This window comes from Populus alba, chromosome 10 (genome assembly GCF_005239225.2).
Source record: "Populus alba chromosome 10, ASM523922v2, whole genome shotgun sequence".
NCBI classification, from domain to species: domain Eukaryota; kingdom Viridiplantae; phylum Streptophyta; class Magnoliopsida; order Malpighiales; family Salicaceae; genus Populus; species Populus alba.
In genome coordinates, this window is record NC_133293.1 from 15,447,616 (window position 1) to 15,577,905 (window position 130,290).

General features: G+C 34.1%; 16 protein-coding genes and 2 pseudogenes across 40 annotated transcripts; 9 read left to right on the forward strand and 9 right to left on the reverse strand.

Annotated features, from left to right (window-relative positions):
- The first annotated feature begins 4,161 nt into the window (after nucleotides 1-4,161).
- LOC118043235 (stress-response A/B barrel domain-containing protein HS1) lies at nucleotides 4,162-5,207 on the forward strand. The gene is made up of 2 exons (XM_035051125.2): nucleotides 4,162-4,390; nucleotides 4,901-5,207. Exons 1-2 carry the CDS (start codon nucleotides 4,245-4,247, stop codon nucleotides 5,076-5,078), a joined length of 324 nt encoding a protein of 107 aa, XP_034907016.1. The 5' UTR covers nucleotides 4,162-4,244; the 3' UTR covers nucleotides 5,079-5,207.
- Nucleotides 5,208-5,835: 628 nt separating this feature from the next.
- Nucleotides 5,836-7,053, forward strand: LOC118043234 (stress-response A/B barrel domain-containing protein HS1). Its single transcript, XM_035051123.2, has 2 exons — nucleotides 5,836-6,361; nucleotides 6,588-7,053. Exons 1-2 carry the CDS (start codon nucleotides 6,222-6,224, stop codon nucleotides 6,775-6,777), a joined length of 330 nt encoding a protein of 109 aa, XP_034907014.1. The 5' UTR covers nucleotides 5,836-6,221; the 3' UTR covers nucleotides 6,778-7,053.
- A 6,363-nt stretch (nucleotides 7,054-13,416) lies between these two features.
- Nucleotides 13,417-14,843, forward strand: LOC118043236 (stress-response A/B barrel domain-containing protein HS1). Its single transcript, XM_035051126.2, has 2 exons — nucleotides 13,417-13,707; nucleotides 14,337-14,843. The coding sequence occupies exons 1-2, from the start codon at nucleotides 13,568-13,570 to the stop codon at nucleotides 14,515-14,517; spliced, it is 321 nt and encodes a 106-aa protein (XP_034907017.1). The 5' UTR covers nucleotides 13,417-13,567; the 3' UTR covers nucleotides 14,518-14,843.
- Nucleotides 14,844-20,403: 5,560 nt separating this feature from the next.
- On the forward strand, nucleotides 20,404-21,285 carry LOC118043237 (stress-response A/B barrel domain-containing protein HS1). Its single transcript, XM_035051127.1, has 2 exons — nucleotides 20,404-20,574; nucleotides 20,775-21,285. The coding sequence occupies exons 1-2, from the start codon at nucleotides 20,432-20,434 to the stop codon at nucleotides 20,956-20,958; spliced, it is 327 nt and encodes a 108-aa protein (XP_034907018.1). The 5' UTR covers nucleotides 20,404-20,431; the 3' UTR covers nucleotides 20,959-21,285.
- Nucleotides 21,286-23,236: 1,951 nt separating this feature from the next.
- Nucleotides 23,237-25,888, forward strand: LOC118043239 (uncharacterized). Of its 8 annotated transcripts, none has more exons than XM_035051128.2 (6): nucleotides 23,237-23,410; nucleotides 23,628-23,703; nucleotides 23,808-23,935; nucleotides 24,036-24,245; nucleotides 24,335-24,529; nucleotides 25,173-25,888. In XM_035051128.2, the coding sequence occupies exons 2-6, from the start codon at nucleotides 23,640-23,642 to the stop codon at nucleotides 25,536-25,538; spliced, it is 963 nt and encodes a 320-aa protein (XP_034907019.1). In that variant the 5' UTR covers nucleotides 23,237-23,410; nucleotides 23,628-23,639; the 3' UTR covers nucleotides 25,539-25,888. The 8 variants fall into 8 exon arrangements, with proteins under 8 accessions (XP_034907019.1, XP_034907022.1, XP_034907021.1 ...); XM_035051131.2 differs by having other exon boundaries at nucleotides 23,628-23,700; XM_035051130.2 differs by having other exon boundaries at nucleotides 23,249-23,370.
- A 709-nt stretch (nucleotides 25,889-26,597) lies between these two features.
- On the reverse strand, nucleotides 26,598-29,622 carry LOC118043238 (dihydrolipoyl dehydrogenase 2, mitochondrial-like; annotated as a pseudogene).
- A 2,732-nt stretch (nucleotides 29,623-32,354) lies between these two features.
- LOC118043241 (probable protein phosphatase 2C 13) lies at nucleotides 32,355-34,916 on the reverse strand. The gene is made up of 2 exons (XM_035051134.2): nucleotides 34,426-34,916; nucleotides 32,355-33,691 (listed from the first exon to the last, which is right to left on the reverse strand). Exons 1-2 carry the CDS (start codon nucleotides 34,585-34,587, stop codon nucleotides 32,705-32,707), a joined length of 1,149 nt encoding a protein of 382 aa, XP_034907025.1. The 5' UTR covers nucleotides 34,588-34,916; the 3' UTR covers nucleotides 32,355-32,704.
- A 7,125-nt stretch (nucleotides 34,917-42,041) lies between these two features.
- Nucleotides 42,042-49,605, reverse strand: LOC118043242 (hydroxyproline O-galactosyltransferase GALT3). Of its 5 annotated transcripts, XM_035051136.2 has the most exons (11): nucleotides 49,047-49,605; nucleotides 47,853-48,014; nucleotides 47,605-47,759; nucleotides 47,402-47,478; nucleotides 45,833-46,698; nucleotides 44,201-44,433; nucleotides 43,814-44,092; nucleotides 43,311-43,439; nucleotides 43,052-43,228; nucleotides 42,826-42,933; nucleotides 42,042-42,459 (listed from the first exon to the last, which is right to left on the reverse strand). In XM_035051136.2, exons 5-11 carry the CDS (start codon nucleotides 46,638-46,640, stop codon nucleotides 42,253-42,255), a joined length of 1,941 nt encoding a protein of 646 aa, XP_034907027.1. In that variant the 5' UTR covers nucleotides 46,641-46,698; nucleotides 47,402-47,478; nucleotides 47,605-47,759; nucleotides 47,853-48,014; nucleotides 49,047-49,605; the 3' UTR covers nucleotides 42,042-42,252. The 5 variants fall into 5 exon arrangements, with proteins under 5 accessions (XP_034907027.1, XP_034907030.1, XP_034907028.1 ...); XM_035051139.2 differs by lacking the exon at nucleotides 49,047-49,605 and having other exon boundaries at nucleotides 45,833-46,545; nucleotides 47,853-48,205; XM_035051137.2 differs by lacking the exon at nucleotides 49,047-49,605 and having other exon boundaries at nucleotides 45,833-46,771; nucleotides 47,853-48,205.
- A 273-nt stretch (nucleotides 49,606-49,878) lies between these two features.
- Nucleotides 49,879-50,480, reverse strand: LOC118043244 (protein translation factor SUI1 homolog 2). The gene has a single exon (XM_035051141.2). It carries the CDS (start codon nucleotides 50,366-50,368, stop codon nucleotides 50,030-50,032), a length of 339 nt encoding a protein of 112 aa, XP_034907032.1. The 5' UTR covers nucleotides 50,369-50,480; the 3' UTR covers nucleotides 49,879-50,029.
- Nucleotides 50,481-52,584: 2,104 nt separating this feature from the next.
- On the reverse strand, nucleotides 52,585-55,912 carry LOC118043245 (uncharacterized; annotated as a pseudogene).
- A 4,399-nt stretch (nucleotides 55,913-60,311) lies between these two features.
- Nucleotides 60,312-63,036, forward strand: LOC118043246 (polygalacturonase At1g48100). Its single transcript, XM_035051142.2, has 6 exons — nucleotides 60,312-60,915; nucleotides 60,992-61,159; nucleotides 61,250-61,294; nucleotides 61,393-61,600; nucleotides 61,712-61,793; nucleotides 62,296-63,036. The coding sequence occupies exons 1-6, from the start codon at nucleotides 60,490-60,492 to the stop codon at nucleotides 62,795-62,797; spliced, it is 1,431 nt and encodes a 476-aa protein (XP_034907033.1). The 5' UTR covers nucleotides 60,312-60,489; the 3' UTR covers nucleotides 62,798-63,036.
- Nucleotides 63,037-69,939: 6,903 nt separating this feature from the next.
- LOC118043247 (uncharacterized) lies at nucleotides 69,940-72,774 on the forward strand. 3 transcript variants are annotated; one of them, XM_035051144.2, is made up of 5 exons: nucleotides 69,943-70,159; nucleotides 70,245-70,289; nucleotides 70,868-70,965; nucleotides 71,321-71,436; nucleotides 71,996-72,774. In XM_035051144.2, the coding sequence occupies exons 1-4, from the start codon at nucleotides 70,106-70,108 to the stop codon at nucleotides 71,397-71,399; spliced, it is 276 nt and encodes a 91-aa protein (XP_034907035.1). In that variant the 5' UTR covers nucleotides 69,943-70,105; the 3' UTR covers nucleotides 71,400-71,436; nucleotides 71,996-72,774. The 3 variants fall into 3 exon arrangements, with proteins under 3 accessions (XP_034907036.1, XP_034907035.1, XP_034907034.1); XM_035051145.2 differs by lacking the exon at nucleotides 71,996-72,774 and having other exon boundaries at nucleotides 69,940-70,150; nucleotides 71,321-71,860; XM_035051143.2 differs by lacking the exon at nucleotides 71,996-72,774 and having other exon boundaries at nucleotides 71,321-71,860.
- Nucleotides 72,775-72,900: 126 nt separating this feature from the next.
- Nucleotides 72,901-84,111, reverse strand: LOC118043249 (probable inactive DNA (cytosine-5)-methyltransferase DRM3). Of its 8 annotated transcripts, XR_004686611.2 has the most exons (13): nucleotides 83,934-84,111; nucleotides 83,769-83,847; nucleotides 83,527-83,652; nucleotides 83,340-83,436; nucleotides 83,007-83,053; nucleotides 82,313-82,420; nucleotides 81,159-81,258; nucleotides 80,489-80,601; nucleotides 79,291-79,393; nucleotides 78,270-78,349; nucleotides 76,059-77,721; nucleotides 75,166-75,254; nucleotides 72,901-73,099 (listed from the first exon to the last, which is right to left on the reverse strand). XR_004686611.2 is itself a non-coding variant. In XM_035051146.2 (11 exons), exons 2-11 carry the CDS (start codon nucleotides 83,769-83,771, stop codon nucleotides 76,333-76,335), a joined length of 2,166 nt encoding a protein of 721 aa, XP_034907037.1. In that variant the 5' UTR covers nucleotides 83,772-83,847; nucleotides 83,934-84,111; the 3' UTR covers nucleotides 75,376-76,332. The 8 variants fall into 8 exon arrangements, 5 of the variants coding, with proteins under 5 accessions (XP_034907037.1, XP_034907042.1, XP_034907040.1 ...); XR_004686610.2 differs by lacking the exons at nucleotides 72,901-73,099; nucleotides 75,166-75,254 and adding an exon at nucleotides 75,376-75,768; XR_004686609.2 differs by lacking the exons at nucleotides 72,901-73,099; nucleotides 75,166-75,254 and adding an exon at nucleotides 75,376-75,971.
- A 1,243-nt stretch (nucleotides 84,112-85,354) lies between these two features.
- LOC118043250 (YTH domain-containing protein ECT4) lies at nucleotides 85,355-90,060 on the reverse strand. Of its 4 annotated transcripts, none has more exons than XM_035051152.2 (8): nucleotides 89,789-90,060; nucleotides 88,990-89,053; nucleotides 88,693-88,837; nucleotides 88,528-88,601; nucleotides 87,954-88,433; nucleotides 87,160-87,705; nucleotides 86,855-87,067; nucleotides 85,355-86,429 (listed from the first exon to the last, which is right to left on the reverse strand). In XM_035051152.2, the coding sequence occupies exons 1-8, from the start codon at nucleotides 89,842-89,844 to the stop codon at nucleotides 85,707-85,709; spliced, it is 2,301 nt and encodes a 766-aa protein (XP_034907043.1). In that variant the 5' UTR covers nucleotides 89,845-90,060; the 3' UTR covers nucleotides 85,355-85,706. The 4 variants fall into 4 exon arrangements, with proteins under 4 accessions (XP_034907043.1, XP_034907044.1, XP_034907046.1 ...); XM_035051153.2 differs by having other exon boundaries at nucleotides 89,753-90,060; XM_035051155.2 differs by lacking the exon at nucleotides 88,990-89,053.
- Nucleotides 90,061-93,774: 3,714 nt separating this feature from the next.
- Nucleotides 93,775-100,836, reverse strand: LOC118043251 (DEAD-box ATP-dependent RNA helicase 40). Its single transcript, XM_035051156.2, has 8 exons — nucleotides 100,542-100,836; nucleotides 98,760-99,951; nucleotides 98,317-98,538; nucleotides 97,415-97,483; nucleotides 96,611-96,880; nucleotides 96,180-96,530; nucleotides 95,547-95,824; nucleotides 93,775-95,370 (listed from the first exon to the last, which is right to left on the reverse strand). The coding sequence occupies exons 2-8, from the start codon at nucleotides 99,936-99,938 to the stop codon at nucleotides 94,254-94,256; spliced, it is 3,486 nt and encodes a 1,161-aa protein (XP_034907047.1). The 5' UTR covers nucleotides 99,939-99,951; nucleotides 100,542-100,836; the 3' UTR covers nucleotides 93,775-94,253.
- Nucleotides 100,837-106,356: 5,520 nt separating this feature from the next.
- On the forward strand, nucleotides 106,357-108,673 carry LOC118043253 (ADP-ribosylation factor 1). 2 transcript variants are annotated; one of them, XM_035051157.2, is made up of 7 exons: nucleotides 106,357-106,515; nucleotides 106,615-106,788; nucleotides 106,883-106,953; nucleotides 107,534-107,653; nucleotides 107,824-107,942; nucleotides 108,219-108,300; nucleotides 108,435-108,673. In XM_035051157.2, exons 2-7 carry the CDS (start codon nucleotides 106,641-106,643, stop codon nucleotides 108,438-108,440), a joined length of 546 nt encoding a protein of 181 aa, XP_034907048.1. In that variant the 5' UTR covers nucleotides 106,357-106,515; nucleotides 106,615-106,640; the 3' UTR covers nucleotides 108,441-108,673. The 2 variants fall into 2 exon arrangements, with proteins under 2 accessions (XP_034907048.1, XP_034907049.1); XM_035051158.2 differs by having other exon boundaries at nucleotides 106,367-106,515; nucleotides 106,618-106,788.
- Nucleotides 108,674-109,976: 1,303 nt separating this feature from the next.
- LOC118043254 (uncharacterized) lies at nucleotides 109,977-111,355 on the reverse strand. Its single transcript, XM_035051159.2, has 3 exons — nucleotides 111,278-111,355; nucleotides 110,859-110,994; nucleotides 109,977-110,337 (listed from the first exon to the last, which is right to left on the reverse strand). The coding sequence occupies exons 1-3, from the start codon at nucleotides 111,350-111,352 to the stop codon at nucleotides 110,186-110,188; spliced, it is 363 nt and encodes a 120-aa protein (XP_034907050.1). The 5' UTR covers nucleotides 111,353-111,355; the 3' UTR covers nucleotides 109,977-110,185.
- A 14,433-nt stretch (nucleotides 111,356-125,788) lies between these two features.
- LOC118043255 (uncharacterized) lies at nucleotides 125,789-127,110 on the forward strand. Its single transcript, XM_035051161.2, is given in 3 exon segments — nucleotides 125,789-126,706; nucleotides 126,829-126,860; nucleotides 126,862-127,110. Coding segments are annotated over 3 exon segments (843 nt in total). The 5' UTR covers nucleotides 125,789-125,928; the 3' UTR covers nucleotides 126,895-127,110.
- The last annotated feature ends 3,180 nt before the right edge of the window (nucleotides 127,111-130,290 follow it).

Genomic DNA, 130,290 nt, shown 5'->3' on the forward strand with positions numbered 1-130,290 from the left:
TTCTCCTCTCAAATTATTACCGTGCCCCACCTCCCATTAGCCAGTTTGATAGATGAATACTTTATTATTTTTTATTTTTTCCTATCAGTGATATTAAAAACACTCATCCAAGATGATTCAGCCCTGTCAATTTACTCAATAATCCATTCAGCTTTGCTGCACCGGCATCGGTAATGCTTGGTTCTTGTACAACCGATTTCCGAGTGCCCAACCCACCTGTCCAGAGTGCCGATTTCTAGTTATTTCCTTTTCAATCTCTATCAAACTCCCAAGAAATAATTGAAACCATTGTTTTTTTCTTCTTTTCAACCTCCAACAAGCCTGAAAGAAGGAAAGAAAGCATAGATATCGATCACAAATTCACTACTTTTAGCCAAACCTCGCTGCAAATCAAAGCCAACAATAGAAACCATGTGAAAATAAAACAAACCCCGTTAATAGAAATGAACATAAACCTTTCTCTTGATGCTACTGTATCGAGAATTGAAGATAATAATGTTTCTCTCATCTCTCTCCCACACAGAGATTATGGCCAGAACCAAGTTTCTTGATCCAGATGTGCATAAATTTTGTAACTTAACAAGACTTGACACGAGGGAACAAAAAATGCTAGAAAACTCTTAAGACCAGTAGCATGCACTTAACAAGACTAGTCATTTGTTGGTGTTTTTTATATATTATACACCAAGAGTATTTTAGTATTTTTATTCAAGTTCAGGATCTGGGTTGATCATACAGGATAGAAAATTGTAATTTATAGAAAGAAAAAAAACGAAATACGTGGTTGGCCCATTTGCATTTCTGTGATCGATGTGTAGGTGAAGTCATCACTATAGCAATCAATGAAAATTCATTAGCAAATTACAGGAAATAAACAAGGAAAATGTAAAATAGTCACAGCATCGCGGAAACACCCGATTGTTTTACCCTCTTCTGGACGAACAAAACAAAACAAAATTATTCAATAGTTTCAAATTACATAAGCAAGCACATCTGCTGGGTTAGGGTCGAGAAAAGAAAGGGCATAACCTCGTTGAGCTTTGAACGATCGACTACTGAAGTCATGATTTACTTACGTTCCGGGCCAATTATTTTTTAACACTGTGTGTGCGTGCGTGGTTTTTTTCCTTTCCAGAATCTGTCTTGACTTTAAGAATGAAGGGGGTCCTCTCCTCGCTTAAAAGAAGGCAAAAGGGAAGAAAATTGAAGAAATGAATAACCCCACAACCTCGTAATGATTTCAGTGTGATGCACGAGTGGGGATTTATCAATTATTGTTTCGGGAGAAAGAACATGAATTGCAAGATCACTACCACATCAAATCTTCAAACATGGTTATTTTTCTCCTCTGTTTCCTAGATAGACGAAAAAAGATTCTCGCTCATCAAATCCTCAGCTGTGAGGGAGCAAATGTCAGGGGAGACATGTTGGAGCTTAATATGGTATTCTCCGACGAAGGGGAAGGAGGGGCGGATGGTCCCGTTATTGATACGATTTCGAACCTGTAATCCTAGCAAGTTTTCGAAATTGGTATTGGCTTCAACTCTGGATCCATTCCATGATTTGGTTGGGGTTATTGAGGATTTTGCTAAGGGTTTGTGTAGGATTTGTTCTTGTGCATTGTTGGAGAAGGGAAAAAAAGGAATCGGCAATTCAGTAGAAATCTCCTTGCGTAGGCAAGTAAAATCAGAAAAGAGCTTGTTTTGATCCTGTGAAATCATTGAGAAATTAGTAAAAATAAAATAAAAATAGTAAAGTGATTACTAGGAGCAAAGACTGGTTTCGCTTGATCTTGATTCCATTTGGCTTTTTTGAAGCTGTTCCGATCATTAAATGCGTGCTGGCAAGAATGCTAAGTTGTTGTCACTGTACATGAACGTGTGTGGGGGCGATTAGGTTTGATAATTGGGACGGAGGGCAGCGTGCCAGGGGATATTATATAACACGTGTATCATGTGGTGACCACTTCAGTGACTTCACCGTCATCGTTCCCAGTAGGGAAAATACATGTGTATCATGTGGTAACCGCGCTTATTGAATTATTTTTTTAGAAAAAAAGATATAAATTTCATCAACATTAAGAAAATTATAAAAATAAATAAAAAATTTTATATATATTTTAAAAAATCATTTACTGTTTAAAAATATAATTGGTAATATTAAGGTAGCATTAAATTAATTTTCAAGGAAATAAAAAACAACACAATTAAGATATGTATATAAAAAAAAAAAACAGAATAGGAGATAAATACATAATTAAACATTATAGTGATATACAGGATAATATTTAATTGATACACGGGATAATATAATTTTTTTATATATTTCATATATATTATAATCAAACTTGTATGCCAAAAAAAAATATATTTTTTTTTGAAAAGTCAACAGTTTTGTTAAGAGAACCAGTTACCAGTAAACGTAGTTAAAAGAACCAATGACAGCTGGTGCAAGAAAACATCCCACGTAAGAACATGTATTGAACAATTATAAAATATTTTCTGGTGACCAAATTTTTCTTGATAAACCAAACATGACAAATGCAAAAACTGCGAGTCAATAATGAGATTCTAGCGTACTATATTCAATAAATATGATTGATAATAAAAAAAAATATTAAAATGGAAAAAATCAAATAGATGCAATGTATTTTATGAAAACAAAACAAAATTTTCATTTCTTTTTTTTTTATTAACGTGAGTCCGGGCCAGCTTGCACGCATTACGATTAATTCCACGGCTCACTGAACATCCTGCAAGCCTAGTGAGCAAGTAAAGCATCAGGGGGTGACAGACATACCACACAGGAAAGATCCAATAGAGACAAGAAGGGAACAAACTCTCTAACCCCACTCCTACCAGAACTCAAACCAAAGTTTAAAAAAAGAAAGCTACTCCAACAACCACTGAGCCAACAACATGTTGGTAACAAAATTTTCATTTTGCATCGAATGATAGGAAATGAATCTGTTAACCTAAAGAAAGTGCTAGGGGTTGATATGCTAATTTTTGACAACTGTTGTTAGTCATGGTGAGCACTGTAACCGTACAACAATAGCGCTTTTTTTTTTTTTTTTTTTGAGGTGGTGCTCGGTATTATAATAGTAATTATTTTAAATATATAAAGTAGATTTTTAAGGAAGCTTGATGGGTTAATAGATTAGAGGATGAGATGTTAATAAGATATGAGATAAAGTATTTAAGGTATCACGAGTACTAGCTTTACGATAAAAAGAAAGCGAGAGGGAAAAATATTTGAGGGTAAAATTGAACTTTCAGAACACCAACTCCTAAACAATTAACTTCAAAAAATTAATCGGTTGGAGTTCATCTCGTTAAATCATGTATTTATTTTTTAAAAAATATTACGATAAACAAGTAGTTTTAAAACTTGATTAACTTGACTCATCTAGTCTTATATTTATTTTATTTTTATATTTAATAGATTATAAATTGATAATTTATTTTTATTTTATTTAAAAATATTTTGATTCTAAAATTATTGTTAATGGGTTTTTAGAATTTTTTTTAATATAATAAAAAAGAGCTTGTTTTTTTTATTAAAGTGGAGGAAGTAATTAGAATTTAATAATAATACAAGATATAAAATTAAATTTAATATTAAAGTGTCAGGGTACCTACAATCTATATTATAAGATTATCTTTAAATACAAACCTGTTAAAATTAATAATACAATACCAATTATTGAATATTTATAATGTTCATGAAAAATTTGTCAAGCCCAATATATCCTATTGCTTTAAAAAAAAAATGGAGGGAGTTTATACTTTGTAAAACATTAAAAATTAGATCATATATAATTACGATCCTAGACCCGATTCAAATATTTTTAGCAACACCCCTATTTGCAGGTAAATGTAATAGGAATCGCAGATTTTTGTAGGTAAATTTACGTTTTTTTTTTTTTTCTTTTAGCAAGATTAAGAGCGTTCTCTAATCAATTTTATTATTAAAAGTTCATCGTTTTAACCCGATAAAAAAAAAATCAACATCGCACTAGAAAACTCACGGGCAAGCCCCGATATTTACCTCGTTATTGTCATGCGAGGCTAGAACACAAATGAGTGGCGTGTAGCAAGAGAGAAGAGATGAGGTGGAAGGGAAGGGGCCCCAGCAACTCCTATATAAGGAGGAGGGCATGGCATGGTCATCATGCAAATTAATCTGGCTATTGCTAAGCACACAAATTAAGGCTTAAAGATATAGAGAGAGAGAGAAACAACATGTCGTCGACTACAAAACCAAAGGCAGTGAAGCACACCCTATTCGTGAAGTTCAATGATGACGTTACCAGAGAGCAAATTGAGAAAGTCATAAACGACTTCACTAATCTGGTCAATCAAGTTGAACCCTTGAAGAGCTTACACTGGTACTTGACTCGAACCCCTCTGTTTTATAATCTCTCCTCTCTCCACAGCACTGATTCCCTGCTCCTGCATGTTCAATTCTATTTTTTTATTTTGTTGCCATTTTCTTTTGTTAACCGTTATCTTCCTCTTGGTTTGTGGAAGAATAATTAAGCATATATCATCATCATTGTAAATCTTAAGTATATTCAAATCAAATTATGATATTAAAATAGAAAATATAGTTTCCTTTTCAGATCTGTAAATCTTATTTTCAAAAGTAAAAATATGAATGACCATTAGCATAATGAGGAGCCCTGAACCTTTTTCAAGAGTTGTAAAACTAAAAAGAATAAAATTGTAGGATAATAAATGTTTTATCTTTTTAAAATTCAAAAAAGTTTTTAGACGAAAATACACAGAAACACATGGATTCCTAAAATAAATTATCCTAGCATCACCCTCCAGGAAAAGTTAATTATAACAATAAAATTTCATACTAACATCTGTGTTATATTAATGCTCTGATGCAGGGGCACTAATCTGGGTGTTCACGACCTCAATTTCGGATATACCCATGCTTTTGAAACTACCTTTGATGATCTGGAGGGCTTGCAGGAGTATCTTGATTCTCCGATTGTTAATAAATTCGCAGAAGGATTCTTGCCAACCATGTCGCAACAATTTGTGATGGACTACGAACTCTACTAAATCTTTCCTGGGCACTGAATACTTCTTATCTTGCTATCAGAAGACAAGATTCTGGTCTACTATGTATAAGCAATAATTGGCGGTGCTACCCCCAAATGTGCGCGGCAATAAATATAATTTGTTTTTCCATGTGCAATGTGTTTTCTGATGCATATAGCAGGCAATTCTTCCATCTTCTTGTTGACACCTGAAAGTTCATCAGACTTGGGGTTTTCCTCGATTTTTTTAAAGAAAAGATAAAAATAAAATCAATGGATTTAGAGCCGGGTTTTAAACAGGTCCACAGGTTAATTTAGATATTTAACTGGGTTTTTTAATTTCTTTAATGGAACCGGTCTAGACAGACTTTGTGCTAACTCGGCAATATAGTCCAGCATCTACAACTAGGCTTCCCATGCAAAATCAAGCGACCTCGGTCTAGCCCGCTAAGTTCACTGAGAAGGCAGCCCAGCCAATCTGGTCACAGATCCAGTAATGGTAACATCACAGAGGTCGAAACCCAATAACCAGTCATCTAGAAAGCCCATGCTGCTATTACAGCCTCTATACAGGCCGAGGCAAAGAGCTTGCCCAAGCCGAAGGCTAGTCCCTATTTAGTGCTAGACTTTTACCAAAAAAATTAATAAATAGCGCTAAACCATTATCCACCGTCGATGAGAAGCATATTGTTGTCGATATTCAGGCAGGGAATTTGCCCTCTCCGGCTCAAGTCGACGCTAATATGGAATATTTCAGTGATTAAAAAGAGGAGTAAGATTTTCTAATGTGATGGAGGGTCTGGAGAGAGATAACATCCGGGTTTCGGAAGTCCCTCCTGACATGTGATGGAGGATAAGAAATCGCTGGGTAAATCCTCTATCCCTTGAAGAAAAGAAAAAACTAATTATTGGAGTGGATGTTGTGTGCATCAAGAGAAAGGGCCCACTACGCTGGGTGCCCCCACTCACATTGGTTCCTGGGCTTGCAGCGGTAGTTGCCGAAATAAAAAAAAATAAAAAGCTACAAATTAATGGTTGGTGAATACTGAATATTCGAGCGGCTGTTGTGTATAATAATTAATATCAGCCCTTAAAGAAGGCTAAAGAGACGAGTGCGAGAGAGCGAGAGCGAGAGAGAGAGAGAGAGAGAGTTAAGATAACAGATATGGAGCAAGTGAAGGGAGTGGTAAAGCACATGGTCCTGGCCAAGTTCAAAGAAGGAGTGCCCGAAGAAGAAATTGAGAAACACATAAAAGACTACGCCAATCTGCTCAACCACATCGAACACATGAAGTCTTTCCAGTGGTAATTTACACAAACCCTCGTTTAATTTTAACTACCCTTTCTCCATGGATTCGCACTTGGTTTAGCTAGGAATGAAATACCTTGTGCTTTTGGTGCGTGGATGTTTTCTTGTCTTGTTAGTCGTTTTATCTGCCATGTATATATTCTTGGTTTTTAATTTATATGGTTTCAATCAACTTAGGAGGTAAGAATCTAAATAGTTTCTTCTACGATTTTGAAATGATAGGGGGACAGACGTGAGCATCGAGAACCTTCATCAAGGATTCACTCATATCTTCGAGGTTACTTTTGAGACATTAGATGGCCGATCAGCGTATGTAGCTCATCCTGCTCATGTTGATTTTGGCACTGCTTTCTTGACTATCTTGGAGAAAATCGTCGTGGTCGATTTCGTGCCCACGCTCGTTAAACTCTAAATTGTTCTGGGCAGGACGATTAACAGGCTCCTGCTCCGCTGCATGTTCTATATACCGGCATGCTTGCTAGCTTTTAAATGGTGTGCAATAAACGGAGGGCTGTGTTGAACCTCCATCTGTTTGTGTTTATTCTGGATCTTAATCTAATAATGGCATCGCCATTCGGGACTTTGTATCAGTGATTTAAAGACTTGTTTCTATGATTCTGTGTTGCTATCCCTGTGGTTTTAGCTTCGTTCAAAAAACTAATAAAGTAAAATATATTATTGTTGGGTATAGCTTTAGAAAAATCTTTAATTTGATTTGCTGATGTATATGTGCCGCCGCGAGTGATTTTATACTTCGTTAAAAACGGAATCTAAGCTATTTGAAATATATAATTATAGATCTGTGCGCGAGCGACGTCTGAATATTTTGTAAGAAAAAGGAAAGATTATATACTTGCACCAAAACTTGGTCAGAATTAAAATACAATCGAAGGCACGAGCTTCTTCGGCTTGGCGCGTGTACTTTAACCGATCACCTGCCGGCCTGCAAAACCTTGAGAGGCATGGGCTTTTGGGCCTGAAAAGGTGTTCGTGGTAGGAAATACGTAATTGGGCCTGCGTGGTGGTTGAGCAATAAAAAGACGGCCTGCCAGTCTTTTTAATTGGGTTATAATATATTCCCCTGGTTCAGAATTCGTCTCGACAGTAAAAGGAGAGCCCATCTCCTAGTCATACAATAGAATCCTAGAGGATAGGAGTGAGGCCCACTGTTTTTACTTGCTGGGATTTTCGATGAGCACTGCTGATTATAAATTCATCTTCTTATTGAAATATTAAAATTTAGAAATCAGTTATAAATTTTTAAACTAATCACTTGACATTTTAAATCTCTTCTAAGCCATCAATTTTTTTTTTAAAAAATAGGATGTGAGTGTCTTACGCACTGTAATTAATAGCTCATATTTCTAGTTTGACTAAACATGTCAAAACTTACCAGTTTAAATTCATTTTATTTATTATACCAAAACATTATTTCATTCAAAGATTATAAAAATTCAAAAGTACATTTATAAAACATCCATAATCTTAAATAATTTAAACCAATTCTCTTTAACACAAACATGAATTATACATTTATATTCAAATAATTACAATTACTCTAATCACAATAATAATTCATATTTATCTCTATGATTAAATATCAAATTATAGATAGTCATGTTTATAAATATCAATGTTTAACTCTTGAACATGGTGTCTAAGACGATCTTAATTAAATTTATATTCATATTCAATTCATAAAGGAGTTCACAGCAACAAAATATATTCATAACACTTTTGTGATCATAAATATATTTTTACCAGGCAATTAACATTATTTACATATAATTTGACATGCTGATCTATATAATTTATGAAACAAAAAAATATTTTAATAGGAAAAAAATCATATATATATTAGCCCAAAATAACTAACCAACAAGATGAATAATTATTTACCTGATACACAAATCTAATATTAGACTTAGAAACAATCAAGCACTTTTAACAACTTAACAATAACAATCATAAAAAATATCCAATGCAGTCCACGAGATTATTTATAAATGCATGGTTTAATCAAAATTCAAACATGTTACTAGTTTAAATAACCTTAAAAACCCTCGTAAAAATCACCAAACACTATAAACATATTACTACAACCTTATCTTTACTTATAGGTATCTATTTTTAATAATTAAATACAAAAAATAATAATGTAAAACACATGGAAATTATTATAAAAAAATAATATCATTTAAACCTGATAAGAAAAGGTTAAGAAACATTTTTTATTCAAATAAATTAAGCAGTATTTTAAGAATAATTAAGGTGGAGGTAATTATTAACCGTTTTAAAAAATCATATATTAAGTATATAAGTTAAGTCTTATAGAAATCAAGTTTTTCAGGGAACACCTTTCATGTATTCAAACTCTATATAAAAAATAAATTAATTATAGTATATTTAAACATTTAAAACATAACTATAAAAGTTGCTCACTCTCCAAACAAATTTCAATCATCAACTACTAAATTTCAATAATTAGAAACAATTCTCTAACAACATATTAAACATAGACATCAGAATTTAGAGAAATAAAAATAGCCAGGGTAAAATGCTCTCTCTAATTAACCTAGAATACACATAAAAAAAATTATGTTCTTTTAAATGGAAGGCTGGATTGCGATAGCCTAAAGTTACCAATCTGTTATATATATATATTTTTAATTTCACTGTCACTTCAAATTAATCTTAAAAAAAACATAAAAATAACTGTCAATGATTTCCTATCAATTTAAAACTTCATTAGTACAACACTCGCTACTTGAAGTGGTTAAAAATCAAATATTATAAAAATTTTAATTCTTAAATATTTTTCAACAACTTTAATATGAATATAAAAAGCTCAAGGATAAAAAACACGTACATTAAAGTGATAAAAGAAAATGAGTATGTTTTGAAGATTCAGACATTGACTTGGAGTGAACTGCGAAAATGAGCAACCTTTGGCTCTCTAGAAATAAATTTAAATCAATCCTCCGCCTTGCTAATTGCAATATCACATCAAATGTCATAATTTTCCACGAACAGTGGAGTCTTCTTTCTTCGGCATTTGCATCATTGGACATCAAGAACAGTGACAGCAAGAGGTCCATTAATTCAATGATAACACGTTTGAGTGTCCCCTATCTACCTGTCGCGTTTTCGCCTTTATTTATTTCGAGCGTGTTTCGCAGTGTCGTAACGGTTGCTTTTTAAATAGCTTTTCGTGTTAAAATACATGTCAATAATGTTTTTTTATTTTTTAAAAATCATTTTTGACATCAGCATATCAAAACGATCCATAAAGTACAAACCACACTCAATTTTAGTAAAAAAAAAAAAAATTTAAATTTGCCAAAACACAGGTTACAACGCAGAGACAAACAGTGCCGAAGTGATACATTTTTGTGAAAAAAAACCGGGTTTATATTTACGCAATTATTGATTTTTAAAATATTTATTATTTAAAAATATATTAAAATAATATTATTTTTATTTTTTGAAATTTTATTTGAATATCAACAATCTAAAAACAAACAAAAAAAAATATTATTTTCAAAAACATTTTTAAAAACACAAAATATAAACAGACACCAAGTATAAAAATAAATAAAAACTAATCATCTAGTTAAGGTAAATAAAAATTCTAATTAATATTCAAGTTTTAAAAAGTTGAATATAAAATATAAAAAACAACATTCATTCTATTTTTTTCATAAATAGAATGTTTTGATTGCTTAACAAAATAAATGTAAGCACTCCATGGTTTTAATTTTTTTTATTCGCTATATTACTAATTAATTACCAATACACACACTATTTACTTATAATTCCCTTACCTAATAAAAAAACAATAATCCCCTCACCTAATAAAAAAAGGATAATAGAAAACCTAATTAATTATATTATATTATTTATTATTACTATTTTTCATACATATATTTCGTTCAGGGAAAATTTGATGTCTTTTATGAAAAGCGAGACACAAAATTAAACTTTAAAATAACTTTGGACCGCAACTGACATGAACGACGTGGTACTGCATGCAGCCCCCGAGTGTGGGAGTATAATAATAACCTTTTTATTATATAATAATCTAATCAATAAACTAAAATCATGGGACACGAACTTGTTTCATTTAAAAAATTACTGGATATATGACTGTAGAAAATATCTATTTATATTGTTCATTCATTTTATTATTCGATCCATTAATCTCATTTTTTTCAATATTTTTTTTTTATTAATGGCGGATACCGGGGATTCTAATTTTCCTAAGATTTTCCTAATTCCTAAATTTCTTTGTATTTCACAAGGTAGTGATAAGGCTATTCGATTTTTCATCATTGAATTACTGGTTTCTTGCAGCTTCTACCATGTTCTTGTTTTTTTTTCTAGGGCAATGGCATGATTAAATTATTTACTGTTAGTTATGGCAAAATCCTTCATCTAATCAATGAGCATGATTGAGCTAGTGTGCACCTGTAGCGAGAGATGAGTGAACATAAACGATTTTGTAACAGGTCGTTTAGCCCGTGACTTTTCTTGCCTTATGCTACGGAACTGATTAAATTTTTGTTTTAATGTATAAAAAAAATCAAGCTATGAAAAATCATTTGTTATTTTTATTAACCTTAATCCTATTTTTAAATTTCTTGATCCTATTTTTTTGTCTCGCCTTGGATTGAAATTAAATGACATGACAATAATTTTGATATGATTCAAATAATTTAACTAGTCAAAAGACATCCAATAATTAGTAAAAAAATTTGAAAAATAAATTTAAAACTTTTTTTTTAATGAAATTAATATAAAAAACTCTGGACCAACCTCTTGTTAGCATGAGTTTATAGTTAAATTATGTGGGATTTACCCTATCATGACTTGTTAGACTTGATCACTTAAAAATAACTTAATTAATTGATAAAAAAAGATATAAGAATGAAATTAAAAATATATACTATAAAATTTAAAAAAATTCCTAACTTGATTTTTTATTTAGTCCAAGTTTAAAATTAAATTATCCAGGAGTTATCATGATATAACTATTATTAAAAAAATTAATTAAAATTAAAAATAAAATGAAAGTAAAAAACATGAAGTAAATAAAAAAACAAAGAGATTGAATTAAAAAGAAGCTCCTACGTCGGCTGTTTTATATTTTTTTATTATAAAATGCTTTTATAAATATTTATTTTCTTTTATATATTTTTAATTTATTTTGATATTTTAATATAAAAATAAAAAATAAAAAATAAAAAATTAATAAATATTCAAATAAAAATATTTTAAAAAATAATTGCTTTCAACATTTCAAATTCAAATATGCAGTTACGGAATCTCTAGAATGATTCTGATTCTTTTAGTGGAGAAGTAATGATTTGATAGTTTTGTCATTTAAGATCGAGACAATGAGTGGCCGACAGTACTCCTCGATCAGCGGTGTCATGGGACGCCTGGTATTGATAATCATCTTATATTATTACTTCACGGAGCCGACACGACCTGTTTATATTTCTTTGCCCTTTGACAAGTCGTTTATCTGCCAGTTCTCCAACCTCTCGTCAATTTCCTCTCATGTGATTGTTTGGTATTATATTTTTAAAAGTGGCTGTATATGTTTTAAAAATATACTTGTTTTCTAAAATATTAAATTATGATTTTTTAATTAAAATAAATTTTTATTTTTATGGATAATCTAAAATAAAAAATAAAAAAATATATAGATAAATTTTTTTTTTAAAAATAAATCAAATAAATGCTTTGAAAACATGTATGAATTTGTTCTATAATTGAGGAGGAGAGAAAAGGGAAAAAAATCATTAACACAAATCCGATATATTTTGGTTATATACATTGCTCAAAACATACTCTTATGAAAGGTAAATATTAATAAAAAAACGTTAATTTGTATATTTAATTAAGAAAACATTGGTTACTAGAATCGTAACCATTCATTTATTTTGGAAGGTTTAAATTAAAAAATAAAATAATAAATCATGTCCAAGAGAACATGAGAGGATCTCAATTCTGTAATTCGGGTGCGCAACCATACCAACATTACTGCATCATATTTGACAAACAAAAAAATTATGATACTGAAGTAACATTTACTAACATTTATTCAATATAAAAGAAATAGACACAAAATAGAAAGAGAAATAAAATAGAGAATTTTTTTTAAAATATTTTTATTCTTAGAAGAATGTATTTTTTTTTTGGGATAAAAAATATGATTTTTCATTTATTTTTACATCTGTCTTTTTTTAAAATGGATATTTTAATTTTTTTTATTTCATCAAAATTCCACAGTTCAATCTAGTTAGATGGAGTAGTATCAGGATTAGTAACTTTCGGATGAATTCTTATATTACATTTTTTTTTCTTTATCGAGGGTCCATTTTGACACAATTAATTACAATTAAAAATGCAAAAAAAAAATATCATTAATAGGTGTTTTTTTCAATATAAGTTTACTTCCAACCACATTATGGTAGGTGATTGATGATTTTGTAGTAGTAAAATATTAAGAAGAATATAAACAAAATAAAACTTGACGTATGTATAAATATTGTTTTTAAAGATATTTTCTCAATATAAAATTATTTTTTAATTTAATAAGTTCTTCTTTTATAATAAGAGTAATAGAAAAAGCTAGACCAAGAACAAAAAGAAATACAGCAGGTTTTATAAGCATAAAAAAAAAAACTATGGTTTTTAGTATAATTTGATTGTAAGAATGTATGATATATATAAGTTATTAATATATAACAACTAGGTAAAAAAAAAATTAAAAAATTGTTACAACAGTTTTAAACATTAATTTTTTTTTAAAGAAGTGTAATTATTAAAAATAAAAATAAACAAAAGTTTCAGAAAATATATACGTTAACTCTCACGCAGAAAAAAACATTTTTTTCCTACCTGTTGTTGATTACTATTTTATTTTAAAATTTAGTACTGAAAATCTTATTTTTCCAATGAAAATCTTGACCTTAAGAGAATTGCAGCCGCTGTTGAATGGGCGTGTGGTGTATAAACGTAACACTATCATTCATATTTATCCAGCGAATGGGTGTGTGGGTTCGCTATTGCTTTAAACAGAGAAGGTAACCTCTCCAATGCCATTAGCTGAACAGCAAGAGATCGCACAGAGCTAGAGAGAGAGAGAGAGAGAGAGAGAGAGAGAGAGAGAGAGTGAAGAGAAGAGAAGAGGCATGGAGGGAGGAAAAGGGGTGGTGAAGCACATATTCCTGGCCAAGTTCAAAGAAGGAACCACAGAGGAAGAGATTGAGAAACATATAATGAGCTATGCCGATCTCCTCAACCATATCGAACACATGAAGTCTTTCGAGTGGTATTTAACATAAACCAGCTGTGATCCTTCTATATATTCTATTTCTCTGTAGTTCAACACTTGGTTCAGAATAACATGATTCGTTGTTTTACAACTCTAACTGTACCATCTTGGTGCACTGTTAACGAGTTCATTAATCTTTAGAGTTTCATAACGATTAAAGTTTTTAGCTTGAATGATTCTTGTTATGCTATCTAAACCGTTTTAATCAAATTTTTATGAATTCAAATAATATAAAATAATAATGTGTTTGTACACATTTTAAATTGAAAAAACATTTCATATGAAGAACTATATTAACAAATTAACATAAAATTATTTTTCATATATAGCATTACCCCCCAAGCTAAGTTTCTGGATTAAATGATTTTCACTATGTATGTTTTTATTATTATTATTATAGAGATCGTATATCATAATAATAAAAAAACAATAAGAGAGAATCAGAGATGAGACTGTAAGTTTAACTGTCCTGATACCGAATTGCACAGAATGATTATGTAGCAGTCCAAGTTCATTGAGATTTCAACATTTACCGTAAGACCTGGCATGGTTTTAATTTCTATCCCCCAAAAAAATAAAAAAACTAACATTCAATCTGTAACATTTTGATATGACATGATATACAGGGGGACGGACGTGAGCATTGAGAACCTTCATCAAGGTTTCACTCATATCTTTGAGGCTACTTTTGAGACATTAGAGGGCCGATCAGCATATGTAGCTCATCCTGCTCATGTTAAATTTGGCACTGCTTTGTTTCCTACCTTGGAGAAGGTAATTGTGATCGACTACGTCCCCAAAGCTTAAACAGTAAGATTTCTAAAGGCTAGTCTTCTGCTATATATCCTCCTCTCGATCTAGCCATGCATGATGCATTCTGTGATAATAATGGGATGGATTATGTGGTGTAATAATCTCTGGAGTTGAATCTCCAAATTAGTATTTGTTTGTGTTTTCTGTTTATGTATGTTGAATGGGATTATATTGCCATCTGGGACGAGCTCATGATTCATGTATATGATCCGTCACTGTATAAAGAAGGGCGGAGAGTAGAGATAAGAATCCATCGTGGTATTCCATCTCCTCCACTGTATAAAACTAAATTAAATAAACAATGGAATGTTTGTGACGAACTTATTCATATGATCTGCCCTTCATTTTTCTCGTCTGGTCATTATTCCTTGCTGAACTTTTTTGTGGCTGAACAACAAGATACTCTACAAGCAGAGCGTGCGGGTTGATTTATAGAGATGAAAATACTTGAACTGGCTTTGAGGAACCTCGTGAATGCACGGTAGTTTTTTTGTATGGAACATGCCATAGCTCTGTTTGTTTTTAAAGGATTTATAGGCAATAGCGATCAATGAGATGTCAGCATGCAGGAATTCTGAACACGGACAAAGAAACATTAAATAGTTATCATGTTGTCATAATCTTAGTGCAGCATCATTTCAACGGGTGTTTGAACAAAAAAGGAAGAGGACGGTAATTAATTTATGATGCATACCTTCTAAATAATTCCCAAGTTAATTTCTCCATGTTGCCAATTATCAAATTGCGTAGCTCCCCTCGAATCTAGACATGAAAAATGCCAGTACATATATTAATAGCAGTGGAACTATCGATGATGATTGTCAATAGCCTCATGTGAGCTATCTTTAAATTAAGCTTGATCATCTCGATAGCCTAATACTGGTAATAAACGAGAGGTCGATATGAATATGGTTAGCCTATAATCATACCTTGCCTGCACTGCAGGAACAAATCTTGTAAATGTCACTGTTGTAGCTGCAGATAAAAAAAAAATGAAATGTGTTAAATAATTTGAAGCAGCTTTAATTTGTTTATCTATATATTTAATAACACTAACGGGTTGGCAAGTGATGAGCTCCTACACCTGGAGCACCACCTACCAAAGTTGATAGCATAATATTAAAGTTTCCAGAATTTGAGCACAAAATATTAAAGTTCTTGTAAATTTATATATTCCTGAAAAGCATACGATTTACAAATCCATCTTTATAATCTATATCAAGTTTAAACAATGTGCAAGTCTACTCACAGAAAAATCAAAGACAACAACCACAGTTAGAACCATCCAAATAATTGTATTGACACCAAAACTATCATAAAGTGTTTTGAAATATATAGTAGAATAGTGAAACCATCGTGAGAGCTAATCCTACTTTATTGAAATGAATAATCTTTCTTGGATCATCGTTAGCTAGTTTCTTCATCTTTCTCGCGAGCTCAACTACCTTAATGGATGCCTCAAATGGAAAAGCCTTAACCCACTGGCATCCTCTAGGGCAAGCTCTTATATCACTCTCTTGAACTTGAGATTTAGAAGCCATATAATTTGCTTTTCGGTTGAAGGCAAGGAAGCAAAGCTTTGAGATAATGATGGCTTGGAGGATGATTCCTACAGGGAGAGAGACCAGAGTCTCATATTTATGTGTGACGTCATATGTCTTGAACTTAACAACAACATAAAGAAATGTTGGCTGCACATGACAAACTGAAAGCACTATAAGATTTAACAGTTTTATCCGATGAAATTTTTTCCATGTCGGTGTAAGACACATATTCTATCGATAATTAATTTATCGATGAAATAACTGACAGAGAATTTACGTCGGTGAATCTTTCGTCGGTAATTTTTTATCTGTCGGTAATTCCATCGGTAATAATATTACCGACGGATTTACTGGCGGAACAGACGCGTCGGTAAATTTTTTTTATTACCGACGGATTTACCAACGGATTTACCGACGGAAATTTCCGTCGGTAATTATTTAAAAACATTTTTTTTTTTAAAAAAATTCATTTTATAAAATTATAAAATAATTAAATTAACATAAATCAACATTGTATAATATATACTCAAAATGCTTGGAAAAAAGAATAAGAAAATCAACTCAAACACATTTGCAACAAATAAATAAAACAAAAAAATTAATTCAACTAAAAAAATTCATATGAAAAAAATGAAGTTGCAATTGCTAAAAATTTAAAAATCCTATAAATAAATCAACTAAAAATTGATCTCATATGAAAAAAAAAAAAAATCTCACAACAACATTTATACAATTGTTAAGAACAAAATCAATTAAAATTAAATAAAAAAAAATATAGTGAAAAATCATGAAAAAATAAGAAAAAAGAAAGATCTTACCTTAATATACTTGCAAGTGAAGCTAAGGAAAAAAAAAATTCGTGAAGCATATTAATTAAAAAAAACTAAGAGGATAAAAGAAGAAAGAAGAAGAAGACATACCCAAGCATGGAGGAAAAGAGAAGGAGATGAGGAGAGAAAAGAAGAGAAAGAAATAGATATTGATGTTTTTTACATATAGTGAAGAAGAAGAAGAAGAAGAAGAAGAAGAAGAAGAAGTAGGTGGTAGAAGAAGAAAAAGAAATAATGAGTCTGTCTCTTGTGAAATAAACAGATTCAGGTTTTTTATTGAGGCGCGTTACCGATGGATTTACCGACGGATAATTGAATATTAATATTTTTTAATTATTCCGTCGATGATTTCGTCGGTAATATTTAATTTAAATTTTCAATTCCGTAAAAAGTTTTCAGAAACCGCAAAAAATTACTGATGATTTTTCAATCCGTCGGTGATTCCGTCTGTAATATTTAAATGAAAATTTTAAATCAATTGAATTTTTTTAGAAAACCGCCAAAACACGCCGACGAATTTTCAATCCGTCGGTGATTTTGTCTGTAAAGTAAAACAATTAACAGTATAATTAGAAGATGAACAGTTCTGGAGCTCTCTATAAAATACCGACGGAATTTTTCCGTCGGTAATTCCCTTTGTAATTGACATGATGAACAATGTTCAGAGTTTACCAACGGATTTCCCGACGGATTTATCGACGGAAAAATTCCGTCGGTAATTCCGTTGGTAAAAAATGACACGTCATCTTTTTTTTTTTGCTTTGTTTTAATTTTTTTTCCCACGGTAATTCCCTCGGTATATACCTAGGGAATCTTTCCGTCAGTAAAATCCCTCGGAAATATTTCCGTCGGTAAAATCCCTCGGAAAATTTACCGATGGAAATATTCTCTCGATATTTCTGTTTGTATTTATTGATTTTCTGGTAGTGAAGCTTCTATAAGAGATTCATCTAGAAAATAATTTTGGCACCTAGCTTATGCTATTTCATTGTTTCTATGCACTTGAATGCACTAATATGGAGAGGAGCAATCTGGAATTTAAAGGTCATAGATCCAAATATGTGAGATAAATACAACCATTAATGTTCTTTCAAGTACCGAATCACATTGATGGATCTTGATAGAAGCTGTAGATTATATCAAATAGAAGTAGAGATATATGGAAGTAAAAAAATTAATCGAGATAATGCTAGTCACGTTGATGGATCTTGCAATGTAAGTATTTTATGGGTTGTAGACAAACTAAAATTTATTCATATTGGATTTTATGTAATTGAAGATAAATTAAATTAAATATTTCATTAAAGATAAAAGCAATCAATTGGATGAGCAATTATGACTAAAAAAAAAGAAGAAAAAAATCATAACTTTGAAGTTATAAAATCCTGTGTTGAAAAAATAATCGAGAGGTTTGAAATAGATATAATTAATGGGATTTTATTTATAACTAAACAGTATAATCAATGTACTATTTTTTATATTTATATCAATTAATTAACATGAAAATTATTGATTGCAAATGCACATAAAAAAATAAGAATAAATTAACATGAGCTAATATATATATATATATATATATATATATATATATATATATATATATATATGAGAAGCATCAAACTTTAACAAGAGGTGTGTTAGTGAAGACAAATTGATGGATGAGAACATGCGGTTGAAATGGCTGCCCATTTGCACCACACATATGTATATCGTATACACTGTTGTTGTGGGGTCCAGATATTTTAGGCTTTATTCATGTACCTCACCAGAAATACTGATCGTGTTTCGTGTTAAAATTATTAACGGATAGTGGCTAGCCACGTGGATTGTTGGCCTGTGATTGTCTTTACTGAAAACCAGCCAATGGCTTACCAAAAAAAAAAAACCAGCCAATGGTAGGGGCCCGCGTGGCTCATTGTAAATTACATGGTGTATACATGTATCATGGCCGTGCCGTCCCATGCCATGCCATCATAACATCTTATAAATAAACTTCACAGTTCACAGTAAATGGCCAGGCGTGCCTGGCTTTTGCTAAGCCACTTTCTAATTCAAATGTGACACTTTATAAAGAAAAAGAACACCTTTTTTTCGCCAGCTTGTAATTTTATTTATTTATTAAATCTTTGAATTTCCCACACATTAATCTTTGTAAATTCTTAACTTTCTAACCAATTGCGTTTTAAATATACCATCCGTTGATGTACTTGTTCCGTACTAATTTTTGTCCCCGCTAACCAATCCCATGTTTACTTTTTCACGAGGAGAGGGTGAAGTAAACGCGATAGTAAATCCCGGTGCTATTTTTTATATATATAAAAAAATCTTTTTTCCTAACTGAGTGGTTGGTTCCATTTTCATCAACTGAGACACTGCCACGCGTTCTAATTGTTTCCACCATGAAACAAAGCTCATGAATGAAGAATGGGCTAAACACAAACAAACATGGACATGAGTATGCATGGAGATTCATTCGATCAAATTTGACAAAACTTGTATAAAAATAATTATTTGACATCTTACTACACCAACTGCTTACTTTTCTACCAGCAGATTTCACTATAAAATAAAGCCCATGAATGAAGAATAGATTAAACACAAACAAACATGATATGAGTATGCATGGAGACCCATTTGGTTGGATCTGGGACCAGAATGGTTGGTTTGAATAGCTGTTAGAAAATATATGGAAATAACTTATAAGTTCGACCATGGAGCTACTTTCATTTTCTTGATTATTGTTCATCTTCATCAAAAAATCTGTTCATGAAGATACCTTTTAGGGTATTTAATGTTTCATCTCTCTATTAAATTTGACAAAATTTATACAAAAATAATCATCTGACATCTTATTATATCAATTGCTTGCTTTTCTATAAGTAAATTCCACCATAAAACAAAGCTCATGAATGAAGAATATATTAAACACAAACAAACATGATACGAGTATGCATGGAGGCTAGATCTGGAACAGAAAGGTTGGTTTGAAGAACTGTTAGAAAATAAATGAAAAAAAACTTATAAGTTCGGAGCTCCTTTTTTTTTTTTTAATCTTTTGTTAGGAGGAGAATCTCGAAAAAAATATGACTATGGATGGAGACCTATTTGGCTGAATCTGGGACCGGTATAGCTGGTATAAAGAGCTGTTAGAAAATAAATGAAAATAACTTATAAGTTCTACCAAGGAACTCCTTTTATTTTATTTTTTAATTTTCTGTTTGGAGGAGAATCTCGAAAAAAATTCCTAGTACTGAAAAAAGAATCGTCCTTGGCTACTTAGCGGGTCTACCACCACGTTTCTATCATCGTTCTCCTTTGTCCGAGAGCAGATAGTTTGCTGCATGCTTTTAACCTAGTATGAACAGTAACACCCGGTGTGGGGCACAAGAGAACTGATAAGATGCAAGAGACGTGGGCGGGGGTGAAGGCTCCCAGGCCATCTATAAAAAGGGCAGAGCATCATGCAGTTTAGCAGCTGACCACAAAGAGAGCAACATCTATACATCTATACATCCATAGAGAGAAAGACAAGACATGGCAACCAAAACTCCAAAGCTTGTGAATCACACATTAATGGCTCGGTTCAAGGATGAGATCACACGAGAACAGATCGACAAGTACATTAATGACTATACCGATCTGCTCGATCTCGTTCCAACCATGAAGAGTTTCAGTTGGTATAATTAAAATAAAGCCACTTTAATACATTCTCTCTCGAGTTCATTAAGTAATACAAATCCTGCTTCAATTTATGTATTTATCACACACAACTAGCCTCACGCTGCAAATTCATGCAGAGTCCAAAACACAGTCCATTGGGTCTTTGAATAGCATATTTCTGATATTATTAACCATTTTTTACTTTATTATGTGACAGGGGCACGGATCTAGGCAAGGAGTCTGCGGAGCTAAACCGAGGATATACTCATGTCTTTGAAGCTACATTTGAGAGTATAGCAGGTTTGCAAGAGTACATCGATTCTCCTGCTCACGTTGCATTTGGAAATCGTTTTGTGCCTGCTTTGTCACAGATTCTGGTGATAGACCACTTTCTCCACTAAATGTTCAGGAGTAATAACTTCGGCCGGGTTATTTCATGGGAATAAGTAATGTAATGTGCAATAAATGCTGGTTTTGAACAACTGAATGTTCGTGTCTTGATTTCTTGTTTGTGCTATGTGAAGGGAGCGCTGCTATTCCTTAAAAATAAAGCCATTGGGGTTAAGTTTCAGTTTTTCTATCTTTTCCCATGACTAATTTCGCTTAATGTAATGTGCAATAAATGCTGGTTTTGAACCACTGAATGTTCGTGTCTTGTTTTCTTGTTTGTACTAAGTGAAGGGAGCGCTGCTATTCCTTCAAAATAAAGCCATTGGGGTTAAGTTACAGTTGTTCTATCTTTTTCAATGATTAATTTCGGTTCTGGTATCATAAACTGTCAAATATAGCAGTTAATAGCTACTTGAATTGATCTTTTTGAGCCAGCTCCACAGCTGCTTTGGTGTTAATCGGTCAGAAGAGATAATATCCGGATGTAATCAGATGTTAGATGATTATTTTTGTCCAAAATTTATCAAATTTAATAAAGAGATAAAACATTAAATTCCCATAAAAAAATAACCCTTAAAGCAGTTTTTTTGGGTAAAAATTGAATAAGAAGATAAACCAAACCAAAATGGAAGTAACTAAAAAATAGGGTATGACATCCTTGTTCTTTAAGATAATTTATACAAATCCGATCCCTTTCATTGTCCAAGATTATACTATGAATTCTCTCACTGTAGCCTTTTGTTCACTCTTTTATTTTTTCATCCCATTTTTTTTTAATTCCACCATTTCTTTGTTAATATGAGACCAATCTAAATAAGATGTTAAAAAAGGATAAAATTAAAAGATAAAATACTAGAGTGAAAAGAACATAGAAAATAAATGGTGGTTTCAATATCTATTATTTGAATCAGGATGATTTTCTAGTCAGGTTTTAAAGTTACGATAATAATCATTATTATCCATATGCTGACTTGAGTTAACCCGTGTTGACTCTTATAACCTATGAGCTAAGCCTTGTTCTAATTGACCTTCAAGTTGAGTTTTAAAACCATGATAATAACAATTGTTTAGTTGTACATTGACTCGGGTTTGCTTGGGTTGACCTAATTGATTTGTGAACTTGGCCTTGTATAGGGTTGCCTCTCGAATCAAGTTGTGAAACTATGATAATAATAATTTTTATTATTACACTGATCCGGGTCAACTCTGGCCATCTTGACATGTGACTCGAGATTTGCTCCAAATCAACTTTTGAGACATGTTTTAAAATTATAATAATTATTATTTTTATCCTTACATGTATTGAATGAACAATTTTGAAATTAAAATTTTTTTATAGAGATATTTTAATAATTAAAAATAAAAAAATATTATCTCTGAAAATATGTATTTTTGGTACCTTTTGTCTTGAAAGTGCAAAAATTCACTTTAAAATTGTTTTAGATACAAATTTAATTTTATATCTTTATCCCTTTAATCAAACATACTTTTGTTTTTAATGTCTCTATCACTTTTATTCTAGAACAATAACCAAACATATTAATATCTCAATTGTCTTGTAAATTGATGATTGTTCATTGGATATATAGAACCTATTTGTTTTTTTTTTTTTTTTAGAAGTGTTTTTGAAAAAAAATAAATTTTTTTTTTGCTACAAATTAATTTGTTTTAATATTTTTAAATTATTTTGATGCGTTGATATTAAAAATAAATTTTAAAAATTAAAAAAATATATTTTTAAATAAAAAATATTTTAAAAAATAACTGTTAAATAAATTAATACAAGAAATACGAGAAAGTGGTTATTGTATATCATTTTATCTTGGATTTTGTCCTCAATAACCCATCTTGATTTTCATTTTTAACATATTTTTGTACTTTAATTTGGGTTGCGTGTTAGCAAATCAATTCCCTTGTTTATCTTTTAAGTAGATTTGTGGTCGGTTGATAATGGAAGGATGGTGTATAGTTTTTTTTTTTTTTTTTTTAATGTTGAGTTAGGATAGCCAAAATCTGGTTAAGAGAGACTGTATTTTTTAAGAAAGTATAAAATGCAATGAGTAATAAGATTGAAAGATCAAATTAAAAGAAAAAAAAAATAAAAGGTAGAAATTAAAACCCGACCCGACCATTTTTCATCCGTAATCCTTCAACGGCTCCAACTTAGATGGGCCATATTAATCTTCCTATGATAAGATTTGGGCCGTAGTTGTTAATGGGTAAAACTCATGCCCATGGGCTTTTCCCCACATTTATCTGGGTCTTACAAGGAAAAAAAAAAAGAAGCAAGAAAAGAAGAGGAGCCAGATTTTTAATTTTCATGGTAGCTAGCCTCCTCCTCCGTCCCCGTTTTTACCCATATAAAGGAGAAGAAGAATATCACCAAATAAATAAATAAAAAAAGAGTAGAAGAAAAACAAGAGGTTCGATTCTTTCTCGCTTCGATTTCTGATCTCTATGCAGGTACCTGTCAATTCGCTTCTGTCAATAGTGACTGTAGTTAGGGTTTTTTTGGGTAAAGATTTGCATGCTTTTGTGCCTTTTCTCTTATATTTATTTTATTTTTTATTTTTTATAATTACAATGAACAAGACATCAGTTTTATGAAAAATCTTAGCTAGTTATAATTGAAGAGTGTAACTATTCTGGTATTGAAGGATTTTGGCTCTGTGGGTTTCAGGAGGAAGGGTGAATGATGGGTTCTCAAGTCGAGTCTGTTAAAGAAATTGTTTCGGACCGAAAACCCGAAAGAGGTGGTATGAATCTTGGATTTGGATTTTATTACTTCATTGACTGCAAATGGAAAAATTATTGTTTTTGACATGGTGGTTTTTAATGGATTTGTTCTTGATCTTTAAAGAGATGGAATCGCGGGTGGAAGCTATATGGGAAAAAATGAATAAAGGAGTTTCTAATAAGACTGCTAAATCATTTTCAAATAAGCGTAATGTTTCGACTGTGAATGCTAGTTCAAAGAAGGCGAATAATGTGAGGATGTTCTCTCTCTCTCTAGCTCTTTTGAATGGGATTTTAGTTGTATTACTGGTGGTTGATGTTTTATTTGTTTCTGCTGATCTTTATATGGTAGAACTGGATGGCTTATCTTGGCTTGACACCTAAGGAGGCAGACTCCTCTGGACAAGATGGGGAGGTGCAGCAGAATGGTACCAGCGTTGAAGACAGTAAGGTCGCTTCCTTGTGGGAGCACATGAATAAAGGAGTACCTAATAAGTTGCATAAAACGTTTTTGAACAAATCTTGCTCAACAGTGGATGAATCTTCGCAGCCTAAGTCTGATGTGAGGGCTTTTCTTGCCTCTTTTTTTATGACGAGATTAATCAGTTGATGGTTGTATTGATATAGTTTGTTAACTCTCTGATTTCATAGAATTGGATGACCTATCTGGGCATGGCAACAAAGCGAAAGGAATACTCTGGGCATGATGAACCACAGAGGAGAGCTGATGATATACAAAATGGAAGCGGTGATGAGGCCAGGAAGCTTGCTGCTGCAGCTCTCTCTGCAGTTAAGGATGCTGCCGCCGCAGCCGCAGCAGCAGCAGCAGGCCGGGGTAAAGTTGAGGTGAGCTCTTTTTCTCCTTTTCCCTGTACTTAGCTAGCCATCTTGTGGCTTTTTAGCCATGACAACTATTTGGCTGAGCTTGACAATTGTTTGCAGTTACATGAAGATGGATCCATTGCATGGTAACCAGTATTAGTTTCTTTGCTAAATAGGAATAATTTATGATAAAAATGTCTGAATAAGTCATCTCCTAACTCTTTAAACTTGAGTTGCATCTGCTTGTCTATGCCAAGTTATGGCTGTTTCTAAGTTAACTTTAATCAAACATGCCTCCTTTATCCAACACAGGTAAGAAATTGATTTGAATTTCAAGCATGTGTTCTTGTTCTGTGTGCCAGTTTATTTACCATCACTTTGATTGTCATGGTAATGTGGTGCAAGAACAAGGTTATCAAGTACATCTCAGCTATCTGGTTTTCTTGGTGCCTATGCGAAGCATGTTATACTGTGTGTTCCAAAACATTTTTTGTCAAAGAAATTGACGTGGAGTCTGGTTTTAGAGATATGTTTATTCTTGTTTATCAAGGTGGATTCTTTGTGTGTTATTGTTGATTCATCATCACTCCTTTTTCTCTTTTGTCCCTCTAGATTTCCTTTTATTCATTCTATATCACATAGTTCACAAAATTTGTTTCCTTTCCAGATTAGGGAGGTTCGAGACTTTGCTGGTCAGGAAATTGAAGTTAGGAAGCTTGTTGATGCAGATTCAAAAGAAGCAACTGAAAAGGCCAAAGCTCCTGCACCTTCTGCTGTTGATGCTGTTCTTGAACAAATCAAGAAAAAACCAAAGCTCAGTGTGCTTGACAAGACGAAAAAGGACTGGGGAGAATTTAAGGAAGAAAATAAGGGGTTAGAAGATGAGCTAGATGCATACAAGAAGAGCTCAAACCAGTATTTGGAGAGGGTTTCTTTCTTGGAACGAACAGATTACCGGGAATTTGAGAGGGAGAGAGATGCACGGTTGGCGCTACAGGCCAGGAGGAGGACAGATATGCGAGAGGATTTGTGAAGTACACGTCCCAGTAACTCCACCATCGTGAATTTGCAGTGAACATGGGGAAAGACACAGGTAGTCCTGGGATTTTGCATAAGGGATGCTTTGTCTTTGATGTGCAGTTGAGGACTGTGATGAGTAGAGTGATGGATTGGTGTTTTTATTTAGATGTCTCAAATGGTCAAGGAAGTGAAATTTTAGTTCCTAAAAGAAAAGAGAAGTGGTGAGAGCAGTCGTATTTGTAGCAAATGTTTGTCCTCTTTCCTAATTTTATTAGATGGTTTCTTATTTGGGAACTTGGAGCAACTACTGGCGTGTGATCATTGGAATTTGGAACATGATGTATGAAATCTTTTTCTGTTGTAGCTCTCATTTCACCATGCAATACATGTTCTGCCACCCGTTATATCTTTCCTTTTCATAGGCACGAGGACTAGAGGGATTATCATCCAATACAGCACGTTCATTTCTGTAACAAGGCTACTAATTAGTCATTTCAATTTAACGAACTTCTCCTTGTAGGCAAGTAGAGAGCTCGTTCCTGTTTGAAAAATGGATGCTTTAAATTGTCAGCAATGGATGCACGCAAACATTCATAGACAGGCTCGAGAGAAAGGAAGTGCTTGGCTGTATCCTTAGTTGATGTAGGTCCCTGCATGTTGCAACCCCCCGCCATACACATAATACATCTCTAGAGGAAGGAAAAGGAACAGAACATTCTGACGTTTGCGCGTCAGGTGAGACAAATGGAACGCGCAAATCGAATGGTTAATTCTTCGATTTTTTGCAAAGGTTATTGATGACCTGCACCTGTGACTAGGCCGAAGATACAAGTCTGCAACATTTCCCAGATCACTTGTAACCAAAACTAACAGTAGCAAAAAGCAAACAGCTCCACGACTACAATGCATCCATGCCACAAATAGGCTGGAAAATGAAAAAAGAATTCAGCAATTAGGATGGGATCCCAACAACCATCTCCACTGACAATTCTGTAGATCACATGTGAAAGTCCAGTGGAACTTAGAATAAATCCCAGCTGCACAAACACACCCGGACAATTAGTAAAGACCATTGACAAAAAATACATGTACTCATCTCATCATGAATGTTGGATGTGTTTAGTTAATTCTCATATGGATATAAGGAAATGAAAGGCAAATTCCTATTCAAACATTCCACCTGCTCCATTAAAGGGTGAACAAAGCAGAGGGCAGTTTTTACTAACGAATTTGAAAAGTCCTTCAGCAAAAATGAAAAGAAGATAATAATCGATCCTTTTAGATGTGAATGGGCTTGTCATGAGTAGCCATGGCAGCTTCCTTCAATGCCTCACTCATTGTTGGATGTGCGTGGCATACACGTGATATGCCCTCGCTAGTAGCATCATAAGTAAGAGCCAGCATTGCCTCATGAATGAGCTCTCCAGCATTCGGAGCCATGATATGGACTCCCAATATTTTGTATGTCTCTTTCTCTGCAATTATCTTGACTAACCCTTCAGCATCATCAATTGCCTTGGCACGACTGTTTGCCAAGAAAGGGAACTTCCCAACACGGTACTCAACACCAAGTGCCTTAACCTGCTCTTCAGTTTTACCAACAGATGCAACCTCAGGATGTGTATAGACAACTCCAGGGACCTTATCATAGTCGACATGGCCGTGCTTGCCTGCTATGAATTCTACACAAGCAACTCCATCCTCTTCTGCCTTGTGCGCTAACATTGGGCCAGGAATCACATCCCCAATAGCATAGACACTCGAAACATTTGTTGCAAACCTTTCATTGACTAAAATTCGACCACCCTTGTCAGTCTCCACATCAATCCTGTCCAGCCCAAGTCCAGCAGTGAATGGAGTCCTACCAGCAGAGGCAAGAACCACATCAGCTTCAAGAGTTGTCTGGTCACCACCAGATGCCGGTTCAACTGTCAACTTCACACCATTTCCAGAAGTATCAACTCCTACAACCTTAGTTTTGAGCATGAATTTCATCTTCTGCTTCTCAAGTGTATGTTGAAATTGCTTGCGAACTTCCCCATCCATGCTTGGGACAATATCTGGAGCAAACTCAACGACAGTGACTTCTGAGCCAAGCCGGGCCCACACCGAGCCCATCTCAAGTCCAATATAGCCTGCCCCAATGACCAAAGTTTCTTTGGGATCTGCTGCAAAGCCAAAGCACCAGTAGAAGATACAATTCTCTTCATCAATGATAATCCCAGGTAGAGACTTGACATCAGAACCCGTGGCAATTATGATATTCTTACCTTTCACAAGTGTTCCCACCATCAATGGTGTCCACTGACACCTCGGATGGGGATATGAACTTGCCATACCCTTTGACATAGTTGACTTTGTTCTTCTTGAATAAACCTTCAATACCTCGAGTAAGGGTAGAAACGGCTGTCTTTTTGGGCCATCATGGCAGGTAAATCAACCTCAACAGAAGAAAACTTCACTCCATGGCTAGCAAATGAATGTTGGGCTTCATGGAACATGTGTGATGAGTGAACAAGAGCCTGAAAACAAGAAGGGCTAGACCAATTCAAATTTGATATATGTTAAGGCATGCAGACATATTGTCCCTGTGATGAAAAAAAAATAACAGAGTTACAAAATATAGGTTAAATAACTAAATCAAATGAATAAATAAATTAGTCTACAATTCAGGAGTACGACTTCTGGTTGTTATCTTCAAAATAGCACAAGAACATACACAATTGATAATACATTGAATTCCAGCACACCTTAGACGAATTAATATAAACGAGCTGCTTACTATTCTATACAAATCACCATGTCTACCACAGGTAGGTAAGCAGATAATCAGAAGAACTAATCAAACACACCTTAAAAGTTCTACTTTTATACTCTAAATCCACTGCCTAACAGGAATTGATTACAGCATACTTTGGTCCTTGCATATACTGCGCAATGCACTTTCACGTCAGGAAATCAAAATGCTGAATCCAATAGAGAAAAAAATCTTCCACTACTTTTGATTTCTTTCACTAAACAATCAAAAACTTATCCAATAGCCAGATAAAAAAATGTTCGAAAATTCATAAGGTTGTCACATGACAAGAATTCTCTATCAAACAAGCAATAAAAATAATTCCATTTTCAACTGAAAACTCATCAATCAAATTCAGCTAACAAGCAATATAAATGGATCTGAAACCAAACAAACCATAAAATCTCACAAAAAGAAAAAAAACGGATAGAAAAAAATCAACAACTTTAATACAAGAACAGGTAAAAAAAAAAAGAAACCAAAACAAAAAAAGAAATTACCTTTGAAGGGATACAACCAACATTAAGACAAGTACCACCAAGAGTACCGCGTTTTTCAGTACAAGTAGTCTTAAGACCCAACTGGGCAGCTTTAATAGCAGCCACGTAACCACCTGGTCCACCACCGATGACAACCACATCGTTCTCTTCAGATCCTGAGGTAGCAAACCGACGAGAGAATTTTGTGAGTGAATAAGACAACTTGAAAGCATCAGCACTTGGAGAATTTGATAAGTTTCTTGTTAAAAAGCATGCCTTTCTCTTTGCAATACTTGCCATCGCCATTTTTTATGGTCTGGTAGAATCTGTCTCTCTGTCGATGTAAATCGAACAAAACCTCTTCTTCTTCTTCTTCTTTTTTTTTTAGCTCTCCTTGGGACATTGTCTTTTTGACAACTCAAAGGAGGCTACAATCTCTTAGAAGAAATTCAAATTAGTCCCTAAACTATAACTTGAATCTCAATGGAATTCTTTTGTTTCCATTAGGTTTCAAAGGACTCATATTTTCAATTGAGCTGTCTGTCTCAACGCTTCACATATTTTTAATGGAAAACATCACTCTAAAGAGGCATCATTTGCTGAGAATTTTATAAAAATTTTGAAGTTCAATTAAGACAGAAATTATTGAAAAACTCGATCCACAAACTTAAAGTGATATTTTTGGAATATTATTTCACAGTACTATTACTAAATTTATCTCCAATTTAAGTTTAACATGGACAATTTACACATGTACATAAATTTCTTAAATGTAATCGCCAAGTTTCTTGCAATCTTTTAAATTTGAAAGTGCGGTGATACTTAAAATTGAAATAAATAATACCTTACAGATTAAAACCTACAAACCCACCTGACCTAATAGCTAATGAGGTAAGGACAGGAGATTGAGTGGGGAAGTTTTTTCTTTCTTTATATTTTTTTCAAGGGTAAGAAATCAACTTTTTGTTTCCTTTTTTGCCATGTTCTTGATGTAATGAGAGCCATTGGTTATTCTATTATTTGAGGTGGGGCATACACGCAACTTGAATAATAGTACAATTCCTCAACTTAATAAAAAGATTCCAACAATACACAACATACTTGTTATTTATGTTTTATAAAATAAAAATTATCCCCATTTAACAAAATGTTAAGGTCTCGTATATAAAATGAAGATTACTCAAGATTCTAATTGCCATTTACATAAAAAAAAAATATTTTAAAAATATTTTAAAAAGCTTTATTTATAACTTTATCCAAGGTTCTAATTCATCTTAAATCAATTCTAGTATGTCCTTGTTTTAACATTGAATACAATGAGCAAGTTAGTAGATCGACTATTAATATATAAAGTCAATTAATGACTAATATATAAAGTCAGAGTACTTATTTCCCATCCATAGAAAATGGGAAGTTCAATTTGATTTTTTATGAATATTTTATCATCTTAACACAATTTGTCAAAAGTATTTAGAAAATGACATGGGTTAGAAAAATATTTAGAAAATAACACAATTTCAACATGATCACAATTCTAAATATTAATTTTGTAACAACCGCTATTGAGAATAATAATTAATTATTCAAGAAAACAAAAGTGAAATTAATTAACATGTATAAAAAGTTAATATAAAATTTTATGAATAACCAATAGTCAAAATATGAGAATCAAGATCCAATGATCAAGAAATAAGAGGGGAGATCAGTTGGTATGGTATGAAAGAAAAATGAAGGAAGAAAAAGAAAGGAAAGAAAGAATGGATCACTCGGGACATATAAGGACTCTGTTTTTTACACATATAATATCGTTATAAGGACCTCGACGAGATGATTCTAACTGCATCATGAAAAAACGCCAAACGAGGTCATAATTGATTAATAGTTTTGTTTGGTGTTAACCAAACCCTAAAGTATTTTAACCCAAGATTAACCCTAAACAAAATCACTAACTCATTATGACCTCATTTGTTAGTCTTTCATAGTATGGTTAGAATTGTCTAGTCAAAATTTTTCTATTAATACTAGATGTATAGAAAACAAAGCTCAATATATCTCCGGTAATTTATTTTTTTTCTCTCTCCTTTTTTCCCTCATGGCATATCAACTTATCTCCCATTTTATTTCTTAATATTCATATCTTCATAATTTTTTATGTTGATTTATGTAAATGTTAATTAATCTATATAAGAGATATACATTTGATTTATGCGTAAACAACCGTTATTTTCCAATAATAATTGTTACAAAACCAATATTCAAAATCATGGTTGTATTGAAGCTATGTTATTTTTTAAATAATTTTATAATTAGTGATATTTTTACCAAAACTTTCATCAAATTGTATTTTTTTTTTTTTAAATCCGATTTTGATTCCTTCCAAAATTTATAATTACAGTATTAACTAATGGGAGAGATGGTGTGCATTCAAAGGTTTGCATGATTGAGATATATGCCTCTCGTTTTTCGTTTTAAAAAAATGAGCTTTTTGTTTAGGTGGGCTAGGATTATAAAAAATCAAAAAGTCTAACGCTGAGGTTGGTTTTGTGAGTTAACCGTGGATCAAAAGATTACTTCAAATCTTTTCTAAAATTATTTGGATAATAGTTAAAAAAATATATTCTTGGAGTTAATAAAAATAAAATTAGAGTTGATTAACCAAATTATCCTAGGTTAATTTTCATAATAACTAGAAATCTAAACCAGATTTTAGATTCACAAATTATCAAAATGATGTATGACAAGTAGCGTAAAATATGTGGGATATGGAATATAGTATCCAACATTCCTATATCTATTTGAATTTTTATGTATTTGGATTTTGTTTATGAAACTCTAGAAAACAGTGGCCTCGTAAACCCTAGCATTACCTTTATATATATATATATATTCAGATTAGCTTATGCACATCTTAGTTATGAGATTTATGATACTTGAACTAAACTAATAATATCTGAAAAACAAACTCTTAACCTAAATTAAACTATACCCCTCTTGCATTACCCTTTTCTTATGACTTGGTGGTGGATGGTGGCGAGCTTAGGCCACCATTCGAGCCAAGACCACCCTCCTTATTAGTGTGAAAAGAAATCCTTCACGGTTCCTACAGTTCTAAAATAGAACTCTATTTCTAGAATATTGCTTCACATTCTCAAGAATTAGAATTGTAACCAGGATTACAATCAAGAGGTACATTACACCAAATTAGAGTTGATTCACTAAATTATCCCGGATTAATTTTCAAAACATCTGTAACAGGTTTTAGAGTAGCATAAGATATGTAGGGTATGGAATATGGCCTCCAACATTCCTATGTACATTGAATTTTTATGCATTTGGATTTTGTTTATTGAAACTCTAGAAAACAGTGGCCTTCTAAAACCTAGCATTACCTTTTTGTTTGTTTTACTAACTGTAAGTGTTTGTGTCTGGATATAGTTACACACACCTCAGCTCTAAGATTTGTAACACTAAAACTAATGATATCTGAAAAACAAACTTAAAGCCCCAGCCCCAAGAAATCCTTCACGGCTCCTACAGTTCTAAAATAGAACTCTTTTTCTAGAATATTGCTTCACATTCTCAAGAATTCGAATTGTAACCAGGATTACAATCAAGAGGTACATTACACGAGTTGAATTCTCGTTTCATAATCCCTACGGACAGGTCGCAAAACAGAGACGATGAGTAAAAGAGAAAACAAAACAAGAAACAGCTAAAAACTACTGGCTGCATTACAAAAGGGACACACATCTCACTTGATGTATTACCCTGATCCCGCATTCTCCTCTACCCTACAAAACTGCTGGCTATTTTTTCTAAACCATCTGAAACAGCCACAAACAGATAAAAACTCTTTACCATATCAAATATCAGTAAATAATGTGAAATAATTTCAATGGACAATCAATTGCCTTCAAACAAGCTCTTCAGCTTGTTCCGAGCCTCCTCAGAGAGGCAGAAGCACCTCAACCTTCGTCTCTGAGGTGGGCATGACTCAACAGGATTAGGTGACAAGAAGCAGACAACAACAGCAGTGAGATTATCAGCTGAATGGAGGCGTGATGCTTCCATGACTAGTTCTCTGGCACCGAGTTCTGGGTCATTATGCCGCCTAAGCCCACGACGGACAAGGCTTACAGCATACTGGCTTGACATAACATCCCAGATACCATCACAACCAATGATCATAAATTCATCATCCTCTGATAACATAAACTGTTGAACATCCGGCTCAGCAATGAGAGGTGATGTGGAGCCAAGTGGAAGCTTAAAATCCCAGTCTCCAAGGGCTCTTGTAACAGAAAGATAACCATTAACATATTCATCTTCGATATAACCGCCCGACTCCTCAACCCGCCTGCGTTCTGGAAAATAAGAAGGCTTGTGATCTTGAGACGCATCAACAGCTACCCCTTTCCTACATAGAACTGCTCGGCAGTCACCAGCATTTGCAACCACTAAATGCCTTCCAAGAACTAGGGCAGTCAATGCTGTTGTTCCGCATGAACTGTTAACAGTGCTTTCATCAGCCAATGCATGGTCAGCCAGCAAAAATGCTTTTCTATGGGAATTAATCAGTTCTTTTAGGAAGATATCATCAATATCTGATATTTGTGGCAAGTCAACATCTTCAAAAAACAATCTCATTGCATTCCTCTTGACATAAGCAGCTGCATCTGGCCCTCCATGACCATCAAAAACAGCATAAAAAGAGCTTGGACACTTGAAATAACCCAGATGGGCAGATAGATCATCAATCCTAATGTGTTCATCATCCATAGACAGCCTTGTTCCAATATCAGCATAGCTACCAGAACGGATGCATGGAAAAGGCTTGGCAGCAGAAGACTCAACAACAGTTTCATTAAGGGTCTCTGTGCAGCTCACAACCTACAATGCAAGAGAGAAAGAGGTAAGTACAAGTTTGGCGATATCAGTACTTAAGGCAAGAAATACAACACCACAACATTTTGAAGAGATAAACTGCACTACAGACAAGAAAGCATGTGGGGAAAAAATGATAATAAACCCAAAATTACACACTAACAAATATAGGTTGCACAGATTTCACCAACTCTAACAGTAACCTATTCAGTTGAAGGCAACTTCTAACTCCCTAATACTGTTTTCATTCAGACACGTCTATTAAATTATGCAAACCTTCGACTTCATGAACTAACATTCATGCATCTTATAAATCAAGGGGGGGGACCCATAATTTATGGTTTAACACCCTCAAATCATATATAAAGCAGCTCTAATCCTATCATCCCTAACCATAAAGTAAAGGGCATGTATCTAACTTGTAATCCTAAACATTAATAGCCTCACGACAGCATTTAGGACCAAATTCCCCCCTGAACACAAAAAAAAGAAAAAGAAATCAAAGAAAAACTCAGTTCGGGATCAAATCGCCACCAGAACACCCAAAATCAATGAAGCTTAGCGGTCCAATTATCTTGAGAAATCCAAAAAAGAAAAGCAACCCGATCAGTTTCTTCCTTGAAAGGGTAATACAAGCTACTATTTAATACATTTTAAAATTAAAACTTCAAAAAAAGTCAAGAAACCGATAATAAGTCCTGAAAATTAAGGAACCCCGTAAAGAAAAAGAAAGAACGTACCGACTCAAAACGCGAGATTTCTGTGGAAATCGAATCAAAAACAGGAGTGGAAGGAGTCATGTTCTGCTGATCTTTAGCCAGGCAAAGTTGATATTGCACATCAATAACATTACACATCATGTCTGCCGTTTCGGTCACCGTTTTTCGACTACTCACTATCATAATCTCAATCAAGAAGTCGTTTTTTTTTTTTAACACAAATTCACCTCTTTTCTTTTCAGCTCTTCAAAAGAAACGAAATTTAGGGTTTTGATTTTTAATCGATTCGGATACTAGAATCAGAGAATCGCTTTTTATGGTGCGTGTCTTGTTTTTTGGGTGAAATTAGGGTTCCTAGATCGAAGCAGGTTCTGATTTGAGTTTCCCTTGAATTTATTTATTTGGGGTTCGTGAATTGGGTGACCGACGCGTGGGCGTTAAGATTTTGAAGAGACTGAGACGGGCACGAAACTAGATCCATACACGCTTGCAAACATGAACCCCTTGTGTGAATAACTAGACGGGATTTATCCTTTTGTAATTTGGATTTTGGACTTTGCGGGGTTTTTTTTTATTATTATTGTGAGGTCACGCGTTGGATAAAGTTTAAACTAAGAATTAGATGGATTCCTTCCTTTATAGTTAATTAGACGGAGACATTTTATTTCCCACTTTGTAAAGAAAAGGGTTTGCTATGATGCAAGCTCTTTCTTCCTCTTGAAGCATCTGGTTTTTATTTCTTGCTTTCATTTTCGTTCATGGTGGTAATTAGAAGGTTTGTTTTTGCATGTTTATTTTAAATTCAAATTAAAAAAAAAAAACTCATTAGCACACCAAATTAAATGTAAATATATCACATTCCAGTTAGGGATTAAGGTCTTCACGGAGGTTATTCATAAATTTTTTGAAAAAGAATTAAATTTTTAATATTTTTAAATAATTTTAACATATTGGTATGAAAAATAATTTTTTAAAAAAATAATAATATTATTTTAATATATTTTTAAAAAATAATTCCTCCTAAACTCTCAAATAATTTCTGTATTTAATTACAAAAAAAAGTCTCCATATACAAAAATTGATAAAAGCGCAATCAATCAATCAATCGACTTTTTTAACAAATTAGTTTGGATAAGGAAGAGGGCAAATGGTCTAGAGCTTTCCAGCGTGTAGAAACCCTTACCACGATTAGAAGGTAAATGCGATGGCCACAGCCTTCGTTTATGTTTTATGACGTCTCAAACACTGACCCCTTCCGTGGTGAAGAAGAATTCACTAGTGTTTTGTCGTCTTGTGATTTGCTTTGCCGCTAGTTTTGCGGAGAGAGAAAGCGAAATACAAACGGTTTCACGTTTTTGGTGTGGGCCCCTGCCATTTTGACTTTATTATTAACTAACCTTTCACAGTATGAAGGGTAACTTGGGTATTTGATCCACCAAAAAATGAAGAAAGCTCTGCCGGTAGCCCCTCGCTAGAAGGTTGTGAGAGTATTTTTATATTTTAGCATTTTAAAAAATAATATAATATAAAGAGTTGCATTGCGAACTCGTGAGTTGTAAGTATAGGCTGACACATTTCATAATAAAAAAAAAAAAAAAAAAAGAAGAAAAAAAACCCTGGACATATATCAAAACTCCAATCACAGCATCATTGATATTGTTAGAACGATATTGATAAAACAAATTCAATGATACTAAGAAAGGTCACAAATAATAACTGGAGTGAGACACTTGAGCAGTCTAAATATATCAGGGCTCATTTGCCTTTAAACGACTCGTGTGACACTCTCCGATCATCATTAATGATCTTCTTTGATGTTGTTAAATTTATTTTGTCGAGTTTTTTTAATGGTACAAGTGGTATCATAGTCAAAGCTTAGGTGTGTCTTTGGTTTTTTTTTTTTCTCCTCTCTCTTCTCAAATCACAAAAAAGTAGAAAGGAGAGAAAAAAAATAAAGAAACAAAAAAAAAAGCATCGACAAGATGAATCTAATAACATAAAAAAAAGTTACGAATAATTAGTGAAGTGAGCCACACGAGTCATCCAAATGTGTTGGGTATCACTTGCCTTTTAGACGGCTTGTGTAGCGCACTCCGGTTATCATCGGTGATCTTCCTCATGTTGTTGGATTCATCTCGTCGAAATCTCTCTAACTCTACCGGTGGTGTTATCACCGAAGCTTTGGTGTGTCTCTAGGTTTTTATTTATTTACTTTTTTCTCTCTTTTTGAATTACATGGAGGAAAGAAGAGAGATAAAAACAAACAAATAAACAAAAAAGAAAAGGAAAGAGATCCTGGAGGCACAATAGTACCGTTGAAAATATCTGGATGAGATGAATGCAACATCATCAAGGAAAATCACCAACGATGATTGAAGTGGACCACACGAGCCTTCCGAAGGCGAATAAGCCTCGATATATTTGGACAACTTATGTGGCCTACTCCAGTCATTATTGATGACCTTCCTTGATATCTTTGAATTCATCTTGTTGATATCATTTAAACGATACCAATGGTGTCATCGGATTTTCGGTGTATCTCTAAGGGTTTTTTTTTCATTTCTTGTTTTTCTTTCTTCTCTTTCCTTGCTTTTTAATGTAAATTATGTTGGTCAGAGAGTTGAAGACAACATCTAGAACTCGCAAGTTTCAGCATGACTCTTTAAATTATACTACTTTTATATATTTTTTATATTGTATTATTTTATCTGTTTCTTTTTTAGTTTTAAAGTAAAAAAATAAAAATAATAACAAGGTTTTGATTGCACAAGTATCTAATATCTAACCATGGTATTTTCTTGAAACAGGAGTTGTACGATTAAGATTTTTTTAATAACAAACTTCGTATGACATGTTTGTCCACGTAGATGTACTGGCACCTGAACATAAATTACCATCTTTATGTCACGAATTGGTCTCATTTGTCATAGCATTGGAAGAAGTTTATGTATTCCCCGTTGCTCGTTAATTATTATTATTATTATTAACTATAAACTTAAAAAAGAAGAGACTACATCCTTCCTCGCAAATCACTATTTCTTTAAATAGTGTTTTGCTTTTTTTTTTTTTCAATCAATTTTTTTAATACTGTCATTTAGTATTGTTATTTTTATTAAATTATATACTATCAAGATATGATATGAGTTATAGGTTTGATGGGTTAATTTAATTTGACAGGTTAACCCGGTTGATACAAATATTTATTTATTTTATCATTTATTATTAGATTTATTGAGAATTAGACTTTATGGTTGGTTTTGCTAACTTTTTATTACGTTATTTTAGCATTATGACTCGAGAATAATGCTTAACGTGTTAACTTCAATCGGTTATTGTGTCATTTTTTTTTTCAATTCCATCCCTCAACACCAATTCAATTATTAATTAAGTTTCATAATATTTTTTGTTTTGCTTTTTATGGGGATATTCTGGTCTTACGATCAATATCATGGGTTTTGACATTTTAACCTTAATTAAACTGAGTTTTTTTTTTGTTTTATTTCTAAGAGGTTATCTCGGTCTTATGAATAAGGTCACAAGTCCTTCAACATTGAGTTTATTTTTTATTTGGTTATTCACATCTTATGACTCGAGTCGCGGGTTTGACAACTTAACCTAATTGATCCATTCATTTTTATTTTTTAATTGACTTTTCTTTTCTAATTTTATCATTTAATATCGTGTTTGATTGAGAATGGAGTTTCATGATTTGTTCCGGTTTGATTCTTACCGGGTTATCCCGACCTAGAAATGGTGCTTAACACGTTAACTCAGGTTACCTTGACTTATGTTTTATAATCATAAATTTCATTATTCAACATTACATCCGACAAAGATGATTAAAAGTTGAACTTTATAATTTATTTTGATTTGCTTAATATTAGTTTATCTCAATCTCATGATCAATGTTATGGATCTGACAGGTTAACCTAGATTAAATCAGGTTGTTTTTTTTTTTTTTTTCAGAGATTGTCTCGGTTTGATGACTGGGTTGGGTTTGGCAAATTCACTTGGGTTGTTTTTATGTTCTTTTTTTTTTTTTTTAATTTCACCATTCAACATTGGATTGATGGTAGATTGAAATTCATAATTTGCTCTAATTTACCTTCCACAAGGTTATCTTGGTCTTACGACTCAGGTTGCGAGTTTGACAGGTTAACTCGGGTTATTTTTTAGGCCTTTTTGAAATTGATATTTTTTTTAATTTCATCCCTCAACACTATGTTAATTAGAAATTATGCTTCATAATTTGTTTCAATTTATTTTTTATGAGGTTATCATGGTCTCATAACCAAGATAATGGATTTGACATATTAATCTAGATTGATCCAAGTCAATTCAATATGTTATTATCTTATTATTAAAAAAAAATGTTCTCTTGAAATTTTTACAAGTCAAATCATGTTTTTACCGGTTGTATGAGTTGTTTTTGAACCCGCAAAGTTAATCGGGTTATACCAGATCAACCCTCACACAATTTATTTATTTTTGTTGAAAAAAAAATATTAGCAATATCTAAATATATTTGTTTACATCTAAGAAAAATCTGGAGCGACTAGCAACATAGCACATATGAATTATCCAGTAATTTATTTCAAGGCAACTTAACTCCTCTGTGTATATCAAGTTATTGATGCTTTTATAAGATTATAGGTGGATTGAATCTTACACGGTCTCGGTAGATTGGAAGGTTCAAGAGGAAATGATTGATATAATCATCGTGCAATATTTTTTCGTAGTTAATAATTTTTTGCCACTCGAAAGGAATGTATCTATAGATCGTAAAATTCGCTGTAAAAATATGTCTTGTTTTCATATTCATTCAACACGGCAAAATTATCTGCGTCATAAATCAATGTCCTGCATGTTTGGAATGTCAATGCATCTACGAAAAAAAAAGAAAGTATTTCTTTCTTTCTGACGTCAAGAGGATTGTTTTTTGACATCAATGAACCTCCTAATTAAAAGTCCAAAATCCTTGTCGTTCGATGGATCTTATCCTACTCATCGAGCACTAAAAAGACTTCTCATGTGTGATTATTATTATTATATATATGCAAATTAACCCTAACCACTTAAAGATGTGATCCAAATGCGACCTAGCCCACGCGTAACCCATTGTTTAATTTAATACAACTCAACGGTCAATTGAAATGTTTGTGTCCCATTAATTAGTGGTGAAATTGATGATTAATTAGAAACCAAACTTGTACACGGCCCCATTGCTCCCATTATGTAAACACACATGCTTTTTCTTAAACCTTATAAAAAATCATGTTTTTGTTCTTACACGTCTGTTTGGTGGTTTTTTTTTTATATATTTCTTAATCATTTTAATATGTTAATGTCAAAAAATAAATTTTAAAAATAAAAAATATTATTTTAATATATTTCCAAACAATAAACACTTTTAAAAATAACCATATTAATTACAATACCAAATAATACAATCATTACCAAGCTGGTGAGGTTACATTGTTTGTATTTTGATTTTTAAATTTAAAAGAAGGGGAAAAACAACGATGATGACCTGTCAAATATCCATATACTAAGCAAAGAGTAGGTTTTATTATATCAAATTTTAAAAATGAGCTATAGCTTATCTTTCATTAATGTTTAAGATGTTTCAAATTTGGATTTCTTTTTTTATAAAAAATAATGAAATGATTAATATGGGGTCACTCTCATTAGGACAGATAACTAAGCAACCGATGTGTTAATGCCATTTTTGTCACACCGCAGCTGTGTGCGTGGAGGAATTTTTTAATCGACGGTGCACATTTTTAGTGGCTGCCGTCATATCCCACCCACGGGGTGATGGCCAATACTAATCACGATTTCAATTAATGTTTTTTTTTTTTTAAAATTACTAAATCAGATTAGCTTAACTCGTAAATTGTCTCTGTTCAGTCTTTTCTTTACCCCCCCCCTCTCTCTCTCATATTGCGGGTAGAAGAATAATTTAGCTTAGCTGACAAGTAACTCATCATCTGTTTCTCAAGATTTTGACCTTTTTCTAATATGCACACGTGGATACCCATACGCTAAGAGATCAAGATGTTGACACCTGAACCGGTAAATTATCCAAGAACCTTACCTACACTTCTGTCATTGTAAACGACAAGTCATGGAATTTTGGAGCTCCACAGATGGTGGGTTTTGTTTTCTATCGGACCAAAGAGTGATTAGTGGTTGATTTTGAAACTTGCAGGCTTTGTATATCTTATACTACACGTGGCAGAAGAGAAGCCATGCATCCTTCCAACACTCTCTTCCCTGTCCGTGTCATGTTTCACTCATCATCTTAAAGCCAACTTCATGATTTGCTCTGCATGGTTGGTTCTATAATTCATGGGAAAGCTTAGAAAGTGATTGGCACGAAGTTTCCATGTCCAATTTTTATCTACACGTGGCGGGACGAGAGTCGCTTGTGAACAGCTCTTTACCTTCCAATCAGATTTCGTTCTTGCTTTGCTCATGCAGATGGCTGAGGTGGGTCACACTGGAAGTTTCTCTCTCCTTGTATCTCATGACATGTCCAAGAAGTGGAAAACGTGCGTGAGCGTGACCCCCCTTTCATGGTAGCTAGATTGGTGGTTCAAACTGCAGCGGATTTCGGGTTAAATTTATTCCAATATAAAATAATATCCAGTGATAATAGTGTTTTTAAAGGAGAAAAAAATTTAGGATTTAGTTCATTAATCGAATAATCTTGATTTATTTAATAGTATTATTGAAAAAAAAGTCAATGATTAATAATAAAAAAAATGCTTTCTAATATTATAAAAAAATATTCTTTAAATTTCTTAACCTATCTCAAAGATTTTATTTGATAACAAGATAAAAATTAAATTACAACATGATAAACTTATAGAGAAAAAAATAAAAGAAATTTAAAGTTTAATTACCAACAAAATAAAAGTTGAAAAACAATATAAAAAAAATTCAATTTAAAAAAAATTAAAAAACATAACTTGATAGGATAACTCTATATAAAATAACAAGAAAAATTACAAAGTTCAGGACTTAATAAACTAATAACAAATGATAAATTTTTTTAAAAATAAATTAAAAAACCTAAAAAACCAAAATTAAATAAAAATAATCTTAGAAACAAGTGACTAGATCACAATATCAAAATTATTTTATAAAAAAAAATATAAAAAAATCACGAATCTGGTTAAATTAATTTTTTTTGCTTTTAATGTCTATGTCATCATTTCACATGCAACCAAAGTATTAAATGACTAAAAAAAATCATGTAACGCAATTTTATTTTTTAAAATTTTAAAGATATTTAAATCATTTTACTATACATTTAAAATATAAAAAACTGATAATTAATATAAGAATAACAAATAAATCATATAAAAAATATTTTCACCACCAATAGCCAGATAAATAATTTTGTTTGAGAAGTGCATATAATAATTTTACTATTCCACAGTGAAACTGCGAGGGCTGTATTATTAACGCTCCCGCTCTCTTTCCCGCCAGCAACTTCCATTTTGTGGGATGCTCGGCTTTGCGATTTTGGACCAAGAAGCTTTTCAAAATCTAAAAACAATTCTATTTCAATCAGCAATTACAAATACAGTAAAACATGACAAACAAAGAAACAAATGAACGACGTGAGATAGAGAAAAAAAAATCAACTGAAAAGGCAGTGTAAATCAAAATAAAAAAATCATCGGAATCCTTTCCAATCTTTGCTGTAAAAAAAGTACTCAAAACTGAGGTTAAGCTGAAACCCACAAAATTTGAGGCAACTGCAAGGCAAAAACACCCTCCAAAAGGCTTTTTGGCTTGACCTTGACAGAGCAGAGCTTCTGCGACGAGGTTTGATGTTTACTCGCAGCACGCTGGCTGGCGCTCCTTCTGCAACTTCTCCCAAAGACATAATACTAACCTTGGGCTTTGATAATGGGCAAGAATATAATCTGTTTCACATCCAGCATTATAAAACCTGTCATCGGTCATGTAATGCACTTCTTGACCACTGTTCTTGAATTGCTCAATCCATATGCCCATCGCAACATCTTCTAGTTTAAAAAGCTGACAAAAAGCAGAAAGGTAATTAAGAGAAAGCAAGAAGAACCAACAGATGATGTAGCTCCATTGTTCTTTTCTTATGCTTGAAATAAATGCATCAACTCCAAGGACATAACGTGAAGGTGTTTAGTATTCTTCGACTTGGAAACCAAAAAACATGATCTTGTTTCTTGAATTCTTCATTAACTTTTTTTGCAGTTCCCTAGATGTTAAGGAAAACCTTTCCACATTTTCATGCTTGCATTTAAATGATAAAAATATGTGACGGGTGACTTACCAAGCATAGGAGAGAAGCAAGACCACTCAAAGCAGATCCTAACACTTAATGAATATTGCAATAGCATTTCTCAGCTTTTAAGAGAAATTTACCTTGAGATCTCTTTCCTGGTGGCCTCGGACAATGAACTTTGCAATGTCCCGTGATATAATGTAACCGGGGCCATGAGCCCATGGTGGATATGCATCATGTGGCCATTCCTGCCAAAAATGACATTCAGCAAAATAAAGTAAAAAACTATCCGGGTAAGAGGTGAATCAGAATGCAGCAGAATAAATATAATCAATATGCAACTCAGCCAGGAATTGGGGTGCTTGCCTCGTTGCTGATATACCATTTGCTGTCTCTATCCCTGTGAGGCGATGAATCAAAGGATATGCGACCATACAAGAGACCATTTGATGGCTTTTCCTTGAGGCTTGTGAGTACTTGATCAATCCTAACAAAAGCATCGTCGTCTGTTTTCATTATGTATTTAGCAGGGAGAATTTTGGTCTGCATATTCAGCAAAGATAAATGAGTAACAAAACAGGTAAAGGAGACTGAGAAAGTGGTTTAAGTACAAATCATTACATACTCCCATAATGCAGATTGCAACTGTTTTCAAACTTATCAGGCTGTAATAATCGACGAAAGGCATCAATTGGATATCTCCATATACCAGGGCTTCTTTCCACAGCTCAAGATTGACTTGACTGTTCTTGTGCTGCAGGTATGAAAAATACCAAATTATTTATCAAATAATTTTTCTGAATGCAACCATGTTGCACATCTTAGGCATGATTTGCATAAAACCAAATTAAATTATCAAAGATGCTAAATGGTTATAAATTATTTTACCCAATATTTATCAGAAAAAAAGGCTAACCTAGCATGAGCCACATAAGATTGGCAGTCTCAGGAAGCAGCATTCATTAATGCATTTCAACTATTAAGAAACATTAACCAATACATTGCACATACAGCTAAAATGCAATCTAAATTGCAGAAAATATAGCACATTGGAAGTTAGAAGAATATGGAGATTGTCTTCGTGTGTGTGCGTGTGAAATTTACCACGGACTACAACTCATCACTTACCAGGCCAATGAAAAATCGCACAGCTACATCCCCTGAGCGCACAGCCTCATATTGCATCCAAGACCTCCTCAGTGCCATGCGACGCTCAAAATTATTTCCAGTGGAGAAAATCCCAATCAACATTACAAGTCTCTTTCTTGTTACCGGTGGAGCTTTCAGGTGCTCAACATCCACCACTAAGTCATTATCTTCAGGTACAGGCAACCCTCTTGCCAAGGCAGATAAGATGTCCACACCACCAGTCACTTTGACCCCGCTCACTAACCATGGTTCAAGTTTCTGCACATAGAGAGTGAATCCAATGGGATGCTCGCTACTATGAAGCTGATATGATATCAACAAGTTATCATTCCAATTTTTTTAACTGTTTATAACACCATACCTTACCTCCCTGTACACAAAAGATGTTCCATGCCTTCCATTTACTGTCATATGGAATCCCTCCAAACCAACCCATAATGTAGCAGTGAAAGCATTTCCTTCAACAAATGGGAAATTAGCTCTTTCATGGGCAATTCCTTGGGAAACATTGGCTGATACATCACCAACAGAGCTGGCATTTCCATTTTCTTCCATGGTGCTTCTGACAACTTTTTCATTGCAAAGCACAAGTCCATCAACTGTCATATTAACTAATAGGTTAGATTACTGTTGCTATTTCAAGAATCTTTAGATAATGTTGCTATTTCAAGAATCTAACTTCAAACTTCTTTTCCATGTAAAAAGGTGGGGGAATGGAAAATACTCCAATACTCTAGAAGTATCCACCATTCCATACCCCATCCACTTAAATAAAGCCACATGTACTAATTGAAATATCATATTAAAGTTGATATGAATTTTATTTGTATTTTCATATATTGTTTCTATTTTCCTAAATCACCTGAATCATAGTAATTTTAATGATGATTGTCAATGAGTACATATGGCTTCATTTAAGTTATGGAATAAGGAGTGGTGGGTAATCCTGGAGTACTGGAGTGTTTTTCCAGGGGGAATAGGCATTGGGATTAGATGCAACTAGGAAAAGAGGTGGTGTGAAAGAAAATATCCTTCAAAAAGGACTAGGATGCTAGTTCTAATGATAAGGTTATTCTCACGTTCGTTTTTCACCTTTTAAGTTCAACGAGGTAAGTGAGTTCCAGTCCATTACAAAAACCAGACAAAATTTGAAATATGTTCAAGACAGAGAGCAGATACATTTGTTTACAGTTACCGCAGCAGAGTACTTGACATGATATTTTTCCCTAAAACAGTGGTGCTATAATCCTATGCTAGTTTAAATGCAATCCAATGGAAGATTATGAAAAATTCTTTTTAAATGTAACCAAGCACCAGCTCTATGGCATCTAAAGCTTGTCATAAAATGATGGTATCCAAAATATAAGACATGATCATAGTATTATAACAGTTCAAATCAAGGATGAGTTTCGTGAAGGAAATCAAAACAAAGCAGGCGCAAATTTCCCAGATCCAGTGTTGTATGATAGACTATTTGATAAATAAAACAGCCTGATCTGTGGAGGGAAATGAAGCAAAGCCCAAGAAGAAATTAAAACTGAAGCAGCATCCTTCTACAATACCAGCACGTGTACCATAATTCCCTTCTATAATTGCTGTCACATGAAAGGACTCCTGACCAAAGCAATATGGATATTCCAATTTTAGATCATATCTATTTCCATTTTAAGGTACTTGCTTAACTAAATTATATCAGCACTATTTTATTGATGGTCCCTACCAAGAAAACATTGTAAACCGAAGCATCATTAGTTAATTTAACTAATGTATTCACAAGATTAAAAAAATAATAATAACACATAGGATTACCAAGTGCCACGAGTCCAATGGCTACACGGACAACGGGTTTTATTAATGTTTGCGTCTAGCATTTAATTATGGAATGTTTAAGCAATACAATGTTAAAACATGGGAGTTGCATTAATTCTAGAACAACTGCAGGTATGGACTCCAGATAATGCATTGTCACAAACAAGAAAGAATCAAAATGATTTATACCTTTTGGGATGTTAACAGATCTATGACTAGGACATCTTTCTTCTTTTCCCCAGCCATGTTCTTGAGTCCATGTATTCTGCACAACAAATGGCTCCTCTGTCATATTGTCTCCAGGTAGGCTCACATTGTACAGCAAGATAATAGGAGGGTTTGACTCCACTGGAAGTTGAGACCCTAGAAGTTCAATCTGAAAGCTTCTGCTGTGCCCATCTGGAATGCCAAGTACTGAAATGGAAGAATCTTCAGCTAGACCACAAGGGATATCAAGAATTGTTTCACCACTTGATTTTGTCAAATCTGTGCTTACAGAGTATGGACAGTTCTTATCCTCTGTTTTGTTAATATTGGAGAGCTGGGCAGCCTTGTTTTCCTTGATTTTGGACAATAAGTCCTTCCATGCTATCGAAGCCTCTCTAATCCCCTGATTTGTTTCAGGCAAAGCATCAGACCTTGACAGCAGCAAACGCATCTGAAACCAAACAACCAGGGCATTTGATTCATCCTTGGAAATATTGTTTTGAGCATACAAATCACTAAGCCCTTCAACATTTATATAATGTGGCTTCTTGGATGGTTTTGTTGCTTTCTTCAGTTCCGATTGAGGAGATTTAGCAGGATGGTTGTCCTTCAAATGAGAATCACCAGCTGGATGATTTCGGAAAAAATCATATGATGACTGCTTTTTTTGTGTCCGAGTTCCCATAAGGCTATAACTGAAAACCAGAATTATTGCAAGAGCTATTATCACAACCCCTCCGGACCATTTCTTCATTTTGAACATTGACAAAGCTATTTTCAATGATTTCATTCTTGCACATCCCAAATAATCAGGCTCATCTATGTAGCACTGTCATAAGCAATAAAACCTGCAAATAAGAATGCAGCCTCATTCTTGAATTTTCGCCTTCAATTTGAACTTATTCTGTTATAATCTTTACTCTGTCCAAACCAACCAATGATGATAGATTTGAGAGAGTTTTCAACATTACCGGTCAAAAAATAGCTGATTTAAATCAGAGAAAGCACGGCAGAAGAAATAAAATAAATGGCACAAATCTCGATAAAATCCAAGCAAATGAAAAGACCGGACTCAAGCAAGCTTGCTAGAGCCAATTTGAAAAGGCAAGCTGAGCTTTTCATGTATCATATTCTAGGAACACACCCATAATTCTGTTTTCCATTCTTTTCATCTTTATTCGCAGGAACTATGCCAAAGTAGCAAAGCACAACTACCAAGTTCTAGCACTAATAAATTAATAGATCATCTTCATCTTCACATATCAAAGCACAATCTTAATCACCTCCTGTACCAAATCACACACCATCATTACCTATCATATTATTTCATCCATTTTTGTAACTTAAAAAGAGAAATTAAGAACAAAAGTTCAAAGCTTTTACAAACATCTACCAGTAAAAAAAAGTACAAATGCAAGCATCTTTCAAATGAATCAATCAAGCAGCAGAAACATGAAATTATTTAAGTGACTAGAGAAACATACAAACAAAGCAACAACCTCAAATACAGGTAATGCAAAGAGAGACAACGGCAAGAAGAGGAAACTTAACTTGTTAAATGCTAAAACGGACTTTTTTTAGCTTGCTACTATGTTGATCTTGGAAACCATTTAGCCACTAAACGAAACCTACAATGCAAAGCACCAAACTCAAATGACCAAATCTTCGCATATCTACAAACATAAATGCAAAGAGAGCAGAGAAGAAGAAAACTGAAGCTGTTCAAGAAACAGTTACAAGCAAACTGGACTTACTTCTATTCTTTCTGGAATGGGTTTTTGAGCTTGCTGCTAGTGCTGATCTTCGAGGTTGAAACTTCATTTTCAGGGAACTAAAGGGTCACCAATGCTGCTGGTTAGAATCAGCAACCGCTGTTTCTACATACATCCGGCGTCGTTTCTGCGGTTGTCTGAAAATGGGACATTAAGATTTAAGAAGACATGATCCGGCACTGATAAAACTAGTGCCACGTAATTACTAGATTGTTCGCTATATTTCCTACCTTGAGCTTCACTGTAGCATGTCATTATAGAAAGATTCCTTCTTGTCTGATCAGAAGTCTGAAGTCTTGATGAACTTCATTAAAAAGAAAACTCCCTGATGGACTCCCAGATATTTTGGTGGGCATTTGGGCTTCCAAGTCACGGGTTTTAAGAAGAATGCCCTTGATTTGACATGATTATAAAAAAAACCATAAGAAAAAGACGAATCAGCCATTGGTCCGAAGTTTAAAAAAAATGATTCAAAGAGTAATAAAGTAAAGTCATTGTGTATTTTAAAGGAAAAGATGAATAAACCCTTTTATCTCAGCTAGATTTATTTTGATTTTAAAGGTATTCTAATTATTATTTTATGTAGATAAAAAATTAAAAGGTTTTATTGTCTCCAATTAATTACGATAATGACTATTTATCCTCTTGTCTATGTGTGCAGTGAATTAACTCCCTTGATCAGTTTTTTATTTTATTTTAATAAGAGGCAGATAGAAAGTAATGGTTTATTCCGTTTATACCCGGAAGATATTTAAAATCTGTTTAAAAATATAGCTATGATTATTTTTATTTAAAAATATATTAAAATAATATTTTTTTATTTTTTAAAAATTATTATTGATGTCAACAAATCAAAATAATCTAAAAAAATATTAATTTAAAATAAAAAAATAAAATATATATAAATATTTTAGAAACATAAGAATGAAAAAACTAGGTAAAAAACAATGATGCGGTTAGATCGGTGGTAGTTATTACCTACCAGACAATATCATAACCTATGGAAACACTTGAAATAAAACTATAATTCTCAGGTCTCAAGGTTACAAAACGAAACTATAAAGAAATAAACAGAATAGCCTGCTTTTTTTATAAAAATTTTGTAATTCAACAATTCTATGAAAAAAAAAATAACACATCTATTATTCATATAAAATTTTAAAAAACGATTTGATAAAAACGAATTCAAATCCAAGTATTAAGAGTAATTAAAATCCAAAATTATTTGGAAAAAAAATTAAAACACCAAAAACATCATTTTTCAAGCTTAATCTCCAGATTCGTAAAATCATTCATAAAAATTTAAGTTGATCATATTATGATAATTTTATTATCCTGTGCATTTAATGCACCAAGACTTTCATAGACTTTACCTTATTTATCTAACCATAAACATATTCACAACAATTTACACATTATATTACCACGAATTCAGTCTTGGAAAAGGTCTCAACTTCGAGCACGCATCAGGGCTTCCATAACATCTTGCCCCCAGCACCAAAGATGTTTGTCCATTAGCCTTCCTAATTTGCTATGTGCTATATTAATAGTGACTTTTTAATCAAATTTTTTCTTCACTTCATTACATTTAATCTATCTTAATTATATATATATATATATATATTAAATACCATTACTTAATATTTATAAAAAAATTAATTTATCAATTCATATTTTTCAGTGATTACAAACATCTACAAAATAATTTCAAACATATTTATATATTCAATAATATGTATTAATTTATCCACGCTACACGTGGTAATATTTAAACAATTAAAGTTAAGATAATGAATTCATTAATAAATATATTTATTATAATTCTAACTCGGAAACGAACATTAAAAAAAAGTTGTCGGCACCAAAAAAGTTTCGTACCAACTAAAAACCCGAAAGGTCTTCAACAACGGTATTGAAAACTTTGGGAACAACCATTAAAATGTTTATATCTATTTTTAAATATGTGTTTAATCTGTAGTTTTTTAATAAAAAAACTTAATAAATAATTTTTTAATAATATATAAAAAAACTTAATAAATAATTTTTTGATATATTAAAAATCACTTAGAATACATCTTACCTGTGACTGTGAGACAATACATCTTACCTGTGAGACGTGCTCTCCACAGTCTACATGAAGGTGTAAATTAATTAATATTTTTTTATTTGTCTTTAGAGAACTCGTAATTCCAAGACCACACATGCTTTCCGAACAGCGAAGGAGAAATCACAGATTGCTCAACACAGACACAAAAGTTTAAGAAAGTATTACTCTTATTATTGCTGAAACTGAAAACACGCATTACTGTTGTTACAATAACAACAATTCAGCGGCATAAAGGAGAGAAAAAGATCACACACACACACAGTCACTTAATAATTTAGAAGTAGTAAATACTAGATTGATTCAAAAACCATGAATCTTGATCTGGTCCTTCTTCACAATGTTCTGATTAACAAGGAAATTCTGGACGTTCTTGCGTTGATCACCTTGGAGTTGAATGACCTTGCCGAGTTCCTTGTCCTGCACAACATTCCCATTACAACAGAAATCTTTCTTGAGAGTCTTGAGGATCTTTTCGTAGCTCAACTCTTTAGGTAGACCCTGAACTGTAGTCAAGCTCTTCTTTCCATTCCTCTGCTGTATGCGTATGTGCACATACTCTTTGGTCCCTGCGCCACCTGACTGTTTGGCATCGGCAAATGGATCGAAAGCGCTAGGAATCTCGAATTCTAGCCCAACCATATATCTCCTTCTTGCTCGACAGAACTCAAAAACAGACAATTTTTTTTTTTTCTGAGCAGGATTTGTGTTTTGGTTTCCGAGATGAGAGAATTACAGAACACTAGAGATTGCTTTTATAGGAACGCAGAGGTTGGTTTATAATGGTTAGAAGAATAGAGTTGGGCTCTCACACGTGTACGGAGCAGATCAAGGAACAATGAATGTGAACGGCTGGATTTAGGTTTTCCGTTTCAGATATGTACGATTTAGGCGTGCAATTGACGCATCCGGGGACCCAGCCTGGAGTCCATAAAGAAAGTTCTGGATCGAGCGAGAAGGGAGAAGAATCTCGTAAAGAAAACACGCGGTCCACACGTTTTATTTACCTAAAATAATAATCCTCTGGTGCCAGATGCTCTAGCACCCAATTCGCTTGCATCAATTCGAGCAAGAAAGAAAATATTCTCTCATCGTGTTTGCAAACCATAGATTTAATACGAAATTGAACTCATTCTAATTCTCTACTTGTGGTTTTCTTTATGAGATAGAGCCGGTTGTTTTTTAAAATTATTTTTTATAATTAAAATAATATAATAACAGTTATTTTTTAATTATTCTTTATTTATAAATTCATTAAAATTATAATTTTTTTATTTTCAAAAAATAATTTTAACATAATCGAAAATAAAAATGCTATGAACGTGAGAATCTCTGATCCAAAATCTGACCTTGTTATGAACCAAAAGGCTAACCCAAAGATACCTTAGACCATTAAAAATCAAAGGAAAAAAAACGGAAAGAAAGGAAAATCAAAACATTTAATTTGCATGTACGTATTCTCGATTTACATAATTTCAATTTCACTTTTTAATTAGTAAGATTTTACCATTCAAACTACAAACAAATTGTTCACTATTTAAAAGTATCTTAAGCCTATTTTCTGCCATTTCTGAAAATTACAAATATGTTTCCAGACACAATATTCGAGACAATAACAATACTAGGCTTCACTCTCAAGGCGAGCCCTGCCTGCAAAGGTCAATAATGGACAAGAAAGGAAACACAGCACTCATGTTTCTTGTCAAGGAGTTTAACACTACTCTTCGATGTGTCACCGCAATGATATTTCTTTCAGGCAGCATAGAGTGATCTTCATAAGCATCTGACAAGGCAAACTTCCCACGCGCTTTTTGTTATTTTACGTGTTTTAAAAATATTATTTTATAAAAAATATTTTTATTTAAAGTTGATTTAATATTTATGTATATTTAGTTAAAATTATAATTGAATTTGAAATTAAAAAAAAAATAGTTTAATATGTTTGATTAAGAATGTTTTTAAATTTAGGTTATAATATAACTAAAAAATATATATATTAATATTGATGATTTTTAATTTAAATATTGTAAATTTAACTATTGTTATTATATTATGAAATAAATAATATTTTATATAAAATATTTTTTTTATTGCTCTATTAAACTATTTGTAATTCTATCACATATGAAATATATTCGAAAAAAATTATAATTTTCATGATTTCCTGAGCGTGCAACAATACTAGGTAAAATTTCATCAAGAATAAAATTGAGATTGCGATTAAATTCTATAAATGTTACGTCATCATACGATTTCCTTCTAATTAATATAAAGCCATTAAATAATATTAAATACTAATTTTTCAAATAAAACATAACTAAAAATAAATTAGTAGGTTGATTCGATTCAATACATTTAAATTTGGGTCAAACTCGACCTTGAGCAGTGAAAACATGGAAAAAAAAAGAAGCAGCTCGAAAGCTACCTTATGTTTTAAACTCAAACAGTGTGTTCTAAAATAGAAACAGACATGATCAACCTGGCTAAAAATTGAGCCGACTCTGCCAGCTGCACCCTCGGGAAGAAAAATGCAGAAGGGATTCAGAGCAGGGGTAATATTTACATGACACGTGATTAATAAATGAACCTTAAGATCTATGAACTAGTAACATTAAATAAGCTCGGAGTGCTGTGTGTTTTAAAAAGATACCAGGATAGGTGTCCAAAATAAGTTCCCACCATAAAAACTTTGTGGGAGTCCGTAATTTATTCAGGTAAAGAAAAAAATCATGCAAGTAATTCTATCTTTCTTTCCTTCACGTGCCCCCCCCCCCCCCCCTACTATCTTAAATAGAATTATCCTGCTAGATGTGCATACATACATCTAAATGCAAGCAATTCAATCTATCTATACCAACTTGTATGAAAGAATTTGTCGGATTCTTAGTACATCGGAATCACGACAACTCATTAAAAGACCAGAAAAGTCAAACCATGATCTGTAAATTACACGAGCAAGGCTACCTGTCCCTGGCCTCTGCAGTCATTGTAAGGTCGAAGCAAATCATCGCCGGTAAGAGCACAAGGAAGCCCAGCTGACTGGCTGGGCAGCTGCACCTGTTATTCCTTTTCCAACTCCCTGAGCAAAACCTGAATTTTTTGCTTCTTCAGGAGGATTTGTTAGAATGCCAGCAACTCCTCTAAACAGGCCTTTTGCTAGCGCTCCACCTCCCTCCCTAATGACATCACCAAGGTCCTCTACACCCTTGTTCTCCTGGTAGATAAATTTAAATTTCAAAATTCCAGAATATAATTAAAAGATGGCACAAGGATATATCGTGTGGGACAAAGCAAAAACATGCGGCAGGAATGGTATCAGGGCGGGGATGAGAAATCCTTCAATGTCAGCCAAATCTTGGTATCCTGGCACTCACCCTGTCTCCGGGATGAAGCGGCATAAGAAATTCCTTGGGCTTCCTTTTCAGGAGCCATGGCAAGCTTGCTGGAGCGGATGGTCGATGAAAACACAGGCCTTACTGTGAGCTAGGGCCTTGTGATTTATCATGTGATGCTAAGAAGCAATATGAAAGAGGACGAAGAACATATGCATATACACCATAATTAGCACAGAAACATACTAGACTCCTGTGTCTTCCGTCTACATTGTACATCGCTTGAGACTCCTACTCAAATTCATATCAGAAGAGCCAGTAATTGGATGCTTCATCCTTAATACACAACACAGAGGCTGCTAATCATTCAGGACATAGTGCTTATAATTTACACTAGTAAGTTCTTGATCTAGTTAAAAGTCTATTTATTCACTCATACGGAAAAGAAAAGAGAAGATAAATCAAGATTTTATAGCAGACCTGTCTCTGCCGAATCTGGATGAATTTTTTATCCATCGATAGAACACCTTTACTCGTATGTCCAGGAGCACTGCTTGCAATGCCCAATATATCAACACCAGAGAGCAGTTGAAGAGGTTGGCCAAGAAACCCTTTTCAATGTTTGAGACAGCGATACCAATCCTAGTACTTTGTCTCGTGCAAATGCTCTCATTAAATCTTTGATTTTATCTCACCTGATCAACATAGAGAAGGCAACTCATGTTCAGCATTTCAATTGTGATAATATGCAAAAGCGTCCCCGAGGGTAGCGAGGTGGTAAAGTGTTTGAGATCCACAGCAGATCTTGAGTTCGAGTCAGGACATGCATTTTTTGTAAGAACCTGGAATAGCCGGGGTTTTACTCACTTACCTGAACCCACAAAGTGTGCTTTTCGAAAAATAGGGTTTTCTCGAATCCAAAAAAAAAAAAAATATATATATATATTATATATATATGCAAAAGGCATTTGCGCCGATGAAATAATATTAATTTTTCACGTTGAAAACAGAAATTTAACTTTGAGTGGATAGCAGAATGAAATAACACAACGGATATATTTCAAAACACGAGTGCTAAGCTTAATGAACACGCAATTTGCTATGGATTGGAGGCAGCGGCCCAACAATAAGCCTCCCCAAAATACCAAGCCCACATTAGCAATGACTAAGAACAGTAGGGCACAAAGGGATCAAATTACCGAAAAATGTGCTGTGTTTTTAGAGGCAATATTTGGATAATTGATGATCAAATTATTCAGTATTCTAATCTTTGATCAATACTCAAGATAGTAGTCGTGTATGCTCGGGGGAATTTGCCAGTCAAAACATTTAAAGAAGATCTCAGAACTTCGAGAGAAGAAGAAGAAGAAGAAGTGTATCACTCACAGGCATATTTTCAGTGCTGCCCAAAGCAGTCATCGAGGGAGACCAGAACCCAAGCACTCCTCTTAGCATTTGACTACGTGACATAGCCATTGAGGCTTTGAATCGAACTTCTGAGATGTTAACAACACTGTAATTGGAAGAATATTAGATAAAAACAAGTTTGATCTGTGCAAAAGCCATGTTTCAAGATAGGTTTTAGCATACCCAATTTGAATAATTGGATCAACTGACACAACGGTTGTTTTTTGTATCATATAATTTGCCCCAGCAAAATTCATGAAGGCTGTAACCACCAGAAGAAAAAAATTGCCCTTTCAACTTTTCAATTCAGATAATTGAAAAAAGAATTAGTACATAATCTACACGCTCCTAATAATGCTAGTGACAAGAAATCAGACATGGGAAAAATTTCTGAGAGAATTGGTACAGAAACTTCAATGATATCATCTACAATCACTGAGCTAGGCATTCATCTGGAGCTCTTGGATCTTGGATATAAATAGTAATACTCTGTTCCAGCTTCTTGATCTATGCAATCCTTAAAGTAAACCAAAAACCTGCACTCAAACACCATGAGACAAAAATACAAAACAAGTATAAAATACATACCAAGAGTCAGTTGGATGTCCATGAACATCACAAGGGATCCACTAAAACCATTAGGAGAGAAGTGTTTACGAGACAACCAAGCATGCATTCAAAAAACAAAAAAAATTGAAATCAACAATTAATACAAGCTCTTGCTCACCCCTGATGCTCAACCTTGTAAAACTACATTGAAGATGGTAACCTGACAAATCATTCTAAAGAATGAAAAATCAATTCAAAGACAGTGTCGTACCTGCTAAAATCAGTAGAATATGCTAAAAGAAGATTCTGGATCGACAGGTATAAAATCTCCTCGGTGTGTGTTCAGTAACAGATGTTCCAAGCCCAGCAAGCTCAAGAACTGCATGAAATTTACAGCCTGTGGAGGATGGCAACTGCTGTTGTGGGGAGACATTTCCAGAAGGTTGTGGTGATGGTGGTTAGACTCTTCTACCTGTTATCGAAGAAGGTTCATTTTCTGGCATCCTTTAGAATCAACGTAACACGTAATGCTCTAGCAGGGTGACCTACTGCATGATTTGGTTGGTGTTCAAGAATCTCATCAATATTGTATTTCAATGATTTCAGTGAGAAAGAAGCGGCTGCATCTGGAAAAAGAAGCTTCCATGAATCAGTGGCACCATCCACTTGCCGAGGGGGTAAAAACAACGAACGATGTTCGATCCTGTAACAAGAACTTGATTGTTACTATAATTAGAAGTCTTTATAATTTGACGAATTATAACTTTTAGCAAACTGTATAAAAAACATAATTTCGGGCGAGAAAAAAACTATTTTTAATCTTGGCCAAACTCACTACTTTACTATATTTCAATATCAATGGACAAATTAAGAAGTTGATAGAGAAAGTTCTGCCATAACTTACTTCGCTAATGAGGAAAAAAAAAAAAAGTAGTCCTAAGCATTCCAAATAATCTAAATATGAAAAATATTTGGGCTCAAAGTAGACATAAATACTGAATGTAAGAGTGAATAAATGCCTGTGCCAAAAAAAAAAGAGAGAAGAAGAAGAAGAAGAGTGAATAAATGCCATAGCGATAGCAATGTCAAGCTTCGAATTTATGCCATCCTTCCCAGTCTAGGCGAACGGGATGCTGTTCATATCGATATCGCTGCCATGCTCGAAAGGAACATCAATGCCACTGGGTCACTAATCGAACCCTTTATGGATACTTTAAAATTTATGCTATCCTTCCCAAGTTTTTCTTTTCTTCATATCTTATGAGTTAAAATATATAATTTTGTCTAACTCGCTGACTAAAAAATAGATTTTAATTAAAATATTAAAAAATTATTATTTACACAGTACAGATGTAAGTTTGCTTTAATTATTTTTCTATTTCCATGTTATAAAATCAAATCTACACAATAATAAATAAAAATATGCAGAGTGGATGATCACCATGATTTTTCTACACAATAATTTTTCTATTTCCATGTTATACAAGCAGGGAATTATTTTTCTATTCCCATGTTATTTCTGAGGTGAGTTTTTTTATTTAAAAACTGATGAATTCAGTTCCATTCTTCAATTCTCTTTCGCGATTTCAATTGTTGATTTGAATTTCTAAGAAAACATGTAGCATTGAAAATTAGAAAAACCCCAAGCAGACAGCCAAATGGAAAAGATTTTATGGTATTGCTGATCTCTACACGGAGATTCCCTTCACAAGAGAGGATGATCACCATGACAGGTGTCAATAACTCAACAAGTCCATAACTATTTATAAAATCATGAATTATATGTTGAAATATTTGATTGACAAAAATATATTTAAATTCTTAACAATGTATCTAGAAAATTTTATTAATAAATATTAAATATATTATATCTTATATATCTTTAAAAAAACACTACACGCCAAATTTATAAAGATTCCTACTGTATATAAAAGGAAGATATTTTTTAATACTAATGTAATTCCTAAAACATAGGTTAATCCCATTTTCCATAATAAAACTATTTATAAATCAAATAAAATCTTAAATAATACCATAAAGTAAGTTTTTTAAATTACCCCTAACCTTTATTGTACCTTATTGATACTTTATTTTGAATATTAAAACTCTAAAAATGCTTAAAAATATATCAACAAAAGCCAGTAATTAAAATAATAAAAATACATCAAACTATTAAATTTGATCCTTCACACACACACAAAGATCCTTGTTATTTTACTTTTTTGACGAAAAAATCATAAAATTTTGATGATTTTTTATTCATCATTACCTTGATATTAAAAGAAGATTCATTTAAACGAAACAATTTATATATAAAAAAAAAATCATGGTCATATTTTTAATTTCTATACATGATTTTATTCAAATTTCATTCCTAAGTAGTATTTTATTGATTTTCTAATATTTTTTATATAATATTTATTAATTCACATGCAACGCATGTGTCAATAATACTTATTACATTAAAAAAATAAATCAAGGGTTAAATGTGATATAGACATATAGTCCTAAAAATTTTCTCTAAAATCTGGTTAATGCATCCAAAACCCTGCATAAAGAATCTAAGTAGAGTTTAAATTTTATTTAACCCTCCCCCACCCGTGACACACATGAATATCCAAACCATGGCCGCCGACACCTGTCTCTTCCCAGATCTTTCCCACTCCAGCGCGTCACCTTGAATTCGTCAAAATCATCAGATTGCTAAGCTGCATGTGATTTTTATTTTCGGTTGGAACTGTGAAGGTGGGAGACGGGAAGGAACCAGAAAATAACTAGCCAATTAGGAGGAGTACAAGATTTGGCTATCTTTTGTTATTTTGTATTATTAGAGACGCAAGAACTGATTGAATGACATGATGATTGTGATAGAAAAAGCCCACATAGACAGGCCCATTGCTTGAGCCTACCAGACCAATAATATAGCGCGTGTGGGGCGTGGAAGGCCATCTTATACATGTAAGAGAAAGGACATCATGTGGGGGTGTCATGGCTAAAACCACAAACTCAAACATCAATGCTTGAGGGGATCGATCGATCACGTACAGAGAGCACACCCAAATTCAAAAAAATCACAGAATCCTGACTTTTGAGCCCCTTATCTAGTCATCCCGTGAGAAGAGTACGCATGTGACAGACTAAGACAAACACATATAGGTGCATAAACCCGCAAATTCCGATTTTCACCTACAAATAATTAAAGCCCTCCTCTTCAAGGTTTTTTTTTTTTTGAAAAAAAAAAAAAAACATAAAAGCACATTCATCAAGCAAGCTATCAACTTGCTTGCAGGTGTTGTTTGGAAAAGGGGTCACGTGAGTGATAAGAGTCGATTTGTTCATGTTGTTTTCTCTGTCATTCGCGAGAGAGACTGCTAGCATTTTTTTTTGAATTTTTAGTTTTTGTTATGGACCATAGGTCTTGGATTCACCCGTGAATGATTTAATTCTCTCGTCGTGGACCTACAGCATGTTTCTTACTTGTAACTTGTATTGGCCACAAAGAGCTAACAAATAATAAAGAGTCACGGGAGTCTCCACTGATTTTCTTTACATCAACCCACAACATTCATGAACTACCATATGGCTACTACAATAATTTTTTATTAATAAGAAGTTTCTCCTTTTCTTGTTTCTCTATTGCACAGTGAGAGAGCAGCCAGGTGATCAGCAGCTATTAATGGAATCACATGAAATCGTGCATGTATTTTTTTGTTTTTGTAATCATGGCTATTCGGACCAGTTTGAGCGCACATCAACTAATCCTCTAAGACCTTAAAATTAATAATCATGTAAATCTCTGGTAGTCCTAAGATTTTGGCACTCGAACTAGTAATTTTTGAGAAACAAATCTAGAACTTGATTAATTGGGTTACACCTTTCAGAATTAGAGTTAAGTCGTGCATGTATTATTATGACCGGATGATGTAATTAATATGCCAATGTGATATCCTTATTTTCCCTAATTGAAGTGAAGAATTAATCCCGTGAGAGGGACAAAGACGAGTCCTTTAATGGCGTGATACATATATAATGATCGAAAAGCCTAACGAGTAGCTAGTCATAAACCAAAATAGAACAACGGTTGCTATGCATAAGAAGGTTGATTGCCTGTGTTCAAAATATGGCTAAAAGAACTTCTATAATACAGAGGGGAATCGCTAAGTTCTCTTTCTGCAACAAGGGTTTGGTAGATGTAGTACTTAACTTGTTAATTAATTAGTTGCAAAACAGTACAATCAATCAATATTTTGTTTAAGTGTTAAGAATTGTTTCCCTCTCTTCAGGGTTTTATACACGTACAATACACGGGCTAATGCCAGATATGGGATGGCCAAAATCACCCTTTGGTTTTATGTAGAGCCAATTAATTTCTAGTTGACACCATGTATTAGGCTAGGTTGCTTCTGTTAGCTTTCCTTGCATATGCATTTCATGGATCTTTTTTTTTGGCTTCAATCGCAGGCAATAACTTTTGTCTCAAGGGCTGCAATCTAGTCACTTGGAACAGCCAGCTTAATTATAGCCCTTTTTGTTATAAATGAGTTTGGAATCGTGGTCCAGAAGTTATTTTTATGCTAAATTATATCCTATAATGATTTTTAAATAGCTGGATGGAAGAACCATCATCATTTCATTATAACAGTTAAACAAGCACAGCTGAACTAGTTTAAGCTGTCGCAAGTTTTTGAGTTCTAACTCCTTATTGACTGCAAATAGCTACTAAGAACTCTCCAACTTTAGTGATCATGACAACGAATGAACTTGAAGTCTGGATGCATAATGATGGCATGAAATGTTTCCTGTGCGACACATAGATTATGCATGAACAGGACAAGACATAATTTCCACAATTTTTTCCCTTTCTAGAAGAAGAAAAGAGGTTTATGTATGAATGCTTGTTAGTTGTTTAGAAGCCTTGCCCGCAGCAGAAGCCAAAAGAATGCAGCACCTGGTTTTGGCACTATGAAATACAGGCCTCAAAGCAGCTCACAAGCTGGTAATTCTGTTGGCGATGCAAGTCCCTCCCAGTCCTACCCTAACCTTTTTACAAGAACTAAAACAAATTGTAAAAAGAAAAAAAATGACAGACAGAAATAAAAAGGTTAGATGAAAGCATTGATTTCTAGTGAAGAATGAATCAAGTACATTCGCCAGACAAGCCATCCTCCAAATTATCCCAAACTGTTATTAAAAAGACAAAGATATTTCAATCAACTGGAACATGACACGTGTCAACGATAGACATCAGAACAGTTTCTGGAGGTCATTTTACAGGAGTATAAATTAATCCCTTTTGCTACTTCACTTGAGGCCCCTAAAATTTGTATAAAATTCTCTGGCTCTCTTATGCTGTTTCTCAATAACAAGATCAGGGAAGCTGAACTTATTATTGTCTTGCATTGACATATTCTTGATTTGTTCTGGTTCTTCGCAGTATTGAACACTGCCCACACTACCATCTTTCATTCCATTTTCATGGAGATCATTCGCGGTATTTTAGCCATTTTCATTGCAGTGTCCCTTCTGCTTTATAATTCCAGCAATGTAGAAGGAAGGTACCGTCACCACAAGCCAAAGAACAAAGGCTCCAAAAATACAGAGCCCCCTGTTTCTCCAACCCCTCAAAGCCCTACTGCCCCTTCATCCCCTTCTAAACCTCCTTCAATCCCTTCAGACCCTTATCCGAAGGATCCTGGCAACAGAAGTTCAGACTACATTTTCAATGTCATGGATTATGGGGCAGTTGGTGACGGTTCCACTGATGACACTAACGCATTCAGGCAGGCCTGGAAAGGAGCTTGTGGAGTGGAATCTGGTGTTATTCTGGCTCCTTCCGGTTATTCTTTCATGATCACTTCAACTATTTTCTCAGGTCCATGCAAGCCAGGAATTGTGTTTCAGGTAAGAATAATTATATCCACGTTGTTTCTGTATGTTTTAGTAGGACCTGGCTTGCTGAGAATTCTAACGTGAATAGGTGGATGGGCTCCTAATGCCGCCGGATGGACCGGATTCCTGGCCAGAGAAGGATAGCACGCAGCAATGGCTTGTGTTTTATCGACTTGACGGTATGACTCTCACAGGAGAAGGAACCATTGAAGGAAATGGAGATAAGTGGTGGGATCTACCCTGCAAACCTCACCGGGTAAGCTTTCTTTGATTAAATTTCTGCGTTTCATTAATTCTGTGCTGGAACCACATTAACGTTTTCTGTCGCAATATGATGTGATTTCAGGGTCCTAATGGATCTACATCAAAAGGACCATGTGTTAGCCCTGCGGTAAGTGAAAATAATCCACAAGTAATTTAGGTAAAAACTGATCAATTACTACATAATTTTGCCATGCATTAACAGATAAAAATTTGTTGATGTTTCAGTTAATTCGGTTCTTCATGAGCTCCAATTTGGCTGTCAGTGGCTTGAAGATCCAAAACAGTCCTCAATTCCATATGAAGTTTGATGGCTGTGAAGGTGTTTTGATAAAAAAACTGTCCATATCTTCTCCTAAACTCAGCCCCAATACTGATGGGATCCACATAGAGAACACCAAGGCTGTCGGCATATACGATTCTCTCATTAGCAATGGTATGGCAAATTAAAAAGAATAAAATAAAACATTTTACTTAATATAATTTCTCTATTTCAGATTATTTATCTGCTATCAAGCCATCTCTAATATAATGGAGGCTTAAACAGGTGATGATTGCATATCAATCGGAACAGGATGCTCAAATGTGGATATTGATGGTCTCACTTGTGGTCCCAGTCACGGGATCAGGTACAATTTCTATCTGTTTCAACTAAATTGACATCATGGTTGTTTTAACTACCAGTTCACTGTGCGAAGCAACTTTTTTGGGTCCCTTCTCAGTACCGTTAAAGGCTGTGTCTGGCCCTACAACATGATGGCCATATGTCAGTTTTTGCGTTTGATAAATGCCATTTTGTCGATCTACTGCAATATTTATCACACAAAAGTAATTAAAAGGTTGCTTTTTAAAAAAAAAAAAAAAAAACAGAGTACACAAGAAATGTTTTCCACCCACATCGTTGGTGTGCTCATCCGTTCATCTTTTTCGCTGCCTTTTTATAAGAAAAAAAACTTGATGTTTCGTCTATTAAGGTATCATGGCCTGTTGATTGAGTGTGTTTATTATCGTTCTTTTTTCCACATCAAATGCAAAATTGAAGTTACAATTGCACATGATTTTTCAAAATTTTGCTGGATTTCACTTGCATCAAGTGTCTAAAACTGTGGCTTCTTTCTCTGTTCTCCGTAGCATTGGAAGCCTAGGAGTACACAATTCCCAGGCATGCGTGAGTAACATAACCGTCCGAAACACAATAATAAAAGAATCAGACGATGGGCTAAGGATCAAGACATGGCAGGGCGGCACGGGTTGTGTATCAGACATAAACTTTGAAAACATCCAAATGGAGAATGTTAGGAACTGCATTATCATAGACCAGTACTACTGCCTATCAAAGGCTTGTCGAAACGAGACCTCAGCTGTCTATGTCACAGGCGTGACATACAGGAACATTAAGGGCACGTACGATGTTAGAACCCCACCAATACACTTCGCCTGTAGTGACACAGTAGCCTGCACCAATATACTGCTATCAGAGGTCGAGCTTCTCCCTGAAGAGGGTGAGTTGGTGGATGATCCATTTTGTTGGAATGCTTATGGAACTCAAGAAACAGCGACTATTCCTCCTATAAATTGCTTGAGAGAAGGAAAGCCTGAGGGTCTACGAGAGATCTCCTCTTATGGTTGCTAAGATAGTAAATTGCTTAAGAGAAGTAGCAGTTTTAGTCATTACAGATATACTATTGTATGATATAGGATGTGTGGCGTGCTACAGAGCCCAGGATCCATTATTATCTTGTCTTTGGGTCTTCATTGCTGCCGAGGCTCCATCCCTGTTAAGGGCATTTTGCCCTTATTGTGTGATGATGTAGTGCTGTAAATAGATGGGAATGGATTTTTCATTTTTACATGTATGATTTTTTTCTAGTATTTTCAGATCTTATTTATATATGTTTCCAATTTCCAATATAACCCTTATCAAGGATTGCTAGCTAAGATCGTTAAAATCGCGATTTAACTTATAAAATTATAGGATTTTATAAGTCAATATAAGCTTTACGTGCTAAATTATTTATAAAACTCGAAAATGAGTAAAATCAGATTACATTAAGTAAAAACGGGTAAAATAAAATGAGATCGTGTAAAATCACGTTTTTACCATCGATTTAATGATTTTACCGACAAGAAATAAATTATAATTGCTATTACAGGTGTCGACTAACTATTGCCGGTGTCGATTGACTATTAGCATTTTACCGACAACATGTACTTGTTCATTGTTATTGTTTCCTTGTCATTTTAAATTAATTTTTGCGTAAGCTAGACGGCGCCTGTCATTTTTCATGTCTTTTCTACCTTGTTCTAGCATGTTGGGCAACTTACCCCTTCTAACATGTTGTTCGATGAATCTCTATCAAGTATCAACTCTAGATAATTTGGAGCTGCAATTTAGTTAGATTAAATTGAGTGTAGATCTTGACAGTAAAAGAGAATTGTCTATTGCAATTTACTCTACTTCTTTGGAATATAACATTGCTTTATATTTGTTTTAGCGGTTTGCTTGTTGTTTTTAAAAAAATTAATTTTTTTAAAATTAATTTAATTTTTAGATTTTTAGATTTTTTTAATATGTTGATATAAAAAATAAAATTTTAATATATATATATATATATTATTTTAAATGTTAAAATATTTGATAAAAATCTTATAAATTTGAATTGTTTATTTAGATTCATACAAAATAAATAAATTGCGATGAATCTGTTTTAGTTTATATAACACACCAGCAGATTGTTTGTTTTAAGTTTGTTAATTATTAGTTAATGAAAAATCATTTAAGTTATGTATGAATTTTTATTTGAATCATGTATTTTAAAATACTTGAACTATGTATGAATTTTTATTTGAAGCATGAATTTTTTTAATGTATTTTAAAATTTCTTACAATTTTATAATTATATGATTTGTTTTTACCATTCAAGTTTATTTTATAGTTTTTGTACCGTGTTAAAATAGTGATTTCAAGAATCTTTCTGCTAGCTACCTTCACCATTGCTTTCTCCCTCTCATTTCGACACGTGTCTTACTTTTTCAAAGATAAACTTGCGACGGGCAATAAGAGGTTTGTGACAGGGTAGTATTTTAATAAAACATTCTTTAAAAACAGACACACAGGATGACGTAAGATAGAGCTCATCGTTTGTGTCTTGATTTCTGTTCCATATTTTCGTTCATTTTTTTTAGAGAAATTGTAACATTCTTGTTGAAATTTGTTATTCTTGTTGAATAAAGTAAAAACCAAAAATAAATTGTTTTATAATAAAATAAAGAAGCGTTTCATTTGAAAATATATAATGTACTGGATTTAATATCAATTTTAAAAATAATTACTCAAGAGTAGTTATTTTAAAAGTAATTACTCCTGGAACACACAAGAGTATATAAACTACTAACTGTCATAAATTTTTTTTTACTTATATCTACAGAGCAAAAAAATAATTGTTAAGACATGTTTTATATCCTGTTTAACATTGTATTCTAAACTGTACATTTAAATATTTTTTTCAATTTTAAATTAATTTTTTAATATTTTTTAATTATTATGATGTGATGATGATAAAAATAAAATTTTAAAAAAATATATATATTATTTTAATATATTAAAATAAACACTTTAAAAAACAACATCAAACAATAATAATATAAACTACAATGTTGCTAGATGCATGCATTGCAAGTTATAAGTTTTAGCTTTTAAAAATGAAACATCTGTCAAGAGAAGAGGGAGAAGGTAACTGAGGAGGTAGCTAGCATTCAGCATCCTTGTCACGCCTAGGGATGACAACGAACATTATATATATATCAGGCAAAAAAAAAAATATTTATAAATTATTAAGTGGATTTTGAGTATTTAATATGCATTTATTATCTACTATTATTTATAAATTAATAAAAAATAAAATAGTTAATATATATTTAAAGTGTGTGTATATTAAATAATAAATTAATAAATATTATTCATATATAAGCGTTTTATATATATAGAATAAGATCACGTTCCTAAACGAAATCACATAGACTATATAATAATGTATTATATGTGAATCATCATGTTTATAATTGCCCCATTAATACACACGAATATAGAATAACATCACTCAATCCTCTTCTCTATCTCTTAATCTAATTATCTTTTTAGTTATTATATACTAATTTAAGTATAAAAAAATCCCTTAAAATATATAGAAACTTACTTTTACAGATGACACAAGGTCATTCATCATAATCACTCCCCAGCACACTCATTCAGTAGACTCAAAATTCTCTTAGAGTTTCGTTGACTTCATCACTATCGTTTTATTATTTGTTACTAAATTTTAATGTCAGTGTAAAAGATAAGATGTTAACATACCATGAATACATAAATTATTATTTTCAATAACTTGTTCAGGAATTACAGTGACAAAACTACTAGTCAAATGGAGTGGAAAATGTTGGGCGCGGAATCCGGTGACCGGTGATGTACTGATTATTGCTCATAGGAGGAGTTAGCACACTGAGACATAATATTTTACGTGGTTCGGCAAAACCGCCTACATCCACGGGAGAGAGTCCATTTTATTAGAGTAGAGAAAGAATACAATAAATACATGGAGGAGGATCTCATCACTCAACTCCCATCTCTCTTGCTGCCCTTGCAGCTGCAGGGCTGCTGCCATGGGCAGCAGCCCTTTCTCTTCACTCTTTCACACACTCCCGTTATTCTCCCTCTCACAAAGCTCTCTTTGTATGGTGCCTATTTATAGGCATGATGGTGGCTTCTCTTCTTCTTTCCAGCAGCTGCAGCTGCAGTCAATGGTGGCTGCCATCTTCTTCAACAAAGGCTGCTGGTCAATGGTAATGTTAGGCACATTAAATGGCAACACACCTAACAAACCTAACAATCACCCCCTTTGACATTTATATGGGCAATTGTCCTCTTGCTTCTTCAGCACAATCTTGCATCCTGCAGCTCTTCCAAGCTTACCATTCCGAGAGCGTCTCCGACCAAGTTTACAGGTACTCGCCAAACCTTCCAATCACCAGAGTCACTAAAGCACACCCTTGCTTACACCAAAGGATCACTTCAACCAGATGGTCTCACACATCACATCTGAAGAGTGTTAACGCTTGTCTCTGGGAACATTCCCCTTCGAGCATATCAACCATGCTCGGTCCGGAATGATTTATCAAGCCTCACACCAAGGCTTACAACACCCCCTCAAACGGATATTCCAAGTGTGACAGTCATTATGTGAGTATCTCAATATGATCACAAGCCCACCACTCTTCCAAGAGTCTACTCATCTAGGAGTTGCGCCTGCCCTCTGTTCCACCGTAGGAACCACGCCTTACTTCTCCATGAGTCTCTCGCTCTTAGTCGTAAGAGTCCAGGTAGCTCTCCACCTTTAACCATGGGGGCAGCCCATTAAAGGTTGATCCATATCTATCTCCATACTCTGAGTATTACAATGCCATTACCGAGCTCACCACCTTGACAAGAGTCAACTCGTTCCCGGAACCTGCGCATGCCCTCTGCTCCTTCATAGCAGCCGCGTCTTAATGCTCCACAAGTTATCCACTTATTGTCCAAGGCAAATGTCTTCTAGCTCATTGATCTTTAGCATGGGGGCAATATCCATGAAAGTCAATCCTGCATTTGTCTTCATACTCATCATAGCCACTTCATTGGCTATCCACCTGTCCACTCATATCTAGCCATCACATTGGCTCTGGGGCGTTCTGAATTGGGCTCATATCGTGGCCCACACACCTTCTCCTTAGGTGTCTCCGCTCGTCTTCATGCGGATATTCCAAGTCTGAAATCTGGGCTTATATCATGGCCCTCACACCTTCCATCCGAGGTGTCTCCGCTCGTCGTGAAGCGGTCTCATCCTCCTTCATCGGGATGACTTAAGTGACTTCAAGATTCTCTACCACCATGTGGACTTGGGAGAGATTACTGCCACTGACTACATAGAAAGAGAAACTTGCGGTATATTCCTCGCAATCCTCCACCTCGATTTCTATGTTTGGAGCTTCTACACCTTTTTGCTTGACAGCTCCACCTACACCACTCTCTTTGGTGTCTTCGCCTTTCATCATAGGCGGTCGCCTTTTATCACAGGCGTTTGCACCCCCTCAATTAGGTGCCTCTGCAACAACTCTCTTTTCATCCTTGCATGCATTAGAAAGGTCCTCGCTTGTTGCCTTTATCAAGAGCATAAGAGACTTCATGTTGAACATAGTCTCTGCTCTGAGCTTCATCTGAGAACTCTTCTTCTCCTTGCACCTGTTGTCTCATTACAGTACCTCATTGGATCCCTCGGGTACTCCTGCACAATCTCCGTGTGCCTTTGTGCAATATCTGTTCTCCAGATTTTTCTCCCTATTCCTTGCTTATGTTTGACAGCAGCTCATCCTGTCACAACACCTGTCCAAGTCAAAATAGGGTGCCAATCTTTATCCCCTTGCTGTATTTCTCTTCCATTATCAGGGTCTTCATCAATTCTCCCCTCGAGAAATCACAGTCACCGAATCTAGCTTCTTTGGAGAAATCACCACTCCATCAGATCCTTGATCATACGGAACCCAATTGTTCCCCTTGTGCCGGCATCCTGCTAGTCTTCAACTGTTTCATTACAAACTGCTATATATACGAAAATAGTACCGTATGGATAATCCTTCCACTAAGCAAGTTCCCAGGAAAGATTGGAGGGGTCACAACGGTCCCGCTTAAAAACCCAATCTCCTAGACAGAACTTCTTAGGCCATATCTATCCATCGTACTGTCTCTCCGTATATACAACCATTTGCTAGCTTTGTTACGGCTCTCCTTTGCAAGTGATCTGGAATATACTGGTTTTATACCTGATTTCTCAACATCTAGCGAGACTACTAGTGCTTAGATTCGTCAAGATTGGTCTTCATCAGTTTTCACTCTACACCTCAAATTGTCCACATCTCGGGTATCCTGAGTGTCCCAATTTTGCCTTCCATCAAGGCATTAAAATTTTCCCATTTAACAGTTCAGCACATGTAATTGGGTAAACATGTGCACCTTCTTCTTCTTCATCTCCATCGACCACCATGATGACCTTCAGATGCCTCCTGATCGGGCAATCTCTCTTTCATAATTCACCACTGCCATTTTCGGTCTCGAATCTCAACGATCGGACCGTACCATTGCATCCGGAATGATCAAATTAGCTGGAAACATGTCTTGAATCGTCCAAATCGCACTTCAGACGGCTAAGATTTGATCAAAACAATTCTGGCCTGATCAACGGCTCAGATTCAATTTCAGATCCGGTTGCACGTAGGATCAGCTACACTGGATCTTATCCCTCGGCTCGCGGCTCGGCTCAGTTCCAATTCGGCGCGGCTCAACTCGGCTCGGCGTGGCTCGGCTCGCGGCTGATGACATGGCATGTGGGTCCCACTTTGCTGACGTGTCTGCTGGCATGGCATGCTGACTGTGTTTGCTGACGTCACCAATACATCATGCTGATGTCATCTTGGGCCATGCTTACTGTGCATGATGACGTCACAAATTACGTCATGATGACGTCATCCTTATCCGGGTCAGCCACGTGGGTCGGGTCGTCTGGTATTCGGGTCGGGTCAGCCCATCCGGGCGAAGAAGACGCGTGTGACGCGTGGCGCGCGTCGTCGCGCGTGGCCAGTCACCTCGCCGGAGAGTGACGGCACGTGAAGGAGATTCTGACGTCCGTTTTCGACGCGGTTTTCACCAGTGGCTTCGTCTCTTCCTCCTCTACACAGTGGTATGGTCAAAACATAATTTTGACAACTTTCATTTTTGAGCAAAAAATCAAACACCACTTAAACCATTAGCTCTGATACCAATTGTTGGGCGCGGAATCCGGTGACCGGTGATGTACTGATTATTGCTCATAGGAGGAGTGAGCACACTGAGACATAATATTTTACGTGGTTCGGCAAAACCGCCTACATCCACGGGAGAGAGTCCATTTTATTAGAGTAGAGAAAGAATACAATAAATACATGGAGGAGGATCTCATCACTCAACTCCCATCTCTCTTGCTGCCCTTGCAGCTGCAGGGCTGCTGCCATGGGCAGCAGCCCTTTCTCTTCACTCTTTCACACACTCCCGTTATTCTCCCTCTCACAAAGCTCTCTTTGTATGGTGCCTATTTATAGGCATGATGGTGGCTTCTCTTCTTCTTTCCAGCAGCTGCAGCTGCAGTCAATGGTGGCTGCCATCTTCTTCAACAAAGGCTGCTGGTCAATGGTAATGTTAGGCACATTAAATGGCAACACACCTAACAAACCTAACAGAAAATATGTTAAAATATTTTTTTATATTTATTTTTTAAAAAATTATTTTTATATAAAGAAATCCAGAAATTTACTGCACCCTCCACCACCTAGGTGTGTTTGAGACACCGTATTTTTTAAAAATTTAAATTTTTTTTTATATTTTTAGATTATTTTAATATACTGATATTAAAAAATATTTTTTAAAAATAAAAAAAATAATATTTTAATATATTTCTAAACAATCAACACTTTAAACTACCATTACTGTAACAATCCCAAACCAGCCCTTCTTCCCGATCTCGGTAGCCTCCTAAGGTGACGCAGAGAAAAAAACAGGAACGGAGGGAGAAGTAGAGAAAGAAGGATAGGGATTCAATTATTTTACGTAATTGGACCTATGGCAAGGTTCGTAATATTCTAAGCCCACCAATAAATGGGCCAAGGAGGTCTATCTTTTCCACTCTGACAATCGACTTATTTAATAATAATTTAACTCCATGGCCCCCGTCCATGCCGATAAAACACAGCATCCACCAAAAACTTACCGTCAAGCAAATTTGCCGTTCAGTTTCGCCTCTGCAACAACGAACGAGATTTTATACAATCACCCACTCGGCTCCCGCTCCCGCTCCCGCTCCCTCCGAAGTTGGAAGAGACGATGCCCTCTTTGCAAACTGCTTTGCCTCCTGAACTAGCCAACAACGTAATTAGAGTTAGTATCATTTTCTTTTTGCTTCATTTAAATCTATGTTAACAGTAATTATTCAGATCCCTAATTTTCATGGTTTTCATCGCAGCTTTACCGTGAATGTCTTCGACGAGCTAAATATATTGGTCATCAGGTAATAATTTATTTAACCAAACTCATTGCATCTTGTTAAAAATTCGCAATTTTAATCAGATCAACTGCATTCCTTCCTATCTACTCAACGTCAATTATATTACCATAATAATTCGAATGTCCGTGTCGGGGTATGGAAAGGAGTAGTTTGTTGCTCAGTCATCCAAGAATGGTGGTACTTATGATGTGGAATCGGGGTAATGATTCTGGGAGTCTAACTATTACTTTGGTGTCCTGTATTGTTATGTGAGATGGGATATGTTGACACTGATTAGTATCACCTAAAATATCTACTGCCGCTGCTTTGATACTCCACCCTCTTTAGTTGCTGCCATTGTGACTTGGATGGCATAGGGGTTGCCATAGATCTTGTTTTTGCTTTTTTTGGTTGTAATCTGGAGCCTAACTCCAACCTCGTGGTAACTTCACTGCAGTGGAGTTTTGATGAATCTGATCCTGGTTTCTAAAAAAAGAAGAAGAAGAAGAAGCAACATTAGTATTCATCTTGTTTCAATTTAGCCGCTATTATTAATTTTTAGTCGATATGTGTTGATATTTGTGTTTTAATTATTGTGGCAGCAACATAACACAGAGCTTCTTGTCAATATGGTAAGACAGCAGTTTAAAAGAAACAAACATGAGACGGACCTAGAGAAGATTCAAAAGTTGAAGGACGAGTAAGTTGAAACTGCTCTGTTTTGCACATTGTTAAATCTTTAGCTCCTTGTTGTGCTTGTTTCATTTCTTGTATTGTTTATTTATATGTCCATGTTTTAGGAACGGTTTTGCTTGATTTAAATATGTATTGAGGATTTAGAAGGAAATTACTTGATTTGGCAACCAAGATGCCAGTTGCTTTGTTCTTTATCTAGAGTGCAAAACAGTTCCTTATTTCATTTGTTTGGTAGAATTAACACGCTGGATTGTAGGATACGGACACACTAACTTGTAGTTTGTTATTCTCTCTCTCCATTTTTTTTTTTTTTTTGCGGGAACTTTGTTGTGACTTTGATGTCTTTTCTACGATTGCAGTGCAGCAAGGGGACTTATAAATCACATACTCTACGAATCGGAGAGGCTGTCTGGTCGTAAAGCGAGCAAGAGTACTTGATGTTTCTTCAGAATTTTTGGAGCTGAGAGCGCAGCGGGTGAGTTGGATGTAGTTTTTGGCTGTCAACTAGATAATAAAAGAGATTTTTCCTTAACCACCATCAATCTTCTGAGTGTTCAAGGATCATATGCTTAATGGAATTTGCATAAACGGAAAGATTTCACACTGGCTACGCATGCCAATTTCTTGATTTCCAATAAACAGTAATGGTGTTTACTAAAAGGGTGGAGGGGAAAAGCTGAATTAGGATCGGGACATAATTACGGTATTATCTCACAGTTTGCAAACTAAATCAAGACATTGTTTCTACTGAGAATTCTATATGCCTTGGATGTTTGCATGCACAGAGAGTGACTTTAAATTGCATTAATATTCTTCCGGCATTGAGGTTGTGAAACTCGATGCTGCAGTGGCTATTTGGCCCAGTAGCATGATGGCCATATGCCAGTTTTACTTGTATATTCATAGCTTGTGAAATTTCAACATACACCATACACAATCATACAAGTATCCCAGAAAAACAATTAGAAAAGCAATTGAAATCAAACTTCCAGTTTTAAAATAATTGCCAAATATCTGACTCGAATGTTTTTTAGAGAATCAATTCGCAAGTACAGAGGCAGGCAACTTGTTGGAGGAAGCTGAAGACTACGATTTCGAAAACATTGGCTTCTTATCTATTCCACGTGACGAGGCTGTCTTCAAAGAATTTATTCTCGGATGAGATTGGAGTTTTTGGATGAATAATGAATCGTTAGGCGGTTTTGTTTTGAGTCAATTGACTGCCGATATTCTTCGAGTTTTTATAGAATTATTTGAGGGAGACGGTTTATGAAAGTGGATTATAGTGATGAAGGTGAGGGATGAACTTTCAGGTTTTGCAGATAAGATCCGAAACAACATGGTTTAAGTTAGCAACTTGACATTCCTTTCTCTCTTTCATTTTTTCAAAATTTTGTTTCATTTGAACTTCAGGGTTCATACAGTTCCTCAAAAAACCAGTTGGTTGATCGCTCCATCCCGATTCTTTGTAAACTAGTTCATGTTCGGTTTATCAATTCTCCAACCAGACTGTCTAGTCCGATCCGTTCTGATAACATTGCACAAGAATAATAATAATAATAAATGATTTTAAAAAATTGATTGATTCTCCACCCTCATCGACTAGCATAATTAACATATGATCGTTAATTTTAAAACTTGTAGAATTAATCAAAATACGTATAAGCTAATCTAGACACTTATATTAATCCAAAAAAACCAAAAACACACCGCATTTTTAGCAACATTTTATAAACAAAAACTATTATGTTTCATCTCCTAAGCTAAGGCATGTTGATCAGATGTGTTTATGTTTTTTTCACGTACATATGCCAAATGGGAGCTCCAAATGATTTTCGAAATGTTGCTGAATTTACTTATATGGGATTGACACCAAGCACACTCTACTTCAATTGTCCAAGACTCTGCCTTATCTTTGTTTTCTTCAGCTCTGGAAGCCTCTTCAGCTCTGGAAGCCCAGGAATACGCAATTCCCAGGCATGTGCCGAGGATCAAGACATGCATCAGACATGAACTTCGAAAACAGCCGACCAAATCTAAGGCTTGTCTAAATGAGACCTCAGATGTCCATGTCACAGGCATATATTTTAGAAGCGCATCGATACGCTTTTCTTGTAGTGGCAGTGTGACACAGTAGCCTGCACCAATTTATTAATTAACAAAATACTAATAAGCATAGCGTAAATCACTTAACAATACTCACAAAACTCCCTCTCTTTTTTTTCAATCTTATCTTTTAATAATTTATTTATTTTATTATTTTAATTACATTTTTTAATATTAAATTATTTTTATTTTAATTTTTTTTTTCACTTGAATTTTATATCGGACTCATGAATTTTTCTTTCCTTTTTCATTTCAACTTTTAACATTAAATTTGTTGGAATTGAGACTTCATAAATTTTTTTTTTTATTTCTAAGAATTTATCTCAGTTTCATGAGATCACGAGTTTAACATGTTAACTCAAGTTGTTTTTTTTTGTTATTTTTTCAATTGATTTTTTTTTATTTCATCTTTCAATATTAAATTGGTTTGAAATTCAGTTTTGTAATTTTTTTAATTTGCTTTCTATGTGGTTATCTTGATTTCATGACTCAAATCACAAGTTTAACAGGTTGACCCAAGTTAACTCAATTTATTTTTGTAGGTCATTTTTTAATCGATTTTTTTTCTTAATTTCACCATCCAACAACTTGATTTTCTTTTCTTTTTTTGTATTTTTCAATGTCATTATTTAATATTAGATTATTTGAAAACTGAAGTTCATGATTTTATTTTTTTACTTTTATAGAATTATCTTAATCTCATGATCCAGATCATGAGTTTAACAAGTTAACTTAAGTTAATCTGAATTATTATTTTTTTTTGTCGTCATATTAATATTTTAAAAATATATTGTTTAGTATAAATTATATTTTAAGTTTATGATTAATTTTTTTTATTAAAAAAATACATCATCAATGTTTAGACATTTGATTTTTCATAAAAAAAATTTGATCGGATAGATAATATAGAGTATGCCAACAATATATTATAATACCATCATAGGTTGAGCTTCTCCCTGGAAAAGGTGATCCATCTTGATGGAATGCTTATGGAACTCGAGAAACAGTGAATATTCCTCGTATAAGTTGCTTAAGAGAATAAGAGCCTGCGAGCCTAGCAGAAATCTCCTCTGATGGCTGTTTAGATGGTAAATAAAATCATAGTGGTAGTTTTGGTTATACAATATAATGTTGTATCATATAGGATGCTGTATGCTACAGATCCCAAGGTCCATTCTTATCTTGTTTTGGGTCTTGATTGTTGCTGAGGCTCCATCCCTTTTAGGTTTTTTTTTTTTAGGTTATTAATTGTTTAGCACATACTTCGTCGGTGTATTATTTAAAAAGATTATTTCCAATAGATTGTATAAATTTATTTATAAATGAATACATTTAAATGTTCATTAAATATTAACATGTTTTATTTCTCAATAGTTATAATTAAATTAATTAGGGACATAAATTAAAAAAATGACCATATAGAATAAGTTTTAATTGAAATTAAGTTAAACAGTTATTTTCAATCATATTCGAGGTTAGTATTTTATTTATAAAACATTTGACATTAATATAAATTAACAATACATACAAAGGCACAAAAATACAAATTATTTTCTTAACAAGTCTTGATTTTTTTTTTTTAATATTATCAGAGTATGTCTAGAAGAGTTAAAAATAACCTATAGAAATTAACCAAAGATTCAATTTAATAATTTGATGAATTTTGATGTAATTTAAATATTTTTGGATTTTAAAACTTCATGATTCTTATTGGCTTGTTTTTAATCCTTTTCAGAGTTTTAATAGTCAAGATAAAGTACCAATCTTATGGTTTAAGAGTGATTTAAATAGTTTTTTTTTTTGTGCGTGTTATATAGAGTTTCATGAAGCGTGTGTGAGTGTGTGTAAATTATGAAAAAAGGGGATTAAACTACATTTTAGCATCCATTCTAGAAAATAACCTATTTTTACAAATTAATATTTTTAAATAATTTTATCAGTATTTTTCTAAACTGGAGGCGGGGTTGAATTTACTTGTTAGTATTAATTATAAATTATAGTATTACGGTTGTATTAAGGGTATAATAATTAACCAAAAGTTTTTTTTTTTAAATAACGGTAAAAATAACTATTCACATCAAGGAAAGAGCATTCTAACTTGAGAGTCCAGCCATCAGGAGGAGCAAGAACGAAGACACGATCAATGACAATAACCACAGGTTCTTTTCCTAAACTTTTCCAGGGAGCCTGCAATTCAAGGAAGATAATAAGGAGTAAGGGATCAAAGGCAAAGAATTATCATTTTGGAAGGGATAAGATATAAGAAAACTAGAAACATTGTTTTCGCTATGATTTGAAACTTCCAACGTATAGTAAATAAACTTTATAACTTGTGGATTCCAGTCAAAATTCAAGTTGCATGGAGCACCCTCGTCATTCTAATACAACACGAACTAGCTGTGTCGGGCTATATGGATCCTTTCCGATCAATACAACGACAAAAGCATATAAAAGGCGTCAATTAAACTCAGTAGGCCTTTCTTTTATGGGTTGGTAGCCGTGGCCTTTTCCATTTGAGTGACTGATATGCATGCTCCTTTGTGGGCCTCGACAAATGTAAGGTGTATCTAACCTCTCGAATTCACTCGTCGAATTCATTACATCTCTGTCTCTCTCTCTCTCTCTGGTCCACTCCTTCCCTAAAGTTGTCTCAACTTGTAGAGTTTCTCCTCCCAAGTTCGAAGTTCAGAAGTTCAAATCACTGCATGATCCATATGAGATTGATACTAGGAACTTTAAAATGTTTAATGTACATACGCAAGCATAAACACGGCAGAAGCCATCAACAATCATGTTACTGCTGCTTCAACTGAACACATGTTTCCTCCAAGAATTTATGGCTTAAGAAGCTATTATGAAAATAACACTTCTTCAGGCATAATTTTTTCCAATGTCGATGCAATGCTGCGCAAAAGGTTAGATAGATAAAACTTTCGGAAAGTGCAGATAAGGATCATGAAGCTAAGATGTAGAGGAAAAGAATTCTCTTACTTCGAAATCACAAAAGCCACCAGGAAGCAAATGGATCTCTGGACAGAACAGGTTACTTCTCAAATGAATGGCCAAGGAAAAGGATAATTTAAATCAATCCACATTTGCATTGCTTTTCGCATGATTGACCACCGAGCAACATGATTATATCATTACCTTCTACGATTATCAACTAGTTTTTTTTATCACGCATAATGATAGGGAAAACTTGAGATTTTTGTCTCACAGAAACACTATCTTCACGGTTTGCAGAACAGGCATACAGCGACAAAGACTACCTCTTTCTTTCGATTGCACTCCTTACACGTTGCAAAACACGAACAAACTCATTGAACAACGTGAAGTCAAAAAAATGTTGACTTTCTAAACCTGAACCCACTCCGGGAATTTTTGATGGCCGAGTAAAAGAGTTTTGACAAATTACGAAGTCAAAACAGCCAAAATTCTCAACCAGTCCCTCAACTGTACTGCTTGTTAGCTTCCGAATGTCTTCTATTTGCTCCAATCGTCCAGTCTGTCCACTACTGTACCACCACCTCTTTAAGACCCTTCGATTTGTTTCAGAAGTTTCAACAGAGACCACGCCTTTCAAATGAATGCCGAGACGATGTAAAGTAATTTCTGCACCACCAATCCCACTGAAAAGTGACAACACTGTTATTCCCTGAGGGAAAATTGACTTCAAAACCGAGAGATGGTACCCCAAAGTATCGGTCTGGAAGCTATATCTGAGTGAGTACATCCTTTCTGTCAACGGATAATCTGCAATTAATGTGTGATTCAATGGATACCCCAGAATTTTCTCTAAATGAGCTGGTTCTGGGGGGGATAGCTTGTTCGGGCCAACCCACATTAGATTTAATGCCTGGCAATGACGAAGGAGGTCTCTCTGCTGTTCGGCTGAGAGCAAACCACGAGAATCATCCAGCATCCTTCCAAGCATATCACAGAGCTGAGACGATCCACGACTATCAAAATTTCTGCAGCTCATCTTCTTCCTTGCATCCCATGATGGCCACCATTTCTTTGTACTTGGCATCAGATCTTCCAAGGTAATTGGTGGCTTTGGAAGGATGTGAGACCTATTTTCAGTAGGAAGATTGTGTATGTAACCTTCCCTCCTACTCAATGCCGAGAAAAACTGAGTATCCACAAATTCAGGCTCGATTCCATATAAGAACTGGGATATTTTTCCCCAGGTGTCAGAAGATGCAGTTGCAACATTCCCATAGAAAAAATACGGAGGTTTAGCAGCAATTTGATCAAGAATCTTGCATGGATTAGATTTGAATGGCTTTGGCATTCCAAATGTGGCAGTGTCAGAGTTAACCTTTTCTTCTACCCACTCATATTCAAAATAAGAACTTGAACCATAGTCATATTCCTGCTTTGGCTGTTCACCTGCACAATTTTCCTCAAGGCTATCATGCCTAGGCTGAGCTTCTTGATAGCCTTCAATGTGCTCTTGTCTTGGCCGTTTTCCTTTACGAGTTTCCTTGGTGTTCATATCTCTTGACTGCAAAATAGCATCTCGTCTACAATCCTCAGTTTCTGACTTCACCCAACTGAAAGAGTGATGTCTTGTGTTATTTTCTGTCTCCACACCAAAGGATCTACTGTCCTCTGCAGCACTCGAGCAGCTTGCAGTGGAATTCTCAGAATACTGCACAAGATAAAAGCTATGTTATGGGGAAATTAACTGACTAAAAGAGTGAGAAGTAAATGGTGTCCACACCATCATCTCGAGCAAGAAAAGAAATGAGACAATCAATAATGCCAACAATTAACTTCAAGTTCCACAATGACTTGGTTGTGTGTTAAAATTGAAGGAAATAGTGTCTAACCCCTTGTAAGCATGAACCAGTCATTTGTAAGGTTCCATGAGGCCATAGAATATGGATAGAAGAACATGATGCTCAAAAGTATCTGCCAATTTAACTCATTTGAAACATTATGTTTGCACTTTCCAGAAAAAAAAGGGTTCAACTTGAACCTCTTTGGTGCCAAACATGTAAATCCAATCCTTAAAAAGTACAGTATAGCAATTTTGACAGTATAATTAAAACACTCATCAAAATGCCGAATTAAATCTACTTTGAAGTACTTGATAATCAGTACAAAGAATCAAACCAAAAGGCACCGTTAAAATTCAAAATATAGCCTCTGTGGAGCTAAAAAATTCAATTATAGACAAGGGGGGACCAAAGTAACCTTCTTCTTTATAACATAGGTTTCCCCAAGTTGATGTGCACAAATTGCATTAGCAAGCTCTGTAATTGGAACTTCTGAACCTGAAAGAAAGCAAATGATGAATCACGCAATTGAATAAAACTAAAATGGGAGGCGACCCTTGGTCAGAAAGAACCAAAATATTAAACAAAGATGTTTTTTGCATATCTAATCACTAAAAGCCAAAGCCTTCTAACAGATAACATCTACAATTTCGTGGAGAATAGTAATTTGAAGGGAATGTCTATTTTCACATGTTTATGATACATCTAAATATCTTTATGATTACACCAGGATACTACCCCACTGACTTCATTATTCAAGGTGATAAACATTATTGTCTTTGCATGTCATTCCACTCACAGTACTGTTTTTGCTTTGTTTTTTTTATTATTTAGGGTTTGAAAGGTGCAAATGCAAACCCTTAGTTTTCAAGAAACATGCACAAGGCCCTGCAATATGCATCTTCTGCATCTTCATTTACAGCAGTCATTGACATAAACTTGATCAAACATTAAGTGCTCAGCAGGTATTCTAATCTTGTATTTTTTAATTTTGTTGTCATGTCCGTTGACATCAGAAAATTGATTCTAGAAATTGGCAAGAAAATATATCTTTTAAAACATAATACACAAAGTGGTTGAGAAGGAGAGCATGAAAGAAATTTTGCAAACTTGAAGCATCAGCTCAAAACTATCATGGAGCATCTGGGTAGGCTTAGAGAGAGAGAGTTTTTGCAAACTTGAAGAATCAACTCAAAACTATCATGGAGCATCTGGGTAGGCTTAGAGAGAGAGAGAGCTGCTCAGTTTTACAAAATCAATTCAGAAACTACTCAAAAGGGATGAAGATGCAGAAGAACTTATCATACAAGTACTGTAAGGGTTTAGTGGTAGATTGGATTCCATTGTTCTCATTATAAGAAGCTAGAGATTAGAAACCTGGAAATATAATGTACCTTTTGCATTCATAATAATCAAAGTTGTCAACAGTAACTACTCACCAAACTTATCAATAGCCAATGAAACTTCATTTTCAGAGAAACCCATGTTAAGCAAACATAGTGTTTTGTCCATAGTTCCATATAGGGTTTCATCATTGATATCCTGGACATCAAAGGGTTAATCAATTATTGATAGTGTTCACATGATATGTAAAAAAGACAAAGACTAACAAAACAAAACTCAACTACATACGCCATAAAAATTGACTCTGCCAAACTTCACAACTAAAAGTTGCCTTCAAAATACTCTTCCATCTCATCTTTTACTTGGTAATAATCATCATAATGCCAAGAGAGCTGGCCATGATGCATGAGACAATTGCAATAGAAGAATCCCACAAACCACCATAACACATAAGTTTCGAAGAAAGATCTATCAACTTCACCTCCACGCATCAGCCATGTACCTTTTTGCCTCAACTCTATGCGTTTATGTATCAACTCCATACCTCTATCCCAATCTTTCTGCTTCAAACCAATATCTTTTTGTGTCGTGTGTTTACTTGTATGATTTTAAGTCTATGGCTTTTGCTAAATGTTTAAAACTTACACATCAAACTCAAGGCATCTACTTTGAAGTCCATGGTTGTACTTATAATTCCACATCTGCACTTCAACTACATACCTTCACGCTCTTCCAGTCTTATGCACCCACACAAACCCGGCCACTAAATGTCCTATGCACTCCAACCCTCACCAACTGATAAAAAATATTTATTATTGAAGCAGAAAGAAAACCAGGAAAAAGGACACACTTCTATCTTGCGTGGGAGGGATGTCAAGTTTTTTTCCAGTCTACATCACCCAGGCACATCATACCAATGCCCCATCTGCCTAAGTCAGGTAATTGATAGCTTTGAATTGAATACATTGTGGATGGTGCATGGATGTCAAAATATTTCTCTCAGTTTTTGTTTTTCTCACCTCAATGTGGTACTTGAAGCATACCTTCGTCATGTCATCTGACATAGATGTTGAAATACATATAGATATGTATACAGCCACTAGATGAGAAAAAACATTTGCAACACTGTGACATCACCCAAGTCCCATACACGCAAATAAATAATAAATAAATAAATAAAACAGCTGAAAACACAAGCATAAGGTGATTTCCAAATCCCAAAGAGCCCAATAACATTATACGCTATACTGTTAGTAATGTTTATAACCTTCAAAAATGACAATGAAAGCACACCTCTTTATTCTCTGCATCAATATCAGGCATGTCCTCTGTTTCCCTGTCAAGATTGTTAGCTATCTGGGCAGCAATGATAAAGTCAATTATTTCATTGATGGGAGCATTCTCACCTGTAACATTATGAGATCAATATGACTGTCAGACGAACTATATTTTTGCTGGTTGGTTTTCAGAATTGCTAGAAAACCAAAAGAGGCAAAGAGTGTGCAGCGGACACAGACAGCCAATTTACATAGATTAACCATCTACAAGAAGGAGAACTAATTAAGTCGGAAAATGGAATCAGAAAAAGACCAACAAAATCCTTTGAAGAAGAAAATATTTGCAAGAAAACTATTATGAAATCAGAGTCAGAGATATGTTCAGAGAAGCCATTACATTAAGAAAATAAGGTACACTAAGTAACCATGCAGCCAAATATACTGGTCTCAATCATTTAAAATCATAATAATACTTTTGTAGCAGCAGCAACAAACGCAATATAAAGAGTTAACAAACACCAATGCGCTTCCAAGATTTATCAATATTTCTATTGATGGAAGAAAATGTTTCCAAAACGCATCAGTACCAAATACCAGTTAACAATTCAAGGTCTCAAAGCAAGTTGCAGGTCTATCTCATAGCAAACAAAACAAAAATTCACCAGATAGAAAATTCAGCAACTCACCAAGCTTATCTATTGCAAATTCAACTTCCTTTGCTGGGAAATTCATCTTCAGCAAGGACACCCTTTTGTCATCATAAACTTCATCAAACACATCTGGCTCCTACAAAAAATTGAAGACCAGCTATAGCAAATCCAGCAATAGCATGTTGTCAAAGATCACTATATGCAATGATTACAAGTCAAATCATCTTACTGAAAGCTGATTAGATCAAACTTGCCAATTTTGATCTCAACAGCAACCAAGCTTCACATGAACAAAAAGATCGAAAACATATAAAAATGTAAACTATAGCAAGAAGAAAAGGTTTTATGGAAGCGAGAAAAATCATAAGATTTTATGGAGATGCGCAGTTAGTGCAATTATTTGATGCATTTTGGTGGAGAGAATGGGAGGATTTTTAATAACGATTTCACATGAAAGCAGTTGTGGTGGGATAGTATAGTCTTCTTGGCTTCTTTGTGGTGTCACACTGCAGGGACTCTGGGAAGCGCTTCTTTTGCAGATATACAAAGGGAAAGTTCCTTGTTATTTTGAGCAAGTTTGCTGTTTCTTTTTTCTATTTGGGAGGATGTTGTGTTATCTCTTCCTTCTTTCAAATAAAATTTTCTTTAAAAAAATATAAAATTTAGCTTAAAAAAGAGAGGAGATTGGTGGTGAGATTATATGTGGCACAAACAATGATATCTAACATATATAAATGGATTCCACAGAAAGGTTTCCCTCATTGGTTCTAAGCATATGTCCCTCCAAAAGAGAGCCCTCGCTGCAATGAAATGCCTTTGTCTAAAGGAGCTTCCATTCCCGAAGAGAAAGTTGTTGTCTGTGTCTAAATTTCTATGAAACATCCAAGACTTTTCTAACTATCAAACATTTTATAGCACATATAATGAATAACTAGAAATAAAATAGGAACCAAGACATACCAGGTGGAATAAAGAGATGGTGAGCGTTCAAAGATTTACAATGCAATGAATATGGATTGGAGAAATTGTGTGGAAATGCTCAATAATAGTTATGCAGATTAAGAGATCCTTCATAAGACATTTTGGAACTGAACCTGAGGGTATTGACCTAAATGTTCTAACACCTAGCTTCAAGATGAGCTAGATGACAGATGACCTGGTATAAAAACTAAAAGTTCACAGAATATTACCTCTTTTACTCCAGTAACTGTGGAATACTTTGGAGGGTTGCTTGCACAGCTATCATCAAACAAGCAATCTAAAGAATCTGATGACTGAGAGTTTGGCTTTTGAAGACCCTATTCCATGCCAAACAATGCCAACCAACACCAGTTAAAAGTAGTTCAGAAAGTTTCTGTAAAAGCTCTATCTATAAACTACAGATGAGTAAAGTAGTAAAATGTGTTGATCATTGCGGAAAAAAATATATAACGAGTTTCCAAGATTTACAAGATATGTCATGAAAATGATTGAAAGAAACAATAGTTTAATTTTTATTTTCATTTTATGGGTGAAAACACAAAGTTGGTGGCAGGATTCAGATTGGTTGATGCTGCCAACAAACACCTTGTAAAAATGTCTGACATAAATCACAAAAATATGTTTCCTCTTGGCAAAGAGATTACTTAGATACATATTATTAGTTCCTTCATGACCTATGTAATTAAAAGATATTCAAAATTAAACAAACATGAAATATGTCCTAATGAATACATCAAAAGAATCTGGCAAAGAAGCAAAAACATAGCTAAACAAATTAAGACACGGGATCCAGGACGGACGTTCCGATTCCAGAACCTTCTTCAATTGAGTCGAAAACAACTTTGGTATTCTATAAACCAGGGAGAGAGAGAAAAAGATGTCATTGATTTATTGATTACTTACAGAACATTCCATGAGAATCTCCAATAACAGGTCGACATTGTCTTCACCTAGAATTAAGAGAAGATATTCACCAACAACAAACCACGGAGAAGTCTTTATATATCCCATAAATTATTCAGAAAATAATGGAGGTTGGATAATGACTATAAGCAAATTTATCTGGGTTTGCAACTAATGCCCAAGGGGGGGATTCTGGTTGAATTAAAGTGAGGGTTTCTTCATGTTGTTTAAGAAAAGCACAATTCCGGTTCGCCGTATCCATTTATAATCCATTTCCAATTCTATCAAAGAAAAGAGTTATAGAAGAATGTTTATGCCCATTCATAACAATACCATTTTCCTCAATCACTCTGTTGACAAGAGACGGAGAGTATCCCATTTCAGTAAAAAATGATCTTAAATAGCTTCGAGAAGAACTTGCTACATTATCCTGAAACAATCCATCATACAATCCTTCAGCATAAGCAGTTGAGTATACAGCCAATAACAAATTCTGCTCTTTTTAATTGTAAAAACATACCCCAACTTCCCTTGACGGCAGACTCTCAAATGCCAAATCAAAATCCAATTTCTCATGCTTTGGCTTTATTAAATTCTTGTTGTTATTATTCCAATCGCTGCTGCTTCTGCTTCTATTTGGATCCTCCTGTAGTAAGTAATATAATCATAAGTATAATTACCCCAAATTTAACTCTCTCTTTACAACCAAAAATTAATAAGGAAAATCACATCCCGATCAATCGAACTCTAAAATTCACTTACCATTTCAAAATTAGACACTGCCTTTACTTGAATAACGTCTCTGCTCTGCAATTAATTAAGCCAGCTTTCCCTTTCGTCTCTGCAAGATTAGTACAATCATGAAATTGACCAACCCATCCGATGCATTTTAAGTGCATGCAACGTAATTGTCGTTCCGCGCCATACCTGATAAGAGAAGAGAGTAGAAGGACGAACGGCGCGTCAGTTACCGGTCGGTGAAAAACTAGCTGAAACAGTTCAAAATTTCACGAATTACAGAGAGAGCGATAGAGAAAATAAGTTGCGTTGGCTGGGTACGGACGACGACGTCAGTTAAATGTCGTTTATCACGGAGTAAATTAATTATTTGTTCCCGGGTTTTGAACGTATTTATAACTTAGTTCTTTATGTTTGAAAACCTATATCTTAATCCTTTAACTTTTCTCTACACTTGTCTTCTATTCTTGTAACATCTTGGTTTTTCTCTAAATCCTAATACTTATTTTTTACTTCAATAAATTACATTTTCAAATTTCACATTTTAGATTTGAAGAAAGCCCAACGTTTTTTTTTTTTTTTTAATAAAACAAGCGTCAACAATTATCAAGGTATTAGCTTATTTTTAAAACACAATCAAGGACTAAATTATAACTTTATCAATACAGTAGGTACCAAACAATAATTTAATCCTTAGAAGTGGAAGTCTATGTTTTTTAAAAAATATTTTTTGTTTAAAAATATATTAATTTTTTTTTAAAATTCATATTAACACATTAAAATCATAATAAATACTAACAATTATATTAATTTATTTATTTTTCAAATAAAACACATTAAAATACAGAAGTTATTTCACTCTCAACGACTTATGTACTGTAGGAAATATTTATCATACATATTTTTTTAGGTATGAGAGTAATAAAAAAATATTTTTTTATTAAAAATATTTTTTTTAATATTAATTTATCAAAATAATAATAATTAAAAAAAAAAAACACAGTATAGCCTGGAGGCCCTGGACACATTACTCCGTTATCTGGCGTCCATTGACTACACTCTGACTGACCTAAATGAATTTAACTGTGGAACACCCAAAAATTAGCCCCTCGTGTATAACCTAATGCTCTATTTCATCCAACAAAAAAAAAAACCCTTATCAATTAACTAATCCTTGGCTAAGCAGTGTCATTCCATGGAATTAACTTCTAAGCTCATGAAAGTATACATCATGACGAGAATGAATATAAACAGCCTGAATCATGGACGGAGTACGAAAAATACATCCAAGGGGCCATATTCAGTTCTCAATGGAACCACATTTTCTGATAATTAGACTGCACTTCCCAGCCGTTTAAGCCTCCAATCAGCTTCTAACTCCCAAGAACAACCTCTCCGTTGCTTCAAGTACTCGAGTAGCTGTAAAACAAGCTGTTGAGCCCCGCCACCAGGTAAATTAAAAAAGGACTGCGTGCAGCTCTTATTTCACACAAGGAGTGACGATAGAGTGACTCGCTATCAACCAGCTCTTACTCATTTTATGCACATCTTAAAAAGAAAGAACTTCCGGCATTTCCACAAATTCAAAGGATACATTATACAGAAAGACACAGCAAGAACAAACAAATTTGAAATTTAATCAAACGTAATTTGCCCATGACAGACTTCTTTGTATCTTTAATTAGAGGTAAGGTTGTGTGGTAATTTTCCTTTAAAAGCAGCAATAACAACCACCCTACCCCACATAAAACCAAAACAAACAATTGGAAGATACAAACAACTGCTTCAAATAAAGTAAATATGGGGCAAGAAGCAAAAGAAAAAGGTTTGACGGAAACAATCCAAATTTGCCAACTTCTATTGCCCACATTCCCATATTTTCCACTTACATTGATATGCTACGCGAAAACTACTATGTCGAAACAACGCAAGAAAACAGTTAATTGCAAACCTTCTATGTCATCAGTACTGAGACCCCTGTTTACCAACAGGGCCATCTTTGTCCAGTTGTACAGACCTAGGATCAAGGGAGATAGTACCCACTGTTAGAAAACCAGAAGATTCAGTCATTCCATTAACTTTAACAGGCATTGATCCTACTGTGACAATCTCAGCAGATTTGTTAGCAGCACTCAGCAAGGAATTAGATTCAGTCCGTTTCGGATTTATATCAAGTGAGCCGATCTTTAGCACAGATCCAATATCACCATCTGCATCCACTGTAACTTGCCCAGAATCTTTGCCCGTGCTTGAAATGGTAACGTCTGAATCTGAAGAAAGTTGCTCGATGGCAGAGGTCCCAGTGTTCTTGAAGCTGTGAAGATCATCATGATCTATAATCTTCTCATCTTTGTTTGTCTCAACTTTCTTCCAGCTGTTGCAATCATTTGGATTCATAATCTTTTCGTATTTGTTTCCATCAGTTTTCTTCGAGTTGTTAAGATCATTATGCTTCATCCTCTCATCTTTGTGTGGTGGCTGCTGCACGAGACCATTTAGTTCGATGGCAGGATTTAATGCAGGTACGAACAATGGAGATCGGAAGCTTTTAAACATAAGCCTAGCTTTTTCTTCCTGCATAATTTTCTGGCGATTCTCATAGTACATGAAGTCATCAAGTATAGAAGTCCTAAGTGGGTGATTTTTGAATATTTTCAGCATCTCTAAACCTTGCTTATACATTATCTGCGAGAAATAGAAATCCAATTAGAAGAAATAACCAGCAAAAGGCATTTTATCAGACATAATCTCTAAGAGAAAAGGGGAAGAAATGTAAACTTAGCAAAAAAACATAACCATGAAAGAGAATAAAATAGATAACTAAAATAACCACTTTTTCTTTCTTGGTTTTTTTTTTTTTTTTCTCTCGAGGCAAGATAGCCAGCTCAAACTTTTATGAAGTAATAAAAGGGAGATTCTCGTTTAATATATAATATTAAATCCATGTTGTCTCCCACAAAGCCACTATAAAAAGAAATATAGAAGAATAGAAATATCCTATAGTAATTTCAATAAATCAAGAGGAGCTTTTGTATAAGTTTGTACATAAACAAACGTTTAATGCATTGTGTAAGCACACCAGCCATAACGAAAAAGAAACCCACGCATACCTCTTGGGTGTCTCTGCTGTTAGTTACTGGCTTGTTCTCATTATTCTCCAATATGATGTGCCTAAAGCTTGAGTTTGGTATATCTTTAATAATATGCCACTTGACAAGAAAGCTCCCACTCCATTTATCTTGCTGCCAAAAGTCCATATCTCTATGAAAGTCCACCGGGCCAATCATCTCTGCAACACCACAGAATTGACCACTTGCATTAACCTGTATAAAGACAGGATTGAATCAGCAGGAAACAATAATCGAATAAGAAAACATTAAAAAATCAAAGAGGGATCTATTAACATAGAACTCACAGAAAAGAACAGAAAGATAGGGCAGCCTCTAGGTCTTCCCACAGCTAGTTTCTGTGCATCTTCAAATGCAGTCTGCAGCTTTTTGTTTCCATGAGGTGTGGATGACCAAACATTATATTTGATGCTCTTGTGCACATCATCCTCACTATATGATTTTATTACAAAAAACTTTGCATCTAAATAATCAATTGAGAAATCATCCTTGTTGTACTGATCAGTCTGTATAACGACGTTTCCTAGCCCGTTATTATCTCCCACTTTGGCTGTGTAGGCTTTAACTGCCAGTTGATTTTTTGACTTGTTTGTCCTAGGTCCCCGGTTCTGCTCACCCAACAGCTCTGCATTTCCATTCAGATCACTGAGAGTTCTGCCATCATGAGTCTTCGATCGAAGTTTATCCGCTGAGGTTCGGCCATAAGCACTTGATCCAAAATTAGAAAATCCATTGTTGACAGGGAGACTGATTTCTAATTGGTTTTGATGAGATTGAACTTTGCTATTTGAAATTTTGTCAGAAGGACGCATGGGACCAGAAGCACTTCTACCCTGTTAAGCAGAAACATTTTGAAAGATTCTCAACAAAATCCAACAACAATCAGTTCAAGACCAAATTAATTATTGATGAAAGAAAGCACTGAAATGCACCAACATTATAAATCAATCTAGCCAATATTGACATGAGTATGTCGTAGCACAAACCTTACCACAAGAGTGAAAAATAACATGCAACTTTCCAACAACTTTCATTCTTTATAGGAAGCATAATGTTATCTTATTTATGCAATAAATCATACCTGAAGCACATGTGATGAAGTTTGAGTAAGAATGCTACCAGAAGAAACACCTCCATGTGTCATTGGTTGCTTACTTGGTCCAACATTAGCTTTTGGCCCTTCAGATATCCTGTACAAAGAATTAGTCTGGTTTGAAGCAGGTCTTGGGACGTTTCTAGCAAAGGCTGCAGATGATGAAGAAACGTCATGCTTTAAACTTCTCCCATCAGGTCTACTACTGCGTTCCATGCCATTATCTACCAAAGGATCTGCCAAACCATATGGGAAGACTTCTGGTTGAACAGCAACAGAAATATAGCCAGATGACGATACAGGGTCCTGATAAGGGGAGATTGTGTAATACTGTTGTGCCCCAGCATACGATCCATCAATCCCTACCATAGCACCGGGTATGTAAGGATTGTAAGGGTTATATGGAGACTGTGCATGTCCATAGCTAGGTGTATAATATACATAAGGTAAACTTTCAGTTTGTGCACCCTGCAGGAGATTAAATGGACATTTTGAATATCAGAACATTATTCAGAAGCATGTGTGTACACAAAGGTAGGAGAGGGAGAGGGATTTCACTCACCGCATACTGGATTTCTGGACCATCTACACCAAAAATCTTTTGATGGTCCTCCCATTCAACGGGTGTTTCAAATCCTGACCACATTCAATCAATACAGTGCACAAATGAGACATCACATCATAAAGCATCACAATAAGATATTCAAACAGTAACAGTTAAATTTACCTGTACAGTAGTAACCATAGTTGGTGGCAGCAGGATAAAACAAGCCCTGACCTGCAACAAACTCAGGGGTTCCTTCGTTGTACATGGTTTCTACTTGCTCAAAAACTGGACTTGTCAAAATGGGGTTTATCTCAGCACCTTGAATCTAAAATCCAAGACATGTGAAAATGTCACCAAGAGATCAGAAATAACCAAAGGAGGAAAAAATACTCATTGTCATATAGAGAGCTATTGGAAATTAATTTGACCAAGTTTCTTTTAATAAGGTAAAACCGCAGATTATTTAAAAGAAAATACCAAATAAGTTTCTGCATTTTCATGTCCAGAAACATTATATATATCCATTCCAAGACTGCCACCCCTGAAGAAATAGATAGATAACAAATCTTAAGCATTGACCAAGTAGGTAGGAACCAATCCAAAACTCAATACGAGACTAAGCTAGCATATATTGAACTCTGAAATAACACTAAGCAATTATAAAGAAAAAATAATCAAGCAGCAAAATATTCTTCAATTTTTCAATTCCTGCTTTCTCGCAAAGAAAAGACGGCATAGAAATCATACCACGTATGCCTATTAATTTCAAAACAAGGAGAGACCAATTCAGCAGGTCGATTACACCCCAAAAAAAATCGGGGCATCTCAATAATTATCAAAGAAGAGCCAAGCCAACACTCAACTAAATAAGTAAGTCCACCAAAAAAACTTCTCGAATTAATTGAAAAGAAAAGCCTAAAACACGCAAACAGAAACAAAATACTGAAAAGAAAACTCTTCAATTCATACAAAAAGCCCCAAAAAAAAGTAAATAATGGAAAATATCTACTCACCAATTAAATATTTAATTCAATAAAAATTAAAAACAAAAAAATAAAGCTATCTTTAATCTCCAACAATCAAATACTAGGAAAGATAACTCTTTAAGTGAGCTTAAAATAAAAGCTTATTTAGATCATTCCAAGGAATAAATAATAGAAACTTGAAGGACGCAAAGTGAATAAAAAGGAGCACGCAAAAGATATGCAAAGAGTGTGAAATAATTAATTAAATTAATTACCAGAGAAGAGAGAAGAACAATCAAGCCATACTTGACCTTGAAATTTCTCCATTTTGAAATTTTGAGAGAGAAGCGAGGGGCATTTGGAACATTCTCTTCTTCTATTTAAAAAGAAAAAAGAAAAAAATCAAAGTTAACGCGACTAAAAAACCCTAACCCTATAAATAGAAAGGGAGAAAGGAATTGAAAGGGCGGTTTTTTGGGTGTTAAGAAACCAGAGAGAGAGAGGGACGAAAGATTCGCATCCAATAATAAATTTTTTTTTTTTTATTTTTATTTTTCTCTTTTTCTGTGTGGATTAGATTTGTTTTTTATTGAACGAAATTTATACGAGTGTTTTGAGATTTGATGATAGTTATTTTTTATAATATTTTTTTGTTTAAAAATATATTAAAATATTATATTTTTATTTATAAAATATTATTTTTAGATTTTAAAACATCGAAATAATAAATAAAATTAATTTAAAATGTTTTTCAAAAAATACCGTTTTAAACGCAGTTACCAACCAACCGCCCTAGAGAGGACAGTATCTCGTGGAAGGTTCGCGGGAAAGTGGAAAGGGTATCCAGGTTAAACGGCAAGATTTGATAAAGTTCACGGCAGTTAACATAAACGGTAGAATAATTTGCAAGGAATGTTTCCTCTTGGGAAAGTGATTCTTTACGGTGACTGTTGCTATGATCACCGGTTGTCACCGTAGCATTATCGCAATTTTGTTCGGCTGAATTTCCCTCCTTTACCCGGAAATTATTTCCCCCACTCCATTTGGGCATATTGTGTACATTGACAAAGATGTCCCGTTCTTTACTAATTTCTTGTTCCTGCTTTTATTTTTCTTTTTTTTATATAATGCAGGACCTTTTAATTCTTGTTCCATAAAAAAAAAAAAAATTAAAAATCGTTTGAAAAACCAGCATCGACATGGTAAATAATATTGATATCTCTCTCAAGGATAATAACTAGGTTCTCGATTCATGCTACGCCGCAACTGGATTAGAATTTTTTTAAAGTATTAAAATCATCGTTAACATGCTTTTTATATATATAAAAAATAACCATATCTAAAAATACAGTGAATAATAAAAAATACCTTTTAAAAATAATAAATAATATATTGAGGCTGTGACCTATTAAATAACCTAGATTAATATTGATTAACTCGTAAATTATATTACTCCAGCCATAAAATTACAATAACTTTATAAAAAATAAATTACAATTTCTCAAAGAACTCAATGCTAAAAAACAAGAAGGAAAAATATATTCAATTCTAAAATAAATAAAAAAAATTCAAGCCAATATGGGTGAATCTGTAAAATCAATAATCTAGATCGTGAGATAGAGATAATTTCATAAAAAGTAAATTAAAAAAAAATTTGAAGGTTAACTCTCAACCAATCCAATATTGAATAATAAAATTAAAAATAAATAAATAAACAAACTAAAAATTAATTTAAGTCGGCTTAAATTAATCCTGTTAAATTTATTATTCAAGTGGAAGTATGAAATTGAAATTTCCCTAAAAAAGTTACGAAGATTAATTTTTAATAAATTAAAAATTAAATAAATATAAAAATCAAGTTTTTTTTTTTTAAAAAAAAAAAACAAAAGTCGCTTTGTTATCTCGAAGGGGGTCAAGCATGAAAAAAAAATGATAAAAAGAGAATAAAAGACAGGAGAAGAAAAAAAAAATAATGGATGATCAGAGTTACACCGAATCACTGTTGCTGAAATAATTCCAAAAACACTAAAAAAAAGACCGTCACTGCACCCCGGAGAAAGGCGCCCACACCACCGTATCAACTATCACGGTGACATCGTTCAGACGTCAACTAGTACTCCACTTCAATCTCTATCTTTGAGAAAAGGGGTGGAAAATTATTTTAATTTTAAATTCGTTTCCCGGATATTCAATTGTTTTCATCAAATTAAATTGTATTTTATTTCTCCAAACTATTAGCTAATCAGGCTTAATATTTTGGGTTGATTTAGAAGTATAGTTGTGGTTGTTTTTTAAAGTATTTTTCATGTTAAAATGCATCAAAATAATATTTTTTTTATTTTAAATAATTATTTTTAAATTAACACATCAAAACGATTCAAAATATTAATAAAAAAATAACTTTTAAAAAAATAAAAATATAATTATATTTTCAAATATTTTTTATTCTCAGGCATACCTAGACCCAAAACAATCCCGTCGAAAAATACCATCATGCCTGATTCTACTTCAACTTATCGTGAAAGGACCATGTTAACAAAAAAAAAAGTCAAGTAGTCGGATAAAAACGCGATGTTTAGAGTCTGGTGCTGTATTAAAAACGTCGAGTCTTTTAGTCTTCCTTGTAATCATATTGAATGGATTGTCTTTATGAAATCCAGTCATGCATAAAAAAACGAATTCATGTCGAACTATTTGATTTGGTAGAAATATTCTTAAATTTTAAAAATTATCACGAGTATTAAAAATTATTGGTAATTGTAAAATATATTATTATTATCTTAAAAAATACATACCATAATCAAAAATATTCTTACCCCACGTAAGAAAATTTTGAAACTTTGATTGGGTTTAATAAGTTTGGTTAATTTAATAACATAATTAAAAAAACATTGACAATAAATAAAGTTGACAAAAAAAATAGACAATAAATTAATTATAAAAAACAAGTTGTTAATTATTATTCTTAGAAGAAGAAAAAAGAAAAGCATGCTGAAAACTCATTTTCACTCTGTCATGGACACTATCTCGCAATCAAAAAATTCTCACCAAGACATTTATAACATCATTGTGAAAGCTACATGTTGTCAAAGCAATGACCAAGACAGTTATAACAAAGTTTTGAAAGGCTACACATTGTCAAAGCAATGACCAAGACCATTTCATGACCCAAAAAATCTCACAAAGATAGTTATAACATCGTTGTGAAAGGCTATACGTTGTCAAAGCAATGACCTATAAAATAAATCAAATAAAATATCATGCAGTAAGCATATCATGTTTATATTTAATTAATTAATTTAACCCAGTTTAAAAATAAAGTTTCTTTTAAAAAACTAAATTTAACAAAAAACGATAAATAAAAATACTTAAAAACAACTTGAGTCATTTTTTAAATCAATGAAAAATTATATAGAAAAAAAAATTTACAAAGCCTAATCTCCAATTAAATAAATATTGAATGACGAAACTGTTAAAAACAGAAAAGAAAAAATCAAACCCAAACAAATCTCGTAAACTTAGATTAGATTTCCAAACTCACAATCCATGAAATCCTAAACTGTAATGAAATTACAAAAAACTCCTACACGCTAGTTAAATAATTTTTTTTGAAGAATAATTTAGTTATTTTATTATGCTATAAAATATGAAAAATTTTAAAAAAGCACATAGAGTTTTGTTAAATAAATTTTATTTTTAAAAATAATTTAGGTTTTTTTATCGTCTATATTGATTTGAAAATATATCAAAAAGCAAGTTATTCCTTTTAATCAATAATGAATTCATAATTCAAAGTCTTGCAAAAAATCTATATTGCCCTCAGAATAATGATTTCTACTGAGAATAAAAATATCATCATCACACGTGCGAATGATTTTTGTTAAGAAATAACTAGTCAACAATGTTTTCTTGTTACGTAAAACATTATTGATACCTTTTAAGTTTTTAGTATTTAATTTTGAGCCTCGAGGGGTGTCACCTTATCAGTATAAAACATAAGGTGGCGTCAATTAAGTAGGAGGCCAGCCCTTTCTATTCTAAAACGGAAGCTATGCTGAAGCTTCAGCGGGTATTTTTTCTGCAATAATAAATTCATGTCTGTACTCGAGCAGACACGGGTTCCGTTGGAAGTTATTTTCGAAGTTAAGGGTCTGGCCACCCAAAGATCAACCCTGAATGCAGACGCGTACAATAGCAGACACACGTGATGCCTACCAGCAGCCTAGTCTTAAATACGCACTACTGCCACTCCTTGAAGGTGTTGAACAAAACGTGGACACAGGAGGAAACAAACGAGTAAAAAACACAAAACAAAGGAAAAGTGGATTGTTCAAGTTAGGTTATCTTACAACCACAAGCTGATTCTACTAGGACAAAAGAATTTATCTTGAATCTGATAACTCTTTCAAATATTGATATTCAACTCACGAATTGTCAGTAAATGCAAACACATAACTAACTCATCCAAGCAGTACACATCATACCCCCAACAAGACGTTCATAATAGTCTCTACAATGGCGAGATAAAAATGAGGATGAACTCACCCCTCAGCAAAGGGTGCCAAATTGAAGCTCAACTAAGCAACATTCTGACCCAATATGCAAAATACGACAAGTTTGATTGATTTTGTTCACCGAGGTAGCTGATCCTTAAGTCGCTGCTTCTATACCAATTCCCAGAGAAGCCAGCATGGGGACAAGACGGGGCCACCAAAACCATTTGATTACTAAAACTAGGATTCTCCGCTCAAATACTGAAGTAAATTGTTTCACATCTTAAGCTTCGGCAACTGAAGGAAGCCCTGGATCTCCTGTAGCCTCCTGTTGCACTGGCTCAGCACTCCCAGTGGCTGGCAGCAGCTCTGCTCCAGAAAATGCATTACCATGTGTGCCAGGCGACATTGGAGACATTTCTTGTTCTGAAGCTTTCAATTCTGGAACTGTCATATCCTTCTCATCAATGTTTCTTTCTCGAGGCCTTTCAAATCTATCATAGTCGGGGCTCCTTCGAGGGCTACGGCTGTGACTACCGGCATGTTGAGGACTACGGCTGCGGATGCGGCTGCGGCTGCGGCTGCGGCTGCGTCGGGGGCTGCGGCTGTGTCGCGGGCTTCGGCTGCGGCTGCGGCTGCGTCGAGGGCTGCGGCTGCGGCTTCTGGTCCAGCTCCGACTCCTACTACGGCTACGACTCCGGCTCCGGCTCCGGCTATAACCCCGTGTTCGAGCCCTATCAGGGCTTCTACTGAAACTTCTGTCCCTGCTCTTATCAGTCATATCCCTTCTACCATCGAATCTTCCATGACCACGTCCACGGCCATCCATGTAACTATGACGATCATTTGGGCCTCGATCATTCCTACCCCAACCTGCATGACCACCACCAGAGCCACCAAATCCCCTTCCTCTGTTTTCCCTCCCAGAAAACAAGTCGTTTCTCCCACCACGTCCACCAAAGTTCCCATCCCTCATCCCACCACGTCCCCCAAAGCTGTTTTCCCTCATGCCACCACGTCCCCCAAAGCTGTTTTCCCGCATCCCACCACGGCCACCAAAGCCACCATCTCTCATCCCACCACGACCACCAAAGCCACCATCTCTCATCCCACCACGGCCACCAGAAGCCCACCGCCCACCACCCCTGCCAGCATCAAAACGGTTCAACCCTCCTCGATCCTTCCCAATGCTAGGTCCGCCACGCAACGCCATCTCTCGCACCTCTACAGGCACATGCTGATTAGCTCCCTCCAGCAGTTTAACCAGGTCAGCTGCATATTTCCAGTCCTGCTCAGAGAAAAAGGTGTATGACACCCCAGTTGCACCAGCCCTCCCAGTTCTACCAATTCGATGAACATAGTCCTCAATCCCAGAGGGGAAGTCGTAGTTGATAACAATCCTAGAAAATGAAAATTGATGTAAGATTGCAATTTGCAACAGACAATCACCACAGAGAGTGCTTGATGTTCCAACAAGTAAATAATATGCATAATTTTTTAAAAGCACAATCTCCGTCCTAAACTTCCACTTCCATTAAACTCTCATCTATGTATTCAAAAGGAGGAAGGGACTAACCTTATGTCTTTGATATCAAGACCACGGGCAGCAACGTCAGTGGCAACTAAAATTGGAGATTTTCCACTCCGGAATTGGTTTAAAGCCCAGTCTCTCTCACCTTGAGACTTGTCTCCATGGATTGCAGCGGCTCCAAAATTCCGTCCAATACTCCGTGCAAGCTGGTCACACAATCTCTTTGTAGAGCAGAAAATGATAGCCTTGGAACCTCTCTCTTGTGTTCTAAGGATTTGCTCCAAGCGCCGATCCTTTTCCATTTGTGGGACCACTTCAACATACTGCAGATTTACATTATTTTGTTTATAATAATAAGGGAACATACTGCAGATAGACATTATTTTGTTTAAAGAAAGAACAAGGGACCATATACAAATTGCAACATAATAAATACAAAATTTGCGTATAAATATCCAAAAATATTTGGAGAAATCATTTGTAAATTTTTGAATAGAAGAAAAGAAACATATTCAGCAAGCATCAAGGTGATTTTTAGTACCATAAAGTATAAATATATTAAATATTTGATGAAAATTAATTTAGAGGAAGGTTTATTTCCCCAAAAAGCATAATTCTGCAATCTACTCCATTGCATTCTCATTTAAGTAACAAAAAATGAACTACTTTACAAGTTACCTGTGTGATTGACTTGTTGGCAGCAAGCACATCAACACTGCCAATGTTCACCTGGACAGGATGAACAAGAAGATCACTTGCTATTTTCCTCACTTCTTTTGGCCAGGTTGCAGTGAACATAAGTGTTTGCCTTTGAGGAGGTATTTCGTTCACAATCTTACGGATCTGAGGCTCAAATCCCATGTCAAGCATTCGATCAGCCTCATCAAGCACAAGGAGTGAAACTTGCCTAAAGTCAATCCTTTTCATTTCAAGGATGTCATTGAGTCGACCAGGTGTTGCCACAACTATATCTGCTCCCCTTTCTAATTCTTTCAGTTGAGGAATCTTTGGAGCTCCACCATACAAGCACTGCAATAAAGAACAAAATCATATGATGAACCAACATTCCAAAGGAAAGTGAATAAATAGTTCTCAGAGAGAAGACTCACCGTGCAAGAGACCCTAGAAGATCGACCAAATTTCATCACCTCATCTTGTATTTGCGTGGCAAGCTCCCTGGTTGGAGCCAAGACTAACACTGTAGGTCCATTCTGAGCATTATTTCGTCGCTGTTGAAGAAGAATGAAGGCAGGAATCAAGTAGCCCAATGTTTTACCAGAACCAGTTTTGGCAATGGCCACAATATCCCTACTTTGTAGCGCAATTGGCCATGTTTGTGCTTGAATTGGTGTCGGAGATACGAATCCAGCGGAATGTATCTGGAACAAAAGTGTGCATCTAGATAAGCAGACTGATAAAATTACACGCATCAAAGTTATCCATGCTTAAAACAATATAAAAGGTTATCAATAGCATGTTGTGACATAAAAGAAAAAAACTAAAAATCCATGGGTATACAGTTGCTTACATAAGCAACTCGAGCAACTAAAGAGGGCAATAAAGACATATGAGACGGAGCCAATAAGCAACAAATCCCAGTCACATCAGGTGTGAATTGGACAAAAGGCCAACCACCTTCCTAGAAGATGCACAGGAAAGGCTCCAACTGTCCATTTTGCAGCCTCCAAAAAATCAGAATAGTTCTTGCATGAATAAATATGCCAATAGCAGAGCAGCGTACGACATATGCTCCTCCTCCGGAGCAAATATCGCACCTGCGACAAGTGAGAAATTATGAGTCTAAAATAATTCAAAAGGCAAGAACATCTCAAAAACAGAAAGAAGCAAATCTTAAATTCATTCTTCTAAACCTAAGACATATAACCTAAAATATTGGCACAAGTAGAACTTACATCTCGTAATATCTCCGAAGGGAAACCAGTGGCTTCAAAAGTCATGAATGGGGCAGGAACATTGTCACCCTACACAATGTACAGACAAGTATAAGATAAAAACAATCCTAAATAACTAATATGCCATCAGGTACAAAATAATGGGAATGAAACACTGAAACCAAAACAGACAAGCCTTTTTCCAAATGAAAGGTAAATTCCCAAAGGGAAATACCAAAAAATAAGAAGGAAAAGACAGAAGAAAGAAACACAAATAACTTATAAAAAACCCCTTCAAAAAGTAACATAATGAACATATTAAAAACATTCAGCTCTTATATGTAAGAAGAGAAGAGGACCTCTACATGAGGTCTAGTAGAATAAACTATTCCAATTAAAAATCCATCCTCATAATAGCATAAATTAATGAAATATGTGTGAAATAAAAAAAAAATACATGAACATCACATTTCTATAACTCATATCAAATCCAATAACGAGTCACTGGGTGACACACATCCATACAACTTGGTCAGATAGTGCTCAGCTCATCAGCAACCACACCTTCACAAAGCAAAAGAAGTAATTTGGCGAAGCCTAGGTGATCAATGATCTGATTCATCCAAAAGCTACATGAATTCCAAACAGCCTAGTATTTTCTGCTTTTAATTCCTTCTGCTTACTATGACTATGCTATAATGGATTACCGGCTGAGTCATTAGTTGTGATGCCCACTTGCCTATTTTAGCATTTATTGCTTTTAATTCCTTCTGCTTACTATGACTATGCTATAATGGATTACCGGCTGAGTCATTAGTTGTGACGCCCACTTGCCTATTTTAGCATTTATTGAAATGGATTGGCGAGGACTATCACAAGCAAATCAACATGATAATAATATCTAGTCAAGTTATTATACAGACCGTAGCTGAGACTTCATGCTCCTGGCGGTAAACTTCAGCAGGCGAGAGGTTAGAAATGTCTGCAGTTTCGATGAAAGAGGGTCTCATCAATGCATTGTTTGGAAAAGGTGGACCACTGGTTGCATGACTATACATATTATGGTTGGGATGCCCATCTGCATTAAATCCGCCACCATGACCAGGTCCGACATTCTGAAATGGGACGCTCCCTGTCCTTGAATCCTGAAAAGGATAAGCAATATCTTCACTCATGAGCCAATCGATCAGAGAACATGATCAATGAACCCATCAACAATGCTCGTTTGCATTTCCAATTTTCAATTATTTAGGATGCAAAAAGATTTTTCTTCTTTTTTTATTCCAAACATTTTATAAGCTAAAACTTTCATTGAAACCAGTTCCTAGAGACAAAGCTTACTCAATGAGAGCATAAACTAATGTACCTGCTGCTTTCTTGCCCTAGACATAGCTGTGAACTCAGGCTGATGGGGACTCATCACAGGCCCTTCCACTTTAGCATTAATATAATGATCATTGCCAGACCTACCACGTGCATTGTTCTCATAACCCATATTTAACCCAGCAGGGGGCAGATTAGACTGCTGATTGTGCATCACTGAGGGACCCATATGATTTTGAAACCTAGGACCATGCTGCTGATGAAAATCAGTCCCAATTTGCTGCATCTGAACCATGGAAGGAGGATGTTGAATATTAACAGAAGAGCTACCAAACTGTTGAGCCTGACCCAACTGAACACCAGAATGCGGCATGCAAACCGGATTGTTTCCAGCAGAAGACAGGTTTTGAGAGGATGATCCACCAGTCTGTTGAAACCGAGTTGGAGAAAACCCAGTTTGATTTCCTTGCTGGAACTCAACTTCCTCTCTCTTCGGCAACGCTGCCTTGTATTCATGTTGATTAGGAAATTGCAACCCTTGTGCACTAGGATGTGCCTGCTGCTGCGAGCTTTGTTGGCCTTGTGGAAGCACGTTTTGCTGATATGTCATGTACTGCATTGGCTGCTGATATGCATACTGATGTCCTTGTGGTTGTGGCATTTGCAAGCTTTGATGCTGCATAATGTACTGTCCTACCTGCTGACCTCCTTGTTGAGGCATTTGCTGCCCTGCATGGGACAGCAGATGCTGACCTGGATGCTGCATTGATCTCAACTGCCCCGGTTGTTGAATGGCCTGTGCCAACTGTGAACCTTGCTGTGGTGCACCCTGCTGGTTAGAAACCTGCACTACTTGGGGACCCTGCTGTTGTGAAGTTACTTGTCCATATTGTTGATGCAACTGGCTAATCTGTTGCCCTTGTTGCTGTGATGCTTGCATAGTCTGTTGTGCAGCTTGAGCCACCAAGCCATTTGGTTGTGATGAGTGTGCCATGGGTATCTGGGCCAACTTAGGCGTAGAAGCATTAGGAGGTAGAGCAGGAGGCAACTGTGGCGGCACAGATGGGGGCTTTTCATACTGTGTGATGTTGGTTTCAGGATTCCAGTAATATAAAAGACCTGTACTTCCATCAATCAGTCCTGTCCATGGTTTGGGAAGTGTTGGGTCTTCTGGAGCATACCGTGGCCCAACGGTAGCTGAAGCTGGTTCAGCAGTAGCCATGCCTAATATTTATCTACAACCAGACAAACCACAATTAAAAAAACAAAAACAAGTGGGATTATTGGAAAACAAACGAAAAAATACAACATAAGCTCAACAGTTTCCTGAGAAAACTACTGTGCATAATTACAGATACCAAACAAAAATGAAATTCAACACCTGAAAGTCATCCAAATTAATTGATTTTTTCAAACATGAAAATATTTAAGCGGCATCTAACACAGATTCCGGATTCAATTATGTAATCAAACAATATTAATTCAAAAGTTTTTCATAACTATCTGAGAACGTGACCATCAACAACTTCATCCGTGCTATTTTTATGGCATTCTGTTGTTTCGAGAATGAAACTCAGCTCGAAAATCCAAAAAAGCTTAAATTACAAAAGATTCTTGTTTCAAGTTCTTCAACTGGTTGTGAGCTCACGGATTCAATAAAAATCGAACCATTAAAAAAAAAAAAGCAATTCATATACTAATAACGAATGTATTAGATAAATACAGATATGAAAATACAGAACAGTTGATAAGATAAACCCTATATGATATCGAAAAAATAATTAAAATCATCTCAAAACGATTGCAAAAAAAAAAACCAAAATACCTTGTTGAGGATGTCTGCCAAGCTTTTACACTGTCTGTAAATGAGGAAAAGGATTACACGAAAGAATGGTATGAGTTAAAAAAGAAGAAGAAGCTTGTAAATAAAATAATGATTTCGAGTCCTCTAGTCTAACTCGAATGAGAAAATCGTCTGAAAAATAGACCGCCTACTTGTGTATTTGTGTAGATCGATTTTAGGGTTACAGGTGAGAAAAGGTATTGGTTAGCCCGACAGTCTATGATTCATAATGAACTCGCGTATTTTTTAGCCGTATCAATTCTTTACCTTCGCCGACAAGCTCTGATGGTTGTGATTTCGTGGGGCACTTGAGAAAATCGATAAATCTGACGGTCGATGTGAGGAGGGTGAGAGAATATATAAAATGATGAGTTCTTTCGGGTGACTAACAATTGAACCCCCAACCATTATGTGTTTCACAAATTACTCCCCAACGTGTTGATTTGTTTTTCGAGAGCACGCTTGACTCTTTCTACTTTTTAACGTTGTTTGATAATTACAATTGAAATTGTATTTTTTAAAAATTTATTTTTTTTATTTTTTAATATTATTTTAATGTATTGATATAAAAAAATAATTTTTTAAAATAAAAAATATTATTTTAATATATTTTTTAAACAAAATACACTTTAAACTACAACCGTTACTATACTTTCAAACACTTTTTTAATTATTATTGTCAAACACAATCTTAAATTTAACCTGGCTAAAATATGATTGTCATATCATCTAAAATGATATTATTATTTTTTATAAAAATTTAAAAGTACATTGTTTTAAATATAATTAAAAAAATATTACAATTAATTTGATTAAACCTCTCTTATATTTAGTAAGATCAATCAATATGTGAATTGACCTATTAAATCATTCAAATTTAATTAATTTAATAATTATTTGAGATCGTAGTTTAAATTATATTTTTTAAAAAATTTAAATTTTTTTATTTAAATTTAATTTTAAATATTTTTTTAATTATTTTAATAGATTGATATAAAAAATAAATAAAAATATTATTTTAATTTATTTTAAATAATAAATATTTTTAAAAAACATCTGTTATTTTAATATAAAAAAACTGAGCTGGGTTAGGCTCTAAAACGCAGTTTAAAACTACATTTCAATAAAAATTCAAAAAATGACACTGAAGAGCAACACATGCCGCCAACATTTCCCCACTTGAAGACCGACATAGCCGGGCAGCTTTTTTGCCTTCTAAAAAGTTCCCTGGCTCTAACCAGACATCATTTGCAAACAGTATGAAAACCTGAGGTTGATCAATGGCCGTCGTAACTGAAGTTGCAGCTATTCCTGAGTTGGCTCTTGCTGATTCTGACATCAATCGGGCTAGGTCGGTGCATTAATTTTTTTTTTTCATTATTAGTTAATTGGTTTATTTTTTATTTTTTAGAGATTATGTTAGTTTTGAGTTTTAGCGTTGAGTGTGCTTTGTCTTTACTGCTCTGGTGTTTTGCTGTAATGTTAAAAATAGCACTTTGATCCTTCTTGAGGTGGCAGCTGGGATGCAAATAGCACTGGCCTAGTAATAAATAAACAACGTTAAATCATTTTAATCTCATAAATTAACTTGTGAAAGTTATTCAATCTGCATCTGTTCTGTTGTGTACTTCTTTTAAGCAATTACATTGATGATGGTGTTGTTCTATTATATGAAAGGATTCTCTACCATCGAGCGATTTCTTTTAATGGATTCTGACAATCGATTGAATTCATCGACAGGCACTGTCACAGAATCATTCGATCATATTTTTTTTTCGGCATCCAGGAATTGATTAGGGTTTGTTTTATAAGCTTTAAATAGTGTCTTTTGGCTCTCTGGGTGCTTTTTGTCAGCCTTGTGCCTTTATCGAGTAATGTCCGAGTTGCGGCATCAAGTGGGTGCCAACGACTCCATGACCTCTCCATCCTCGTTTCCTTTCTAGTAAACATGCTGTGAGCTTGCAGTTTAACTCACAGTTTATATAGTTATTCAATGATGAGTCGCGTACGTAGATATCTGTTCTTATCATCATCTTTTTAACTTCGTGGATTTTCTATTGCTTGTGTCAATCATTGGTGCTACTAGTGTTTTTGCTAAATACAAAATAAATTTTCTTCCAATTACTGGCCTTTATCCATGTTGAACAAGACAAAGTTTCATATTACTAGTGCTGTCCTTTTTACTATTCAGCAAGGCTTATTGCATCCAACAGCAATGAAGACTAGAATGCAAGCAGCAGATTCTGGTCTCTCACACATGTTGCGGAATGATGGTATTCCAGGCCTTTCTCGAGGTTTTGGCACCTCTGCTATTGGAGCATTTCCTGGTGAAGTTCTTTCTTTGACAGCATTTGAAGTGTCAAAAGATATGATGTTGACATACACAGAAGGTTGAGACATGCCTGAAGTAACACGTGTCAGCATTGCGAATAGAGTCGCAGGCATGTTGTCAAATCTAGTTTCTTGTGTGTACCATGTGCCCTTGGATGTGTAAATTAGTTCACTCATTTTCTAGTTTTCTAAGGTTGTTTTGTCTTCAAATATTTACCACTCGATTGGGAATAAAAAAGATCTGTTGAAATGCAATGCCTTGATTTGTCCAATAATGATATATTTTTGGATTATTTCGGTACTCTTGGGAACAGTATCTTTGAGAGGATTTTGAGATTTGCTCTTTTTTTTTTGGGTGGAATCGTTTTACTGTAGCATCCATCCTGTAGTTTGAGTTACTCTAACAGAGAAAGCATAAATGTGTTCCTAGTTTGTCACTTAATGTCCTATGTTACAAATCAATAATTGCCTAAAAACTTTGATTCTGAATAACTAATTCATGGTTTATCTAGTGATAGAGATAACCAGATAAAGGGAAGTGCACGTATCGATCTCTATTATCCTATGTAACAAGTGGTCTAACATCCTTAGCTGACACTTTACATTGTTAAAGGCCTAGGAAGTTGTAAAAATAACCTCATAAAATAATGTTTCAGAATAGGAACATTTCAGTGTTAGTTTATATGTAGAATTATAGTCGCGTATACCGGGGAACTTTGTTACTGGGTGCAAGTTGCCTTGGCTTGAAGCTTGTAGTCGTATCTTTTGGCTTGAGGCTTGTAGTCCCTCCTATCTTTGACCCCCATTTTTTTGCTTCTGTTATGACACAAGAGTTCTGCTTCTACAGTACCGTTTAAATTTCCTCGATCCTTTACTGTTAAAATAGCATCTCGTGCTGCAGTTTGAGCAGTGAGAAGAGGATTGTACCATGAGAGGAGCAGGAGATTGACTTTAAAAAATTCATTAGGTGCTGTCTCATGACGTCCTCAAAATCTTAAGTCATGTTTTGTTAGATGTACCAACGACTAATGGTGCCAGGGCTTCCTGGGGCTCTACATCTTATGGCGGGCCATTTGATGTCAAGGTGCAGGGCTTCCTGGTTCCGTGGTTTATTTAGAGGTTTTGGATTAACAGCTGTAACTCAGTCACCGGGGATCTGCACTTTGGTGGGGTACCTATGGTGCTGCCCAACAAATCTTTTGGAGGTGCATCTAACAATTCTTGTAATCTCTATATGCTATCTAAGCCAGCAATTTCTGACTGCGATGTTAAATGATGTTGGAATTTATCCATTTTTAGGAGCATGGGCTGTAATTAAGGATGTATGGACAAGAAACCATCTCATCTGGAAATGGTTACAGTTTCGGCTATGGCAGGAACAGTGGCTGATGCTTGTTCCTCAATTATCACTACTCATGTAGATAACATAAAGACATGGCTGCAGGTACGTACGTAATGTGTATCATTCTACCGCTCACTGTTTCTATTGCATTACTTTGTCCACAGGAGGAAAAACCATCTTTTTTTTCTTTCAATATATAGTTGTGCGTTTGGAACTTAAAATATTCGGAGTGACTCTATATATATCTGGATGGTTATATATGGATAATTGTGGTGCTGGGAGACCTTCTGTGTACTCAAGGCAACGAAGACTCTCCTCGAGGAAGATGGATGGTGGGGCTTCAACAGAGGGTTTGGATCTTGTTTCTTAAATATGTCACTCTATGAAACTACCATGATTGTTACCAATGAACTGATAAGTAGGTCCTTTTTCCAAGTTTCACTCAATTCAGTCTTACAGTGGTTTAACAGATGACTATCAATAATAGACGATTCATAAACATTTTCATACCAGGGCATTTTGTGCACTTGCTTTGATCTGTAGAACTGAAATCCACTGTTATCTGTCCTCTGCATATCTTCCTCCGTTCATACTGTCGAATTATAGATTTCCTTGTCCTGGACTGCAAAAAACATTACTTACAATTTCCATTGTCCTCCCCTCTTTCCTGTTTTGAGACAGGGAAGGAACTTTTCATGTATGGTCTTGATTCTGGTATAGTTTCTGTAGTCAGTTTCTCGCTAAACATATGCAATTAAAATCTTTTTCGAGACGTATAAAACACTTCTTGGCGAGGCATCGTGTTATGGTTGCAACTGTTCCTTTGATAAAATGATGTTTTCGTTCAGTAAAAAACGTTCTCACTTGTATTTAATTTCTTTGCTGCTTTTGTTCTAAATCTCGCCTTCTGTAGTTGCGCTTAGTAGAACAATATTCAAATAAACACCAGCTAATTACTTGATTACTGTTTCTGCTGCTCCTGTTAGAGAGATTACTTGTCAGGCAAGCATGAAGGCGCCTCAGTTATCACCCACACTTGTATGAACCGAGAGGTAGTGAGATTCCGAGAAGTCCCCATTTTCTCCCTAAATCATTGCCTTCCAAGTGTTACGAGAGGCAGTTTTGAGAGTGAAAGAATTTCTAGTGTTTGACAGGCACACGTGTCTATGACCATGACCGTCCATGTGAAGAAATTTTTTGGCAAGGACAGCGCATCATGCAGATGATATGGGAGATCCTAATTTGTAATAAGGAATTCTTAGCCCTGAAGAAATCTTCTACACATTAATAAATCCTGACGGACCACTTGCGTGGAAACCAGTATCTCAATTCTCGGTAGCCATTCAAACATAGATAAATAAATCTTCGGCATCTTGTTTTGTGTGGGCACAGAAGGGCGCTGTTTTGTCTCCTTTTTCGTAAGAGTTTTAGAAAGGACAAAAACGTGGCAGATATCTATTCTCTATATGTTCTATATACAGCTTTCTGTTCGGAGCGTTCTGGATTTCTCAATCGAGTTATGGACATGACATAAATTTCTTTCTACATTCGTTTCTTCGTTTGGCATCCTAAATAACAATTACCAAAAAGAAGTTTATGAAAGCTGGGTGATAAATAAAGTTCAAATGGACACGTGTATGTCTACGGGTACCACCTGAGTGAGGGAATGTTGATAATTATTTTTTTTATTTGAAAATTTATTAAATTAATATATATTTTTTTATTTTTAAAAAAATATTTTTGATATCAACACATTAAAATAATTTAAAAATATAAAAATATTATTTTAAATAAAAAATTAAAAAATTTTTAATTTCCATTTAAAACACGACACCAAACAAGAGTTTAAATTAACTCCATAACAACATACATGTAAGTGTTGTTTATAATTGTGTTTTAAAAAGCTTTCGATGAAAATTTATTTTTTTATTTAAAATTTATTTTGTATTTTGAATTATTTTGATATATTAATGTTAAAAATTAACTTTTAAATATTAAAATTAATAATTTTTTAATAATTGTTTTAAAAAAATATTTTAAAAGTCAGATTCTAACACCCCGCTTTCAAATAAAGGATGACCACATGAAACAAAACAAATGTGACCGTTGACTCCCTCGGCGCCCCGAAATAAAGAAATTCGAAAAACCGTGTTAGTTATTTTTAACTCCGACTATCGCGTCACCCTTTAATAAACACAGAGAGATAGAAGAGGAAACGCTTTTCCTTGTTAAAGAGAGCGAAGAAAATCGGATCTCAAACTGTTCACTCCTCGACACACCACGGTAACTCTCTCATTCTCTCTTATCTCATTAGATTAGATTAGATCTTTGAAGAATTTAATTAGATGTGGATCTGTTAAAAAATTGAGTTGAATGTGACAGAAGAGGAAGAATTGAGGAAAGGCGAGATGGGGCTGTCATTCACGAAATTACTTGGGCGATTGTTCTCGAAGAAAGAAATGCGAATTCTGATGGTAGGTCTTGATGCTGCTGGTAAAACCACCATTCTTTACAAGCTCAAGTTGGGAGAAATTGTCACTACTATCCCTACCATTGGTAAATTGTTATTTTATTCACAAACTTTATTTAAAAAAAATAATAATAATAATTGGCTGATTTTTGTTGGATCTGTGTTTATATATGCTCTTAGGATTTAATGTGGAAACTGTGGAATATAAGAATATAAGCTTCACTGTTTGGGATGTTGGCGGTCAAGACAAGGTAAAATTCACACCTGTCTGGTTTATTTTATTATCTTCCAATTATTCTTTCTTTTTTTTTTTGTCATTCTAGTTTGGCGTGGGCTGTATGATTTAATAGTTTTGTGTGGTCGGTTGGATTGTCGTACATGATGTCGTTCTGTATGACTGTGTATTGGAAAAGGTATTGCCCTTCATTTTGTTAATGTAATGATCATGCTGGGATTGTGTGGATTTACCTGCATTTCGTTGTAAAACCATGGTTGACGTGAATGGATTTGCTTTCTAACTTCCTGGATTTTATCCGAGTACTGTGCAAATGGCATGCTGGATAGGATGCAACGATGATGATCAATGTCTGTCATTGATGTGTGTTTTCATCCAGGGGCTTGTTGATAAATAGCCTTGCTTGCGAACACATTCGTTTTCCTCTTGGTTGGATTAGAAACTGTGTGACGTTTCATATTTATAAAGCTCCCTTTGGGTTTCTTAGTGCATGTCTATTGGTCAACTCAACTTAAAATTTTGTAACTTCGATTAATAAAATGAAGTGGTTTTATTACTCGTCTGCAAATTATTTTTTCTTTTATGCGTGATTTCAGATTCGTCCTTTGTGGAGACATTACTTCCAAAACACGCAAGGGCTTATCTTTGTGGTTGACAGCAATGACCGAGATCGAGTTGGTGAGGCCAGAGACGAGCTGCACAGGATGTTGAATGAGGTGTTGGAGGGTGTCTATCTTTGCTGATTTTTCACCATTTATGATTTTGCTAGGGCAGATATGTCTTCCATTTATGCTACTGGAACTAGTGACATTATAATTTTGCATAAACCTATATGCAGTGATGTGCTAGGATTGAGGAAATAATATGACCTTTTTTTTCTGGGCAGGATGAGCTGAGGGATGCTGTGCTCCTTGTATTTGCAAATAAGCAAGATCTTCCAAATGCAATGAACGCTGCTGAGATAACTGATAAACTCGGTCTTCATTCTCTAAGACAACGCCACTGGTAAAGTTGATAGTATTCTCCCTCGGAGTCTCTCTCACTCACCCTACAAAGCATGAGAAGCACCGATTTATAATAGGGAGTCTTCATGCAGTGCTGCTCCCACTCCTTCCAGCTACAACATGCACACTTTTTTTTTTGGAGGAATACAAATTTGGAATCAAAATTTCCCTTGTTCTCCATGCTTTTTTCTTCAAAAAAAATTTTAAACCACCCCTCCATATCATGATTGCTCTACAAAAACGTAAGCAAGCATGTAACTCGTGTTGATGTTTTCAGGTATATCCAGAGCACATGTGCCACTTCAGGAGAAGGGCTTTATGAAGGATTGGACTGGCTTTCAAACAACATTTCTAGCAAGGTATGCCACAATAACACCTATTTTCTTCGCTCTTATTAGAACTTGATTTATTCTGTTTAGTTTCCAATGGCTCACTTTCTGCTAATTGTGGTCTTTTCAGTTATATTCTCTAACTCACGTTTTTGAAATTGCAGGCTTAGTGGACTGGAGTTTTAAATTTTCTCAACAATGCGTGCTAGCATTTGATGTTGGGTTTTGTAGATGCTGCCACCATTCTTTTCTTCCTTTCCACAAGAGTTGTTTTTATAAATTTATGTTTCTCATTTCAGTACTCTGGTTGTCTTTTTAAGTTACATCAGTGTGTAGACTATTGACATTTGCATCAGAATATATTCTGAAGCTCCAAGTAATTGAGTTTCAATCAAGTTAATTATGATCATGAGTTTCAGTTAAGTTATGATATATATTCATTCTCCGATATTGCAATACCATGCAGTTTTGAATATTGTCATCTGAATTTTACACCTGGCTAATCTGAGAAGACCTTTAACTTAATCAGTTATTTGAGATAAAACCCTGTGCGGGAACACATTTAGGTTATTTTTAGTTTACTCCGGCTAGTTTAACTGGCTAGTTAAATCATGTTCAGTTTATTTTGGCTGATGCCATCCATCTAGTGCCGACAAGTGATATATCTTGTGCTAATGAAATTGATTCTCCCAGTGATACCAATAGTTGATTTGTCAACGATCAAGTTTATTGATCTTCCTTCTCGGGCTTAGTTATCTGCCCTTCCCTCTGATATTCACTCGCAATATGCATTTGACATGTTAGGATATCAATTTCTTCATCTCAATTCAGGATTGAACAATGAGATTTAAATGGTTTTATTTAATTGTTATATAAAATAAATGACAATAACAAGTTGATCGTACTTCCAACAGATATTGGATTGGCCATTTATTTTCTTAAGAATATAAATATATGAGATATTATCTAATTTATATGGACGCGACTAATATGAGAAATTCATGTCCTCACGGTAAGCACTTAAAAGAATAATTATGTTTTTTCTTTTAGTCAAAAACATAATAAACTACATTTTCATCATTTTTAGTGCCATTACAATTTTGATAATACCTTTTAGTAAAAGAAAAACCTATATTTAGGTATGACTGATTTTTATTATATTTAAAAATATAAAATTAGAAAATAACAAATTATATAATCTCTACTTTCAATTACATTTAATATGACTGAGAAAAACTTAAATCTAGTCTTCATGCAAGTGTCTTGTTATAATTAGAGCTATAAATAATAATTATATTTTTACACCTAAATGTTTTTTTTTTTTAAATGTTCCTCAGATAGGCAACTAGACGTGATAACAGAGAGCCGAAAAAAGAGCCTTAAAATTAGGTTTTCATTCCCAAACTTCACCACAGGCAAACACTAAAAAAGAGAAACATCCTGGAAGCTATTTTGCTTCATACCAAAATTCCATAGGCAACTATTTCGAGACCAAAACCAGCTCCGTGTTGCATCGTTGAAGCAGAGATTCTGTACGGTTGCCCATGGACTTATTATTCTCGATGACTTGAAGATTTCGGCAAAAGATACATAAGCGAGCCTTTTCGCAAGTCTCAAGGACCCCATCACATCAGGGAGGCCCGTCCAATCCGTAGCATTTACGATGTTATTGCTGTGATGTGTCTTTTGCTTGATGGCCACCTGACTTTTATTTCTCTATTTTGATAATAAATTTGATTTTCTATCCATCAAAAAAAATACTTTAAAATACAATAATGAATCTCAATCATGAGTTTGGGGTTTGGGAGATGGGACAAAATTATATCAAGCAAACCAACAAAATAAGAGCGGACAACTCCAACAACTCTTGATATCACAAAATCCTACCATTGTTCTTGAAACGAGTCCATAATTCCTATTGTTGGAAGAAGCAGCTAAATTTTGGAAAGGCATCCAGGAAATTAGAGATGATCTGGGGTGGTATACCATGCCCTTGTATGAGGACGTGGTGGAACCTCTCTATCAATGACAAAACAACCTTCTCCTCATCTGCTTCATCCAAAGAACCTGCAACCCACCATAAAAAACATCAAACGACTCAAATTGACAGCAGAAGTTGCACAGAAACATAAATCCATGAGATGGTAAGCCCAATAGATGCAACACGGACATAACGATCCTGTCTTAACTTGTTACAAAGGACAACCATGAAATGATGCAGAACTCCAAACGAAGTAGACAAATACAGCTAAAAGTGACTTGCCAGGTCAGATTATTTACGGGGGGGTATATTGGGAGTGTTCCCTTATCGTATCACTAATCGACGATCTAACAAGTTAGTTTCATTGGAGACCAACGAAGCATCCTCTTTAGTTTTGATGTGTTGCTCTCCAAAGGATTTGAACCATTTACTAAGTAGATTATAAAACCAAGTCAGTATCTGACTATAGACAGTCAATCTAGTCAACTCGTTCCAACATCACAATCTTGTGTTGTGATTACACTTTCTATGGCCTCCAACTGCCCAGTGACAAGAATGTCCTCCGAGTAATTACACTTTCTACAGAACAATGTATAGTCAGACTTACCCAGCTCAATTTCATGCTCTTGATCTTCCACATCCCCCTCTTCAACAACCATACCATTCTCTAAGGCAGAGGCTGCTTTTGCATACCTTTCCAAAAACTCCTCTTCCGTTTCTTCAAGCTCATCCTCCTCGGAATCCTAATCAGAAAAACAAAATCAGAGCTAAACTTGCAAGTGATTTCAAGATGCAAAACAGAATAATGTACTTGAAACTAGATGTATAACAGGCATAATCCCCAGCATACAGTTCTTCCAATTTTCCAGCATGATTCATCACTTTTCTATATAGTCATGAGCTACTATAAACAACTGCAAAAATTAATCAAGTAGCTCAGGTACTCAGTGGATACAGCTTTGGAGGAAATAAAATATGGCATCATTTAGAAAACTGCTTTCATAAAGGATAATTTGGAAGCCCAACCTCATTGTCGTCGTCGTCGTCGTCGTCTTCTTCATCACCATCTTCTTCAGCCTCTCCATCTTCTTTCTCTTCCATTTCATCTGCACTTCTTTCAACCTTACGCAATGCTCCAGCAGTGATTTAAAGCAGTCAATTGACAGAAACCAACCCTGAATTCTGCTGTCTCTTTAACAATCGCCTCTAATCAACCTTGGCCAAGTCTTGCTGAGATAATCAACAACAATAGCACTTTGATCTCAGCGTTACAATTATTCTAAATTTTCTAATCTGATGCGGCAACTTTATTATTATGAATCAACTTAGAGTTGTGTAGTCAGAAAAAAAGCAACTGGTGACTCGTCAACTTTTCAGCTTCAGGTCAGAAATAACCCAAGGCCGGTAACTTTTTAAGAAAACATATGATCTGTGAATTTAATCAAATTTAAAGACACAAGAATGCAGAAGGAGAAACTTGATTTAAATAGATCAAAATCATGATACAATTGTAAGAGGACTAGATTTCCTTTCACATTCCAAGAGGAGACATAAGCGCCTTCTAAAAAAAAACCAAAAAAGGAAAGGCAGTAGTAACCTACTAACCTGTTAACTGCTTATCTCAGACTTTTGTTGACAAAGACCAGGTTTCAAACAGAGCCAGTGGCCAACTAAAGCAATTCAGCAGACTACCCAAATCATGAATTACGCTCCCTCTGATCCCTCTCGGCCTCTAAAATGGGACTCCACGTGTATCAGGACTAGCACAAATATCGCATGATGATTATAACAAGCCAACACAAGGCTTTCCACAGTGAACAGGGCCTGCTCCTGAATTTCTTCTCTAAAACGAGAAACATGCAGGCCTGGCTAAAAAGCAGTCAAACAAGGACTGCATTGTCTTTCAGCATTTTCCAGTTTCAATGAGTAGCTCGGGACACTTTAGTGAATACAATATGCAATCGCAATGAGGAAGCCTCCAAGTTGCAGATGGATATTGTGAGATTGGGCTCGGCTTACAAAAGCAAAGCAGCCCAATGCCTTCAATGATAGATTTGTTGGCGGCAACTTTGGTGGGCAGGAGGTGATGGGCAATCTGTCTAACAATAAAATTCTCCAGCCGACATATTTACTGTGTAGTAGGTAACAACTTCCTGTGATGCAGTCAAAGACCTGACCATTTTCCCCAAAACTCTTACCCAAGCATGCCAAAGTTTTTTTCAAGCGCAACATTCGCCAAACCAAATAGTTCAGATAGTTTAACTGTTGAATTGCATGGGTCTTCCAGTAACAGAATAGCATAACAGATCGTAGTGCAAAGTGATATCATCAAGCATAATTGGAGTGGGCCGCACGCTGCAACATCTGAATCCTTATAAGAAACTTCAAGTAAGAAGTAAATGGATCATAAGAAGAAAAAAAGGACGAGAAAACACAATACTGACTCATATTATGAAGTTAGAGTTCAGCAATTGCCTTGCGAAAGTATACAATGTGGTCATAGAGAAAAAATATGAACTAGGTGAAACCATTCTGATGGGACACAGAGTGAGGGAAAAACACAAGTGAAAAATAGTCGACCAAAGCTGAACGCAAGGAGCATATCATGAAATTTTGCACTCTAAAGATAAACAATAATTCTATTAGAGAAAACCAACCTGAGCAAAAACATTTCTCTACTAAGTGTGTCAATAATTTATACTAAAGGATAAGTTATATTTGATAGCAGACAACTGGGTGCAACTTCCTCCAAAGCATGAATCTGTGTAATGTGTTACAAGATGACATTTGGTCAAGTTCTCCCAGAAATGGAAAGAATAGACTTACACTGAGGCATGGGTGCAAGCAAGCCTGTTCCAAAGTGGCCTGACAAAGATTTACCATTCACAGTTCGACCGATATCCACTTTTCACTTGAATTTCAATCTGCTCAGTCTCTTCAGGATATGAAGTTTGCAAGATTGAGAATCACTGCTATGTTGGGCAAAGCCTCTTCAACCACTATAATATACAGGTATTATTAACAAAGAAATCATACTTCAAAAACATAAATTGAGTAGAGAACCTGAGTACGTTTATGACATTTTCAACACCTATAAACATCATGAGTAAAATGATCACATATTCTGCTGTATTTCAGGTAAAGTAGATTAAGAGCGTATGCACTATGTACGCGACATAAATTCCTACAATTGTGGTGCAAACTAGACACTAGAATGATTGAAACAAACGTGCACATGAACTGTGAGCAATCTACTGCCCTGGTGGGTAATAACCCGCAGTTGTGACAGCAACTAATGCATAACTGTACTTCACAAACACAGAATATTTAAGGAAGCTTCATAGAATCTTGAGACAAACCAATAAATAAGAAAATGAATTTATTCGTGGAAGCAAACCAACTATCAGATGGGAAAAGTGCAAGCCAGAGAGAATGGCTTACAGTTGCAGTGATCTTAACTAATGCACAATGTTGACAGTTTATCGAACATATTCAGGTCTCGCAGGTCAGTGACAGCAGGACAGCACTCATGATGAACTTAAATCAGTGCTATAAATAATATAACTATGAAACTTGAGTGAGAATGGCATCCCTTATCAGAAACTCTTTTTGCTTATTCTTGCAAATTCACTCCATGTTGGATGAACATATGGAGTGATATGGCCACAAAATCGGTAGGCTAAGCAGGGTTTTAATACTTTACTTTACCAATTGCAAAGAAGAATACAGTGATCAGGACCAATTACAACTGTAGAAACAAATACAAGGAATAGCTTCAAGAATCACGTATTGAGGCATGCTTCCATCCTAGGATGGTATAAGACTTTGAGAGACTTCACTAATGAATGTGTCATAAAAGGGATATGATGTCATCACACTCTCATCACAGCCTCCACCACGAATAAGAAGTTTGTTCTGAAAACAATTCAAAGTCTTTCATAATTCGACTTGATCGCTAATCCACTTGAAGAAGAGGTAAACCAGTCAGGTGTGCGGATAGTTCATTCTAAGGAAAAAATATTAGTGAAGTCAGAACTGCAGATCAGCCATACTGAATGGCAAATTCGGCACAATCGGTGTCTGATGTTGGACCTACTTCAAGAAGCTCTGCATGCCTCCCAAGCTGCAGAAATTGCACGGCAATAACAAAGAAGTGTTCTCATTATCACAGCATTGTATGCCTTGAGCAACCCGAGATATACATCTGCATTCTTATCTCTGAGCAAGGATAAAGTCCATTAAAGGGATATCAGTATATGCTAAGTGCTAAAGGTTAAAAAACTTCCATTGCTCAAAAGAAATATTGGACACACAGAAGAAAGGCGTGCAACACTTGAGATAACAGGAAACACCGGTGGTTACTTGTTATGGAGTCACCATTAACTTTTGCTTTAATAAAAGTGATGCATGAGAAGAGTCTCACTGCTGTTAGAAGGACGCTAGCTCCATATAACCCAGTTTGCGAAGCATCAGTACGTGGTTGCAAATTGCAATCTTATAAAGTGGTAGCCAGCCCGAGTTTGAAACCCAAAGTGGTTATATATCCAGGGTTTTTGCTCATTATAACTGTAATTTACAATGGCAATACCCAAAAAAATTAAAGGACTTGTTGAACAAACATATACATTAGTCAATAATAAGTGGGTTTCATTTCTTACATAGCAGGACTAATGCCATCAGAACACCAAAATAACTGTCATGGTTATATTCACACAACAGGTGAACATGAAAATAATTAAAGATAAAAGAAAGATGCATATCTGATGAGAAGCAAGAAAAATGAGATAAATAATATGTCACATTGTGTCAGCGGTCAGTAATAGCATCAGAAAAAATAAACTGCATGGTTAAATAACACAAACAGGATAAAGAAAACATGAAGAATATGAGAATAAAAGAAGTGATGCATATCTGAATGAGGGAAAGAAATGATGATGATAATATTCCAGCAATCGATGTTCAGCCATGTCATGTCTCAATGGTGTGTAATCATATCTATGAAAGACAATGTAGTGCACTATAATTACTCAACCACACGAAGTCCACAAGTTAACTTTACAGCATCTATTACTTGGTAGCGAAAATTATCAATAGGAGATATCAAGTTTGGAGCAGGATAACAAATCTAATAAACTGTATCATGAATCACTCATATTATAATTCATTGCGTTCAGATGCCATATGGTGCCAGAGGCGCATGGGAACTTTGACAAAAATGGAAGCAGCTAGCAACTCTCCCATAGAACAGCGCTGATTATTGCTCTTTGTTCTTTTTCACTTTTTTTCCGCTTGGATGAGGCTGAAGAACCATTGCTGCTTAAAGTCCCCATGGGAGGCTCCCTGCAGCACAAAAGGTTCAAACTTTGGAAGAATAATTTTGCCAAAAAAATATAGTTAAGAACACTTATGGAAGCATCAGTACATACCTTCGCTTGAAAATAAACACCAAGAAGTTGCATTGCACTTTTTCTGGCCGTGAACATCTCCTATCAGAATTTCTTCCTGACATATATTATAAACTAAATGAGGACTCCAAATGAATATTTCAAAACAGTTAGGAATGGTAGAGTCAATTGTCATTGATATCATACAAAGTTCAGATGGAAGTTCTTTGCGGAATGTACCTCTTCTAAAAGCATCTTCGTTACCCAGCTCAGAGAAAACACCACTACCCTAGCTAAAGGCACACACAAAAAAAGATTATTAAGAGATAAGAAAACGCAAATCAAAGTTATTACATGTCAAAACACTCTCTCAAGGAACATTAGACAGTTTCTTTGTTATTTAAAAACAAACACACTATATCAGACCAATGCATTTAGATTGGCAGAGTCCAATACAAAAATGATAGAAAATGTGACGAACTATCTCCATCCCTGCTTCCTGAAACTGAACTTTAGAAAAAGCACGATGTATTTAAGCCGAACAAAAGATAACAAGTGATAGTAACCTGACAAAACAGAAGTCGTAGAATCAATGAGAACATAAAACTAACTAGAAAACAACAACAATAATAGTAAAGGCAAAATCAAAACCTTATAATCTACTTTTTCCAAGATCAAATGCATAAAAAGAATTAAGGGCAGTCTGAGGATTGATTTTGAAATTACATCAATTCATAAAAGTAGCTAAATGAAATAATCCTTCCGAAAGGAAATTAACCCTTCTGACGTACTTAGAGGATTGATGCCGCTACGGCGCCCACCATTCTTTGACACATGGTATTGGGTAACAGTCTTGATACAATTCTCATCAAGTTCTGTTACGTTCATATTGACCAACGAAATTGCAACAAAGAAATTGGGGATAAACAGCCTTATGAAGTAACTAGAACTGAAGATGCAGAATTGTAGTAAAGTCCGTACCAAACCATAATCAAAAGATGGAAAATATATGGATAACTGGGCAAACAGTTTAGGAACGAATGTACATGTGTGTTTGTTGTCTGCAGCATATGTACATGTGCAGATATGTATTTATTTGGATGCTGGGATGAAATTTTAATAAAAGCTTGAGCATGTGCATACTATGAAATGAAGAAAAGAGAGGAATCTTATGACCCTGTACGGTGCTTATGATGACAACAAGAAACGAGAAGAGGGGAAGGGGCAGCTGCATCCAGTATACGAAGGAGAATACAAGTAATTTTTATTTCTTTCTCTCTTTTTTTTTTTTGGGTGTGGGGGGGTCAAGTCTTCATTAAAGCTAGAAAAACAGTTGATCTTAAATGAAGGATAGGGCAAGGCTAGCTTCCAGGAACATAATAGGGAAAACCCAAGCCTGAGGTTCAAACCACAGATTTAACAAATGATTTTTCAGGATGCAGCTTAATTAAATCCCACGAAACATGTTGCACGCAATTGTAAGTGGAATGCCAGCTGCCAAGCAATGATCATGCTACAACAATTTTTTAAAAGTGAGTGGGAGAGAGAGAGAGAGAGGAGAGAGAGCTCACGCTGATGTTTGTGCTATATCTTGAAATCTTCAAAGCACTGTTTATGATGTCTGCAGTTAACCTATTAATAAGTGGAGTTAGAAAATATTCAATGGAAGGTGCATTAACACTGAAAACACGAATATAAAGTAAAATCCAGTCAATTACTTGTCAGAATACTTCCGATGTCGGGTTAATGCATGAGCGCGAAATATGAGCAAGGTCCTCATTTCCAGTCTCTCAATCGTAAGAAGTAATTGATCATCTGGCACAACACCATGATCAAAGCTTCAAGGTAACCCAGAAGACCCGATCAAATTACAACAAATGAAGGGCAAGAGAGGAACGTAATGCAGATGGCATATGCGACCTCACCTATAAAACTAAACAGCAAGGTCAAATTGAAAAGGCAGATGGATTAAAATGCAAGAGAAAACTACAGGCCATTTATGTTCAATTTAGTCAGAATGATTTGTTTGAGCAAATGTACAAAGGAGTTAAGGTCATGCACAAGTTAGCAACTAGCTTTTAGCTAAGAACACGAAAAACAGAAAACGAAATGGATCACATATAATGTGGGATCTTAAGAACAGTTTGTCAAAATAGCATTTGGAGAACGTGAAAAGGTACTTACAGTGAAATACATGCACTTGCATACAATAAGAAGGATCATCTCCATTTCCATTTCTATTCGACCCTGATCAGACAACGCCTGTTTGATGGCAAAATATAACCCATCAATTTTTGAAAACCCATGGCCTGTGATCACTAGGAATATAGTCAACATACACAGTGGAAGCCAACTACAGAACCTGTTTGTACAAGTGATGGAATAAACTTAGCATTGGGGTACAAGAATTTCTTTTGGCAATCAGCTCCAACTGGCGGTGGCACTGGCTCCCATGGCAACTTTAGGATTTAGAAAGTACTGCCAATAGTAAAACATAGTCATAACGAGTTTAATTGAGTTGAGTAATGTCATTGATGATAAAACGCAAAAAAAAAAAATATTAATATCCTGAATTGCCACAAAAAATTAAATAATTAAGTACCTGGAAAGTCTAACGAGTTTGCTTGAAGAAACCGTACGCATTGATTAGTTTTCCATTCACAATTCGCACCGGTGATAATTAGATTGCTATTTTGAATAGCAGACCATAATTCAGGTACAAGCTCTGGCCAATTATTCTGCTTAACAAACCTCTTGCATGCAATGAATCAATTCCGAAAAACTGCCAGCAGTTTTTTTAAAAAAAAAATCCATAATTAAGATGTGCAGGGGAGACAAACAAGTGTTGAAATGAAAAATAAATTAAGTGATGTGCATGGTGTGCTGTAGTTTCAACTAATACTTTTTAGAAACCGAAGTTCGACTTGCAAGCAGAAGAATCGCATGATGCTTAATCCTTTGAATTCCTTGCTGACATTCGATTTTGAATTTCGGATTTTCACTGTTAATGTTCCGCCGGTGTGAAAGTTCTTAAGGTACGTGCAGCTGCGACGCTTTGCCCATTTATTTCCGCCTCCCTGCGTAAAACGAAAGTAAGATCAATTAATCGAGTGGTTTTAAATAAGTTATTGAGATATATGGAGGTGGTGCCTATACGGTGGAGAGATGGAGAGCGAGAGAGAAAGGGGAAGTGAGGAGAATGAGAGAGGCGATCGAGGGATTCTGTTGCTGTGTGAACGACGGTGCTATCGGGGCTGAGAGTGTCGTTCAGTAGCTGAGCAACTAAAGAGATCTCCGTGGCCATGGAGATTTTTGTTTTTGTTTGTTTTAGGCGCTGGATTGAGAAAACCCTAGCTATGGGAAAGAAAGAAAGAGGGAAAAGACGGGGCAGTGTGAAATTATTGGGCGGGAAAAAATAATGTATTATGACATAAGCAAAACAAATGAACTGAACAGTTGGGTAAAAATCAAAATGGTGATATTAATATTAATATTAATAAGAACTTGAAAACGTGTAGGGTTTTCATTATAACAGGGTTTTTTTTTATCAATTTTTTTATAGTATTTTTTTTTTTCCCTTTTGTTTCTTTTTTTTTTTTACATGTTTTTTTTATTTTTTTACCCAAAATTGACTTCTTTTTTTTTTCAAAATTATCTTTGTTAATTTTTTTTTAATATTGAGCTGGTTAAAAATTTAACTATGTAGTTTTTTTCTTTAAAATATTGTGAATTACTATAATATTCTCGTACGTTATTTTTTTTTCTTTTATGAATTTTTTTTTTTAAATAATCTCTGTAGATTTTATTTTTTTATATGTTAAGTTGGTTGAATTTAGCTTTGTAGTTTTTTTTAAAAAAAATAATAATATGGATTGCTACAGTATTTCCTAATAGTTTTTGTTTTTGATGCAGTGTTCCCTTGCATATTTTTTTAAAAAATTATCTTTAACGAATTTATTTTTCAATATTAAGCTAGCTGATAAATCTAGATTTAGCTTTCCACGCATGTGTTTTTTTAAAAAAAATTATTTGTTTTTTTTTCCAAAATTGTATTTTTTACATATTTCTTTTTTCTTGTTTTTTTTTTTCAAAATATTTTTGTTGATTTATATTTTCTTATATGAGCTGGTTGAAACATTAGTTTTTTTTTCTTTTAAAACACTGTACTTTCCCCGTGTGTTTTTTTTTCGCTTTTGTTTATAATTTTTTATATTTTTCTTTGCAACCTCATGTTTTAACGCCTTGATGCTTCTTTTTTTTTTAATCTGATAGTCTTTGTCTGAGTTTTTTTTTATATATTGAATAATTGTGAATGAGGAACTTAGCTTTGTATAATTAGCAATTTTAGTTGTATTCTCAAAAAAAAAAAATATAATGTGGAGAAGGAAAAATTACACTATTACAGTAAACAATTAAAAGAAGTAGCTTTTTTTATCTTTTTAACCCTTTTTTTTATGTTCTGAATTGGAAATTTTAGTTTTGATTCCTAGTGTTAATAGTTAAACAACATTTTTTTATTTAGTTATATCAAGATTTTCGATGATACATTCAGATGGAAACTCGGGTTTGATGAGGGTTTAACACCATGATTTAAAACGAGTTATTTTTTTTCATTAGTTTAATTGTTAAAGTTAATTTTTTTTCTATTTAATTATAAGACTTTTCATACTTTCATGATATGTATCATGGGCTTGACGGGTTAACTTGATTTGATGGGTTAACCCAATTAATTATGGGCAAACCCGTCATTTTTTTTTTCTATTAGTTATCAAACTTTCATGGCGCGAATCTCAGGTTTACGGGATAGCCTGGTTTAAAGGGTTAACCCAATTAATTCGAGTTCTTTTTATTTTTCTTCGCTAGTTTTTCCTTCCTATTGATTTTTTTTCTTTGTTTTTTTTTTTAATTAATCTATTTAATTATCACACTTTTATGACGCAATCTTATAGCGAGACCCACATCCCAATATATAATTGGTCTGATGCTGCAGTCAGACTCACTTAAACTCGAGTCATGCAAGTTTAATTTTATTATTAATATTATAAATACTACTCTAAGGTTAGGCATTGCAGCCAAACCCAGTATTACTGGGTATAGTTTTACAAAAAAACCCAAGATTTTTAAATTTTTGTTTATTTTAATATTTTTTATTACAAAAAAAAATGTCTCACGGCATCGCACGGGTCATGTTATCTAGTAAAATTAAAAATGAGTGCAGAGTATATAACCTCTTGCAAGAAAGCGAGTGCTCTGTCGTGTTATTGTGTTTGGTGCTTGTTAATATGTTTTTGAAAAATATTTTAATTTAAAAATATATTAAAATATCTTTTTAGTATTTTTTTATATTTAATATTATATTTTTTTGTTTGTGTTATAGTGCATTTAAAAAAAAAAAATATTTCCCAATAAAATGTTTTAAAATAAGTTTTTTTATACATTTTTTATTTTTAATATTAGTGTATCAAAATTATTTAAAAACACTACTTTTCAAAAAACAAATATATTTTTAAAAAAACACTTAAAAGAAAAGGTCTCTGCACCTCTAAACAAATAATTTTAGTATATCTAGTATATGGTGTAGGGTGTTTGTTAATAAAAAATAATTGAAAATATATTAAAATTATATTTATTTTATTTTTAAGAGTTACACATTAAAATTATTAAAAATAAACAACTAAGAAATACTTAGTATTTTTTAAGGTTAAAAGCAATTTAAAAAACACTCTCCTGAAAATAACAAATTCAGTATCTCAGTCTCAGTTGTGCATTCATTTCCAATAATTCGTGACTGATTGCATCAGCCAAGGTGGAATGTTGAGCCCATCCCCGCAACTCATCAAAATCGTGACACGAAAATTCAATCCAACTTTCCATTTTTCTAGACTCACGGGTAAATTGTATTTTTTTAGGCATGTTTATTTTTGTATTTTAAAATATTTTTTAAAAGAATTAATTTTTTTTATTTTTTATTAACTTTAAATTAATATTTTTTAGTATTTTTAAATCATTTTAATGTGTCGATGTCAAAAATATTTTTTTAAAAAAATAAAAAATATTATTAATATATATTCTAGTACGAAAAATTATTTAAAAAAAATAACCGCAATTATGTTACAAAATAAATTGATGTGTTTATGCGTTGCTACATAACTAGTGAGCTTTCCTATTCATGCTAGGGTGGCAGGACGAGACAAGTGTGAAAAGAGTTGTCAAAATGGCATGTTTAATGTTTTTTTTTTTTGGTTAAAAATAAATATATAAGCTTTTCAAAATATTTTTTTTTTATTGATAAAATTCTAATTATATATCAAAATGCATATACATGCATTTAATTAAATGAATCGAAAAATCACTTATATCAATAAATACAGAAAACAAAATGTTACCGAATCTATTCATTTTTGTCTTACTGTAAGTCGAATAATTTTTTTCTGGTGAAAAATAATTTAATATATAAGTGTTATTAATGTACTTTTTAGCATCAAGTAAAAAATATAATTGCAAATAAAAAAAATCGATGCTGACATATAATAAAATATAATAAATATCATATATATTTATAAAAACATGTAAGATCTTAAGCTAATTTTTAATGTATCAAAAAAATAAAACAATGTTGTAATTGTTACAGTAAAACACTATTTATTTAGCCTTTGTATGCTATTTTAAAAAAAAAGTGTAAAGAAAAACATAAAAATTATTTCTAGAAAAAAACATGAAGAAAAAAAAAGGAAAAACAAAAAAGAAATAGTAAAAAAATGAAGCTAAAAAATATAATGTTAAATAGGTAAAGTATAAAATAATAAAAAATACCAGATATAAGACAATTACAATTTTCTCAAATATATAATATAATATAGTAACTGGTATCCATAATCACAAGATAAAATTCGTATCCATAATTTAAGAACCTTCCATAGATTCAACCCGTACTCCATCCACATTGACTTGACGGTATACCCATGTTTTCTTCTTTATTCACAGCGCCACGCCTTTGTCATTGATAGGCAAATGAAGTAACTAATTTAAATGTCATCGGAGAATCCGTTGAGGTGGATGTTTTGGATAGGCTCTGCGTTAATTTTTTTTTCTTTTTTTAAACACAGTAATATGATGTTTGGTTATCTTTAGCAGCTATGTTTTGATCATGAGACCCATGAAAAATTGATATTTCACTTGTGGTTTTGCGCAAACAAGTTTTTCCTGCTTTTTTTGCACTGTCCATGTTAATTGCATTGTTCAATGAACAGTGCAATTAACATGAACACTGCATGAGAATTGCATTGTTCACTTAAAGAAAGTGAACAGTGCAATTCTCTTGCATGGTTCACTGCACTGCGTGAACTTAATCTTTTTTTTTTAGTGTGTTGAATTTTTTAATCTTTTTTTTAAATTAGAGTAAATTTTATACTAGGTAATATTTAATCTGATTTTATTATACGCTAAAATAATCATGAAAAATGTAATTCTTATTGGATGTATTTCAAACGTAATGGAATTGTAGATACTTTCATGAAATAATAAAAAATATTTTATATTAAGTAAGTATGATTTATTTCATAATTTAATAGTAATAGTTAAATCCACAATATTTAAATTAAAAATCATCAATATTAATATATATTTTAAAAAATTATTTTATAACCTCGATTTTAAAAACATTATTAACCAAACACATTAAACTACTTTTCCTTCAACCTCAATTTCAACCACAGTTTTAACCAAACACCTATTTTTTTAAACCAGACTCAACTAAAAGCACTTTTTATAAAACATATTTTTTCAAACCACAACCACAATAGCTACCGCAATACCAAGCACACTGACCTCCCTTTCATCTTTAACTGGATTTCAATTTAAATTGGGTGGGAGTTGATTGGCTGACCTCCAATTGTAATTAGTCAGAATCAAATTTAATTTGAATTTTTATTCTTTTTTTCATAACAGGTCATTGCAACTCTTTTTTTTAATATATATATATATATATATATATATATATATATATATATATATATATTAAAACATTAATTCTGCTAATTCAAAAGTAAGTCACATGACTAGTAAAAATGTGATTTTGGTTTGAATAAATTTTTAAAGATAATTTTTTTTAAAAAATATATTAAAACTGTAATTTATTAGATGAGTTAAAGTATTATTGTCTAACTAGTTAAACTCATGACTTTGACTGTTTTAAGTTTAAATTTTTTAATTTTTTTTTATTTAACCATACGACATAAAACATAATTGCTTATAAAATTAAGCATTAACCCAACACCGAAATATTTGTTTAAGATCTAGATGGCTCTATAAAAAGTAAATAAAAATAAATTATAAAATTTAATTTTTAATTAGCTAAAATTAATTAGCTAAAACTGTGACCTGAGTCATAAACTTAATTGAATTCAATACTTTTTTATGATTTTTTATTTGATTATACAACACAAAAAATAAATGATCACAACATTAAAAATCAAATAAATACAAGGATATTTGTTTGAAATTGAAATAAACTTATAAATATGAAATCATAACAAATTACATTTCTCCTATTAAAAACAAACAAATTACTAGAGAAAGAGATTGGAAAAAAATTTAACAATAAAAATCATTGAAGATCCAATTGTGAAAAATCAAATCATGAAAAAAAAAAAAAAAGACCTCAGCCCGCGGGCATAAGGTAACCCACATGTCTGCCCTGCTATTTTTTTCTTATGGGGTGGATGACTTTTCCTTATTCTTTTAAGATAAAAAAAATAGCAAGTGCTGCATCGCATGCCACGACAAACAACATGTCACACAATCTGCCTATAATTCAATGATTGGAAGTCACTGGAAAGTTGGGCTAGGGGTATTTAACATTGGAAAAATTAATTTTAACTCTTTTTTAATGAAAAAACATTTTAAAAAACATGAAGACCAATAAATCAATTTATACCTTTAAATATCCCAAAAGACAGTCAAAAACAAAAAAAAAACCTCAAAATCCAAAAACTTCCCAAAATTAGATACAATCTTAGGGAATTTAAATGTGAAATACCACTATAATAAAACTATTTTTATTAAGTATATTTTATTGACGCTAATACTAACTATTTTGATGATTAAAATTATTATCGAATAATTTATTTTCTCTTCATCTCTAAGAACCAATGATTTTTTTCTTTCTTACCTTCAAACTAGAGACTATAGTACGTAAATAAATAAAAATTCAGAAAAAAAAAAAATTTTAAAAAACAAAAAAGATGAAAAATAGGGATGTTGAAAACCAAGAAGGCCAAGGTCAAGTTTTCTCAGTCAGTTTCAAAAAGAACATCTATACCTACCGTGTTTTTTTTATCCTGGTACCATGCATTTCAAATTTACTATCCCTTGACAAAACAGAAGCAAAAGCAACTGGTTTTTAATTTGGCTATAAAAGGATGCAGTCAACAAAAACAAAAAAATTCAATGACCAAAATAAAAAATTTTCGACTGTGAGAATCTATAATGAAATGTCAGCGACGCTACATGTCATGGACCAGTAATATTTTCCCATGTCTTTTAGTGATTTCCATGATTATATAAAATCAACTATTAACTTATCAATTTAATTAAATTTTAATTTTAATTTTAACTCGTCTTGTTAATCAATCTAATTTTAATCTTAACAAGAAACCTTCTTGGTGGGATTATTAAGAGCCTGTTTGGGACTGCGTTTCTATTTGTGTTTTGCAAAATTTTAATTTTTTTTTTGTTAAAATTGAGTGTATTTTGTATCTTTTGAATCGTTTTGATGTGCTGATGTCAAAAATAATTTTTTAAAAATAAAAAAAATATTATTGATATGTATTTCGATATGAAAAGCTATTTAAAAAGCAACCGCTATCCCACTGCCAATAAACGCTTTTTACTGCAACTGCCTTTTCGAAATATAAGTATTCAACAGCTGAATTTTCAATATTAATTTAATGCAATAAATTAAAATCATGGAAAAATCATCCTGCATCCGGCTCTTGCACATTCTTCAATCCTTACACCTGGCCACTATGTTTGAAAAAGACGAGCCAACTTTTCCTCCATTTTCAACTAGTGGATCCCAGCACCAGGCTGTCTCATTCATAACGGTCAAAAAGCCCCCCATCCCATCCCAGCCAGTTCGAGTAAATCATGGAGATATTGCCAGTAACTATGCCTTCCCTTCACAGAATCGAAATGGTGCCAAAGTCATTGATCTTCCCCTGCCTTCAAGCTCGTTTCATAAAAAACCTTTTGCCACATTAATTTTTCTGGTTCACAAACAAAACTATCCAAGAAATGCCTACAGTAGCACCACTCATCATTTTCAAGCTGTCCATGTTCATAATCGTAACACTTCAACCACCACCAGCTCTCTCTCTCACTCCCTGCAGAACCTCCTGTGGAAGCATTGCCATAAACTACCCCTTTGGCATCGATGACGGGTGCGGCGCACCGCAGTTCCGGTCCATGCTGAACTGCAGCACCGATCTGTTCTTTTTAACCCCCTCGGGAGGCTACAAGGTCCAACACATAGATTACGATAAGAAAACAATGACAATATATGATCCTGCTATGTCAACATGCTCCATTCTACAACCCCACCATGATTTTATCATGACAGACATTCAATCTGTCACCATCCCTCCAACTCCAGATACTGTTTTCGCTCTTCTCAATTGCTCTATTGACTCTCCAGTACTTAACCATTACAAAAACCTTTGTTTCGACTTCTCTGGCCATTCCTGTGACGAGCTCTACGGCGCGTGCAACGCTTTTAGAGTTTTCCATTTGTTAACAAATAGTTCTCCGCCTTGTTGTTTTACGGGGTACGATACTGTGAAGTTTATGAAAATGAATATTTTGGACTGCACGCATTACACTACAGTGATTAACACTGATAATTTGCGGGGTATCGGACCTTTGGATTGGGTTTATGGGATCAAACTTTCTTTTACTGTGCCTGAAACAGGTTGTGAACGGTGCTCGCAATCTGGTGGGGCCTGTGGGTATGATACTGAAACTGAAGTAATGACGTGTCTGTGCTCGAGCTCCACTAACTACACTAGAGAATGCGGTAAGAATTCTTTAATCTTTGCTTGTCAAGAATCATTGGAGAGGTTATTTGAGCGAAATAAATTTATTGTATGTTGTGAGCACTGAGGTTTGCTGGCTAATTTTTTTATTCTTCTGTTTCAGCTGGAGGAAGTCTTGCCGCAGGTGATCATAGAAGCAGCCATTCTCCGTGGACATTCTTCCATGTAGCAATCTTGCTTGTTTTGAGTTTATTATTAGTGATTTAATGATCGTAATCGTATTGTAAATCATCTCTGAATCTCACTATTTCTCCCTGTATTCACTTCTCTGTTTTGGCCGAAGTTTTGGTACTTGGAAGTAGAAAACACTCACAACATGGGCAGTGACTTGAGAAAATGTACTGAATTTCTTTTAATATATGCAAGGTTGTTTGGGTTTAGAAAAGATAGCAGCGGGAAGGAGCTTTCACAAAAAATTGCTTTCGCATCCAATGGCAGAGTGCCAACAGCCCTGCACTAACCTTTTTTTTTTATATATAAAAGCTACATTAAATTTTAGTAAATCTTGTTTATCGTGGCTGTGTTTATAATCAATTCAATTTTTTTTGGCGAGTGTCTTGTTTTTTCAAGTGGAATGTTTTAGATTCGAGACGTTTCCATATACCATTTTAGGATTATACTATATAATTCAACAAACATGATTCAAATTAAAGATAAATTAATTATAAATTATACAATATGAACACAATGTCAAAAAAATATAATTTTAAAATTTAAAATATTTCTAAATAGTCTGGATTAAATAAAACTTTAACTTAAAATAATTCAACTTAAACAAGATATCAAAATATTATGGAAGTAAAATGTTTTAATACAAAAAAATATAAATCAAACATCATCTCCATCATTAGCATATAAATAAAGATCATAATCTTGTGGTTGTATATAGGAAAAGTCATAAACTAAACATTCAAATAGTTGATTATTTTCACCAAAATCATTCTCGTCATCAAAACATATCTCTTCATCATTTAAAATCAAAGTAGACAAAGATGCTTGAATAGTTTCCCAACTCATATCCTTCCCAACAAGAAGACTAGGTTCTTCACAAATCCATTTATTCAATAGGTCAATGTTATAAAATTCTAGCAGAATCTAAAACATAATTTGTCTTACTCAAATTCATACAAAGTATAAACATGAAAAAAAACAATATGTATATAAACCATAAATCAGTAATAAATCTAGTTTTAAAAAATTAATATAACTGTTAATGAAAATAATAATAATTATTTTCAATATTATTATTAATATCACTATTATTAGAAATAATCATGAAAAAAGTCTTTTATACCTCGGTGACTGAATTAATCAAACTGGATCGAGTTCAATTTGATTCAATAGCCTTTAAAGCCCGAAATGAAACACGTAAAATGAAATCAGAACATTCCAATCGAAATTTATCAAAAAATTCTGGAATAGACTAAAATTTAAAATAAAATAAAAATTATTCTATTTTGTTTGATTTTTTAAAATTAATATATAATGTTTCGGTTAATCCAGACAAAGTGAAACGAAATTGAGAACCTTGTTTATAATATCCTGTTCGGATGTGATGTTCGTCCTTTCCTAAAGTTCCAGGCCGAGCCAAAAGCCCGAGTTTCTGAAGAATGTGTTGTATCTGGCTGCTGGCTTGGATTTGAGGTTGAAAATTGTTAAAGCCAGTTAGATATTGTATCAATTGTGCCAGTAGAGGATAATAATCACTATAATCAAAGTTTATGAGAAATATGCGTGGATTTCTCATTAAATCAACGACACAAGCATACGAATCGTTGGAATTTTGCTCTTGTTCGTTTCAACAGAAAATCGTCTCTTCTTCTTTTCCTTTTTAACGTCTCTCATTCTTTCATCCTGACAAAACTTCGAGGATTACAATTTTTTTTCCCCGTGATTAAAAAAATTAGCCAGTCCAGGGCTTCTTGCTCTTTGGATTTCTCCATGTGTTTTAGATAACGGGCTTTACGTTCTATTTCTTTTATAACTGGGCTGGGCTTTAACAGTCTAGCCTACCTAATAACTTTTTTTTTTATGTTGTTACAAAAAAAATACCAAAAACATTTAGTAGTTTTTTCACTTTTTCTCACGTAAATAGTCATGCCAATGGTGCATGAGTATGATTTTTCCTGTAAAATTGTAAAAGGGAAATATCACCGGAGAAAAAAAATACTAAAATAATTTAGAAATATAGTTATAGTTGTTTTTTAAAGTGCTTTTTACTTGGAAATACATCTAAATAATATAAAAACATAAAAAAAAATTAAAGAAAAAAAATTCAATTTTCTTAAAAATAATTTTAAAATGTAACAAAAGTTACTATACTTTTGAAAGATTCGCAGTCAGTTGTGTCTCAGTGTGGGCCATCAGGCACCACGTTGTTGTACTCAAGCCCGCTCATGCTCCTGCAGCCGTTGATCTGAGTGCTATGACCCATGGCCTTTTATATTTTCGTTGCCATTATGATGGCACACAGCCACTTGGGCCCATTACCAGTCATTGAATTCAAAGCCCACCTTTTCGTTAGCTCACTCTTGGACGGGTGCTTTAAGACGTTGGATTCTCTTTCCCACCAACGTAAATAAATAAAGTCGCGAATTTTGGATTTTATGCTCAGAATACCTGGACCGTTAGCAACTAGATTTTCTTTATTCTACCACCTTTCTATGGTTTAATTTCCCTCCACGTCCGTTTGACACTTGACAGGGATAGCGCTCCCAGGATCTAAATTTGTGCTTTAGGGACAACATTTACCGATTACCATCATTGCTCTCATTGAAGTTATCGTTGTAATCAAACAAAAAGATGTTATGCTAATCACATCTACTCTTTTAAGCTAATGATGCATTGTGGTGCTGCTCACATCTAATACAATCTAATTTTTTTTAGATTCATTACTTTTCATATTGATTTTTCCTTGTAGATATGTTAAAATAATATATATATATATATATATATTATATATATTTTAAAAATATTTTCTTTAATATAAACACTTTAAAGTATAAAAAAATTAAATTTCAATAAAAAAAATAAATTTATTTGAAATACTATTTGAACCATAACCCCGAACATAACTTTGATATCAAAAGTCACCCAAATTATGTTTCAAGTTTTCATTTTGATATTGGATGTTGGTCAAGTAAATATTTAAAAATATAGTAATAATTGTTTTTTTAAATATTTTTTCATTTGAAATTAAAATAATATATATATTTTTTTTAAAAGTTTGATTTGACATATTAAAATAATTTAAAAATTTATAAAAATATTAATTTAAAATAAAATAAAATTTATTTTTTTAAAATATTTTAAAAATATAAAAATAGCCAGAAGTAAATGAGATTTGTAATATATCAATAAAACTAACTTGTTCACTGCGAGCAAGTTTGTTCTCACCGTGAAACAACAGTGTTAAAGTAATCAGTTTTGTTCAAAATAAATATTACACTAACCATTTAACCCACTGCAATTATTTTTCAAACGAATACTAAATCTAATAAATAATACATAGAATAAACTTACTTATCATATAAGCTAAATAATACCGCATAATGATGTTATAAAT

Excerpts from the sequence above, each read along its gene's own strand:
- LOC118043235 (XM_035051125.2), top strand. The coding sequence starts at position 4,245 with ATGTCGTCGACTACAAAACCAAAGGCAGTGAAGCACACCCTATTCGTG. Across the intron at positions 4,391-4,900 it reads CCCTTGAAGAGCTTACACTG|GGGCACTAATCTGGGTGTTC; the intron begins GTACTTGACTCG and ends GCTCTGATGCAG.
- LOC118043234 (XM_035051123.2), top strand. The coding sequence starts at position 6,222 with ATGGAGCAAGTGAAGGGAGTGGTAAAGCACATGGTCCTGGCCAAGTTC. Across the intron at positions 6,362-6,587 it reads CACATGAAGTCTTTCCAGTG|GGGGACAGACGTGAGCATCG; the intron begins GTAATTTACACA and ends TTGAAATGATAG.
- LOC118043236 (XM_035051126.2), top strand. The coding sequence starts at position 13,568 with ATGGAGGGAGGAAAAGGGGTGGTGAAGCACATATTCCTGGCCAAGTTC. Across the intron at positions 13,708-14,336 it reads CACATGAAGTCTTTCGAGTG|GGGGACGGACGTGAGCATTG; the intron begins GTATTTAACATA and ends CATGATATACAG.
- LOC118043237 (XM_035051127.1), top strand. The coding sequence starts at position 20,432 with ATGGCAACCAAAACTCCAAAGCTTGTGAATCACACATTAATGGCTCGG. Across the intron at positions 20,575-20,774 it reads ACCATGAAGAGTTTCAGTTG|GGGCACGGATCTAGGCAAGG; the intron begins GTATAATTAAAA and ends ATTATGTGACAG.
- LOC118043239 (XM_035051128.2), top strand. The coding sequence starts at position 23,640 with ATGATGGGTTCTCAAGTCGAGTCTGTTAAAGAAATTGTTTCGGACCGA. Across the intron at positions 23,704-23,807 it reads CCGAAAACCCGAAAGAGGTG|AGATGGAATCGCGGGTGGAA; the intron begins GTATGAATCTTG and ends TGATCTTTAAAG. Across the intron at positions 24,530-25,172 it reads CAGGCCGGGGTAAAGTTGAG|ATTAGGGAGGTTCGAGACTT; the intron begins GTGAGCTCTTTT and ends TTTCCTTTCCAG.
- LOC118043241 (XM_035051134.2), bottom strand. The coding sequence starts at position 34,587 with ATGATAGTGAGTAGTCGAAAAACGGTGACCGAAACGGCAGACATGATG. Across the intron at positions 33,692-34,425 it reads AAATCTCGCGTTTTGAGTCG|GTTGTGAGCTGCACAGAGAC; the intron begins GTACGTTCTTTC and ends CTTGCATTGTAG.
- LOC118043242 (XM_035051136.2), bottom strand. The coding sequence starts at position 46,640 with ATGAAATCATTGAAAATAGCTTTGTCAATGTTCAAAATGAAGAAATGG. Across the intron at positions 44,434-45,832 it reads ATCTGTTAACATCCCAAAAG|TTGATGGACTTGTGCTTTGC; the intron begins GTATAAATCATT and ends TTAATATGACAG. Across the intron at positions 44,093-44,200 it reads CATCTTTTGTGTACAGGGAG|AAACTTGAACCATGGTTAGT; the intron begins GTAAGGTATGGT and ends CTCTATGTGCAG.
- LOC118043244 (XM_035051141.2), bottom strand. The coding sequence starts at position 50,368 with ATGGTTGGGCTAGAATTCGAGATTCCTAGCGCTTTCGATCCATTTGCC.
- LOC118043246 (XM_035051142.2), top strand. The coding sequence starts at position 60,490 with ATGGAGATCATTCGCGGTATTTTAGCCATTTTCATTGCAGTGTCCCTT. Across the intron at positions 60,916-60,991 it reads AGCCAGGAATTGTGTTTCAG|GTGGATGGGCTCCTAATGCC; the intron begins GTAAGAATAATT and ends TAACGTGAATAG. Across the intron at positions 61,160-61,249 it reads TACCCTGCAAACCTCACCGG|GGTCCTAATGGATCTACATC; the intron begins GTAAGCTTTCTT and ends ATGTGATTTCAG.
- LOC118043247 (XM_035051144.2), top strand. The coding sequence starts at position 70,106 with ATGCCCTCTTTGCAAACTGCTTTGCCTCCTGAACTAGCCAACAACGTA. Across the intron at positions 70,160-70,244 it reads TAGCCAACAACGTAATTAGA|CTTTACCGTGAATGTCTTCG; the intron begins GTTAGTATCATT and ends TTTTCATCGCAG. Across the intron at positions 70,966-71,320 it reads ATTCAAAAGTTGAAGGACGA|TGCAGCAAGGGGACTTATAA; the intron begins GTAAGTTGAAAC and ends CTACGATTGCAG.
- LOC118043249 (XM_035051146.2), bottom strand. Across the intron at positions 79,394-80,488 it reads TTGATGCAGAGAATAAAGAG|GATATCAATGATGAAACCCT; the intron begins GTGTGCTTTCAT and ends TTTGATGTCCAG. Across the intron at positions 78,350-79,290 it reads ATTGGCTATTGATAAGTTTG|GTTCAGAAGTTCCAATTACA; the intron begins GTGAGTAGTTAC and ends GCTTTCTTTCAG.
- LOC118043250 (XM_035051152.2), bottom strand. The coding sequence starts at position 89,844 with ATGTTCCAAATGCCCCTCGCTTCTCTCTCAAAATTTCAAAATGGAGAA. Across the intron at positions 89,054-89,788 it reads CAAAATGGAGAAATTTCAAG|GGGTGGCAGTCTTGGAATGG; the intron begins GTCAAGTATGGC and ends CTATTTCTTCAG. Across the intron at positions 87,068-87,159 it reads CTATCTTTCTGTTCTTTTCT|GTTAATGCAAGTGGTCAATT; the intron begins GTGAGTTCTATG and ends GTCTTTATACAG.
- LOC118043251 (XM_035051156.2), bottom strand. The coding sequence starts at position 99,938 with ATGGCTACTGCTGAACCAGCTTCAGCTACCGTTGGGCCACGGTATGCT. Across the intron at positions 96,531-96,610 it reads CTTCTAGGGTCTCTTGCACG|TGCTTGTATGGTGGAGCTCC; the intron begins GTGAGTCTTCTC and ends TCTTTATTGCAG. Across the intron at positions 95,371-95,546 it reads CTTGATATCAAAGACATAAG|GATTGTTATCAACTACGACT; the intron begins GTTAGTCCCTTC and ends TTCATTTTCTAG.
- LOC118043253 (XM_035051157.2), top strand. The coding sequence starts at position 106,641 with ATGGGGCTGTCATTCACGAAATTACTTGGGCGATTGTTCTCGAAGAAA. Across the intron at positions 106,789-106,882 it reads CACTACTATCCCTACCATTG|GATTTAATGTGGAAACTGTG; the intron begins GTAAATTGTTAT and ends ATATGCTCTTAG. Across the intron at positions 106,954-107,533 it reads ATGTTGGCGGTCAAGACAAG|ATTCGTCCTTTGTGGAGACA; the intron begins GTAAAATTCACA and ends GCGTGATTTCAG.
- LOC118043254 (XM_035051159.2), bottom strand. The coding sequence starts at position 111,352 with ATGGAAGAGAAAGAAGATGGAGAGGCTGAAGAAGATGGTGATGAAGAA. Across the intron at positions 110,995-111,277 it reads ACGACGACGACGACAATGAG|GATTCCGAGGAGGATGAGCT; the intron begins GTTGGGCTTCCA and ends TTTTCTGATTAG. Across the intron at positions 110,338-110,858 it reads AGAGCATGAAATTGAGCTGG|GTTCTTTGGATGAAGCAGAT; the intron begins GTAAGTCTGACT and ends GGTGGGTTGCAG.